Genomic DNA, 114905 nt, shown 5'->3' with positions numbered 1-114905 from the left:
AATCAATGTAATTGCGAATCATAAATTAACATCATAATCATTCCATTATTAACTTTGCATAAATGCTAAACAGTTATCACGTAATCATATATCCAATTCATTATGAACAACGTAACATAATCAATAAACACTTATCACATAATCACATATTCATTCATTATCAACAAGGCATCTTAATCATGACAATGTGACAATGCTCCTAGACTCCTTATATGCATGTGGTACCAATCGTCATCATAAGTATTAATATACTTTAATCGTGCGGAGGACAAAGCTCCTATAAAACGTGCGGAGGACAAAGCTCCTAATATTCGTGGTGAGGACTAAGCTCAATGATATGTTATGCATGGACACATATGAACAAAACATCGTAATCAACTTATCAACATGCATCCAATAATTTGGAGCTAAACTTCATCATATAATTATGCACTTAGTTAAATAACGGAAGCAGCATAAACAGGTCACATAACAAGATGATATCATTATATCAAAGCACATAATTTGTATCATTATCACATCTTCTTATCTTGCATGAATATACAATACAATAGTTCATATTCAATTAATATTAATATAACTTAAAAAACTCTACAGTCTGCATTAAACGACAGCACTAGGTCTCATTACCAGTTAGGGGTTCACTCTTGATCAACAAGTGCGACACAGATCGCATAAACACATAAACAAGTTCATCCTGGTTGTACTCGCGAGGCGAGAGTACTTACTCGCCATGGCGAGTACCACTCAACTCCCAGACTAAGGTTGTTCTGGGTTCCCTCTGATCCTACATTCATTCCTAATCAATGCTAGGTATGTTCAGGTACTCAAAGGCATACAAGATTCAACTAAAAAGGTCGAAACACGAAATATGACATGCACTCTGCCTAAGCTCGCGAGGCGAGGAAAGGTTGCTCGCCATGGCGAGTTGCACCAAACAACTCGCGAGGCGAAGGGAAGGGGCTCGCGTGGCGAGCGATGAAGTTCATCACTCGCGAGGCGAGGATCATCACTCGCCGTGGCGAGCGATGAACAGAAGCACGGGCAGACTAGGGTTTTTCTCAAAAATCCATCACACAACATGGTTCAAAGCGTGGTTTTGATTCCAGAATTCATCCTAAACATATTCTAAGGTTAAAGGACGGTTCTTTCATCAATCTAACAAGTTTTACCGTTTGATCATCAATTTTTAGGGTTTTGACCTAATTCCAAAACTTCTCTAAATCAATCCTAACTTTGTCAACTAATCATCAGAATTACAGTAAATAACATTATTGAATTATTAGTCTCACCCTTACCTTGTTTGAAGAAAATCGCAGCACTCTTGGTCTCTTGCTCCTCTCTAAGCTTTTCTCCCTTTTTCCAAAAGTTTTCACGTACAATGGTTTTCTAAAGATATTAGGTCTTCCCTATTTATACCTCTTTCTAATAACTTATCTTATCTCACTTTCTCCCCCAAAACTATCTAAAATATCAAAACAGCCCTCAACTAAATATTTTATATTATTTTCAAATCTTTATTCTATTTAACAATAAAATAAATTTCATAACATAATCAAATCCTCCGAAACTCATAACTTATCACGTCATCAATCAAATCATCGTAAATCATCAAAACATACTAAAATCATGCACATATTATATAATTATAATATAATGACCTAAACTCGATTAAATAAACGATTAAACGAAAGTGGGCGTTACAACTCTCCCCCACTTAAAAGATTTTCGTCCTCGAAAATTTACCTCAAGCAAACAATTCTGGATAAGACTCCAGCATCTTACTCTCAAGCTCCCACGTCAAGCTTTCACCAGTCGCTCCCGTCCAAACGACTCTCACGAGAGGTATCTCCTTGCCTCTCAACGTCTTCACTTTACGATCATCAATCCTCACCGGTAAAGTCTCTACCGTAAGGTTGTCTCTAACTTGCACATCGTCACTCTGAATTACATGAGATGGATCCGGAACATACTTTCGAAGTTGCGACACATGGAAAACGTTGTGCAAATTCGAAAGATGCGGCGGTAAACCCACTCGGTAAGCCACCGTTCCAACTCTTTCCAATATCTGATACGGACCAATGAACTTCGGGGTCAACTTCTTTGACTTCAAAGCACGTCCTACACCAGTCATAGGAGTGACTCTCAAAAACACGTGGTCTCCTTCTTGGAACTCAAGATCTTTTCTACGCTTATCATGATAACTCTTTTGTCGACTCTGCGACGCCTTCATTTTCTCTTGGATCATCTGAACTTTCTCAGTAGTTTGCTGAACAATCTCTGGTCCTAAGACCGCTCTTTCTCCTGATTCAAACCAACACAACGGAGTTCTGCATCTCCGACCATACAAAGCCTCGAACGGTGCCATTCCAATACTAGAATGATAACTATTATTATAAGTGAACTCGATCAACGGAAGATGATTGTCCCAAGTTCCTCCTTGTTCAAGAACACAAATTCTCAACAAATCCTCTAGCGACTGAATTGTCCTCTCCGACTCACCATCTGTCTGTGGATGATACGCCGAACTCAATCTCAACTTCGAACCCAAGGCCTCTTGCAAACTTTTCCAAAATCTAGAAGTAAATCTTGGATCTCTATCTGACACGATGCTCGAAGGAACACCATGCAACTTCACAATCTCCTTGATATAAATCTCTGCCAACTGGGCAACAGGGAAACTAATATTAATAGGTAGAAAATGAGCTGACTTCGTCAACCTATCAACAATAACCCAAATTGCGTCGCTCCCTCTAGGAGTACTCGGCAAACTCGTCACAAAATCCATGGATATACTATCCCATTTCCATTCTGGCACGTCTAAAGGTACCATCATCCCAGCAGGTTTCTGATGCTCAACTTTCGATTTCTGACAAACTAAACAGGAATACACAAACTGTGCCACATCTCGTTTCAAACCAGACCACCAGAAAATCTTCTTTAAATCATGATACATCTTCGTAGCTCCCGGATGAATACTCAAACTACTTCTATGACTCTCTTCAAGAATCATCTTCTTAATCTCTTCATTATCTGGGATACAAATTCTTCCTCGGAATCTCAACACACCTTGATTGTCGATTTTAAAATCACTGTCTTCAGTCTGATCTCTAGCAACCAACAAGTCCACAAACTTTACATCAACTTTCTGCGCTTCCTTGATACTTTTCAGAAATTCACTATCAATCTTCAGCATACCTAGTTTCACGCTCTGAGGTGACCATTCACAAACCAAACTCATATCTCGGAACTGTTCAAGTAACTCGAACTCTCTAACCATCATGGCGGACATATGCAATGTCTTCCTACTCAAGGCATCTGCAACAACATTAGCTTTACCCGGATGATAATTCAAACCAAAGTCATAATCTTTCAACAATTCGAGCCATCTTCGCTGTCTCATATTCAATTCCTTCTGATCGAACAAATACTTCAAACTCTTGTGATCACTAAACACTTCAAATCTCGAACCATACAAGTAATGTCTCCATATCTTCAATACAAAGACTACGGCCGCCAACTCGAGATCATGCGTAGGATAATTCTTCTCATGAATTCTCAACTGTCTTGAAGCATAAGCTACCACTTTACCTTCTTGCATAAGTACACCTCCTAAACCCAACTTGGACGCATCACAATAAACCACAAAAGGTTCATCTGACTTCGGCAAAATTAACACTGGAGCAGTCGTCAAACGCTTCTTCAATTCACCGAAACTTTTCTCACAATGAACGTCCCACACAAAAGTTTTACCTTTACAAGTCAACTGCGTTAGCGGAAGAGCTAACTTAGAAAACCCTTCCATAAACCTTCTATAGTAACCAGCTAAACCCAAGAAACTTCTAATCTCAGTAACTGACTTAGGAGTCTCCCACTGTGATACCGCTTCAACTTTAGACGGATCCACTGCAATACCATCACCAGAAATAACATGGCCTAGAAAACTCACTTCTTTCAACCAGAATTCACACTTAGACAATCTAGCATAAAGCTTCTTCTCTTTCAACACTTGCAAAACAATCTTCAGATGCTCAGCATGTTCTTCTTCAGTCTTGGAGTAAATCAAGATATCGTCGATAAACACAACCACAAACCGATCCAAAAATGCATGGAAGATGCGATTCATATACTCCATAAACACTCCAGGTGCATTGGTAACACCAAAAGGCATAACTTTATATTCATAGTGACCATAACGCGTTCTGAAAGCTGTCTTCTGCATATCTTCATCTTTTACTTTAATCTGGTGATAACCTGATCTCAAATCAATCTTGCTGAAAACTCGTGCACCCACTAGCTGATCCATCAAATCATCAATTCTCGGAAGTGGATACCTATTCTTGATAGTTACCTTGTTCAACTGCCGATAATCAATACACAACCGCATACTACCATCTTTCTTCTTTACTAACAAAACCGGCGCTCCCCAAGGTGAAACACTCGGTCTAACAAACTTCTTCTCAAGCAAGTCTTTCAACTGTTTCTTCAACTCAGATAACTCAGAAGCAGACATACGATAAGGTGCCATCGAGACCGGCTTCGTTCCAGGAACAAGATCAATAGAAAACTCAACTTCTCTCTCTAGAGGCACATCAGGAATCTCATCTGGAAAAACTTCAGGAAATTCACATACCACCGGTAACCTGTCAATCACTGCTTGATTCTCAATAGATAAGGTAGCCATTAACGAAAACATCAAGATACTGTCGCGTTCCAGTTGCTTCAGCTGCTTAGTAGATAAAAACTCTGCACCACTTTCCTCTTCGACGGAAGAGAAATGTACTGACTTGCTAAAACAATTAATAAGAACGTGGTTGTACTCTAACCAGTTCATACCTAAAATCACATCCATACCACTCAAAGGTAGACAAACTAAATCCATTTCAAAATCACGACCAAACATAGACAAAGGACATTTCAAACATACGAGAGAAGTAGTCACCGAACCCTTAGCTGGAGTTTCGACAACCATCTCTCCATTCATATCAGACAAATCAAGACCCAAAGCAGAAACACAATCGAAAGCAATAAAACAATGCGTAGCACCAGTATCAATAATAGCAACTAAAGGAGTATTATTAATATAGCAAGTACCTCTGATCAAACGATCCTCATTCTCTGTCTGAGTCCCAGTCAAAGCAAAGACCCTACCAGTAGTCGGCGTCCTCTTAGGCTGAGTACACTGTGAACTAATGTGACCCTCTCCATTGCAATTAAAGCACACAATGTCTGTACGATTGCAATCAGCTACAACATGACCTTTCTTGCCACACCGGACACACTTCTTGATTTCCTCCGGGCAGACGTTGCTTTTGTGGCCTTTCTCACCACAATTGAAACACACAATCTCTGCAGCATCCTTCTTCTTAGGCCGCCTAACATCGACCATCTTCTGTTTACCTTTGTCAGCGGGGGCACTGTACGGCTTAGGACGACTCTGCTGTCCCTTGCCCTTCCTTTCATTCACTACCTTGTAGTGAGCCTTCGTATCCTGTTCATAGATCCTGCAACTATTAACCAAATCCTGAAAAACTCTCAGCTGTTGGTATCCAATCGCCCTCTTAATGTCGGGCCTCAAACCGTTCTCGAACTTGATGCATCTCGAGAACTCAGCATTCTCAGCAGTATAGTGCGGGTAGAACTTAGACAGCTCCACGAACTTGGCAGCATACTCTGTCACGGACATATTTCCTTGCTTCAGCTCAAGGAATTCGATCTCTTTCTTCCCGCGAACATCTTCCGGAAAGTATCTTCTCAGGAACTCTCTCCTGAAAACAGCCCAAGTCACAACAACTCCCTCCTGTCCAAGAGTAGGCAGAAGAGCAACCCACCAGTCATCAGCTTCCTCGGCCAGCTGATGAGTACCAAACCGCACTTTCTGATCCTCCGTGCACTGCATAACCCGGAAAATCCTCTCAATCTCCTTAAGCCACGTCTGGGCTCCATCAGGGTCATAACGTCCTTTGAAAGTCGGAGGGTTCTTCTTCATGAACGTCTCCAACATCCTAGCTTCCGCGTTCGCACCAGCATTTGCGTTAGGTTGTTGTCCCACAGCTTGGGCAACAGCTTGTAGAGCAGCAGCTAACGCAGCATCGTTTCTTCCAGCCATTTCCGAGATTCTACAAAAGTAGCAACAACACCATAAGATAGTAATATAAATATTACTAAGACTCGACACAACTCTCTAATTGACCGGACGGATCGACCTGCTCTGATACCAATTGTAACACCCCGTTTTCCCAATATCAAAATTTCATTAAAAACATAGCATTTATCAGAGTAAGCATCAAAACAATGGGATATCACATATAACATAATCCAACAGTCAAATAATAATTTAACCAATATCTTAAACATTGCAGCGGAAAATCATAATCATAATTCGTAAAACGTTTTGGCACGCAGGCCCAACAAGTATCTCAAAAGAGTTAGTCAAAACAGTAAATATTCATGGCAGTTCACGTAAGAGAATGAAGCATGTTATAGCATAAAACCCCATCCCGTTACGTATCAGAGCGACCTAGACGACACAGTGAAGGCAAGGCCACTCACGACGGCAACTGCACACTAAGCACGATCACCTGCAAGTTACCCATACGAAGGGCAACATTTTCAAGCAGAAGGGGTGAGATTTCATAATAAAATAACATTAATCAATGTAATTGCGAATCATAAATTAACATCATAATCATTCCATTATTAACTTTGCATAAATGCTAAACAGTTATCACGTAATCATATATCCAATTCATTATGAACAACGTAACATAATCAATAAACACTTATCACATAATCACATATTCATTCATTATCAACAAGGCATCTTAATCATGACAATGTGACAATGCTCCTAGACTCCTTATATGCATGTGGTACCAATCGTCATCATAAGTATTAATATACTTTAATCGTGCGGAGGACAAAGCTCCTATAAAACGTGCGGAGGACAAAGCTCCTAATATTCGTGGTGAGGACTAAGCTCAATGAAATGCTATGCATGGACACATATGAACAAAACATCGTAATCAACTTATCAACATGCATCCAATAATTTGGAGCTAAACTTCATCATATAATTATGCACTTAGTTAAATAACGGAAGCAGCATAAACAGGTCACATAACAAGATGATATCATTATATCAAAGCACATAATTTGTATCATTATCACATCTTCTTATCTTGCATGAATATACAATACAATAGTTCATATTCAATTAATATTAATATAACTTAAAAAACTCTACAGTCTGCATTAAACGACAGCACTAGGTCTCATTACCAGTTAGGGGTTCACTCTTGATCAACAAGTGCGACACAGATCGCATAAACACATAAACAAGTTCATCCTGGTTGTACTCGCGAGGCGAGAGTACTTACTCGCCATGGCGAGTACCACTCAACTCCCAGACTAAGGTTGTTCTGGGTTCCCTCTGATCCTACATTCATTCCTAATCAATGCTAGGTATGTTCAGGTACTCAAAGGCATACAAGATTCAACTAAAAAGGTCGAAACACGAAATATGACATGCACTCTGCCTAAGCTCGCGAGGCGAGGAAAGGTTGCTCGCCATGGCGAGTTGCACCAAACAACTCGCGAGGCGAAGGGAAGGGGCTCGCGTGGCGAGCGATGAAGTTCATCACTCGCGAGGCGAGGATCATCACTCGCCGTGGCGAGCGATGAACAGAAGCACGGGCAGACTAGGGTTTTTCTCAAAAATCCATCACACAACATGGTTCAAAGCGTGGTTTTGATTCCAGAATTCATCCTAAACATATTCTAAGGTTAAAGGACGGTTCTTTCATCAATCTAACAAGTTTTACCGTTTGATCATCAATTTTTAGGGTTTTGACCTAATTCCAAAACTTCTCTAAATCAATCCTAACTTTGTCAACTAATCATCAGAATTACAGTAAATAACATTATTGAATTATTAATCTCACCCTTACCTTGTTTGAAGAAAATCGCAGCACTCTTGGTCTCTTGCTCCTCTCTAAGCTTTTCTCCCTTTTTCCAAAAGTTTTCACGTACAATGGTTTTCTAAAGATATTAGGTCTTCCCTATTTATACCTCTTTCTAATAACTTATCTTATCTCACTTTCTCCCCCAAAACTATCTAAAATATCAAAACAGCCCTCAACTAAATATTTTATATTATTTTCAAATCTTTATTCTATTTAACAATAAAATAAATCTCATAACATAATCAAATCCTCCAAAACTCATAACTTATCACGTCATCAATCAAATCATCGTAAATCATCAAAACATACTAAAATCATGCACATATTATATAATTATAATATAATGACCTAAACTCGATTAAATAAACGATTAATTGAAAGTGGGCGTTACATTGTGCCCATGCAGGATTGGTGTTTGAGAGAGAGTGATGTGGATATGGAAACAAAGACTTCCCAGATTTAAAGGCTTGAGAGAGTTAGAGAGATGGGAGTGGATCTAGGTGGCCTTCAAGCCAGGGATTTAATCTCTCTATTTCTTCTTGTTTTTTCATTCTTTTATTTTGCTGCTTTATGTATTATTATTATACTACTATTTTGGAAAGGGTAAATTGAGCTACTCACTTTGTATCCAATGTAATTTAAAAGTATATAAATTATTATGGTCTATAAGTATAATAATTAATGAATATAATGTTTGATTTTTATGTGTTAGTTAATTACTACTTACTCTATTCCACAAATGAGTGTCATGTAAGATGTCAGTTAACAAGTTAACAGCAAAAGTTTGACCTTGTAAACCTCAAAGACATTTGTAAAATAAATTCAACCAATGTTCTATACATAAATGAAACAATAATAATGCTCAGAAAATAAATTTTCTAACACAGAGCTAAAGTAATCCAACATTTGTTTACAACATTGTAGAACTTTAAAAAACAATAAAAAATTTCAGGAGTCATGTATCTCTTTGAATCACTGCAACAACTACCAAATATATAATAGCACAGGTGAAAATCAACTCTTAACTCCAATAATTTCACACGCACAACACCATTATTGTCCACAAACAGCGAAAACTCGTACTTGTAGCAGGATATGACCAGCAATGGCAATACAAACTTCAAAGCTTAGCTACGGCACAGGACCAGCAAAAAACGTGCAAATCCAAAGCATGAAAAAGCTTTTGACATGATCAGTTGGACAAATGCAGAATCAGCACCTGAAATGTGGCAACTCACCTAAAAGAAACCAAACTTGTTTTAGAACCCCACACATTGTTAATTACACATCAGATTCGCTGCAGTCACAAATTTGCTGCATTCATGCATTCAGCACATAAGCCCGATCTAGATCCAAAAATTGAGGATGAAAATACTGAGCTTAATATCTAAACCACCCGATCTAGATCCAAAAATTGAGGATGTGCCATATGCATGAATGCGGCAAATTTGTGACTGCAGGGAATCCTGGGCATGACAGTAAAGTTAAGCTTTACATCTGTGACAGAAGAGTTCCACTAGATGTGAAAGCAAGGCTAAATTAGTTAGTACATCCTTGTAGTTTCATTTCACCAACTATTAATTCAGACTTTTTTACTGTAAAACCTTTTAATCATAAAGTCCTTATCATTATTGTATTATAACTATATCTTTAAATACGGATACTCTTAGAATCTCTTTAAATGTCATTTATATGATATTTTACACATGACAACTATATGCAATGCCAAGACACTTCTTAAAATTATGCAGCGTATTTAATGGGTCAAAACTCAAAATTAAACCCCCCTGCCTCCTTCAACCAGAGTCCTTTCTTAACTCCGTTTCTTTATATTCTGCAGCAGAAGATACAGTGGCTAGTTTTCCAAACAGGCTCCCATGTCCCTCCCTACCTCGGTTCTTGGTTAAGACTTCATAGTCCCATGATTTCCCATATGAATATCAGGAGTAAGATGGTTAACCTTCTTAACAAGAGTGATCTAATACATGTTTGATCTATATATGAAGATATTGATAAGTTGTTTATGATATTGGATGTGTTCTGAATATGCTGCTACAAGTTTTGGGGAAAATGTTTTTTTGAAGGAAAAGGGAGGGAGGGATGGAAATAGAAGGCCAAAGGTGCAGGCTGTCACATTAGTACGAGCAACACTTAACAAAAGTTCAACGAGGTTCTTCTACGGTAGTTATCGAATATTTAAGGCCTAAGAAGTCAAAATTATTACCCATCTCCATGTGTATCACACTGATTAACAGATTGCAAGAGCGATAGACTCCTCAGTTCTTACTCCAACGTTAACTATGACTCTATAGAGACTATATGTCAAATCCTAAATAATATATTCAACAAATTTAAGGGATGCGACATAAAAGTGTGGATAGACGTACTCAATAAAAGTCGATATATCATAGTAGAAGTGTATTAGTTTCCCTTATTAACACCGCCCTTTCCTTTGATGATGGTGACTGGACACTCAGAATGGTGGGCACAGTAGTTGCTAACACTTCCCAGGAACATTCTGCAACCAAAAATTCAAAGCATTGTGAGAGGCGAGTCCATATAGTTTCCATCTTTAAACTTCAGATTCCTTAGAACAATAAAATATGAAAAATACATTTAAGTTTGAAATTTTCCATTTTCTTCCCTGGTATTACTGTTCGACCAGTGTCTAGCCAGTTGTCAGCATTATACATATGAAGGATAAAAAAATGTCCAAATGGTTTATTATCATGCCATTTTGTGATATGTAAGGTCCTAATCAGGTTCAAAAATACATATTAAGTCCATTGTTAGTGTAAGTTTCTATGTAACTTTCTGGCTTGTCAGAAGTAAATTTGTGTACCTCTTAATAGGGCCAAAAGCCCGAGACCCCATCACAAGCACATCAGCATGCAAATCCTGTACAGTTTCACAAATCTTCTCCTTTGGATCACCAACAACAACATGAGTCCTGACCTTAGTCTGCCATAGATAAAGAAAAGTCAATTGCAATGCAACTAATGTACTATATACCTGCCATTATTCCATTAAATTGAAACTGAACACTTGCGCAGAAAAGTGAAGGTGGGGGATTCAAAACCCACAACTCTTATCGCTCAAAGCTCTTATGTTCCTCCCCCCACACTGCTAAATGACTAATTCTCATACTGTTTGAGTTAAATTCAATGTAGAATGACAGATTTACAATGTAATAAACATCTGAGAAAGAAAAAATAATAAACTCAAAAATACACTGTATAAAAAAAGACAAATATATGAAAAAACTTGAGCTGCAAATAAATTATTAGTTAAACTAATTTTCACATACTTGAATTATTTCTAAATGAATAACTAAAATAAAAAAATAGATAGCCAGGAAAAAAAATGCTTTTGCCATTTTCCTTTATTTTAACTATGAATTTAATTTGTATGTACGGTAAATGTAAGAAAGTTTTAGCACATTCGTCCAATTACATATATCAATATCATATCATTTTCCTACATGAGAACCCAAATTCAATGATCTCTGGGATAAACAATTTTTGGTCAGGCTTTACTTACCTTACCGCCTCATCAACTTCGGATTATTGGGAACCAGAGAGTTAACACAAAAAAAAATCATGTCATTTTCCTATTTTAGTTTTAAAACTGTCTATGTGGTAAAACATTATAGAATACATGTGTGAAACTATTTTACTCGCATACCAATTAAATTGAACTCTTTAAGAATATGAATCTCTACAAATTGAGGCTAGTATTTAGTATTTTGCATCAAGTATTGTCAAGTTATTTTCGATAATATTCAAGCTCTTACTATTTCTCTCTTATATAAAACCCATAACTTCGACAGAAAATAAGGTGCATCTTTTGATGAGAACGCCAATGTTAAAATGTGATTTTCATTCCTAATCTTGACTCCATGCAACAAGGTTAAAATCAATTTAAACCTTTTGAATGTTTGGACTTGTACACAGGGGGATCTCTGCCTCTTTTTGATTAAAAAAATACATGCTTCTTCTAATTATATTAATTTCAAACTCTCTATGCTACTGTCTCCACATGTTTCTAAGTTATTAGTGTTCTATCAGGAAGGTTCTTCGTCTCCCGGACCTGATATGTACATAGACTCAGAAGATGATGAATCTGAGAGTGAGGATGATGATTTGTCCTATGATGATTATTATGATGATGAGCAAGATGAATCAATAGAGGGGTCAGATGTAGATGCTAGTGATGAACTTGTTAGTGAAACCAACAGCGAGACCGGAGACTCTGCAGTCAATGATGAATATGATAAGGTTCGAGTCTTAGTTAAGTCATGACAATTTGATGACATTATAGCAAATAAGTTTGTAAGTGAGCATATTCATTTATTTCTGTTGGACTATATTTAGTTTATGAAAAAGATAGGAACTCATGTTTTCATGGAGGAAGAAATGTGTAGTTCAACATGGTGGAATTCTGGTTTTACTCTAATTACATCCTTTTCTCAAGTATAACGTTTAACTGACCTTAGTTTTAGTTTAACCTTTGTATTATCAAACAAGTTTTTCCCTACCCAAACTCAATAAATTCTTTAATCAATTACTTTTTCTTGTTTAATTATATAAGGTTTGATGTTTAATAAATTCTTAAATCAATTACTTTTTTTTGTTTGATGTATAGGACCATAATATTTCATATTCAAGTTCAAAGTCCTCAGAGGTTTGTGACCATCTTGAAGTCTCATTGCCTCAGTCTGAAGATATCAAAAGCTGTGAAAATTTCACAAGCCAAAATAAGACTGCTTCTGCAAATGACTCCACTAAGCCCACAGATATAATTGAAGGCTTATCCCCTGACCAAACTACAATGAATAGATCAAATTGTCCTAGCACTTCTTCATGTAACGACGCCATATCCAATAGAAAAATGCATCGACGCCGCACTGTTTTGGGGCAAAACCATGTGAGTAAATCTTCTCATGATTAGTTATGTGACTTTTTTAATATTGGCAATTGTCTTTGTCACTGTCATTTCCCCTAAATTGGCTAAAACTTTCATATTTCGGGCTAATTTTATACTTTACTTGAGACCGGTTTAAGTTTATTCTGTAACTATAAAGTCCAGGTTAATATGTCTTCTTTCTGTATGATGTCTAGGGAAGCAAGGACCTTTCCATGGAATCCATTGATTTTCTAGACGAAAATGAGCAAGTAATTGACATCTAAGAACTGTGGAATTCTTGGTTCGATTTTTTCTTGGTATATTTGTGATGTAACTCGTTCTTTGCCTTTGAACTGTGGTTCTTCAAACTCTTTTTATGCTTCGTAGATACAGACTCCTTTTATGCTACAATCAGAGCATGTTATATTTGAGGGATACTCTACAAGGCCATGCAATATGCTTATCAAATTATTTATGTTTGTCCATGAAGAGTCTTTCAGAAACATAGATAATAATACGTTGATAAAGAGTGTACATGAAATAAACATCAAAGCCATGCAATCCACTCATATATATTAAATTGACTCCTCATTGCTAAAAAAATCCATGAAACCGCTTTTCCTTTTCATGTTTTGAAATGTATTTTAAGTTTCCATAATAAATAAAATTGAACTGTTATAAGGTATAAAATGTATAATAATATCTTGATATTATCGTAGAGTATCTTATACTATTTCACTGGACGTTACCAGTGTTAGAGTATCGTTTGAAATGGAGAAGTCACTTAAATGACTCTTATCATTTTTTTCACTTACTCTGTCCACTAACTTATGTTTCTCATGATTCTTAGAGCTGAAGTTGAGAGGCTTGAAGCTGTTAAGACAGAATTGCATAGGCAAATTGCAGAGGAGGTTAAACCTTGGTTTTCTCAATTTTACCTTGTCTGTGTACAAGAATCAATTGTCCATTTTCATTTCCTCTTGCAGGTAAAAATAAATGTAAAACTGCAGTCTTATGTGGAAACACGAAAGGAAGCATTGTACGAGCGTCGTGTGGTTCTTGAGCGAAATGTAAGTTCATTATGAGAGAACATACCCACTCCACGTGCCCCTCTTGCTCCATACTCATGTAAATTGAGATTCTGTTACCTACTATTCCCTTGCAGGTGGATAAATTACAGGAACAATTGCTAATGGAGAAGAGCTTGAGGGCAACTCTTGAAGCAGGACTTGAGTTTCCTCCAGGGACTTCATCTGAGTTATCTGGTATTGATGAAAAGGTTAGTCTATCTCATTCATATATTGTTTATTTGTTTTCATAATGCAACAACTTCTTAATCTTCATACTTTCCACAGACCAAGACAAATGTTGAGGAAATAGTGCTGATAGAAGCAGATCTTGCCGACTTAGAACGGAAGGTTAACGAGCTTGGTTTACGGCTTAATGCACAACTTGAATGGAATTCTAGTTCCATATCTCAACAGATATCAAGCCATGAAAGAAATTTGTATGTTAATCATTACATGAGAGCATCACTTTCTTAGTTCCTAATTTTACAATATTAAACTCAAACGCTTTAGTTTTCTACAAGAGATCGCTTTTACAATATTAGACTCGATCACTTTTGTATGCAAAAAAAATATTGAGGTATTTTGGCACTTAAAATATTGTGTATAGATGATAAATTTTATATTTTACACATGGGAATCTATTTGACAGGAAGAACAAGCCAGATACTGAAGTTGCAGCCATTTCAGAATCTGACAGGTCAATAAAAAAGGTAAATTTAATATCATAATCAACTTGAAGATTATGTTATCAGTTTTGGATGAAGAAGACTGATGAATTGGTTCACTTATAGTATATTTCTACCCTTAATCCATGAATTATTTCTCAATTTTACAGCAGGACAGTCATTTTGGTGGAGCAGGAAACGAGAATGAGAGAAAACCAGAGTCAACATCTTTACCAAATAAACATTCGCCTAGTTCCAAGAAATCTGTTGCAAGAGCTGAGGTAAGTTTCCTAAACTATAATTTGAATCTAGATATTAATCAGACTCTTTGTTAAATTGTGAAATCAGCACCAGTAATTTTGTTGTAGGAAAAAAATCCAAAGCCTAGTTGATATAAAAGGAATCTTAATTACTTTATATGCACATTATATTTTATCGTAGGAAAAAAAATTCCAAGGCTTCGTTGATATAAAAGGAATTTATTAGATCATAGCATTCAAATAATTCTTTAACCAAAATCACTTTCTAAATAAAAGTTAAGAAGAATGAATAAATTCTAACAAACAAGCTTATGAAAATCAAGTTCAAGCAAACCAAATTTGCAAAATCTGATCTAAACACACAATAAACCAAAGATGCTTCTTGAAAGCAGCAAATTTTTTGTCAGCATGAAGATAAGACATTTGCTTTCAACAGAAATAACCATTTTGTATTGAAATTTTGTCGAGTTAAACAGACTTATTCATTAAATTCTTTCACAGCAGGGAGCAAGTTTCACTACTTCTACAATTACAAGACTAACGTCCAAACTATACTTTTTGAAGGATCGCCGTAGTCAGTTTTCAAATGAAATACGAAACATGAATAAAGGAAAAGCACTTGAACTTCAGCTACCACCTCCATCTCCCAACGAACGTCAATCGCCAAATAAGTCTCTACTTCGATCCCCAAATATGTCTCGAGAAAACGAACGTCAATCGCCAGTTCCATCCCCCAATAAGTCTCGAGGGTTTGAATTTTACATGTCTCTTATGTCTCCAAAAAGGACCCGAGGATCTGAAAATCATTCTCCATCAACCTCTGAGAAAGTTAGAGGCAATGAAGATCATTCACCTCAATATTCAGAAAAACTGAGAAAATCAGATAGCCAGCCATATCACTCAGATAGTCAGAATGAATCTTCACAATTATACTTGAAAAGAGGAAGGTCGGAAGGGAATATTCATAATGTCGACAAAAGTCAATTACATTAAGGCCAAATATTTTGTTACACGGCAAATTCAAGATGATAGAAAGACACTGCAATTATTCAGCAATGTTTTTGTCCAGGTGGGGCATTGCTATGCCTTTGGCTTATGAAATACAAGGCCTATATTCGAAGAAGTAGCATTCTATGTACTCTAAAATATAGGATGTATAGGGAACAGTTCAACCATCCCCATGACATAAGCCAGACTGTTTGATTACATAACATGCTGATATTTTCTGGCTCCTTAATGAGCATGATGGTTTTAAAATCACTGTCTTCAGTCTGATCTCTAGCAACCAACAAGTCCACAAACTTTACATCAACTTTCTGCGCTTCCTTGATACTTTTCAGAAATTCACTATCAATCTTCAGCATACCTAGTTTCACGCTCTGAGGTGACCATTCACAAACCAAACTCATATCTCGGAACTGTTCAAGTAACTCGAACTCTTTAACCATCATGGCGGACATATGCAATGTCTTCCTACTCAAGGCATCTGCAACAACATTAGCTTTACCCGGATGATAATTCAAACCAAAGTCATAATCTTTCAACAATTCGAGCCATCTTCGCTGTCTCATATTCAATTCCTTCTGATCGAACAAATACTTCAAACTCTTGTGATCACTAAACACTTCAAATCTCGAACCATACAAGTAATGTCTCCATATCTTCAATACAAAGACTACGGCCGCCAACTCGAGATCATGCGTAGGATAATTCTTCTCATGAATTCTCAACTGTCTTGAAGCATAAGCTACCACTTTACCTTCTTGCATAAGTACACCTCCTAAACCCAACTTGGACGCATCACAATAAACCACAAAAGGTTCATCTGACTTCGGCAAAATTAACACTGGAGCAGTCGTCAAACGCTTCTTCAATTCACCGAAACTTTTCTCACAATGAACGTCCCACACAAAAGTTTTACCTTTACAAGTCAACCGCGTTAGCGGAAGAGCTAACTTAGAAAACCCTTCCATAAACCTTCTATAGTAACCAGCTAAACCCAAGAAACTTCTAATCTCAGTAACTGACTTAGGAGTCTCCCACTGTGATACCGCTTCAACTTTAGACGGATCCACTGCAATACCATCACCAGAAATAACATGGCCTAGAAAACTCACTTCTTTCAACCAGAATTCACACTTAGACAATCTAGCATAAAGCTTCTTCTCTTTCAACACTTGCAAAACAATCTTCAGATGCTCAGCATGTTCTTCTTCAGTCTTGGAGTAAATCAAGATATCGTCGATAAACACAACCACAAACCGATCCAAAAATGCATGGAAGATGCGATTCATATACTCCATAAACACTCCAGGTGCATTGGTAACACCAAAAGGCATAACTTTATATTCATAGTGACCATAACGCGTTCTGAAAGCTGTCTTCTGCATATCTTCATCTTTTACTTTAATCTGGTGATAACCTGATCTCAAATCAATCTTGCTGAAAACTCGTGCACCCACTAGCTGATCCATCAAATCATCAATTCTCGGAAGTGGATACCTATTCTTGATAGTTACCTTGTTCAACTGCCGATAATCAATACACAACCGCATACTACCGTCTTTCTTCTTTACTAACAAAACCGGCGCTCCCCAAGGTGAAACACTCGGTCTAACAAACTTCTTCTCAAGCAAGTCTTCCAACTGTTTCTTCAACTCAGATAACTCAGAAGCAGACATACGATAAGGTGCCATCGAGACCGGCTTCGTTCCAGGAACAAGATCAATAGAAAACTCAACTTCTCTCTCTGGAGGCACATCAGGAATCTCATCTGGAAAAACTTCAGGAAATTCACATACCACCGGTAACCTGTCAATCACTGCTTGATTCTCAATAGATAAGGTAGCCATTAACGAAAACATCAAGATACTGTCGCGTTCCAGTTGCTTCAGCTGCTTAGTAGATAAAAACTCTGCACCACTTTCCTCTTCGACGGAAGAGAAATGTACTGACTTGCTAAAACAATTAATAAGAACGTGGTTGTACTCTAACCAGTTCATACCTAAAATCACATCCATACCACTCAAAGGTAGACAAACTAAATCCATTTCAAAATCACGACCAAACATAGACAAAGGACATTTCAAACATACGAGAGAAGTAGTCACCGAACCCTTAGCTGGAGTTTCGACAACCATCTCTCCATTCATATCAGACAAATCAAGACCCAAAGCAGAAACACAATCGAAAGCAATAAAACAATGCGTAGCACCAGTATCAATAATAGCAACTAAAGGAGTATTATTAATATAGCAAGTACCTCTGATCAAACGATCCTCATTCTCTGTCTGAGTCCCAGTCAAAGCAAAGACCCTACCAGTAGTCGGCGTCCTCTTAGGCTGAGTACACTGTGAACTAATGTGACCCTCTCCATTGCAATTAAAGCACACAATGTCTGTACGATTGCAATCAGCTACAACATGACCTTTCTTGCCATACCGGACACACTTCTTGATTTCCTCCGGGCAGACGTTGCTTTTGTGGCCTTTCTCACCACAATTGAAACACACAATCTCTGCAGCATCCTTCTTCTTAGGCCGCCTAACATCGACCATCTTCTGTTTACCTTTGTCAGCGGGGGCACTGTACGGCTTAGGACGACTCTGCTGTCCCTTGCCCTTCCTTTCATTCACTACCTTGTAGTGAGCCTTCGTATCCTGTTCATAGATCCTGCAGCTATTAACCAAATCCTGAAAAACTCTCAGCTGTTGGTATCCAATCGCCCTCTTAATGTCGGGCCTCAAACCGTTCTCGAACTTGATGCATCTCGAGAACTCAGCATTCTCAGCAGTATAGTGCGGGTAGAACTTAGACAGCTCCACGAACTTGGCAGCATACTCTGTCACGGACATATTTCCTTGCTTCAGCTCAAGGAATTCGATCTCTTTCTTCCCGCGAACATCTTCCGGAAAGTATCTTCTCAGGAACTCTCTCCTGAAAACAGCCCAAGTCACAACAACTCCCTCCTGTCCAAGAGTAGGCAGAAGAGCAACCCACCAATCATCAGCTTCCTCGGCCAGCTGATGAGTACCAAACCGCACTTTCTGATCCTCCGTGCACTGCATAACCCGGAAAATCCTCTCAATCTCCTTAAGCCACGTCTGGGCTCCATCAGGGTCATAACGTCCTTTGAAAGTCGGAGGGTTCTTCTTCATGAACGTCTCCAACATCCTAGCTTCCGCGTTCGCACCAGCATTTGCGTTAGGTTGTTGTCCCACAGCTTGGGCAACAGCTTGTAGAGCAGCAGCTAACGCAACATCGTTTCTTCCAGCCATTTCCGAGATTCTACAAAAGTAGCAACAACACCATAAGATAGTAATATAAATATTACTAAGACTCGACACAACTCTCTAATTGACCGGACGGATCGACCTGCTCTGATACCAATTGTAACACCCCGTTTTCCCAATATCAAAATTTCATTAAAAACATAGCATTTATCAGAGTAAGCATCAAAACAATGGGATATCACATATAACATAATCCAACAGTCAAATAATAATTTAACCAATATCTTAAACATTGCAGCGGAAAATCATAATCATAATTCGTAAAACGTTTTGGCACGCAGGCCCAACAAGTATCTCAAAAGAGTTAGTCAAAACAGTAAATATTCATGGCAGTTCACGTAAGAGAATGAAGCATGTTATAGCATAAAACCCCATCTCGTTACGTATCAGAGCGACCTAGACGACACAGTGAAGGCAAGGCCACTCACGACGGCAACTGCACACTAAGCACGATCACCTGCAAGTTACCCATACGAAGGGCAACATTTTCAAGCAGAAGGGGTGAGATTTCATAATAAAATAACATTAATCAATGTAATTGCGAATCATAAATTAACATCATAATCATTCCATTATTAACTTTGCATAAATGCTAAACAGTTATCACGTAATCATATATCCAATTCATTATGAACAACGTAACATAATCAATAAACACTTATCACATAATCACATATTCATTCATTATCAACAAGGCATCTTAATCATGACAATGTGACAATGCTCCTAGACTCCTTATATGCATGTGGTACCAATCGTCATCATAAGTATTAATATACTTTAATCGTGCGGAGGACAAAGCTCCTATAAAACGTGCGGAGGACAAAGCTCCTAATATTCGTGGTGAGGACTAAGCTCAATGATATGCTATGCATGGACACATATGAACAAAACATCGTAATCAACTTATCAACATGCATCCAATAATTTGGAGCTAAACTTCATCATATAATTATGCACTTAGTTAAATAACGGAAGCAGCATAAACAGGTCACATAACAAGATGATATCATTATATCAAAGCACATAATTTGTATCATTATCACATCTTCTTATCTTGCATGAATATACAATACAATAGTTCATATTCAATTAATATTAATATAACTTAAAAAACTCTACAGTCTGCATTAAACGACAGCACTAGGTCTCATTACCAGTTAGGGGTTCACTCTTGATCAACAAGTGCGACACAGATCGCATAAACACATAAACAAGTTCATCCTGGTTGTACTCGCGAGGCGAGAGTACTTACTCGCCATGGCGAGTACCACTCAACTCCCAGACTAAGGTTGTTCTGGGTTCCCTCTGATCCTACATTCATTCCTAATCAATGCTAGGTATGTTCAGGTACTCAAAGGCATACAAGATTCAACTAAAAAGGTCGAAACACGAAATATGACATGCACTCTGCCTAAGCTCGCGAGGCGAGGAAAGGTTGCTCGCCATGGCGAGTTGCACCAAACAACTCGCGAGGCGAAGGGAAGGGGCTCGCGTGGCGAGCGATGAAGTTCATCACTCGCGAGGCGAGGATCATCACTCGCCGTGGCGAGCGATGAACAGAAGCACGGGCAGACTAGGGTTTTTCTCAAAAATCCATCACACAACATGGTTCAAAGCGTGGTTTTGATTCCAGAATTCATCCTAAACATATTCTAAGGTTAAAGGACGGTTCTTTCATCAATCTAACAAGTTTTACCGTTTGATCATCAATTTTTAGGGTTTTGACCTAATTCCAAAACTTCTCTAAATCAATCCTAACTTTGTCAACTAATCATCAGAATTACAGTAAATAACATTATTGAATTATTAGTCTCACCCTTACCTTGTTTGAAGAAAATCGCAGCACTCTTGGTCTCTTGCTCCTCTCTAAGCTTTTCTCCCTTTTTCCAAAAGTTTACACGTACAATGGTTTTCTAAAGATATTAGGTCTTCCCTATTTATACCTCTTTCTAATAACTTATCTTATCTCACTTTCTCCCCCAAAACTATCTAAAATATCAAAACAGCCCTCAACTAAATATTTTATATTATTTTCAAATCTTTATTCTATTTAACAATAAAATAAATCTCATAACATAATCAAATCCTCCAAAACTCATAACTTATCACGTCATCAATCAAATCATCGTAAATCATCAAAACATACTAAAATCATGCACATATTATATAATTATAATATAATGACCTAAACTCGATTAAATAAACGATTAAACGAAAGTGGGCGTTACAACTCTCCCCCACTTAAAAGATTTTCGTCCTCGAAAATTTACCTCAAGCAAACAATTCTGGATAAGACTCCAGCATCTTACTCTCAAGCTCCCACGTCAAGCTTTCACCAGTCGCTCCCGTCCAAACGACTCTCACGAGAGGTATCTCCTTGCCTCTCAACGTCTTCACTTTACGATCATCAATCCTCACCGGTAAAGTCTCTACCGTAAGGTTGTCTCTAACTTGCACATCGTCACTCTGAATTACATGAGATGGATCCGGAACATACTTTCGAAGTTGCGACACATGGAAAACGTTGTGCAAATTCGAAAGATGCGGCGGTAAACCCACTCGGTAAGCCACCGTTCCAACTCTTTCCAATATCTGATACGGACCAATGAACTTCGGGGTCAACTTCTTTGACTTCAAAGCACGTCCTACACACCAGTCATAGGAGTGACTCTCAAAAACACGTGGTCTCCTTCTTGGAACTCAAGATCTTTTCTACGCTTATCATGATAACTCTTTTGTCGACTCTGCGACGCCTTCATTTTCTCTTGGATCATCTGAACTTTCTCAGTAGTTTGCTGAACAATCTCTGGTCCTAAGACCGCTCTTTCTCCTGATTCAAACCAACACAACGGAGTTCTGCATCTCCGACCATACAAAGCCTCGAACGGTGCCATTCCAATACTAGAATGATAACTATTATTATAAGTGAACTCGATCAACGGAAGATGATTGTCCCAAGTTCCTCCTTGTTCAAGAACACAAATTCTCAACAAATCCTCTAGCGACTGAATTGTCCTCTCCGACTGACCATCTGTCTGTGGATGATACGCCGAACTCAATCTCAACTTCGAACCCAAGGCCTCTTGCAAACTTTTCCAAAATCTAGAAGTAAATCTTGGATCTCTATCTGACACGATGCTCGAAGGAACACCATGCAACTTCACAATCTCCTTGATATAAATCTCTGCCAACTGGGCAACAGGGAAACTAATATTAATAGGTAGAAAATGAGCTGACTTCGTCAACCTATCAACAATAACCCAAATTGCGTCGCTCCCTCTAGGAGTATTCGGCAAACTCGTCACAAAATCCATGGATATACTATCCCATTTCCATTCTGGCACGTCTAAAGGTACCATCATCCCAGCAGGTTTCTGATGCTCAACTTTCGATTTCTGACAAACTAAACAGGAATACACAAACTGTGCCACATCTCGTTTCAAACCAGACCACCAGAAAATCTTCTTTAAATCATGACACATCTTCGTAGCTCCCGGATGAATACTCAAACTACTTCTATGACTCTCTTCAAGAATCATCTTCTTAATCTCTTCATTATCTGGGATACAAATTCTTCCTCGGAATCTCAACACACCTTGATTGTCGATTTTAAAATCACTGTCTTCAGTCTGATCTCTAGCAACCAACAAGTCCACAAACTTTACATCAACTTTCTGCGCTTCCTTGATACTTTTCAGAAATTCACTATCAATCTTCAGCATACCTAGTTTCACGCTCTGAGGTGACCATTCACAAACCAAACTCATATCTCGGAACTGTTCAAGTAACTCGAACTCTCTAACCATCATGGCGGACATATGCAATGTCTTCCTACTCAAGGCATCTGCAACAACATTAGCTTTACCCGGATGATAATTCAAACCAAAGTCATAATCTTTCAACAATTCGAGCCATCTTCGCTGTCTCATATTCAATTCCTTCTGATCGAACAAATACTTCAAACTCTTGTGATCACTAAACACTTCAAATCTCGAACCATACAAGTAATGTCTCCATATCTTCAATACAAAGACTACGGCCGCCAACTCGAGATCATGCGTAGGATAATTCTTCTCATGAATTCTCAACTGTCTTGAAGCATAAGCTACCACTTTACCTTCTTGCATAAGTACACCTCCTAAACCCAACTTGGACGCATCACAATAAACCACAAAAGGTTCATCTGACTTCGGCAAAATTAACACTGGAGCAGTCGTCAAACGCTTCTTCAATTCACCGAAACTTTTCTCACAATGAACGTCCCACACAAAAGTTTTACCTTTACAAGTCAACCGCGTTAGCGGAAGAGCTAACTTAGAAAACCCTTCCATAAACCTTCTATAGTAACCAGCTAAACCCAAGAAACTTCTAATCTCAGTAACTGACTTAGGAGTCTCCCACTGTGATACCGCTTCAACTTTAGACGGATCCACTGCAATACCATCACCAGAAATAACATGGCCTAGAAAACTCACTTCTTTCAACCAGAATTCACACTTAGACAATCTAGCATAAAGCTTCTTCTCTTTCAACACTTGCAAAACAATCTTCAGATGCTCAGCATGTTCTTCTTCAGTCTTGGAGTAAATCAAGATATCGTCGATAAACACAACCACAAACCGATCCAAAAATGCATGGAAGATGCGATTCATATACTCCATAAACACTCCAGGTGCATTGGTAACACCAAAAGGCATAACTTTATATTCATAGTGACCATAACGCGTTCTGAAAGCTGTCTTCTGCATATCTTCATCTTTTACTTTAATCTGGTGATAACCTGATCTCAAATCAATCTTGCTGAAAACTCGTGCACCCACTAGCTGATCCATCAAATCATCAATTCTCGGAAGTGGATACCTATTCTTGATAGTTACCTTGTTCAACTGCCGATAATCAATACACAACCGCATACTACCATCTTTCTTCTTTACTAACAAAACCGGCGCTCCCCAAGGTGAAACACTCGGTCTAACAAACTTCTTCTCAAGCAAGTCTTCCAACTGTTTCTTCAACTCAGATAACTCAGAAGCAGACATACGATAAGGTGCCATCGAGACCGGCTTCGTTCCAGGAACAAGATCAATAGAAAACTCAACTTCTCTCTCTGGAGGCACATCAGGAATCTCATCTGGAAAAACTTCAGGAAATTCACATACCACCGGTAACCTGTCAATCACTGCTTGATTCTCAATAGATAAGGTAGCCATTAACGAAAACATCAAGATACTGTCGCGTTCCAGTTGCTTCAGCTGCTTAGTAGATAAAAACTCTGCACCACTTTCCTCTTCGACGGAAGAGAAATGTACTGACTTGCTAAAACAATTAATAAGAACGTGGTTGTACTCTAACCAGTTCATACCTAAAATCACATCCATACCACTCAAAGGTAGACAAACTAAATCCATTTCAAAATCACGACCAAACATAGACAAAGGACATTTCAAACATACGAGAGAAGTAGTCACCGAACCCTTAGCTGGAGTTTCGACAACCATCTCTCCATTCATATCAGACAAATCAAGACCCAAAGCAGAAACACAATCGAAAGCAATAAAACAATGCGTAGCACCAGTATCAATAATAGCAACTAAAGGAGTATTATTAATATAGCAAGTACCTCTGATCAAACGATCCTCATTCTCTGTCTGAGTCCCAGTCAAAGCAAAGACCCTACCAGTAGTCGGCGTCCTCTTAGGCTGAGTACACTGTGAACTAATGTGACCCTCTCCATTGCAATTAAAGCACACAATGTCTGTACGATTGCAATCAGCTACAACATGACCTTTCTTGCCATACCGGACACACTTCTTGATTTCCTCCGGGCAGACGTTGCTTTTGTGGCCTTTCTCACCACAATTGAAACACACAATCTCTGCAGCATCCTTCTTCTTAGGCCGCCTAACATCGACCATCTTCTGTTTACCTTTGTCAGCGGGGGCACTGTACGGCTTAGGACGACTCTGCTGTCCCTTGCCCTTCCTTTCATTCACTACCTTGTAGTGAGCCTTCGTATCCTGTTCATAGATCCTGCAGCTATTAACCAAATCCTGAAAAACTCTCAGCTGTTGGTATCCAATCGCCCTCTTAATGTCGGGCCTCAAACCGTTCTCGAACTTGATGCATCTCGAGAACTCAGCATTCTCAGCAGTATAGTGCGGGTAGAACTTAGACAGCTCCACGAACTTGGCAGCATACTCTGTCACGGACATATTTCCTTGCTTCAGCTCAAGGAATTCGATCTCTTTCTTCCCGCGAACATCTTCCGGAAAGTATCTTCTCAGGAACTCTCTCCTGAAAACAGCCCAAGTCACAACAACTCCCTCCTGTCCAAGAGTAGGCAGAAGAGCAACCCACCAATCATCAGCTTCCTCGGCCAGCTGATGAGTACCAAACCGCACTTTCTGATCCTCCGTGCACTGCATAACCCGGAAAATCCTCTCAATCTCCTTAAGCCACGTCTGGGCTCCATCAGGGTCATAACGTCCTTTGAAAGTCGGAGGGTTCTTCTTCATGAACGTCTCCAACATCCTAGCTTCCGCGTTCGCACCAGCATTTGCGTTAGGTTGTTGTCCCACAGCTTGGGCAACAGCTTGTAGAGCAGCAGCTAACGCAACATCGTTTCTTCCAGCCATTTCCGAGATTCTACAAAAGTAGCAACAACACCATAAGATAGTAATATAAATATTACTAAGACTCGACACAACTCTCTAATTGACCGGACGGATCGACCTGCTCTGATACCAATTGTAACACCCCGTTTTCCCAATATCAAAATTTCATTAAAAACATAGCATTTATCAGAGTAAGCATCAAAACAATGGGATATCACATATAACATAATCCAACAGTCAAATAATAATTTAACCAATATCTTAAACATTGCAGCGGAAAATCATAATCATAATTCGTAAAACGTTTTGGCACGCAGGCCCAACAAGTATCTCAAAAGAGTTAGTCAAAACAGTAAATATTCATGGCAGTTCACGTAAGAGAATGAAGCATGTTATAGCATAAAACCCCATCTCGTTACGTATCAGAGCGACCTAGACGACACAGTGAAGGCAAGGCCACTCACGACGGCAACTGCACACTAAGCACGATCACCTGCAAGTTACCCATACGAAGGGCAACATTTTCAAGCAGAAGGGGTGAGATTTCATAATAAAATAACATTAATCAATGTAATTGCGAATCATAAATTAACATCATAATCATTCCATTATTAACTTTGCATAAATGCTAAACAGTTATCACGTAATCATATATCCAATTCATTATGAACAACGTAACATAATCAATAAACACTTATCACATAATCACATATTCATTCATTATCAACAAGGCATCTTAATCATGACAATGTGACAATGCTCCTAGACTCCTTATATGCATGTGGTACCAATCGTCATCATAAGTATTAATATACTTTAATCGTGCGGAGGACAAAGCTCCTATAAAACGTGCGGAGGACAAAGCTCCTAATATTCGTGGTGAGGACTAAGCTCAATGATATGCTATGCATGGACACATATGAACAAAACATCGTAATCAACTTATCAACATGCATCCAATAATTTGGAGCTAAACTTCATCATATAATTATGCACTTAGTTAAATAACGGAAGCAGCATAAACAGGTCACATAACAAGATGATATCATTATATCAAAGCACATAATTTGTATCATTATCACATCTTCTTATCTTGCATGAATATACAATACAATAGTTCATATTCAATTAATATTAATATAACTTAAAAAACTCTACAGTCTGCATTAAACGACAGCACTAGGTCTCATTACCAGTTAGGGGTTCACTCTTGATCAACAAGTGCGACACAGATCGCATAAACACATAAACAAGTTCATCCTGGTTGTACTCGCGAGGCGAGAGTACTTACTCGCCATGGCGAGTACCACTCAACTCCCAGACTAAGGTTGTTCTGGGTTCCCTCTGATCCTACATTCATTCCTAATCAATGCTAGGTATGTTCAGGTACTCAAAGGCATACAAGATTCAACTAAAAAGGTCGAAACACGAAATATGACATGCACTCTGCCTAAGCTCGCGAGGCGAGGAAAGGTTGCTCGCCATGGCGAGTTGCACCAAACAACTCGCGAGGCGAAGGGAAGGGGCTCGCGTGGCGAGCGATGAAGTTCATCACTCGCGAGGCGAGGATCATCCCTCGCCGTGGCGAGCGATGAACAGAAGCACGGGCAGACTAGGGTTTTTCTCAAAAATCCATCACACAACATGGTTCAAAGCGTGGTTTTGATTCCAGAATTCATCCTAAACATATTCTAAGGTTAAAGGACGGTTCTTTCATCAATCTAACAAGTTTTACCGTTTGATCATCAATTTTTAGGGTTTTGACCTAATTCCAAAACTTCTCTAAATCAATCCTAACTTTGTCAACTAATCATCAGAATTACAGTAAATAACATTATTGAATTATTAATCTCACCCTTACCTTGTTTGAAGAAAATCGCAGCACTCTTGGTCTCTTGCTCCTCTCTAAGCTTTTCTCCCTTTTTCCAAAAGTTTTCACGTACAATGGTTTTCTAAAGATATTAGGTCTTCCCTATTTATACCTCTTTCTAATAACTTATCTTATCTCACTTTCTCCCCCAAAACTATCTAAAATATCAAAACAGCCCTCAACTAAATATTTTATATTATTTTCAAATCTTTATTCTATTTAACAATAAAATAAATCTCATAACATAATCAAATCCTCCAAAACTCATAACTTATCACGTCATCAATCAAATCATCGTAAATCATCAAAACATACTAAAATCATGCACATATTATATAATTATAATATAATGACCTAAACTCGATTAAATAAACGATTAAACGAAAGTGGGCGTTACATTGTGCCCATGCAGGATTGGTGTTTGAGAGAGAGTGATGTGGATATGGAAACAAAGACTTCCCAGATTTAAAGGCTTGAGAGAGTTAGAGAGATGGGAGTGGATCTAGGTGGCCTTCAAGCCAGGGATTTAATCTCTCTATTTCTTCTTGTTTTTTCATTCTTTTATTTTGCTGCTTTATGTATTATTATTATACTACTATTTTGGAAAGGGTAAATTGAGCTACTCACTTTGTATCCAATGTAATTTAAAAGTATATAAATTATTATGGTCTATAAGTATAATAATTAATGAATATAATGTTTGATTTTTATGTGTTAGTTAATTACTACTTACTCTATTCCACAAATGAGTGTCATGTAAGATGTCAGTTAACAAGTTAACAGCAAAAGTTTGACCTTGTAAACCTCAAAGACATTTGTAAAATAAATTCAACCAATGTTCTATACATAAATGAAACAATAATAATGCTCAGAAAATAAATTTTCTAACACAGAGCTAAAGTAATCCAACATTTGTTTACAACATTGTAGAACTTTAAAAAACAATAAAAAATTTCAGGAGTCATGTATCTCTTTGAATCACTGCAACAACTACCAAATATATAATAGCACAGGTGAAAATCAACTCTTAACTCCAATAATTTCACACGCACAACACCATTATTGTCCACAAACAGCGAAAACTCGTACTTGTAGCAGGATATGACCAGCAATGGCAATACAAACTTCAAAGCTTAGCTACGGCACAGGACCAGCAAAAAACGTGCAAATCCAAAGCATGAAAAAGCTTTTGACATGATCAGTTGGACAAATGCAGAATCAGCACCTGAAATGTGGCAACTCACCTAAAAGAAACCAAACTTGTTTTAGAACCCCACACATTGTTAATTACACATCAGATTCGCTGCAGTCACAAATTTGCTGCATTTATGCATTCAGCACATAAGCCCGATCTAGATCCAAAAATTGAGGATGAAAATACTGAGCTTAATATCTAAACCACCCGATCTAGATCCAAAAATTGAGGATGTGCCATATGCATGAATGCGGCAAATTTGTGACTGCAGGGAATCCTGGGCATGACAGTAAAGTTAAGCTTTACATCTGTGACAGAAGAGTTCCACTAGATGTGAAAGCAAGGCTAAATTAGTTAGTACATCCTTGTAGTTTCATTTCACCAACTATTAATTCAGACTTTTTTACTGTAAAACCTTTTAATCATAAAGTCCTTATCATTATTGTATTATAACTATATCTTTAAATACGGATACTCTTAGAATCTCTTTAAATGTCATTTATATGATATTTTACACATGACAACTATATGCAATGCCAAGACACTTCTTAAAATTATGCAGCGTATTTAATGGGTCAAAACTCAAAATTAAACCCCCCTGCCTCCTTCAACCAGAGTCCTTTCTTAACTCCGTTTCTTTATATTCTGCAGCAGAAGATACAGTGGCTAGTTTTCCAAACAGGCTCCCATGTCCCTCCCTACCTCGGTTCTTGGTTAAGACTTCATAGTCCCATGATTTCCCATATGAATATCAGGAGTAAGATGGTTAACCTTCTTAACAAGAGTGATCTAATACATGTTTGATCTATATATGAAGATATTGATAAGTTGTTTATGATATTGGATGTGTTCTGAATATGCTGCTACAAGTTTTGGGGAAAATGTTTTTTGAAGGAAAAGGGAGGGAGGGATGGAAATAGAAGGCCAAAGGTGCAGGCTGTCACATTAGTACGAGCAACACTTAACAAAAGTTCAACGAGGTTCTTCTACGGTAGTTATCGAATATTTAAGGCCTAAGAAGTCAAAATTATTACCCATCTCCATGTGTATCACACTGATTAACAGATTGCAAGAGCGATAGACTCCTCAGTTCTTACTCCAACGTTAACTATGACTCTATAGAGACTATATGTCAAATCCTAAATAATATATTCAACAAATTTAAGGGATGCGACATAAAAGTGTGGATAGACGTACTCAATAAAAGTCGATATATCATAGTAGAAGTGTATTAGTTTCCCTTATTAACACCGCCCTTTCCTTTGATGATGGTGACTGGACACTCAGAATGGTGGGCACAGTAGTTGCTAACACTTCCCAGGAACATTCTGCAACCAAAAATTCAAAGCATTGTGAGAGGCGAGTCCATATAGTTTCCATCTTTAAACTTCAGATTCCTTAGAACAATAAAATATGAAAAATACATTTAAGTTTGAAATTTTCCATTTTCTTCCCTGGTATTACTGTTCGACCAGTGTCTAGCCAGTTGTCAGCATTATACATATGAAGGATAAAAAAATGTCCAAATGGTTTATTATCATGCCATTTTGTGATATGTAAGGTCCTAATCAGGTTCAAAAATACATATTAAGTCCATTGTTAGTGTAAGTTTCTATGTAACTTTCTGGCTTGTCAGAAGTAAATTTGTGTACCTCTTAATAGGGCCAAAAGCCCGAGACCCCATCACAAGCACATCAGCATGCAAATCCTGTACAGTTTCACAAATCTTCTCCTTTGGATCACCAACAACAACATGAGTCCTGACCTTAGTCTGCCATAGATAAAGAAAAGTCAATTGCAATGCAACTAATGTACTATATACCTGCCATTATTCCATTAAATTGAAACTGAACACTTGCGCAGAAAAGTGAAGGTGGGGGATTCAAAACCCACAACTCTTATCGCTCAAAGCTCTTATGTTCCTCCCCCCACACTGCTAAATGACTAATTCTCATACTGTTTGAGTTAAATTCAATGTAGAATGACAGATTTACAATGTAATAAACATCTGAGAAAGAAAAAATAATAAACTCAAAAATACACTGTATAAAAAAAGACAAATATATGAAAAAACTTGAGCTGCAAATAAATTATTAGTTAAACTAATTTTCACATACTTGAATTATTTCTAAATGAATAACTAAAATAAAAAAATAGATAGCCAGGAAAAAAAATGCTTTTGCCATTTTCCTTTATTTTAACTATGAATTTAATTTGTATGTACGGTAAATGTAAGAAAGTTTTAGCACATTCGTCCAATTACATATATCAATATCATATCATTTTCCTACATGAGAACCCAAATTCAATGATCGCTGGGATAAACAATTTTTGGTCAGGCTTTACTTACCTTACCGCCTCATCAACTTCGGATTATTGGGAACCAGAGAGTTAACACAAAAAAAAATCATGTCATTTTCCTATTTTAGTTTTAAAACTGTCTATGTGGTAAAACATTATAGAATACATGTGTGAAACTATTTTACTCGCATACCAATTAAATTGAACTCTTTAAGAATATGAATCTCTACAAATTGAGGCTAGTATTTAGTATTTTGCATCAAGTATTGTCAAGTTATTTTCGATAATATTCAAGCTCTTACTATTTCTCTCTTATATAAAACCCATAACTTCGACAGAAAATAAGGTGCATCTTTTGATGAGAACGCCAATGTTAAAATGTGATTTTCATTCCTAATCTTGACTCCATGCAACAAGGTTAAAATCAATTTAAACCTTTTGAATGTTTGGACTTGTACACAGGGGGATCTCTGCCTCTTTTTGATTAAAAAAATACATGCTTCTTCTAATTATATTAATTTCAAACTCTCTATGCTACTGTCTCCACATGTTTCTAAGTTATTAGTGTTCTATCAGGAAGGTTCTTCGTCTCCCGGACCTGATATGTACATAGACTCAGAAGATGATGAATCTGAGAGTGAGGATGATGATTTGTCCTATGATGATTATTATGATGATGAGCAAGATGAATCAATAGAGGGGTCAGATGTAGATGCTAGTGATGAACTTGTTAGTGAAACCAACAGCGAGACCGGAGACTCTGCAGTCAATGATGAATATGATAAGGTTCGAGTCTTAGTTAAGTCATGACAATTTGATGACATTATAGCAAATAAGTTTGTAAGTGAGCATATTCATTTATTTCTGTTGGACTATATTTAGTTTATGAAAAAGATAGGAACTCATGTTTTCATGGAGGAAGAAATGTGTAGTTCAACATGGTGGAATTCTGGTTTTACTCTAATTACATCCTTTTCTCAAGTATAACGTTTAACTGACCTTAGTTTTAGTTTAACCTTTGTATTATCAAACAAGTTTTTCCCTACCCAAACTCAATAAATTCTTTAATCAATTACTTTTTCTTGTTTAATTATATAAGGTTTGATGTTTAATAAATTCTTAAATCAATTACTTTTTTTTGTTTGATGTATAGGACCATAATATTTCATATTCAAGTTCAAAGTCCTCAGAGGTTTGTGACCATCTTGAAGTCTCATTGCCTCAGTCTGAAGATATCAAAAGCTGTGAAAATTTCACAAGCCAAAATAAGACTGCTTCTGCAAATGACTCCACTAAGCCCACAGATATAATTGAAGGCTTATCCCCTGACCAAACTACAATGAATAGATCAAATTGTCCTAGCACTTCTTCATGTAACGACGCCATATCCAATAGAAAAATGCATCGACGCCGCACTGTTTTGGGGCAAAACCATGTGAGTAAATCTTCTCATGATTAGTTATGTGACTTTTTTAATATTGGCAATTGTCTTTGTCACTGTCATTTCCCCTAAATTGGCTAAAACTTTCATATTTCGGGCTAATTTTATACTTTACTTGAGACCGGTTTAAGTTTATTCTGTAACTATAAAGTCCAGGTTAATATGTCTTCTTTCTGTATGATGTCTAGGGAAGCAAGGACCTTTCCATGGAATCCATTGATTTTCTAGACGAAAATGAGTAAGTAATTGACATCTAAGAACTGTGGAATTCTTGGTTCGATTTTTTCTTGGTATATTTGTGATGTAACTCGTTCTTTGCCTTTGAACTGTGGTTCTTCAAACTCTTTTTATGCTTCGTAGATACAGACTCCTTTTATGCTACAATCAGAGCATGTTATATTTGAGGGATACTCTACAAGGCCATGCAATATGCTTATCAAATTATTTATGTTTGTCCATGAAGAGTCTTTCAGAAACATAGATAATAATACGTTGATAAAGAGTGTACATGAAATAAACATCAAAGCCATGCAATCCACTCATATATATTAAATTGACTCCTCATTGCTAAAAAAATCCATGAAACCGCTTTTCCTTTTCATGTTTTGAAATGTATTTTAAGTTTCCATAATAAATAAAATTGAACTGTTATAAGGTATAAAATGTATAATAATATCTTGATATTATCGTAGAGTATCTTATACTATTTCACTGGACGTTACCAGTGTTAGAGTATCGTTTGAAATGGAGAAGTCACTTAAATGACTCTTATCATTTTTTTCACTTACTCTGTCCACTAACTTATGTTTCTCATGATTCTTAGAGCTGAAGTTGAGAGGCTTGAAGCTGTTAAGACAGAATTGCATAGGCAAATTGCAGAGGAGGTTAAACCTTGGTTTTCTCAATTTTACCTTGTCTGTGTACAAGAATCAATTGTCCATTTTCATTTCCTCTTGCAGGTAAAAATAAATGTAAAACTGCAGTCTTATGTGGAAACACGAAAGGAAGCATTGTACGAGCGTCGTGTGGTTCTTGAGCGAAATGTAAGTTCATTATGAGAGAACATACCCACTCCACGTGCCCCTCTTGCTCCATACTCATGTAAATTGAGATTCTGTTACCTACTATTCCCTTGCAGGTGGATAAATTACAGGAACAATTGCTAATGGAGAAGAGCTTGAGGGCAACTCTTGAAGCAGGACTTGAGTTTCCTCCAGGGACTTCATCTGAGTTATCTGGTATTGATGAAAAGGTTAGTCTATCTCATTCATATATTGTTTATTTGTTTTCATAATGCAACAACTTCTTAATCTTCATACTTTCCACAGACCAAGACAAATGTTGAGGAAATAGTGCTGATAGAAGCAGATCTTGCCGACTTAGAACGGAAGGTTAACGAGCTTGGTTTACGGCTTAATGCACAACTTGAATGGAATTCTAGTTCCATATCTCAACAGATATCAAGCCATGAAAGAAATTTGTATGTTAATCATTACATGAGAGCATCACTTTCTTAGTTCCTAATTTTACAATATTAAACTCAAACGCTTTAGTTTTCTACAAGAGATCGCTTTTACAATATTAGTCTCGATCACTTTTGTATGCAAAAAAAATATTGAGGTATTTTGGCACTTAAAATATTGTGTATAGATGATAAATTTTATATTTTACACATGGGAATCTATTTGACAGGAAGAACAAGCCAGATACTGAAGTTGCAGCCATTTCAGAATCTGACAGGTCAATAAAAAAGGTAAATTTAATATCATAATCAACTTGAAGATTATGTTATCAGTTTTGGATGAAGAAGACTGATGAATTGGTTCACTTATAGTATATTTCTACCCTTAATCCATGAATTATTTCTCAATTTTACAGCAGGACAGTCATTTTGGTGGAGCAGGAAACGAGAATGAGAGAAAACCAGAGTCAACATCTTTACCAAATAAACATTCGCCTAGTTCCAAGAAATCTGTTGCAAGAGCTGAGGTAAGTTTCCTAAACTATAATTTGAATCTAGATATTAATCAGACTCTTTGTTAAATTGTGAAATCAGCACCAGTAATTTTGTTGTAGGAAAAAAAATCCAAAGCTTAGTTGATATAAAAGGAATCTTAATTACTTTATATGCACATTATATTTTGTCGTAGGAAAAAAAATTCCAAGGCTTCGTTGATATAAAAGGAATTTATTAGATCATAGCATTCAAATAATTCTTTAACCAAAATCACTTTCTAAATAAAAGTTAAGAAGAATGAATAAATTCTAACAAACAAGCTTATGAAAATCAAGTTCAAGCAAACCAAATTTGCAAAATCTGATCTAAACACACAATAAACCAAAGATGCTTCTTGAAAGCAGCAAATTTTTTGTCAGCATGAAGATAAGACATTTGCTTTCAACAGAAATAACCATTTTGTATTGAAATTTTGTCGAGTTAAACAGACTTATTCATTAAATTCTTTCACAGCAGGGAGCAAGTTTCACTACTTCTACAATTACAAGACTAACGTCCAAACTATACTTTTTGAAGGATCGCCGTAGTCAGTTTTCAAATGAAATACGAAACATGAATAAAGGAAAAGCACTTGAACTTCAGCTACCACCTCCATCTCCCAACGAACGTCAATCGCCAAATAAGTCTCTACTTCGATCCCCAAATATGTCTCGAGAAAACGAACGTCAATCGCCAGTTCCATCCCCCAATAAGTCTCGAGGGTTTGAATTTTACATGTCTCTTATGTCTCCAAAAAGGACCCGAGGATCTGAAAATCATTCTCCATCAACCTCTGAGAAAGTTAGAGGCAATGAAGATCATTCACCTCAATATTCAGAAAAACTGAGAAAATCAGATAGCCAGCCATATCACTCAGATAGTCAGAATGAATCTTCACAATTATACTTGAAAAGAGGAAGGTCGGAAGGGAATATTCATAATGTCGACAAAAGTCAATTACATTAAGGCCAAATATTTTGTTACACGGCAAATTCAAGATGATAGAAAGACACTGCAATTATTCAGCAATGTTTTTGTCCAGGTGGGGCATTGCTATGCCTTTGGCTTATGAAATACAAGGCCTATATTCGAAGAAGTAGCATTCTATGTACTCTAAAATATAGGATGTATAGGGAACAGTTCAACCATCCCCATGACATAAGCCAGACTGTTTGATTACATAACATGCTGATATTTTCTGGCTCCTTAATGAGCATGATGGTTTTATTGTTTCATTCAACTGCATTAATATGACTTGTATTGTATAGCCTAAGCTGGAATTTTCCGATAGACCTTAGTTCAATTTCCTTTGCTCTGAAACCATAGAGCACAAATTTCAGATTGCTTGAATGGCATGGTGTGTTCATGTTATCAGTTCGGGGAATACCGTGGGAATATCATTCTTTTTGACAAGTTAATATCTTTCTATCAATTGTTGCCTACCAATTTACTTAGTTTTTATCTTCTCCTTCATTTGTCAACAATTCACTCTAATTGTTCATCCTCCAACATCAAAATTGTAGATTGAACCTGCAATTACAGTATCATCGTCTGTTAAGACGATTATGTGTTTCGTTGACAATTTGAACGACCTAAAATTCAATGACCATTTATGGTAATTAGCTTGTACTAATTTTTTTTATTCTTTTTTATCAAAACTTTTGTATTGCTACTACTCCATTTCACATTAGCGTCTTCCAATGCTAATCATAGCTTTGAAAGTTTGTATTTTTACACATAAGTGCATCAATTGGTTTTTTTTTTTTTTTCACTGATAGAAACTATCCAAAATTTTATTCAATTTATATTCAATTCAAGTATGCATGGAAGTTGAGCTTGAGATCAATTGAGCTATTCTCTTTATAAGAATTCATGACAGATCCATTGATTTGTGTTTGGGATACAAATGATTTTGTTGCTTAAATTTTTAGATAAATGTTATATCTTTGATATAGACTATAGTTATTGAAGTATTATATTCTTAGCAATGGAATTTGTTACTCGTAATTATAAACATCAATATATCATTTCAGAGGAATTCAAATACGATACTAACAAAATCTTACACTTTCACAAGCCAATTAGAAAGGGTGTATTGGATTGAGATTTCAAGGGATTTTAAAAGACTTTTTTATTATAAAAAAGTCTCGTAGTATTCAATCAAGACTTTTACAAAATATAAATAAATCTTTATATGAATAAATCTTGTGATATTCAATTAAGACAGTCATGACTTTTTTTTTTCAATACAACGAAATCCGTCATTATTCAATTATGATTTCTCACAACTTATAAAATGTCATTCGGTATTCAAAAATTGATAAAATTTTCTTTTAAGTGTTGTCCAGTGAGAATCATTTTCTTATTTTCCATGTGCGGAGAGAACATTATTCTTGTAAAATTATATTCCCATTTCTATGGCCCATGAATATCATTTTCAGGTGAACAAAATGATATTGTTCTAGGTGTAGAAAACTTTCAGTCAATATAGTTCGAGCTACGTGTTAATTTCATTCTCGTAAAATTTTAGCTATTTGTTCAATTTATTAGTTCACTTCAAACTAATTTTATTTTAAGATGACTCTGTGTCTAGAGCCATTAAGACGGCTTCAAAGTCTGTTATAAGTTAGAAATGAATATCATGGTGTAATATAGTGTTGGAAAAAATAAAATAAAAACATCTCATAAGCATCTAGAAAAATTCTGATTCAAAGTCTGTTATTAGTCTGTACATTCAGTGATTTTAAAAATTTGGGTTTGTCAACATATGTAACTCCTATTCATTTTTGCTTATTTATCTGAAAAGCTCACTTCAAAATTTGGACCATTAAGCTCAAAATCTATTACAAACAATTCAAATCCAACTTCATTCTCAAGTCTCCCAACCAGAATTATGTTAGCGCGTCAATCAATTACTTGCAATGCAAGTTAGGGTTCTTAAGAAATTAGGGTTTCCGATTTAGGAATTAGAGAGAAATAAGAAGAAGAGAGAAAGAGAAGGTTTATTGTTTGTAATGTTGTAAGTTCATTAGTTGTTAAATACACTTACAAACATGGTTATGTACAAGCTTAGTTACTTGGCTTGCATGACAAGTTATCTCACAATGCCTAACTAACTTTGCTAAAAACTAACCAAGTGTAACAAACTTCTAACCAACTTGATTATCTTGTGTTTAATCAAAAGAAACCTTGATTAAAACACTAATCATATCTAAACTGAACTTGAATTAAATCTAACAAATTCTTTATAAAATTTAAAGAATTCTTACAAGCTTAAAACATCACTAACTTGAACTCCTAAGCTCATCTACTTCAAGTTATATAATTCATTTTCTTTTTATCTCGTCTTACATATCACCACACTATGGGTGTGTTTGGATGGAGGGTTTAGGAGGGGAAGGGAGGGGAGGGTTTACTTTTCATTTTTAAATTATAGACATTATGAGATGTTTTATAAAAAGTTAACATTTTAACATGATAAACGACCATATAATACTTCAATCACACTTAATATATTTTAGAAAAACATGTCATATAATCCGTAATTTAAAAACGAAAAGTAAACCATCCCCTCTCTTCCCCTCCTAAACCCTCAATCCAAACACAAGTCTTATAGCATATAAGTCATTAGCAAGACAATATAAGATTATCAAATTGAAATATCTAATATAACTTTTTTCTACTAACAAAATATAAACAATTTCTTGTCAAAAAAAAAAAAATATACAAACAATTTATCAGAGAATCACAACACTAACAAGTAACAATGAATTCCTCTATAGTCTACCACGCTAATTTTCGTTCTTGAATGTGTCTTTTGCAAGTCAATTTGGTCAACAAAGCTAATATTAAGAAAAGAGACAAACCCAAATTAACTCCACACTAAATAAATAATGAATATTAATATTAGATAGATATTCATGAACCCCGGTAACAATAATGCCACACACATTTAATGATCAAATAACAATTAACTCCAAAAAAAAAAACTTCAAGTTTATAATTGAATTTATTCTTAATATATGTAGAATTGATATTTTTGTAAAAAATAATATGCTCTGAAATATGAAAAATTAATGTCGTTTGATTCTTATACATTACAATATAAACAAAAAAAATTGACAAAAATATACATAAGTTAAATATATGGTAGTAATTTTCCTATAAAAAATATAGTAATTTTCTTTCTTATCTATAATTAAAATATCATTTTACCTTTCTTAAAAAAAAATATTTTATCTATTAAATTATAATATTTTTTCATCCATAAGAAATAAGATGTTAACTATACGTGATGGCCGATAAAAAAAAAACTACACTTAGGAGGATGTATATTATAAATATGTGTTCTTTTTCTTCTTCTTTATTACACAATAGATATATGTTCTTTGCTTAAAAAAATGTTCTCAACTTTTGCATTTTGAGTAAAGAAAAAAAACCTTCATTTTAAGTGTTTTGGAGCCATGTACCCAAAAAAAGAAATTGAAGGTTGTAATATACTTCATCGTCCCTATATCTAAGCACCCTTTTATTAGATGCAAAACGTACTTACATACAGAGATGAACGGAGTACAACTCACTTCAAAAAGCTTTGACAAAATACACACTTCAAAAAGTTACAAGTTACCATTTAAAGATCGTAATCATTGAAGATTTATATTATATATCAATAGCTAGCTAATGCTGCATTTGGGTATGGTATAAAAGTTTTATAATTTTTCAAGGTACAAAGCAAGCAATTAGACACATGCGACATGTATAACTACTATTATTGTCATTAGTTGCCCATAATAGCACATTATTATCCTAATTACCAGAACCAATGCCAACCTATACCAACTTGTCCACCCCATTCCACCCTCACACACACCATACACGCATGTATTATTTTGGAGATAATTTTACTAATCCATTGTTCAAAAATATATATTTACTAATCTAAAAAAAACTAACATATGACAATACATAAAAGAGTAGTTAGCACTTATAGCCATTAGTGAATGGCATAACACAATTTTCGTGTCACCAACCATTTTACAAACAATCTCTACCATATAATCATCCTCAAACAAATCCGTATCTCTCTCCTAATTCAAACACCAAAACCAAATAATTATAATTATTATCATAACATCAACAAGCCTCTCAAAAACTCTCTCCCCCTCTCACATTTTCCTTATCGATGAAGGTGAATGAGAGAGAGATGAGTTCCTAAAGTAAATATATGATTAATTAATCCTCAAACACCATCATCGACCTGGATCATCATAAGATAAGAGAATTAAAAAAATGGAGATTCAACGAATGAAAGAGTTGTTATCACTTTTGTTAGCATTCAAAAGTAACCGAGTTGCTCTTGTTGGTGGTAATCACACCGCAGCTAGATTTTGTTCTCGCTAAATACATTATAAAGAATATTTCTTCATTTCTTTCTTTTCATTTTAAATCCCTACCATGGCGGTTGAACTAGCTGCTTTTTCCTTTGGACCAAAAGGATACCTTTCCAACAAACACAAGCATGTTAGTGCACTTGCTTTCAACCCAAAAGCTTATTATCTTATAATAAGGTTCCCTTATTCAGGAACATGGAAGATTTTTTATCGTTTGGTTCTTTTGGCATTGTTTGTGGCTTCATTCCCATTGATAAGTTCATCATTTGTTTCAAGAAACCCTAGTCTTGATGATTCAGCCTCAAACATGAAGATTCTTCCACAACAACAACTCAATGGATTTGTCAACATGGATCAACTTTTAACCCTCCTCTTCAACGACCTAACAAACGAAGGCCTTGTGAAGAAATCGAATAAACACAAAGCCGTTTTTCTTGGAGATCAAGAGCTAGAAGGAGTTCATCAGTTTCAGAGTTTCATAGATCAATACAACATGGATTACATTTCATTAAATGACATGGAGAAACAAAGTTCGATTCTTGATGGCACAGTCGATTTCGTCTTCACATCAAACTTCCCTGCTTCATCACAATTCATCGACAGAACCCTAAAAACAAATGGCATTGCAGCGGTGGTGATTCTAAATGCGGCCGCGTTTCATAAGCCTTCAAACTACAAGGTAGCTTACATGAGAAGGTTCCAGAAAGTAGTAATGGCAATGAAGAAAATAACAACTTCACCCGTTAAACTTGGTTCCCAACGAAAGCTATTAGGATACGCAACAGAGGCAAAGAGAGCAGCACTTCAGAAACTTGAGGACGTTCTCCTTGAGCCTCCACGTGCTGCCTCCGGTAAATCAAGAGTGTATTTGAAGCGTATAAAGTATTTACCTGATTTAATGGGTGACACACTTGAAAGCTACCCTCGTCGGGTTTTCATCGACGTAGGGTTGCCACAAAAAGATGGAGGTAGTGGAACAGATTGGTTTTCAAAGAATTATCCGACAAGGAACAAGAATTTTGAGATGTATAAGATAGAGACTGTGGTCGAGAGTTCGCCCACGGCACAAGTTGAGATGTCGGATTGGTTGATGAAGAATGTAAAAGACGAAGAGTACGTGGTGATGAAAGCTGAGGCTGAAGTTGTTGAAGAAATGATGAGGAGCAAGTCTATTATGTTGGTGGATGAGCTTTTCTTGGAGTGCAAGCCACAAGGTTTGAATTTGAAACGAGGGACTAGAGGTAAAAGGGCATATTGGGAATGTTTGGCTTTATATGGAAAATTAAGAGATGAAGGAGTAGCAGTTCATCAGTGGTGGGGTTAAATAACTATTTGGTTGATTAATTGCTTTTGGCAGAAGTAATTAATTTATTATTGCATGAGATTCTCAACAAAGTGTACCTAATCACAATCTAATCTATTAAAAAAAGTTCACAAGACCATGCATTTTTATAGAGATGGACATTGTTGTGCCCATGCAGGATTGGTGTTTGAGAGAGAGTGATGTGGATATGGAAACAAAGACTTCCCAGATTTAAAGGCTTGAGAGAGTTAGAGAGATGGGAGTGGATCTAGGTGGCCTTCAAGCCAGGGATTTAATCTCTCTATTTCTTCTTGTTTTTTCATTCTTTTATTTTGCTGCTTTATGTATTATTATTATACTACTGTTTTGGAAAGGGTAAATTGAGCTACTCACTTTGTATCCAATGTAATTTAAAAGTATATAAATTATTATGGTCTATAAGTATAATAATTAATGAATATAATGTTTGATTTTTATGTGTTAGTTAATTATTACTTACTCTATTCCACAAATGAGTGTCATGTAAGATGTCAGTTAACAAGTTAACAGCAAAAGTTTGACCTTGTAAACCTAAAAGACATTTCTAAAATAAATTCAACCAATGTTCTATACATAAATGAAACAATAATAATGCTCAGAAAATAAATTTTCTAACACAGAGCTAAAGTAATCCAACATTTGTTTACAACATTGTAGAACTTTAAAAAACAATAAAAAATTTCAGGAGTCATGTATCTCTTTGAATCACTGCAACAACTACCAAATATATAATAGCACAGGTGAAAATCAACTCTTAACTCCAATAATTTCACACGCGCAACACCATTATTGTCCACAAACAGCGAAAACTCGTACTTGTAGCAGGATATGACCAGCAATGGCAATACAAACTTCAAAGCTTAGCTACGGCAGCAAAAGTTTGACCTTGTAAGATGTCAATTAAGTGTTGCTCGTACTAATGTGACTAAAATAATTTATAGAGAAAAAGAATAGTTCAATTTGTAGAGATTCATATTCTTAAAGAGTTCAATTTAATTGGTATGCGAGTAAAATAGTTTCACACATGTATTCTATAATGTTTTACCACATAGATAGTTTTAAAACTAAAATAGGAAAATGACATGATTTTTTTTTTTGTGTTAACTCTCTGGTTCTCAATAATCCGAAGTTGATGAGGCGGTAAGGTAAGTAAAGCCTGACCAAAAATTGTTTATCCCAGAGATCATTGAATTTGGGTTCTCATGTAGGAAAATGATATGATATTGATATATGTAATTGGACGAATGTGCTAAAACTTTCTTACATTTACCGTACATACAAATTAAATTCATAGTTAAAATAAAGGAAAATGGCAAAAGCATTTTTTTACCTGGCTATCTATTTTTTTATTTTAGTTATTCATTTAGAAATAATTCAAGTATGTGAAAATTAGTTTAACTAATAATTTATTTGCAGCTCAAGTTTTTTCATATATTTGTCTTTTTTTATACAGTGTATTTTTGAGTTTATTATTTTTTCTTTCTCAGATGTTTATTACATTGTAAATCTGTCATTCTACATTGAATTTAACTCAAACAGTATGAGAATTAGTCATTTAGCAGTGTGGGGGGAGGAACATAAGAGCTTTGAGCGATAAGAGTTGTGGGTTTTGAATCCCCCACCTTCACTTTTCTGCGCAAGTGTTCAGTTTCAAGTTAATGGAATAATGGCAGGTATATAGTACATTAGTTGCATTGCAATTGACTTTTCTTTATCTATGGCAGACTAAGGTCAGGACTCATGTTGTTGTTGGTGATCCAAAGGAGAAGATTTGTGAAACTATACAGGATTTGCATGCTGATGTGCTTGTGATGGGGTCTCGGGCTTTTGGCCCTATTAAGAGGTACACAAATTTACTTCTGACAAGCCAGAAAGTTACATAGAAACTTACACTAACAATGGACTTAATATGTATTTTTGAACCTGATTAGGACCTTACATATCACAAAATGGCATGATAATAAACCATTTGGACATTTTTTTTTCCTTCATATGTATAATGCTGACAACTGGCTAGACACTGGTCGAACAGTAATACCAGGGAAGAAAATGGAAAATTTCAAACTTAAATGTATTTTTCATATTTTATTGTTCTAAGGAATCTGAAGTTTAAAGATGGAAACTATATGGACTCGCCTCTCACAATGCTTTGAATTTTTGGTTGCAGAATGTTCCTGGGAAGTGTTAGCAACTACTGTGCCCACCATTCTGAGTGTCCAGTCACCATCATCAAAGGAAAGGGCGGTGTTAATAAGGGAAACTAATACACTTCTACTATGATATATCGACTTTTATTGAGTACGTCTATCCACACTTTTATGTCGCATCCCTTAAATTTGTTGAATATATTATTTAGGATTTGACATATAGTCTCTATAGAGTCATAGTTAACGTTGGAGTAAGAACTGAGGAGTCTATCGCTCTTGCAATCTGTTAATCAGTGTGATACACATGGAGATGGGTAATAATTTTGACTTCTTAGGCCTTAAATATTCGATAACTACCGTAGAAGAACCTCGTTGAACTTTTGTTAAGTGTTGCTCGTACTAATGTGACAGCCTGCACCTTTGGCCTTCTATTTCCATCCCTCCCTCCCTTTTCCTTCAAAAAAACATTTTCCCCAAAACTTGTAGCAGCATATTCAGAACATATCCAATATCATAAACAACTTATCAATATCTTCATATATAGATCAAACATGTATTAGATCACTCTTGTTAAGAAGGTTAACCATCTTACTCCTGATATTCATATGGGAAATCATGGGACTATGAAGTCTTAATCAAGAACCGAGGTAGGGAGGGACATGGGAGCCTGTTTGGAAAACTAGCCACTGTATCTTCTGCTGCAGAATATAAAGAAACGGAGTTAAGAAAGGACTCTGGTTGAAGGAGGCAGGGGGGTTTAATTTTGAGTTTTGACCCATTAAATACGCTGCATAATTTTAAGAAGTGTCTTGGCATTGCATATAGTTGTTGTAACGCCCACTTTCGTTTAATCGTTATTTAATCGAGTTTAGGCAATTATATTATAATTATATAATATATACATGATTTTGATATGTTTTGATGATTTGTGGTGATTTTGATGATTTGATTGATGACGTGATAAGTTATGAGTTTTGGAGGATTTGATAAGATTAGAGAATTTATTTTATTGTTAAATAAAATAATGATTTGAAAATAATATAAAATATTTAGTTGAGGGCTGTTTTGATATTTTAGATAGTTTTGGGGGTGAAAGTGAGATAAGATAAGTAATTTGGAAGAGATATAAATAGGAGAGGACCTAATATTTTAGAAACTCATTGTACGTGAAAACTTTTGGAAAAGGGAGAAAAGCTTAGAAGGGAGAAGAGCATAGAGAGGGCTGCGATTTCTTCATAATCAGGTAAAGGTGAGACTAATAATTCAATAATGTTAATTACTGTAATTCTGATGATTAGTTGACAAAGTTAGGATTGATTTAGAGAAGTTTTGGAATTAGGTCAAAACCCTAAAAATTGATGATCAAACGGTAAAACTTGTTAGATTAATGAAAGAACCGTCCTTTAACCTTAGAATATGTTTAGGATGAATTCTGGAATCAAAATTAGGCTTTGAACCATGTTGTGTGATGGATTTTTGAGAAAAACCCTAGTCTGCCCGTGCTTCTGTTCATCGCTCGCCACGGCGAGTGATGATCCTCGCCTCGCGAGTGATGAACTTCATCGCTCGCCACGCGAGCCCCTTTCCTTCGCCTCGCGAGTTGTTTGTTGCAACTCGCCATGGCGAGCAACCTTTCCTCGCCTCGCGAGCTTAGGCAGAGTGCATGTCATATTTCGTGTTTCGACCTTTTTAGTTGAATCTTGTATGCCTTTGAGTACCTGAACATACCTAGTATTGATTAGGAATGAATGTAGGATCAGAGGGAACCCAGAACAACCTTAGTTTGGGAGTTGAGTGGTACTCGCCATGGCGAGTAAGTACTCTCGCCTCGCGAGTACAACCAGGATGAACTTGTTTATGTGTTTATGCGATTTGTGTCGCACTTGTTGATCAAGAGTGAACCCCTAACTGGTAATGAGACCTAGTGATGTCGTTTAATGCAGACTGTAGAGTTGTTTAAGTTATATTAATATTAATTGAATATGAACTATTGTATTGTATATTCATGCAAGATAAGAAGATGTGATAATGATACAAATTATGTGCTTTGATATAATGATATCATCTTGTTATGTGACCTGTTTATGCTGCTTCCGTTATTTAACTAAGTGCATAATTATATGATGAAGTTTAGCTCCAAATTATTGGATGCATGTTGATAAGTGATTACGATGTTTTGTTCATATGTGTCCATGCATAGCATATCATTGAGCTTAGTCCTCACCACGAATATTAGGAGCTTTGTCCACCGCACGTTTTATAGGAGCTTTGTCCTCCGCACGATTAAAGTATATTAATACTTATGATGACGATTGGTACCACATGCATATAAGGAGTCTAGGAGCATTGTCACATTGTCATGATTAAGATGCCTTGTTGATGATGAATGAATATGTGATTACGTGATAAGTGTTCATTGATTATGTCATGTTGTTTATAATGATTGGATATATGATTACGTGATAACTGTTTAGCATTTATGCAAAGTTAATAATGGAATGATTATGATGTTAATTTATGATTCGCAATTACATTGATTAATGTTATTTTATTATGAAATCTCACCCCTTCTGCTTGAAAATGTTGCCCTTCGTATGGGTAACTTGCAGGTGATCGTGCTTAGTGTGCAGTTGCTTCTGTGAGTGGCCTTGCCTCACTGTGTCGTCTAGGTCGCTCTGATACGTAACGGGATGGGGTTAATGCTATAACATGCTTCATTCTTTTACGTGAACTGCCATGATAATTTATGCTTTGATAAACTCTTTTGAGATACTTGTTGGGCCTGCGTGCCAAAACGTTTATGATTTATGTTTATGATTTTCCGCTGCAAATGTTTGAGATATTGGTTAAATTATTATTTAACTGTTGGATTACGTTATATGTGATATCCCGATGCTTGATGCTTACTCTGATAAATGTTATGCTTTTAAAGAAATTTTAAATATTGGGAAAACGGGGTGTTACAATTGGTATCAGAGCAGGTCGGTCCGTCCGGTCAATTAGAGAGTCGTGTCGAGTCTTAGTAATATTTATATTACTATCTTATGTTGTTGTTGCTACTTTTGTAGAATCTCAGAATGGCTGGAAGAAACGATGCTGCGTTAGCTGCTGCTCTACAAGCTGTTGCCCAAGCTGTGGGACAACAACCTAACGTGAATGCCGGTGCGAATGCTGAAGCTAGGATGTTGGAGACGTTCATGAAGAAGAACCCTCCGACTTTCAAAGGACGTTATGACCCTGATGGAGCCCAGACGTGGCTTAAGGAGATCGAGAGGATTTTCCGGGTTATGCAGTGTACGGAGGATCAGAAAGTGCGGTTTGGTACTCATCAGCTAGCCGAGGAAGCTGATGACTGGTGGGTTGCTCTTCTGCCTACCCTTGGGCAAGAGGGAGCTGTTGTGACTTGGGCTGTTTTCAGGAGGGAGTTCCTGAGAAGATACTTTCCGAAAGATGTTCGCGGGAAGAAAGAGATCGAATTCCTTGAGCTGAAGCAAGGAAATATGTCCGTGACAGAGTATGCTGCCAAGTTCGTGGAGCTGTCTAAGTTCTATCCGCACTATACCGCGGAGAATGCTGAGTTCTCGAGATGCATCAAGTTCGAGAATGGTCTGAGGCCCGACATCAAGCGGGCGATTGGATACCAACAGCTGAGAGTTTTTCAGGATTTGGTTAACAGCATGTTTGATCTATATATGAAGATATTGATAAGTTGTTTATGATATTGGATGTGTTCTGAATATGCTGCTACAAGTTTTGGGGAAAATGTTTTTTTGAAGGAAAAGGGAGGGAGGGATGGAAATAGAAGGCCAAAGGTGCAGGCTGTCACATTAGTACGAGCAACACTTAACAAAAGTTCAACGAGGTTCTTCTACGGTAGTTATCGAATATTTAAGGCCTAAGAAGTCAAAATTATTACCCATCTCCATGTGTATCACACTGATTAACAGATTGCAAGAGCGATAGACTCCTCAGTTCTTACTCCAACGTTAACTATGACTCTATAGAGACTATATGTCAAATCCTAAATAATATATTCAACAAATTTAAGGGATGCGACATAAAAGTGTGGATAGACGTACTCAATAAAAGTCGATATATCATAGTAGAAGTGTATTAGTTTCCCTTATTAACACCGCCCTTTCCTTTGATGATGGTGACTGGACACTCAGAATGGTGGGCACAGTAGTTGCTAACACTTCCCAGGAACATTCTGCAACCAAAAATTCAAAGCATTGTGAGAGGCGAGTCCATATAGTTTCCATCTTTAAACTTCAGATTCCTTAGAACAATAAAATATGAAAAATACATTTAAGTTTGAAATTTTCCATTTTCTTCCCTGGTATTACTGTTCGACCAGTGTCTAGCCAGTTGTCAGCATTATACATATGAAGGATAAAAAAATGTCCAAATGGTTTATTATCATGCCATTTTGTGATATGTAAGGTCCTAATCAGGTTCAAAAATACATATTAAGTCCATTGTTAGTGTAAGTTTCTATGTAACTTTCTGGCTTGTCAGAAGTAAATTTGTGTACCTCTTAATAGGGCCAAAAGCCCGAGACCCCATCACAAGCACATCAGCATGCAAATCCTGTACAGTTTCACAAATCTTCTCCTTTGGATCACCAACAACAACATGAGTCCTGACCTTAGTCTGCCATAGATAAAGAAAAGTCAATTGCAATGCAACTAATGTACTATATACCTGCCATTATTCCATTAAATTGAAACTGAACACTTGCGCAGAAAAGTGAAGGTGGGGGATTCAAAACCCACAACTCTTATCGCTCAAAGCTCTTATGTTCCTCCCCCCACACTGCTAAATGACTAATTCTCATACTGTTTGAGTTAAATTCAATGTAGAATGACAGATTTACAATGTAATAAACATCTGAGAAAGAAAAAATAATAAACTCAAAAATACACTGTATAAAAAAAGACAAATATATGAAAAAACTTGAGCTGCAAATAAATTATTAGTTAAACTAATTTTCACATACTTGAATTATTTCTAAATGAATAACTAAAATAAAAAAATAGATAGCCAGGAAAAAAAATGCTTTTGCCATTTTCCTTTATTTTAACTATGAATTTAATTTGTATGTACGGTAAATGTAAGAAAGTTTTAGCACATTCGTCCAATTACATATATCAATATCATATCATTTTCCTACATGAGAACCCAAATTCAATGATCTCTGGGATAAACAATTTTTGGTCAGGCTTTACTTACCTTACCGCCTCATCAACTTCGGATTATTGGGAACCAGAGAGTTAACACAAAAAAAAATCATGTCATTTTCCTATTTTAGTTTTAAAACTATCTATGTGGTAAAACATTATAGAATACATGTGTGAAACTATTTTACTCGCATACCAATTAAATTGAACTCGTTAAGAATATGAATCTCTACAAATTGAGGCTAGTATTTAGTATTTTGCATCAAGTATTGTCAAGTTATTTTCGATAATATTCAAGCTCTTACTATTTCTCTCTTATATAAAACCCATAACTTCGACAGAAAATAAGGTGCATCTTTTGATGAGAACGCCAATGTTAAAATGTGATTTTCATTCCTAATCTTGACTCCATGCAACAAGGTTAAAATCAATTTAAACCTTTTGAATGTTTGGACTTGTACACAGGGGGATCTCTGCCTCTTTTTGATTAAAAAAATACATGCTTCTTCTAATTATATTAATTTCAAACTCTCTATGCTACTGTCTCCACATGTTTCTAAGTTATTAGTGTTCTATCAGGAAGGTTCTTCGTCTCCCGGACCTGATATGTACATAGACTCAGAAGATGATGAATCTGAGAGTGAGGATGATGATTTGTCCTATGATGATTATTATGATGATGAGCAAGATGAATCAATAGAGGGGTCAGATGTAGATGCTAGTGATGAACTTGTTAGTGAAACCAACAGCGAGACCGGAGACTCTGCAGTCAATGATGAATATGATAAGGTTCGAGTCTTAGTTAAGTCATGACAATTTGATGACATTATAGCAAATAAGTTTGTAAGTGAGCATATTCATTTATTTCTGTTGGACTATATTTAGTTTATGAAAAAGATAGGAACTCATGTTTTCATGGAGGAAGAAATGTGTAGTTCAACATGGTGGAATTCTGGTTTTACTCTAATTACATCCTTTTCTCAAGTATAACGTTTAACTGACCTTAGTTTTAGTTTAACCTTTGTATTATCAAACAAGTTTTTCCCTACCCAAACTCAATAAATTCTTTAATCAATTACTTTTTCTTGTTTAATTATATAAGGTTTGATGTTTAATAAATTCTTAAATCAATTACTTTTTTTTGTTTGATGTATAGGACCATAATATTTCATATTCAAGTTCAAAGTCCTCAGAGGTTTGTGACCATCTTGAAGTCTCATTGCCTCAGTCTGAAGATATCAAAAGCTGTGAAAATTTCACAAGCCAAAATAAGACTGCTTCTGCAAATGACTCCACTAAGCCCACAGATATAATTGAAGGCTTATCCCCTGACCAAACTACAATGAATAGATCAAATTGTCCTAGCACTTCTTCATGTAACGACGCCATATCCAATAGAAAAATGCATCGACGCCGCACTGTTTTGGGGCAAAACCATGTGAGTAAATCTTCTCATGATTAGTTATGTGACTTTTTTAATATTGGCAATTGTCTTTGTCACTGTCATTTCCCCTAAATTGGCTAAAACTTTCATATTTCGGGCTAATTTTATACTTTACTTGAGACCGGTTTAAGTTTATTCTGTAACTATAAAGTCCAGGTTAATATGTCTTCTTTCTGTATGATGTCTAGGGAAGCAAGGACCTTTCCATGGAATCCATTGATTTTCTAGACGAAAATGAGCAAGTAATTGACATCTAAGAACTGTGGAATTCTTGGTTCGATTTTTTCTTGGTATATTTGTGATGTAACTCGTTCTTTGCCTTTGAACTGTGGTTCTTCAAACTCTTTTTATGCTTCGTAGATACAGACTCCTTTTATGCTACAATCAGAGCATGTTATATTTGAGGGATACTCTACAAGGCCATGCAATATGCTTATCAAATTATTTATGTTTGTCCATGAAGAGTCTTTCAGAAACATAGATAATAATACGTTGATAAAGAGTGTACATGAAATAAACATCAAAGCCATGCAATCCACTCATATATATTAAATTGACTCCTCATTGCTAAAAAAATCCATGAAACCGCTTTTCCTTTTCATGTTTTGAAATGTATTTTAAGTTTCCATAATAAATAAAATTGAACTGTTATAAGGTATAAAATGTATAATAATATCTTGATATTATCGTAGAGTATCTTATACTATTTCACTGGACGTTACCAGTGTTAGAGTATCGTTTGAAATGGAGAAGTCACTTAAATGACTCTTATCATTTTTTTCACTTACTCTGTCCACTAACTTATGTTTCTCATGATTCTTAGAGCTGAAGTTGAGAGGCTTGAAGCTGTTAAGACAGAATTGCATAGGCAAATTGCAGAGGAGGTTAAACCTTGGTTTTCTCAATTTTACCTTGTCTGTGTACAAGAATCAATTGTCCATTTTCATTTCCTCTTGCAGGTAAAAATAAATGTAAAACTGCAGTCTTATGTGGAAACACGAAAGGAAGCATTGTTGACTCGATCACTTTTGTATGCAAAAAAAATATTGAGGTATTTTGGCACTTAAAATATTGTGTATAGATGATAAATTTTATATTTTACACATGGGAATCTATTTGACAGGAAGAACAAGCCAGATACTGAAGTTGCAGCCATTTCAGAATCTGACAGGTCAATAAAAAAGGTAAATTTAATATCATAATCAACTTGAAGATTATGTTATCAGTTTTGGATGAAGAAGACTGATGAATTGGTTCACTTATAGTATATTTCTACCCTTAATCCATGAATTATTTCTCAATTTTACAGCAGGACAGTCATTTTGGTGGAGCAGGAAACGAGAATGAGAGAAAACCAGAGTCAACATCTTTACCAAATAAACATTCGCCTAGTTCCAAGAAATCTGTTGCAAGAGCTGAGGTAAGTTTCCTAAACTATAATTTGAATCTAGATATTAATCAGACTCTTTGTTAAATTGTGAAATCAGCACCAGTAATTTTGTTGTAGGAAAAAAATCCAAAGTTTAGTTGATATAAAAGGAATCTTAATTACTTTATATGCACATTATATTTTGTCGTAGGAAAAAAAATTCCAAGGCTTCGTTGATATAAAAGGAATTTATTAGATCATAGCATTCAAATAATTCTTTAACCAAAATCACTTTCTAAATAAAAGTTAAGAAGAATGAATAAATTCTAACAAACAAGCTTATGAAAATCAAGTTCAAGCAAACCAAATTTGCAAAATCTGATCTAAACACACAATAAACCAAAGATGCTTCTTGAAAGCAGCAAATTTTTTGTCAGCATGAAGATAAGACATTTGCTTTCAACAGAAATAACCATTTTGTATTGAAATTTTGTCGAGTTAAACAGACTTATTCATTAAATTCTTTCACAGCAGGGAGCAAGTTTCACTACTTCTACAATTACAAGACTAACGTCCAAACTATACTTTTTGAAGGATCGCCGTAGTCAGTTTTCAAATGAAATACGAAACATGAATAAAGGAAAAGCACTTGAACTTCAGCTACCACCTCCATCTCCCAACGAACGTCAATCGCCAAATAAGTCTCTACTTCGATCCCCAAATATGTCTCGAGAAAACGAACGTCAATCGCCAGTTCCATCCCCCAATAAGTCTCGAGGGTTTGAATTTTACATGTCTCTTATGTCTCCAAAAAGGACCCGAGGATCTGAAAATCATTCTCCATCAACCTCTGAGAAAGTTAGAGGCAATGAAGATCATTCACCTCAATATTCAGAAAAACTGAGAAAATCAGATAGCCAGCCATATCACTCAGATAGTCAGAATGAATCTTCACAATTATACTTGAAAAGAGGAAGGTCGGAAGGGAATATTCATAATGTCGACAAAAGTCAGTTACATTAAGGCCAAATATTTTGTTACACGGCAAATTCAAGATGATAGAAAGACACTGCAATTATTCAGCAATGTTTTTGTCCAGGTGGGGCATTGCTATGCCTTTGGCTTATGAAATACAAGGCCTATATTCGAAGAAGTAGCATTCTATGTACTCTTAAAATATAGGATGTATAGGGAACAGTTCAACCATCCCCATGACATAAGCCAGACTGTTTGATTACATAACATGCTGATATTTTCTGGCTCCTTAATGAGCATGATGGTTTTATTGTTTCATTCAACTGCATTAATATGACTTGTATTGTATAGCCTAAGCTGGAATTTTCCGATAGACCTTAGTTCAATTTCCTTTGCTCTGAAACCATAGAGCACAAATTTCAGATTGCTTGAATGGCATGGTGTGTTCATGTTATCAGTTCGGGGAATACCGTGGGAATATCATTCTTTTTGACAAGTTAATATCTTTCTATCAATTGTTGCCTACCAATTTACTTAGTTTTTATCTTCTCCTTCATTTGTCAACAATTCACTCTAATTGTTCATCCTCCAACATCAAAATTGTAGATTGAACCTGCAATTACAGTATCATCGTCTGTTAAGACGATTATGTGTTTCGTTGACAATTTGAACGACCTAAAATTCAATGACCATTTATGGTAATTAGCTTGTACTAATTTTTTTTTATTCTTTTTTATCAAAACTTTTGTATTGCTACTACTCCATTTCACATTAGCGTCTTCCAATGCTAATCATAGCTTTGAAAGTTTGTATTTTTACACATAAGTGCATCAATTGTTTTTTTTTTTTTTTTCACTGATAGAAACTATCCAAAATTTTATTCAATTTATATTCAATTCAAGTATGCATGGAAGTTGAGCTTGAGATCAATTGAGCTATTCTCTTTATAAGAATTCATGACAGATCCATTGATTTGTGTTTGGGATACAAATGATTTTGTTGCTTAAATTTTTTAGATAAATGTTATATCTTTGATATAGACTATAGTTATTGAAGTATTATATTCTTAGCAATGGAATTTGTTACTCGTAATTATAAACATCAATATATCATTTCAGAGGAATTCAAATACGATACTAACAAAATCTTACACTTTCACAAGCCAATTAGAAAGGGTGTATTGGATTGAGATTTCAAGGGATTTTAAAAGACTTTTTTATTATAAAAAAGTCTCGTAGTATTCAATCAAGACTTTTACAAAATATAAATAAATCTTTATATGAATAAATCTTGTGATATTCAATTAAGACAGTCATGACTTTTTTTTTTCAATACAATGAAATCCGTCATTATTCAATTATGATTTCTCACAACTTCTAAAATGTCATTCGGTATTCAAAAATTGATAAAATTTTCTTTTAAGTGTTGTCCAGTGAGAATCATTTTCTTATTTTCCATGTGCGGAGAGAACATTATTCTTGTAAAATTATATTCCCATTTCTATGGCCCATGAATATCATTTTCAGGTGAACAAAATGATATTGTTCTAGGTGTAGAAAACTTTCAGTCAATATAGTTCGAGCTACGTGTTAATTTCATTCTCGTAAAATTTTAGCTATTTGTTCAATTTATTAGTTCACTTCAAACTAATTTTATTTTAAGATGACTCTGTGTCTAGAGCCATTAAGACGGCTTCAAAGTCTGTTATAAGTTAGAAATGAATATCATGGTGTAATATAGTGTTGGAAAAAATAAAATAAAAACATCTCATAAGCATCTAGAAAAATTCTGATTCAAAGTCTGTTATTAGTCTGTACATTCAGTGATATTTAAAAATTTGGGTTTGTCCACATATGTAACTCCTATTCATTTTTGCTTATTTATCTGAAAAGCTCACTTCAAAATTTGGACCATTAAGCTCAAAATCTATTACAAACAATTCAAATCCAACTTCATTCTCAAGTCTCCCAACCAGAATTATGTTAGCGCGTCAATCAATTACTTGCAATGCAAGTTAGGGTTCTTAAGAAATTAGGGTTTCCGATTTAGGAATTAGAGAGAAATAAGAAGAAGAGAGAAAGAGAAGGTTTATTGTTTGTAATGTTGTAAGTTCATTAGTTGTTAAATACACTTACAAACATGGTTATGTACAAGCTTAGTTACTTGGCTTGCATGACAAGTTATCTCACAATCCCTAACTAACTTTGCTAAAAACTAACCAAGTGTAACAAACTTCTAACCAACTTGATTATCTTGTGTTTAATCAAAAGAAACCTTGATTAAAACACTAATCATATCTAAACTGAACTTGAATTAAATCTAACAAATTCTTTATAAAATTTAAAGAATTCTTACAAGCTTAAAACATCACTAACTTGAACTCCTAAGATCATCTACTTCAAGTTATATAATTCATTTTCTTTTTATCTCGTCTTACATATCACCACACTATGGGTGTGTTTGGATGGAGGGTTTAGGAGGGGAGGGTTTACTTTTCATTTTTAAATTACAGACATTATGAGATGTTTTATAAAAAGTTAACATTTTAACATGATAAACGACCATATAATACTTCAATCACACTTAATATATTTTAGAAAAACATGTCATATAATCCGTAATTTAAAAACGAAAAGTAAACCATCCCTCTCTTCCCCTCCTAAACCCTCAATCCAAACACAAGTCTTATAGCATATAAGTCATTAGCAAGACAATATAAGATTATCAAATTGAAATATCTAATATAACTTTTTTCTACTAACAAAATATAAACAATTTCTTGTCAAAAAAAAAATATATACAAACAATTTATCAGAGAATCACAACACTAACAAGTAACAATGAATTCCTCTATAGTCTACCACGCTAATTTTCGTTCTTGAATGTGTCTTTTGCAAGTCAATTTGGTCAACAAAGCTAATATTAAGAAAAGAGACAAACCCAAATTAACTCCACACTAAATAAATAATGAATATTAATATTAGATAGATATTCATGAACCCCGGTAACAATAATGCCACACACATTTAATGATCAAATAACAATTAACTCCAAAAAAAAAACTTCAAGTTTATAATTGAATTTATTCTTAATATATGTAGAATTGATATTTTTGTAAAAAATAATATGCTCTGAAATATGAAAAATTAATGTCGTTTGATTCTTATACATTACAATATAAACAAAAAAAATTGACAAAAATATACATAAGTTAAATATATGGTAGTAATTTTCCTATAAAAATATAGTAATTTTCTTTCTTATCTATAATTAAAATATCATTTTACCTTTCTTAAAAAAAAATATTTTATCTATTCAATTATAATATTGTTTTCATCCATAAGAAATAAGATGTTAACTATACGTGATGGCCGATAAAAAAAAAACTACACTTAGGAGGATGTATATTATAAATATGTGTTCTTTTTCTTCTTCTTTATTACACAATAGATATATGTTCTTTGCTTAAAAAAATGTTCTCAACTTTTGCATTTTGAGTAAAGAAAAAAAACCTTCATTTTAAGTGTTTTGGAGCCATGTACCCAAAAAAAGAAATTGAAGGTTGTAATATACTTCATCGTCCCTATATCTAAGCACCCTTTTATTAGATGCAAAACGTACTTACATACAGAGATGAATGGAGTACAACTCACTTCAAAAAGCTTTGACAAAATACACACTTCAAAAAGTTACAAGTTACCATTTAAAGATCGTAATCATTGAAGATTTATATTATATATCAATAGCTAGCTAAAGCTGCATTTGGGTATGGTATAAAAGTTTTATAATTTTTCAAGGTACAAAGCAAGCAATTAGACACATGCGACATGTATAACTACTATTATTGTCATTAGTTGCCCATAATAGCACATTATTATCCTAATTACCAGAACCAATGCCAACCTATACCAACTTGTCCACCCCATTCCACCCTCACACACACCATACACGCATGTATTATTTTGGAGATAATTTTACTAATCCATTGTTCAAAAATATATATTTACTAATCTAAAAAAAACTAACATATGACAATACATAAAAGAGTAGTTAGCACTTATAGCCATTAGTGAATGGCATAACACAATTTTCGTGTCACCAACCATTTTACAAACAATCTCTACCATATAATCATCCTCAAACAAATCCGTATCTCTCTCCTAATTCAAACACCAAAACCAAATAATTATAATTATTATCATAACATCAACAAGCCTCTCAAAAACTCTCTCCCCCTCTCACATTTTCCTTATCGATGAAGGTGAATGAGAGAGAGATGAGTTCCTAAAGTAAATATATGATTAATTAATCCTCAAACACCATCATCGACCTGGATCATCATAAGATAAGAGAATTAAAAAAATGGAGATTCAACGAATGAAAGAGTTGTTATCACTTTTGTTAGCATTCAAAAGTAACCGAGTTGCTCTTGTTGGTGGTAATCACACCGCAGCTAGATTTTGTTCTCGCTAAATACATTATAAAGAATATTTCTTCATTTCTTTCTTTTCATTTTAAATCCCTACCATGGCGGTTGAACTAGCTGCTTTTTCCTTTGGACCAAAAGGATACATTTCCAACAAAAACAAGCATGTTAGTGCACTTGCTTTCAACCCAAAAGCTTATTATCTTATAATAAGGTTCCCTTATTCAGGAACATGGAAGATTTTTTATCGTTTGGTTCTTTTGGCATTGTTTGTGTCTTCATTCCCATTGATAAGTTCATCATTGGTTTCAAGAAACCCTAGTCTTGATGATTCAGCCTCAAACATGAAGATTCTTCCACAACAACAACTCAATGGATTTGTCAACATGGATCAACTTTTAACCCTCCTCTTCAACGACCTAACAAACGAAGGCCTTGTGAAGAAATCGAATAAACACAAAGCCGTTTTTCTTGGAGATCAAGAGCTAGAAGGAGTTCATCAGTTTCAGAGTTTCATAGATCAATACAACATGGATTACATTTCATTAAATGACATGGAGAAACAAAGTTCGATTCTTGATGGCACAGTCGATTTCGTCTTCACATCAAACTTCCCTGCTTCATCACAATTCATCGACAGAACCCTAAAAACAAATGGCATTGCAGCGGTGGTGATTCTAAATGCGGCCGCGTTTCATAAGCCTTCAAACTACAAGGTAGCTTACATGAGAAGGTTCCAGAAAGTAGTAATGGCAATGAAGAAAATAACAACTTCACCCGTTAAACTTGGTTCCCAACGAAAGCTATTAGGATACGCAACAGAGGCAAAGAGAGCAGCACTTCAGAAACTTGAGGACGTTCTCCTTGAGCCTCCACGTGCTGCCTCCGGTAAATCAAGAGTGTATTTGAAGCGTATAAAGTATTTACCTGATTTAATGGGTGACACACTTGAAAGCTACCCTCGTCGGGTTTTCATCGACGTAGGGTTGCCACAAAAAGATGGAGGTAGTGGAACAGATTGGTTTTCAAAGAATTATCCGACAAGGAACAAGAATTTTGAGATGTATAAGATAGAGACTGTGGTCGAGAGTTCGCCCACGGCACAAGTTGAGATGTCGGATTGGTTGATGAAGAATGTAAAAGACGAAGAGTACGTGGTGATGAAAGCTGAGGCTGAAGTTGTTGAAGAAATGATGAGGAGCAAGTCTATTATGTTGGTGGATGAGCTTTTCTTGGAGTGCAAGCCACAAGGTTTGAATTTGAAACGAGGGACTAGAGGTAAAAGGGCATATTGGGAATGTTTGGCTTTATATGGAAAATTAAGAGATGAAGGAGTAGCAGTTCATCAGTGGTGGGGTTAAATAACTATTTGGTTGATTAATTGCTTTTGGCAGAAGTAATTAATTTATTATTGCATGAGATTCTCAACAAAGTGTACCTAATCACAATCTAATCTATTAAAAAAAGTTCACGAGACCATGCATTTTTATAGAGATGGACATTGTTGTGCCCATGCAGGATTGGTGTTTGAGAGAGAGTGATGTGGATATGGAAACAAAGACTTCCCAGATTTAAAGGCTTGAGAGAGTTAGAGAGATGGGAGTGGATCTAGGTGGCCTTCAAGCCAGGGATTTAATCTCTCTATTTCTTCTTGTTTTTTCATTCTTTTATTTTGCTGCTTTATGTATTATTATTATACTACTATTTTGGAAAGGGTAAATTGAGCTACTCACTTTGTATCCAATGTAATTTAAAAGTATATAAATTATTATGGTCTATAAGTATAATAATTAATGAATATAATGTTTGATTTTTATGTGTTAGTTAATTATTACTTACTCTATTCCACAAATGAGTGTCATGTAAGATGTCAGTTAACAAGTTAACAGCAAAAGTTTGACCTTGTAAACCTCAAAGACATTTGTAAAATAAATTCAACCAATGTTCTATACATAAATGAAACAATAATAATGCTCAGAAAATAAATTTTCTAACACAGAGCTAAAGTAATCCAACATTTGTTTACAACATTGTAGAACTTTAAAAAACAATAAAAAATTTCAGGAGTCATGTATCTCTTTGAATCACTGCAACAACTACCAAATATATAATAGCACAGGTGAAAATCAACTCTTAACTCCAATAATTTCACACGCACAACACCATTATTGTCCACAAACAGCGAAAACTCGTACTTGTAGCAGGATATGACCAGCAATGGCAATACAAACTTCAAAGCTTAGCTACGGCACAGGACCAGCAAAAAACGTGCAAATCCAAAGCATGAAAAAGCTTTTGACATGATCAGTTGGACAAATGCAGAATCAGCACCTGAAATGTGGCAACTCACCTAAAAGAAACCAAACTTGTTTTAGAACCCCACACATTGTTAATTACACATCAGATTCGCTGCAGTCACAAATTTGCTGCATTTATGCATTCAGCACATAAGCCCGATCTAGATCCAAAAATTGAGGATGAAAATACTGAGCTTAATATCTAAACCACCCGATCTAGATCCAAAAATTGAGGATGTGCCATATGCATGAATGCGGCAAATTTGTGACTGCAGGGAATCCTGGGCATGACAGTAAAGTTAAGCTTTACATCTGTGACAGAAGAGTTCCACTAGATGTGAAAGCAAGGCTAAATTAGTTAGTACATCCTTGTAGTTTCATTTCACCAACTATTAATTCAGACTTTTTTACTGTAAAACCTTTTAATCATAAAGTCCTTATCATTATTGTATTATAACTATATCTTTAAATACGGATACTCTTAGAATCTCTTTAAATGTCATTTATATGATATTTTACACATGACAACTATATGCAATGCCAAGACACTTCTTAAAATTATGCAGCGTATTTAATGGGTCAAAACTCAAAATTAAACCCCCCTGCCTCCTTCAACCAGAGTCCTTTCTTAACTCCGTTTCTTTATATTCTGCAGCAGAAGATACAGTGGCTAGTTTTCCAAACAGGCTCCCATGTCCCTCCCTACCTCGGTTCTTGGTTAAGACTTCATAGTCCCATGATTTCCCATATGAATATCAGGAGTAAGATGGTTAACCTTCTTAACAAGAGTGATCTAATACATGTTTGATCTATATATGAAGATATTGATAAGTTGTTTATGATATTGGATGTGTTCTGAATATGCTGCTACAAGTTTTGGGGAAAATGTTTTTTTGAAGGAAAAGGGAGGGAGGGATGGAAATAGAAGGCCAAAGGTGCAGGCTGTCACATTAGTACGAGCAACACTTAACAAAAGTTCAACGAGGTTCTTCTACGGTAGTTATCGAATATTTAAGGCCTAAGAAGTCAAAATTATTACCCATCTCCATGTGTATCACACTGATTAACAGATTGCAAGAGCGATAGACTCCTCAGTTCTTACTCCAACGTTAACTATGACTCTATAGAGACTATATGTCAAATCCTAAATAATATATTCAACAAATTTAAGGGATGCGACATAAAAGTGTGGATAGACGTACTCAATAAAAGTCGATATATCATAGTAGAAGTGTATTAGTTTCCCTTATTAACACCGCCCTTTCCTTTGATGATGGTGACTGGACACTCAGAATGGTGGGCACAGTAGTTGCTAACACTTCCCAGGAACATTCTGCAACCAAAAATTCAAAGCATTGTGAGAGGCGAGTCCATATAGTTTCCATCTTTAAACTTCAGATTCCTTAGAACAATAAAATATGAAAAATACATTTAAGTTTGAAATTTTCCATTTTCTTCCCTGGTATTACTGTTCGACCAGTGTCTAGCCAGTTGTCAGCATTATACATATGAAGGATAAAAAAATGTCCAAATGGTTTATTATCATGCCATTTTGTGATATGTAAGGTCCTAATCAGGTTCAAAAATACATATTAAGTCCATTGTTAGTGTAAGTTTCTATGTAACTTTCTGGCTTGTCAGAAGTAAATTTGTGTACCTCTTAATAGGGCCAAAAGCCCGAGACCCCATCACAAGCACATCAGCATGCAAATCCTGTACAGTTTCACAAATCTTCTCCTTTGGATCACCAACAACAACATGAGTCCTGACCTTAGTCTGCCATAGATAAAGAAAAGTCAATTGCAATGCAACTAATGTACTATATACCTGCCATTATTCCATTAACTTGAAACTGAACACTTGCGCAGAAAAGTGAAGGTGGGGGATTCAAAACCCACAACTCTTATCGCTCAAAGCTCTTATGTTCCTCCCCCCACACTGCTAAATGACTAATTCTCATACTGTTTGAGTTAAATTCAATGTAGAATGACAGATTTACAATGTAATAAACATCTGAGAAAGAAAAAATAATAAACTCAAAAATACACTGTATAAAAAAAGACAAATATATGAAAAAACTTGAGCTGCAAATAAATTATTAGTTAAACTAATTTTCACATACTTGAATTATTTCTAAATGAATAACTAAAATAAAAAAATAGATAGCCAGGAAAAAAAATGCTTTTGCCATTTTCCTTTATTTTAACTATGAATTTAATTTGTATGTACGGTAAATGTAAGAAAGTTTTAGCACATTCGTCCAATTACATATATCAATATCATATCATTTTCCTACATGAGAACCCAAATTCAATGATCTCTGGGATAAACAATTTTTGGTCAGGCTTTACTTACCTTACCGCCTCATCAACTTCGGATTATTGGGAACCAGAGAGTTAACACAAAAAAAAATCATGTCATTTTCCTATTTTAGTTTTAAAACTGTCTATGTGGTAAAACATTATAGAATACATGTGTGAAACTATTTTACTCGCATACCAATTAAATTGAACTCTTTAAGAATATGAATCTCTACAAATTGAGGCTAGTATTTAGTATTTTGCATCAAGTATTGTCAAGTTATTTTCGATAATATTCAAGCTCTTACTATTTCTCTCTTATATAAAACCCATAACTTCGACAGAAAATAAGGTGCATCTTTTGATGAGAACGCCAATGTTAAAATGTGATTTTCATTCCTAATCTTGACTCCATGCAACAAGGTTAAAATCAATTTAAACCTTTTGAATGTTTGGACTTGTACACAGGGGGATCTCTGCCTCTTTTTGATTAAAAAAATACATGCTTCTTCTAATTATATTAATTTCAAACTCTCTATGCTACTGTCTCCACATGTTTCTAAGTTATTAGTGTTCTATCAGGAAGGTTCTTCGTCTCCCGGACCTGATATGTACATAGACTCAGAAGATGATGAATCTGAGAGTGAGGATGATGATTTGTCCTATGATGATTATTATGATGATGAGCAAGATGAATCAATAGAGGGGTCAGATGTAGATGCTAGTGATGAACTTGTTAGTGAAACCAACAGCGAGACCGGAGACTCTGCAGTCAATGATGAATATGATAAGGTTCGAGTCTTAGTTAAGTCATGACAATTTGATGACATTATAGCAAATAAGTTTGTAAGTGAGCATATTCATTTATTTCTGTTGGACTATATTTAGTTTATGAAAAAGATAGGAACTCATGTTTTCATGGAGGAAGAAATGTGTAGTTCAACATGGTGGAATTCTGGTTTTACTCTAATTACATCCTTTTCTCAAGTATAACGTTTAACTGACCTTAGTTTTAGTTTAACCTTTGTATTATCAAACAAGTTTTTCCCTACCCAAACTCAATAAATTCTTTAATCAATTACTTTTTCTTGTTTAATTATATAAGGTTTGATGTTTAATAAATTCTTAAATCAATTACTTTTTTTTGTTTGATGTATAGGACCATAATATTTCATATTCATGTTCAAAGTCCTCAGAGGTTTGTGACCATCTTGAAGTCTCATTGCCTCAGTCTGAAGATATCAAAAGCTGTGAAAATTTCACAAGCCAAAATAAGACTGCTTCTGCAAATGACTCCACTAAGCCCACAGATATAATTGAAGGCTTATCCCCTGACCAAACTACAATGAATAGATCAAATTGTCCTAGCACTTCTTCATGTAACGACGCCATATCCAATAGAAAAATGCATCGACGCCGCACTGTTTTGGGGCAAAACCATGTGAGTAAATCTTCTCATGATTAGTTATGTGACTTTTTTAATATTGGCAATTGTCTTTGTCACTGTCATTTCCCCTAAATTGGCTAAAACTTTCATATTTCGGGCTAATTTTATACTTTACTTGAGACCGGTTTAAGTTTATTCTGTAACTATAAAGTCCAGGTTAATATGTCTTCTTTCTGTATGATGTCTAGGGAAGCAAGGACCTTTCCATGGAATCCATTGATTTTCTAGACGAAAATGAGCAAGTAATTGACATCTAAGAACTGTGGAATTCTTGGTTCGATTTTTTCTTGGTATATTTGTGATGTAACTCGTTCTTTGCCTTTGAACTGTGGTTCTTCAAACTCTTTTTATGCTTCGTAGATACAGACTCCTTTTATGCTACAATCAGAGCATGTTATATTTGAGGGATACTCTACAAGGCCATGCAATATGCTTATCAAATTATTTATGTTTGTCCATGAAGAGTCTTTCAGAAACATAGATAATAATACGTTGATAAAGAGTGTACATGAAATAAACATCAAAGCCATGCAATCCACTCATATATATTAAATTGACTCCTCATTGCTAAAAAATCCATGAAACCGCTTTTCCTTTTCATGTTTTGAAATGTATTTTAAGTTTCCATAATAAATAAAATTGAACTGTTATAAGGTATAAAATGTATAATAATATCTTGATATTATCGTAGAGTATCTTATACTATTTCACTGGACGTTACCAGTGTTAGAGTATCGTTTGAAATGGAGAAGTCACTTAAATGACTCTTATCATTTTTTTCACTTACTCTGTCCACTAACTTATGTTTCTCATGATTCTTAGAGCTGAAGTTGAGAGGCTTGAAGCTGTTAAGACAGAATTGCATAGGCAAATTGCAGAGGAGGTTAAACCTTGGTTTTCTCAATTTTACCTTGTCTGTGTACAAGAATCAATTGTCCATTTTCATTTCCTCTTGCAGGTAAAAATAAATGTAAAACTGCAGTCTTATGTGGAAACACGAAAGGAAGCATTGTACGAGCGTCGTGTGGTTCTTGAGCGAAATGTAAGTTCATTATGAGAGAACATACCCACTCCACGTGCCCCTCTTGCTCCATACTCATGTAAATTGAGATTCTGTTACCTACTATTCCCTTGCAGGTGGATAAATTACAGGAACAATTGCTAATGGAGAAGAGCTTGAGGGCAACTCTTGAAGCAGGACTTGAGTTTCCTCCAGGGACTTCATCTGAGTTATCTGGTATTGATGAAAAGGTTAGTCTATCTCATTCATATATTGTTTATTTGTTTTCATAATGCAACAACTTCTTAATCTTCATACTTTCCACAGACCAAGACAAATGTTGAGGAAATAGTGCTGATAGAAGCAGATCTTGCCGACTTAGAACGGAAGGTTAACGAGCTTGGTTTACGGCTTAATGCACAACTTGAATGGAATTCTAGTTCCATATCTCAACAGATATCAAGCCATGAAAGAAATTTGTATGTTAATCATTACATGAGAGCATCACTTTCTTAGTTCCTAATTTTACAATATTAAACTCAAACGCTTTAGTTTTCTACAAGAGATCGCTTTTACAATATTAGTCTCGATCACTTTTGTATGCAAAAAAAATATTGAGGTATTTTGGCACTTAAAATATTGTGTATAGATGATAAATTTTATATTTTACACATGGGAATCTATTTGACAGGAAGAACAAGCCAGATACTGAAGTTGCAGCCATTTCAGAATCTGACAGGTCAATAAAAAAGGTAAATTTAATATCATAATCAACTTGAAGATTATGTTATCAGTTTTGGATGAAGAAGACTGATGAATTGGTTCACTTATAGTATATTTCTACCCTTAATCCATGAATTATTTCTCAATTTTACAGCAGGACAGTCATTTTGGTGGAGCAGGAAACGAGAATGAGAGAAAACCAGAGTCAACATCTTTACCAAATAAACATTCGCCTAGTTCCAAGAAATCTGTTGCAAGAGCTGAGGTAAGTTTCCTAAACTATAATTTGAATCTAGATATTAATCAGACTCTTTGTTAAATTGTGAAATCAGCACCAGTAATTTTGTTGTAGGAAAAAAAATCCAAAGCTTAGTTGATATAAAAGGAATCTTAATTACTTTATATGCACATTATATTTTGTCGTAGGAAAAAAAATTCCAAGGCTTCGTTGATATAAAAGGAATTTATTAGATCATAGCATTCAAATAATTCTTTAACCAAAATCACTTTCTAAATAAAAGTTAAGAAGAATGAATAAATTCTAACAAACAAGCTTATGAAAATCAAGTTCAAGCAAACCAAATTTGCAAAATCTGATCTAAACACACAATAAACCAAAGATGCTTCTTGAAAGCAGCAAATTTTTTGTCAGCATGAAGATAAGACATTTGCTTTCAACAGAAATAACCATTTTGTATTGAAATTTTGTCGAGTTAAACAGACTTATTCATTAAATTCTTTCACAGCAGGGAGCAAGTTTCACTACTTCTACAATTACAAGACTAACGTCCAAACTATACTTTTTGAAGGATCGCCGTAGTCAGTTTTCAAATGAAATACGAAACATGAATAAAGGAAAAGCACTTGAACTTCAGCTACCACCTCCATCTCCCAACGAACGTCAATCGCCAAATAAGTCTCTACTTCGATCCCCAAATATGTCTCGAGAAAACGAACGTCAATCGCCAGTTCCATCCCCCAATAAGTCTCGAGGGTTTGAATTTTACATGTCTCTTATGTCTCCAAAAAGGACCCGAGGATCTGAAAATCATTCTCCATCAACCTCTGAGAAAGTTAGAGGCAATGAAGATCATTCACCTCAATATTCAGAAAAACTGAGAAAATCAGATAGCCAGCCATATCACTCAGATAGTCAGAATGAATCTTCACAATTATACTTGAAAAGAGGAAGGTCGGAAGGGAATATTCATAATGTCGACAAAAGTCAATTACATTAAGGCCAAATATTTTGTTACACGGCAAATTCAAGATGATAGAAAGACACTGCAATTATTCAGCAATGTTTTTGTCCAGGTGGGGCATTGCTATGCCTTTGGCTTATGAAATACAAGGCCTATATTCGAAGAAGTAGCATTCTATGTACTCTAAAATATAGGATGTATAGGGAACAGTTCAACCATCCCCATGACATAAGCCAGACTGTTTGATTACATAACATGCTGATATTTTCTGGCTCCTTAATGAGCATGATGGTTTTATTGTTTCATTCAACTGCATTAATATGACTTGTATTGTATAGCCTAAGCTGGAATTTTCCGATAGACCTTAGTTCAATTTCCTTTGCTCTGAAACCATAGAGCACAAATTTCAGATTGCTTGAATGGCATGGTGTGTTCATGTTATCAGTTCGGGGAATACCGTGGGAATATCATTCTTTTTGACAAGTTAATATCTTTCTATCAATTGTTGCCTACCAATTTACTTAGTTTTTATCTTCTCCTTCATTTGTCAACAATTCACTCTAATTGTTCATCCTCCAACATCAAAATTGTAGATTGAACCTGCAATTACAGTATCATCGTCTGTTAAGACGATTATGTGTTTCGTTGACAATTTGAACGACCTAAAATTCAATGACCATTTATGGTAATTAGCTTGTACTAATTTTTTTTTATTCTTTTTTATCAAAACTTTTGTATTGCTACTACTCCATTTCACATTAGCGTCTTCCAATGCTAATCATAGCTTTGAAAGTTTGTATTTTTACACATAAGTGCATCAATTGGTTTTTTTTTTTTTTTTCACTGATAGAAACTATCCAAAATTTTATTCAATTTATATTCAATTCAAGTATGCATGGAAGTTGAGCTTGAGATCAATTGAGCTATTCTCTTTATAAGAATTCATGACAGATCCATTGATTTGTGTTTGGGATACAAATGATTTTGTTGCTTAAATTTTTTAGATAAATGTTATATCTTTGATATAGACTATAGTTATTGAAGTATTATATTCTTAGCAATGGAATTTGTTACTCGTAATTATAAACATCAATATATCATTTCAGAGGAATTCAAATACGATACTAACAAAATCTTACACTTTCACAAGCCAATTAGAAAGGGTGTATTGGATTGAGATTTCAAGGGATTTTAAAAGACTTTTTTATTATAAAAAAGTCTCGTAGTATTCAATCAAGACTTTTACAAAATATAAATAAATCTTTATATGAATAAATCTTGTGATATTCAATTAAGACAGTCATGACTTTTTTTTTCAATACAACGAAATCCGTCATTATTCAATTATGATTTCTCACAACTTATAAAATGTCATTCGGTATTCAAAAATTGATAAAATTTTCTTTTAAGTGTTGTCCAGTGAGAATCATTTTCTTATTTTCCATGTGCGGAGAGAACATTATTCTTGTAAAATTATATTCCCATTTCTATGGCCCATGAATATCATTTTCAGGTGAACAAAATGATATTGTTCTAGGTGTAGAAAACTTTCAGTCAATATAGATCGAGCTACGTGTTAATTTCATTCTCGTAAAATTTTAGCTATTTGTTCAATTTATTAGTTCACTTCAAACTAATTTTATTTTAAGATGACTCTGTGTCTAGAGCCATTAAGACGACTTCAAAGTCTGTTATAAGTTAGAAATGAATATCATGGTGTAATATAGTGTTGGAAAAAATAAAATAAAAACATCTCATAAGCATCTAGAAAAATTCTGATTCAAAGTCTGTTATTAGTCTGTACATTCAGTGATTTTAAAAATTTGGGTTTGTCCACATATGTAACTCCTATTCATTTTTGCTTATTTATCTGAAAAGCTCACTTCAAAATTTGGACCATAAAGCTCAAAATCTATTACAAACAATTCAAATCCAACTTCATTCTCAAGTCTCCCAACCAGAATTATGTTAGCGCGTCAATCAATTACTTGCAATGCAAGTTAGGGTTCTTAAGAAATTAGGGTTTCCGATTTAGGAATTAGAGAGAAATAAGAAGAAGAGAGAAAGAGAAGGTTTATTGTTTGTAATGTTGTAAGTTCATTAGTTGTTAAATACACTTACAAACATGGTTATGTACAAGCTTAGTTACTTGGCTTGCATGACAAGTTATCTCACAATCCCTAACTAACTTTGCTAAAAACTAACCAAGTGTAACAAACTTCTAACCAACTTGATTATCTTGTGTTTAATCAAAAGAAACCTTGATTAAAACACTAATCATATCTAAAGTGAACTTGAATTAAATCTAACAAATTCTTTATAAAATTTAAAGAATTCTTACAAGCTTAAAACATCACTAACTTGAACTCCTAAGATCATCTACTTCAAGTTATATAATTCATTTTCTTTTTATCTCGTCTTACATATCACCACACTATGGGTGTGTTTGGATGGAGGGTTTAGGAGGGGAAGGGAGGGGAGGGTTTACTTTTCATTTTTAAATTATAGACATTATGAGATGTTTTATAAAATGTTAACATTTTAACATGATAAACGATCATATAATACTTCAATCACACTTAATATATTTTAGAAAAACATGTCATATAATCCGTAATTTAAAAACGAAAAGTAAACCATCCCCTCTCTTCCCCTCCTAAACCCTCAATCCAAACACAAGTCTTATAGCATATAAGTCATTAGCAAGACAATATAAGATTATCAAATTGAAATATCTAATATAACTTTTTTCTACTAACAAAATATAAACAATTTCTTGTCAAAAAAAAAAATATACAAACAATTTATCAGAGAATCACAACACTAACAAGTAACAATGAATTCCTCTATAGTCTACCACGCTAATTTTCGTTCTTGAATGTGTCTTTTGCAAGTCAATTTGGTCAACAAAGCTAATATTAAGAAAAGAGACAAACCCAAATTAACTCCACACTAAATAAATAATGAATATTAATATTAGATAGATATTCATGAACCCCGGTAACAATAATGCCACACACATTTAATGATCAAATAACAATTAACTCCCAAAAAAAAACTTCAAGTTTATAATTGAATTTATTCTTAATATATGTAGAATTGATATTTTTGTAAAAAATAATATGCTCTGAAATATGAAAAATTAATGTCGTTTGATTCTTATACATTACAATATAAACAAAAAAAATTGACAAAAATATACATAAGTTAAATATATGGTAGTAATTTTCCTATAAAAAATATAGTAATTTTCTTTCTTATCTATAATTAAAATATCATTTTACCTTTCTTAAAAAAAAATATTTTATCTATTAAATTATAATATTGTTTTCATCCATAAGAAATAAGATGTTAACTATACGTGATGGCCGATAAAAAAAAACTACACTTAGGAGGATGTATATTATAAATATGTGTTCTTTTTCTTCTTCTTTATTACACAATAGATATATGTTCTTTGCTTAAAAAAATGTTCTCAACTTTTGCATTTTGAGTAAAGAAAAAAAACCTTCATTTTAAGTGTTTTGGAGCCATGTACCCAAAAAAAGAAATTGAAGGTTGTAATATACTTCATCGTCCCTATATCTAAGCACCCTTTTATTAGATGCAAAACGTACTTACATACAGAGATGAATGGAGTACAACTCACTTCAAAAAGCTTTGACAAAATACACACTTCAAAAAGTTACAAGTTACCATTTAAAGATCGTAATCATTGAAGATTTATATTATATATCAATAGCTAGCTAAAGCTGCATTTGGGTATGGTATAAAAGTTTTATAATTTTTCAAGGTACAAAGCAAGCAATTAGACACATGCGACATGTATAACTACTATTATTGTCATTAGTTGCCCATAATAGCACATTATTATCCTAATTACCAGAACCAATGCCAACCTATACCAACTTGTCCACCCCATTCCACCCTCACACACACCATACACGCATGTATTATTTTGGAGATAATTTTACTAATCCATTGTTCAAAAATATATATTTACTAATCTAAAAAAAACTAACATATGACAATACATAAAAGAGTAGTTAGCACTTATAGCCATTAGTGAATGGCATAACACAATTTTCGTGTCACCAACCATTTTACAAACAATCTCTACCATATAATCATCCTCAAACAAATCCGTATCTCTCTCCTAATTCAAACACCAAAACCAAATAATTATAATTATTATCATAACATCAACAAGCCTCTCAAAAACTCTCTCCCCCTCTCACATTTTCCTTATCGATGAAGGTGAATGAGAGAGAGATGAGTTCCTAAAGTAAATATATGATTAATTAATCCTCAAACACCATCATCGACCTGGATCATCATAAGATAAGAGAATTAAAAAAATGGAGATTCAACGAATGAAAGAGTTGTTATCACTTTTGTTAGCATTCAAAAGTAACCGAGTTGCTCTTGTTGGTGGTAATCACACCGCAGCTAGATTTTGTTCTCGCTAAATACATTATAAAGAATATTTCTTCATTTCTTTCTTTTCATTTTAAATCCCTACCATGGCGGTTGAACTAGCTGCTTTTTCCTTTGGACCAATAGGATACCTTTCCAACAAAAACAAGCATGTTAGTGCACTTGCTTTCAACCCAAAAGCTTATTATCTTATAATAAGGTTCCCTTATTCAGGAACATGGAAGATTTTTTATCGTTTGGTTCTTTTGGCATTGTTTGTGGCTTCATTCCCATTGATAAGTTCATCATTTGTTTCAAGAAACCCTAGTCTTGATGATTCAGCCTCAAACATGAAGATTCTTCCACAACAACAACTCAATGGATTTGTCAACATGGATCAACTTTTAACCCTCCTCTTTAACGACCTAACAAACGAAGGCCTTGTGAAGAAATCGAATAAACACAAAGTCGTTTTTCTTGGAGATCAAGAGCTAGAAGGAGTTCATCAGTTTCAGAGTTTCATAGATCAATACAACATGGATTACATTTCATTAAATGACATGGAGAAACAAAGTTCGATTCTTGATGGCACAGTCGATTTCGTCTTCACATCAAACTTCCCTGCTTCATCACAATTCATCGACAGAACCCTAAAAACAAATGGCATTGCAGCGGTGGTGATTCTAAATGCGGCCGCGTTTCATAAGCCTTCAAACTACAAGGTAGCTTACATGAGAAGGTTCCAGAAAGTAGTAATGGCAATGAAGAAAATAACAACTTCACCCGTTAAACTTGGTTCCCAACGAAAGCTATTAGGATACGCAACAGAGGCAAAGAGAGCAGCACTTCAGAAACTTGAGGACGTTCTCCTTGAGCCTCCACGTGCTGCCTCCGGTAAATCAAGAGTGTATTTGAAGCGTATAAAGTATTTACCTGATTTAATGGGTGACACACTTGAAAGCTACCCTCGTCGGGTTTTCATCGACGTAGGGTTGCCACAAAAAGATGGAGGTAGTGGAACAGATTGGTTTTTAAAGAATTATCCGACAAGGAACAAGAATTTTGAGATGTATAAGATAGAGACTGTGGTCGAGAGTTCGCCCACGGCACAAGTTGAGATGTCGGATTGGTTGATGAAGAATGTAAAAGACGAAGAGTACGTGGTGATGAAAGCTGAGGCTGAAGTTGTTGAAGAAATGATGAGGAGCAAGTCTATTATGTTGGTGGATGAGCTTTTCTTGGAGTGCAAGCCACAAGGTTTGAATTTGAAACGAGGGACTAGAGGTAAAAGGGCATATTGGGAATGTTTGGCTTTATATGGAAAATTAAGAGATGAAGGAGTAGCAGTTCATCAGTGGTGGGGTTAAATAACTATTTGGTTGATTAATTGCTTTTGGCAGAAGTAATTAATTTATTATTGCATGAGATTCTCAACAAAGTGTACCTAATCACAATCTAATCTATTAAAAAAAGTTCACGAGACCATGCATTTTTATAGAGATGGACATTGTTGTGCCCATGCAGGATTGGTGTTTGAGAGAGAGTGATGTGGATATGGAAACAAAGACTTCCCAGATTTAAAGGCTTGAGAGAGTTAGAGAGATGGGAGTGGATCTAGGTGGCCTTCAAGCCAGGGATTTAATCTCTCTATTTCTTCTTGTTTTTTCATTCTTTTATTTTGCTGCTTTATGTATTATTATTATACTACTATTTTGGAAAGGGTAAATTGAGCTACTCACTTTGTATCCAATGTAATTTAAAAGTATATAAATTATTATGGTCTATAAGTATAATAATTAATGAATATAATGTTTGATTTTTATGTGTTAGTTAATTATTACTTACTCTATTCCACAAATGAGTGTCATGTAAGATGTCAGTTAACAAGTTAACAGCAAAAGTTTGACCTTGTAAACCTCAAAGACATTTGTAAAATAAATTCAACCAATGTTCTATACATAAATGAAACAATAATAATGCTCAGAAAATAAATTTTCTAACACAGAGCTAAAGTAATCCAACATTTGTTTACAACATTGTAGAACTTTAAAAAACAATAAAAAATTTCAGGAGTCATGTATCTCTTTGAATCACTGCAACAACTACCAAATATATAATAGCACAGGTGAAAATCAACTCTTAACTCCAATAATTTCACACGCGCAACACCATTATTGTCCACAAACAGCGAAAACTCGTACTTGTAGCAGGATATGACCAGCAATGGCAATACAAACTTCAAAGCTTAGCTACGGCAGCAAAAGTTTGACCTTGTAAGATGTCAATTAAGTGTTGCTCGTACTAATGTGACTAAAATAATTTATAGAGAAAAAGAATAGTTCAATTTGTAGAGATTCATATTCTTAAAGAGTTCAATTTAATTGGTATGCGAGTAAAATAGTTTCACACATGTATTCTATAATGTTTTACCACATAGATAGTTTTAAAACTAAAATAGGAAAATGACATGATTTTTTTTTTTGTGTTAACTCTCTGGTTCTCAATAATCCGAAGTTGATGAGGCGGTAAGGTAAGTAAAGCCTGACCAAAAATTGTTTATCCCAGAGATCATTGAATTTGGGTTCTCATGTAGGAAAATGATATGATATTGATATATGTAATTGGACGAATGTGCTAAAACTTTCTTACATTTACCGTACATACAAATTAAATTCATAGTTAAAATAAAGGAAAATGGCAAAAGCATTTTTTTTCCTGGCTATCTATTTTTTTATTTTAGTTATTCATTTAGAAATAATTCAAGTATGTGAAAATTAGTTTAACTAATAATTTATTTGCAGCTCAAGTTTTTTCATATATTTGTCTTTTTTTATACAGTGTATTTTTGAGTTTATTATTTTTTCTTTCTCAGATGTTTATTACATTGTAAATCTGTCATTCTACATTGAATTTAACTCAAACAGTATGAGAATTAGTCATTTAGCAGTGTGGGGGGAGGAACATAAGAGCTTTGAGCGATAAGAGTTGTGGGTTTTGAATCCCCCACCTTCACTTTTCTGCGCAAGTGTTCAGTTTCAAGTTAATGGAATAATGGCAGGTATATAGTACATTAGTTGCATTGCAATTGACTTTTCTTTATCTATGGCAGACTAAGGTCAGGACTCATGTTGTTGTTGGTGATCCAAAGGAGAAGATTTGTGAAACTGTACAGGATTTGCATGCTGATGTGCTTGTGATGGGGTCTCGGGCTTTTGGCCCTATTAAGAGGTACACAAATTTACTTCTGACAAGCCAGAAAGTTACATAGAAACTTACACTAACAATGGACTTAATATGTATTTTTGAACCTGATTAGGACCTTACATATCACAAAATGGCATGATAATAAACCATTTGGACATTTTTTTATCCTTCATATGTATAATGCTGACAACTGGCTAGACACTGGTCGAACAGTAATACCAGGGAAGAAAATGGAAAATTTCAAACTTAAATGTATTTTTCATATTTTATTGTTCTAAGGAATCTGAAGTTTAAAGATGGAAACTATATGGACTCGCCTCTCACAATGCTTTGAATTTTTGGTTGCAGAATGTTCCTGGGAAGTGTTAGCAACTACTGTGCCCACCATTCTGAGTGTCCAGTCACCATCATCAAAGGAAAGGGCGGTGTTAATAAGGGAAACTAATACACTTCTACTATGATATATCGACTTTTATTGAGTACGTCTATCCACACTTTTATGTCGCATCCCTTAAATTTGTTGAATATATTATTTAGGATTTGACATATAGTCTCTATAGAGTCATAGTTAACGTTGGAGTAAGAACTGAGGAGTCTATCGCTCTTGCAATCTGTTAATCAGTGTGATACACATGGAGATGGGTAATAATTTTGACTTCTTAGGCCTTAAATATTCGATAACTACCGTAGAAGAACCTCGTTGAACTTTTGTTAAGTGTTGCTCGTACTAATGTGACAGCCTGCACCTTTGGCCTTCTATTTCCATCCCTCCCTCCCTTTTCCTTCAAAAAAACATTTTCCCCAAAACTTGTAGCAGCATATTCAGAACACATCCAATATCATAAACAACTTATCAATATCTTCATATATAGATCAAACATGTATTAGATCACTCTTGTTAAGAAGGTTAACCATCTTACTCCTGATATTCATATGGGAAATCATGGGACTATGAAGTCTTAATCGAGAACCGAGGTAGGGAGGGACATGGGAGCCTGTTCGAAAAACTAGCCACTGTATCTTCTGCTGCAGAATATAAAGAAACGGAGTTAAGAAAGGACTCTGGTTGAAGGAGGCAGGGGGGTTTAATTTTGAGTTTTGACCCATTAAATACGCTGCATAATTTTAAGAAGTGTCTTGGCATTGCATATAGTTGTTGTAACGCCCACTTTCGTTTAATCGTTATTTAATCGAGTTTAGGCAATTATATTATAATTATATAATATATACATGATTTTGATATGTTTTGATGATTTGTGGTGATTTTGATGATTTGATTGATGACGTGATAAGTTATGATTTTTGGAGGATTTGATAAGATTAGAGAATTTATTTTATTGTTAAATAAAATAAAGATTTGAAAATAATATAAAATATTTAGTTGAGGGCTGTTTTGATATTTTAGATAGTTTTGGGGGTGAAAGTGAGATAAGATAAGTAATTTGGAAGAGATATAAATAGGAGAGGACCTAATATTTTAGAAACTCATTGTACGTGAAAACTTTTGGAAAAGGGAGAAAAGCTTAGAAGGGAGAAGAGCATAGAGAGGGCTGCGATTTCTTCATAACCAGGTAAGGGTGAGACTAATAATTCAATAATGTTAATTACTGTAATTCTGATGATTAGTTGACAAAGTTAGGATTGATTTAGAGAAGTTTTGGAATTAGGTCAAAACCCTAAAAATTGATGATCAAACGGTAAAACTTGTTAGATTAATGAAAGAACCGTCCTTTAACCTTAGAATATGTTTAGGATGAATTCTGGAATCAAAATTAGGCTTTGAACCATGTTGTGTGATCGATTTTTGAGAAAAACCCTAGTCTGCCCGTGCTTCTGTTCATCGCTCGCCACGGCGAGTGATGATCCTCGCCTCGCGAGTGATGAACTTCATCGCTCGCCACGCGAGCCCCTTTCCTTCGCCTCGCGAGTTGTTTGTTGCAACTCGCCATGGCGAGCAACCTTTCCTCGCCTCGCGAGCTTAGGCAGAGTGCATGTCATATTTCGTGTTTCGACCTTTTTAGTTGAATCTTGTATGCCTTTGAGTACCTGAACATACCTAGTATTGATTAGGAATGAATGTAGGATCAGAGGGAACCTAGAACAACCTTAGTTTGGGAGTTGAGTGGTACTCGCCATGGCGAGTAAGTACTCTCGCCTCGCGAGTACAACCAGGATGAACTTGTTTATGTGTTTATGCGATCTGTGTCGCACTTGTTGATCAAGAGTGAACCCCTAACTGGTAATGAGACCTAGTGATGTCGTTTAATGCAGACTGTAGAGTTGTTTAAGTTATATTAATATTAATTGAATATGAACTATTGTATTGTATATTCATGCAAGATAAGAAGATGTGATAATGATACAAATTATGTGCTTTGATATAATGATATCATCTTGTTATGTGACCTGTTTATGCTGCTTCCGTTATTTAACTAAGTGCATAATTATATGATGAAGTTTAGCTCCAAATTATTGGATGCATGTTGATAAGTGATTACGATGTTTTGTTCATATGTGTCCATGCATAGCATATCATTGAGCTTAGTCCTCACCACGAATATTAGGAGCTTTGTCCTCCGCACGTTTTATAGGAGCTTTGTCCTCCGCACGATTAAAGTATATTAATACTTATGATGACGATTGGTACCACATGCATATAAGGAGTCTAGGAGCATTGTCACATTGTCATGATTAAGATGCCTTGTTGATGATGAATGAATATGTGATTACGTGATAAGTGTTCATTGATTATGTCATGTTGTTTATAATGATTGGATATATGATTACGTGATAACTGTTTAGCATTTATGCAAAGTTAATAATGGAATGATTATGATGTTAATTTATGATTCGCAATTACATTGATTAATGTTATTTTATTATGAAATCTCACCCCTTCTGCTTGAAAATGTTGCCCTTCGTATGGGTAACTTGCAGGTGATCGTGCTTAGTGTGCAGTTGCTTCTGTGAGTGGCCTTGCCTCACTGTGTCGTCTAGGTCGCTCTGATACGTAACGGGATGGGGTTAATGCTATAACATGCTTCATTCTTTTACGTGAACTGCCATGATAATTTATGCTTTGATAAACTCTTTTGAGATACTTGTTGGGCCTGCGTGCCAAAACGTTTATGATTTATGTTTATGATTTTCCGCTGCAAATGTTTGAGATATTGGTTAAATTATTATTTAACTGTTGGATTACGTTATATGTGATATCCCGATGCTTGATGCTTATTCTGATAAATGTTATGCTTTTAAAGAAATTTTAAATATTGGGAAAACGGGGTGTTACAATTGGTATCAGAGCAGGTCGGTCCGTCCGGTCAATTAGAGAGTCGTGTCGAGTCTTAGTAATATTTATATTACTATCTTATGTTGTTGTTGCTACTTTTGTAGAATCTCAGAATGGCTGGAAGAAACGATGCTGCGTTAGCTGCTGCTCTACAAGCTGTTGCCCAAGCTGTGGGACAACAACCTAACGTGAATGCCGGTGCGAATGCTGAAGCTAGGATGTTGGAGACGTTCATGAAGAAGGACCCTCCGACGTTAAGGAGATCGAGAGGATTTTCCGGGTTATGCAGTGAACGGAGGATCAGAAAGTGCGGTTTGGTACTCATCAGCTAGCCGAGGAAGCTGATGACTGGTGGGTTGCTCTTCTGCCTACCCTTGGGCAGGAGGGAGCTGTTGTGACTTGGGCTGTTTTCAGGAGGGAGTTCCTGAGAAGATACTTTCCGGAAGATGTTCGCGGGAAGAAAGAGATCGAATTCCTTGAGCTGAAGCAAGGAAATATGTCCGTGACAGAGTATGCTGCCAAGTTCGTGGAGCTGTCTAAGTTCTATCCGCACTATACCGCGGAGAATGCTGAGTTCTCGAGATGCATCAAGTTCGAGAATGGTCTGAGGCCCGACATCAAGCGGGCGATTGGATACCAACAGCTGAGAGTTTTTCAAGATTTGGTTAACAGCTGCAGGATCTATGAGGAGGATACCAAGGCTCACTACAAGGTAGTGAATGAAAGGAAGGGCAAGGGACAGCAGAGTCGTCCTAAGCCGTACAGTGCCCCCGCTGACAAAGGTAAACAGAAGATGGTCGATGTTAGGCGGCCTAAGAAGAAGGATGCTGCAGAGATTGTGTGCTTCAATTGTGGTGAGAAAGGCCACAAGAGCAACGCCTGTCCGGAGGAAATCAAGAAGTGTGTCCGGTGTGGTAAAAAAGGTCATGTTGTAGCTGATTGCAATCGTACAGACATTGTGTGCTTTAATTGCAATGGAGAGGGTCACATTAGTTCACAGTGTACCCAGCCTAAGAGGGCGCCGACTACTGGTAGGGTCTTTGCTTTGACTGGGACTTAGACAGAGAATGAGAATCGTTTGATCAGAGGTACTTGCTATATTAATAATACTCCTTTAGTTGCTATTATTGATACTGGTGCTACGCATTGTTTTATTGCTTTCGATTGTGTTTCTGCTTTGGGTCTTGATTTGTCTGATATGAATGGGGAGATGGTTGTCAAAACTCCGGCTAAGGGTTCGGTGACTACTTCTCTCGTATGTTTGAAATGTCCTTTGTCTATGTTTGGTCGTGATTTTGAAATGGATTTAGTTTGTCTACCTTTGAGTAGTATGGATGTGATTCTGGGTATGAACTGGTTAGAGTACAACCACGTTCTTATTAATTGTTTTAGCAAGTCAGTGCATTTCTCTTCCGTCGAAGAGGAAAGTGGTGCGGCGTTTTTATCTACTAAGCAGCTGAAGCAACTGGAACGCGATGGTATCTTGATGTTTTCATTGATGGCTTCTTTATCTGTTGAGAATCAAGCAGTGATTGATAGGTTACCGGTGGTGTGTGAATTTCCTGAAGTTTTTCCAAATGAGATTCCTGATGTGCCTCCAGAGAGAGAAGTTGAGTTTTCTATTGATCTTGTTCCTGGAACGAAGCCGGTCTCGATGGCACCTTATCGTATGTCTGCTTCCGAGTTATCTGAGTTGAAGAAACAGTTGGAAGACTTGCTTGAGAAGAAGTTTGTTAGACCAAGTGTTTCACCTTGGGGAGCGCCGGTTTTGCTAGTAAAGAAGAAAGATGGTAGTATGCGGTTGTGTATTGATTATCGGCAGTTGAACAAGGTAACAATCAAGAATAGGTATCCACTTCCGAGAATTGATGATTTGATGGATCAGCTAGTGGGTGCACGAGTTTTCAGCAAGATTGATTTGAGATCAGGTTATCACCAGATTAAAGTAAAGGATGAAGATATGCAGAAGACGGCTTTCAGAACGCGTTATGGTCACTATGAATATAAAGTTATGCCTTTCGGTGTGACCAATGCACCTGGAGTGTTTATGGAGTATATGAATCGCATCTTCCATGCATTTTTGGATCAGTTTGTGGTTGTGTTTATCGACGATATTTTAATTTACTCCAAGACTGAAGAAGAACATGCTGAGCATCTGAAGATTGTCTTACAAGTGTTGAAAGAGAAGAAACTTTATGCTAAATTGTCTAAGTGTGAATTCTGGTTGAATGAGGTGAGTTTCCTTGGCCATGTTATTTCCGGAGATGGTATTGCTGTGGATCCGTCTAAAGTCGAAGCTGTATCGCAATGGGATACTCCTAAGTCCGTTACTGAAATTAGAAGTTTCTTGGGTTTAGCTGGTTACTATAGAAGGTTTATTGAAGGATTTTCTAAGTTAGCTCTTCCGCTAACGCAGTTGACTTGTAAAGGTAAAACTTTTGTGTGGGACGTCCATTGTGAGAAAAGTTTCGGTGAATTGAAGAAGCGTTTGACAACTGCTCCAGTGTTAATTTTGCCGAAGTCGGATGAACCTTTTGTGGTATATTGTGATGCGTCCAAGTTGGGTTTAGGAGGTGTGCTTATGCAAGAAGGTAAAGTGGTAGCTTATGCTTCAAGACAGTTGAGAGTTCATGAGAAGAATTATCCTACGCATGATCTTGAGTTGGCGGCCGTAGTCTTTGTATTGAAGATATGGAGACATTACTTGTATGGTTCGAGATTTGAGGTGTTTAGTGATCACAAGAGTTTGAAGTATTTGTTCGATCAGAAGGAATTGAATATGAGACAGAGAAGATGGCTCGAATTGTTGAAAGATTATGACTTTGGCTTGAATTATCATCCAGGTAAAGCTAATGTTGTTGCAGATGCCTTGAGTAGGAAGACATTGCATATGTCCGCCATGATGGTCAGAGAGTTCGAATTGCTTGAACAGTTTAGAGATATGAGTTTGGTTTGCGAATGGTCACCTCAGAGTGTGAAACTGGGTGTGCTGAAGATTGATAGTGAATTTCTGAAAAGTATCAAGGAAGCACAGAAAGTTGATGTAAAGTTTGTGGACTTGTTGATTGCTAGAGATCAGACTGAAGACAGTGATTTTAAAATCGATGATCAAGGTGTGTTGAGATTCCGAGGAAGAATTTGTATCCCAGACAATGAAGAGATTAAGAAGATGATTCTTGAAGAGAGTCATAGAAGTAGCTTGAGTATTCATCCGGGAGCTACGAAGATGTATCATGATTTAAAGAAGATTTTCTGGTGGTCTGGTTTGAAACGAGATGTGGCACAGTTTGTGTATTCCTGTTTAGTTTGTCAGAAGTCGAAAGTCGAGCATCAGAAACCCGCTGGGATGATGGTACCTTTAGATGTGCCAGAATGGAAATGGGATAGTATATCGATGGATTTTGTGACGAGTTTGCCGAATACTCCGAGAGGGAGCGACGCAATTTGGGTTATTGTTGATAGGTTGACGAAGTCAGCTCATTTTCTACCTATTAATATTAGTTTCCCTGTTGCCCAGTTGGCAGAGATTTACATCAAAGAGATTGTGAAGCTGCATGGTGTTCCTTCGAGCATTGTATCAGATAGAGATCCAAGATTTACTTCTAGATTTTGGAAAAGTTTGCAAGAGGCTTTGTGTAACACCCCGTTTTCCCAATATACAAATTTCTTAAACAATTATCAGAGTAAAAACCATAAACGGGATATCACATAGAAACGTAATCCAAAACAGTTAAATAATGATTTAACCTTCACAAATTATCTTTAACATAGCAGCGGAAAATCATAAACATAAATCATAAACGTTTTTGGCACGCAGGCCCAATAAGTATCTCAAAAGAGTTTATCAAAACATAAGCAGTTCACGTAAAAGAATGAAGCATGTTATAGCATATAACCCCATCCCGTTACGTATCAGAGCGACCTAGACGACACAGTGAAGGCAAGGCCAACTCACGAAGCAACTGCACACTAAGCACGATCACCTGCAAGTTACCCATACGAAGGGCAACATTTTCAAGCAGAAGGGGTGAGATTTCATAATAAAATAACATTAATCAATGTAATTGCGAATCATAATTAACATCATAATCATTCCATTATTAACTTTGCATAAATGCTAAACAGTTATCACGTAATCATATATCCAATTCATTATGAACAACGTAACATAATCAATAAACACTTATCACGTAATCACATATTCATTCATTATCAACAAGGCATCTTAATCATGATAATGTGACAATGCTCCTAGACTCCGTATATGCATGTGGTACCAATCGTCATCATAAGTATTAATATACTTTAATCGTGCGGAGGACAAAGCTCCTATAAAACGTGCGGAGGACAAAGCTCCTAATTTTCGTGGTGAGGACTAAGCTCAATGATATGCTATGCATGGACTCTTAACAACAAAACACGTAATCAACGTAATCAACATGCATCCAATAATTTGGAGCTAAACTTTATCATATACTTATGCACTTAGTTAAACAACGGAAGCAGCATAAACAAGTCACATATCAAGATGATATTATTATATCAATAGCACATAAATTGCATTATTATCAAACCTTCATATCTGGCATGAATATACAATACATTAACTCATATTCAATTAATATCAATATAACCTAAACAACTCTACAGGCTGCATTAAACGTCATCACTAGGTCTCATTACCAGTTAGGGGTTCACTCTTGATCAACAAGTGCGACACAGATCGCACAGACACTCAGGAAACTACAATCTGGTTGTACTCGCGAGGCGAGAGTTCTTACTCGCCATGGCGAGCACCACTCAACTCCCAAACTAAGCTTGTTCTGGGTTCCCTCTGATCCTACATTCATTCCTAATCAATACTAGGCATGTTCAGGTACTCAAAGGCATCCAAGGTCCAACTAAAAAGGTCGAAACACGAAATATGACATGCACTCTGCCTAAGCTCGCGAGGCGAGGAAGGTTGCTCGCCATGGCGAGTTGCACCAAACAACTCGCGAGGCGAAGGAAAGGGGCTCGCGTGGCGAGCGATGAAGTTCATCACTCGCGAGGCGAGGATCATCACTCGCCGTGGCGAGCGATGAACAGAAGCACGGGCAGACTAGGGTTTTTCTCAAAAATCCATCACACAACATGGTTCAAAGCCTAATTTTGATTCCAGAATTCATCCTAAACATATTCTAAGGTTATAGGACGGTTCTTACATCAATCTAAACAAGTTTTACCGTTTGATCATCAATTTTTAGGGCTTTGACCTAATTCCGAAACTTCTCTAAATCAATCCTAACTTGGTCAACTAATCATCAGAATTACAGTAATTAACATTATTGAATTATTAGTCTCACCCTTACCTGGTTATGAAGAAATCGCAGCTCTCTCTATGCTCTTCTCCCTTCTAAGCTTTTTCTCCCTTTTCCAAAAGTTTTCACGTACAATGAGTTTCTAAAATATTAGGTCTTCTCCTATTTATACCTCTTTCTAATAACTTATCTTATCTCACTTTCTCCCCCAAAACTATCTAAAATATCAAAACAGCCCTCAACTAAATATTTTTCAAATCTTTATTTTATTTAACAATAAAATAAATCTCATATCATAATCAAATCCTTCAATACTCATAACTTAACACGTCATCGATCAAATCATCAAAATCACCACAATTTATCAAAACATATCAAAATCATACATATATTATATAAATATAATATAATCACCTAAACTCGATTAAATAACGATTAAACGAAAGTGGGCGTTACACTCTCCCCCACTTAAAGGATTTTCGTCCTCGAAAATTTACCTCAAGCAAACAACTCTGGATAAGACTCCAGCATCTTACTCTCAAGCTCCCACGTCAAGCTTTCACCAGTCGCTCCCGACCAAACGACTCTCACGAGAGGTATCTCCTTGCCTCTCAACGTCTTCACTTTACGATCATCAATCCTCAACGGCAAAGTCTCTACCGTAAGGTTGTCTCTAACTTGCACATCGTCACTTTGGATTACATGAGATGGATCCGGAACATACTTTCGAAGTTGCGACACATGGAAAACGTTGTGCAAATTCGCAAGATGCGGCGGTAAACCCACTCGGTAAGCCACCGTTCCAACTCTTTCCAATATCTGATACGGACCAATGAACTTCGGGGTCAACTTCTTTGACTTCAAAGCACGTCCTACACCAGTCATAGGAGTGACTCTCAAAAACACGTGGTCTCCTTCCTGAAATTCAAGATCTTTTCTACGCTTATCATGATAACTCTTTTGTCGACTCTGAGACGCCTTCATTTTCTCTTGGATCATCTGAACTTTCTCAGTAGTTTGCTGAACAATCTCTGGTCCTAAGACCACTCTTTCTCCTGATTCAAACCAACACAACGGAGTTCTGCATCTCCGACCATACAAAGCCTCGAACGGTGCCATTCCAATACTAGAATGATAACTATTATTATAAGTGAACTCGATCAACGGAAGATGACTATCCCAAGTTCCTCCTTGCTCAAGAACACAAATTCTCAACAAATCCTCTAGCGACTGAATTGTCCTCTCCGACTGACCATCTGTCTGTGGATGATACGCCGAACTCAATCTCAACTTCGAACCCAAGGCCTCTTGCAAACTTTTCCAAAATCTAGAAGTAAATCTTGGATCTCTATCTGACACAATGCTCGAAGGAACACCATGCAACTTCACAATCTCCTTGATATAAATCTCTGCCAACTGGGCAACAGGGAAGCTAATATTAATCGGTAGAAAATGAGCTGACTTCGTCAACCGATCAACAATAACCCAAATTGCGTCGCTCCCTCTCGGAGTATTCGGCAAACTCGTCACAAAATCCATCGATATACTATCCCATTTCCATTCTGGCACGTCTAAAGGTACCATCATTCCAGCAGGTTTCTGATGCTCAACTTTCGACTTCTGACAAACTAAACAGGAATACACAAACTGTGCCACATCTCGTTTCAAACCAGACCACCAGAAAATCTTCTTTAAATCATGATACATCTTCGTAGCTCCCGGATGAATACTCAAGCTACTTCTATGACTCTCTTCAAGAATCATCTTCTTAATCTCTTCATTGTCTGGGATACAAATTCTTCCTCGGAATCTCAACACACCTTGATCATCGATTTTAAAATCACTGTCTTCAGTCTGATCTCTAGCAATCAACAAGTCCACAAACTTTACATCAACTTTCTGTGCTTCCTTGATACTTTTCAGAAATTCACTATCAATCTTCAGCATACCCAGTTTCACACTCTGAGGTGACCATTCGCAAACCAAACTCATATCTCTAAACTGTTCAAGCAATTCGAACTCTCTGACCATCATGGCGGACATATGCAATGTCTTCCTACTCAAGGCATCTGCAACAACATTAGCTTTACCTGGATGATAATTCAAACCAAAGTCATAATCCTTCAACAATTCGAGCCATCTTCGCTGCCTCATATTCAATTCCTTCTGATCGAACAAATACTTCAAACTCTTGTGATCACTAAACACTTCAAATCTCGAACCATACAAGTAATGTCTCCATATCTTCAATACAAAGACTACGGCCGCCAACTCGAGATCATGCGTAGGATAATTCTTCTCATGAATTCTCAACTGTCTTGAAGCATAAGCTACCACTTTACCTTCTTGCATAAGTACACCTCCTAAACCCAACTTGGACGCATCACAATATACCACAAAAGGTTCATCCGACTTCGGCAAAATTAACACTGGAGCAGTCGTCAAACGCTTCTTCAATTCACCGAAACTTTTCTCACAATGGACGTCCCACACAAAAGTTTTACCTTTACAAGTCAACTGTGTAAGCGGAAGAGCTAACTTAGAAAATCCTTCAATAAACCTTCTATAGTAACCAGCTAAACCCAAGAAACTTCTAATCTCAGTAACTGACTTAGGAGTCTCCCACTGTGATACCGCTTCAACTTTAGACGGATCCACTGCAATTCCATCACCAGAAATAACATGGCCTAGAAAACTCACTTCTTTCAACCAGAATTCACACTTAGACAATTTAGCATAAAGTTTCTTCTCTTTCAACACTTGTAAGACAATCTTCAGATGCTCAGCATGTTCTTCTTCAGTCTTGGAGTAGATCAAAATATCGTCGATAAACACAACCACAAACCAATCCAGAAATGCATGGAAGATGCGATTCATATACTCCATAAACACTCCAGGTGCATTGGTCACACCGAAAGGCATAACTTTATATTCATAGTGACCATAACGCGTTCTGAAAGCTGTCTTCTGCATATCTTCATCTTTTACTTTAATCTGGTGATAACCTGATCTCAAATCAATCTTGCTGAAAACTCGTGCACCCACTAGTTGATCCATCAAATCATGAATTCTCGGAAGTGGATACCTATTCTTGATAGTTACCTTGTTCAACTGCCGATAATCAATACACAACCGCATACTACCATCTTTCTTCTTTACTAACAAAACCGGTGCTCCCCAAGGTGAAACACTTGGTCTAACAAACTTCTTCTCAAGCAAGTCTTCCAACTGTTTCTTCAACTCAGATAACTCAGAAGCAGACATACGATAAGGTGCCATCGAGACCGGCTTCGTTCCAGGAACAAGATCAATAGAAAACTCAACTTCTCTCTCTGGAGGCACATCAGGAATCTCATCTGGAAAAACTTCAGGAAATTCACACACCACCGGTAACCTGTCAATCACTGCTTGATTCTCAATAGACAAAGTAGCCATCAACGAAAACATCAAGATACCGTCGCGTTCCAGTTGCTTCAGCTGCTTAGTAGATAAAAACTCTGCACCACTTTCCTCTTCGACGGAAGAGAAATGTACTGACTTGCTAAAACAATTAATAAGAACGTGGTTGTACTCTAACCAGTTCATACCCAAAATCACATCCATACCACTCAAAGGTAGACAAACTAAATCCATTTCAAAATCACGACCAAACATAGACAAAGGACATTTCAAACATACGAGAGAAGTAGTCACCGAACCCTTAGCTGGAGTTTCGACAACCATCTCTCCATTCATATCAGACAAATCAAGACCCAAAGCAGAAACACAATCGAAAGCAATAAAACAATGCGTAGCACCAGTATCAATAATAGCAACTAAAGGAGTATTATTAATATAGCAAGTACCTCTGATCAAACGATCCTCATTCTCTGTCTGAGTCCCAGTCAAAGCAAAGACCCTACCAGTAGTCGGCGCCCTCTTAGGCTGAGTACACTGTGAACTAATGTGACCCTCTCCGTTGCAATTAAAGCAAACAATGTCTGTACGGTTGCAATCAGCCACCACATGACCCTTCTTACCACACCGGACACACTTCTTGATTTCCTTAGAACAGGCGTTGCTCTTGTGCCCTTTCTCACCACAATTGAAGCACACAATCTCTGCAGCATCCTTCCTCTTAGGCCGCCTAACATCGACCATCTTCTGTTTCCCTTTGTCAGCGGGGGCACTGTACGGCTTAGGACGACTCTGCTGTCCCTTGCCCTTCCTTTCATTCACTACCTTGTAGTGAGCCTTCGTATCCTCTTCGTAGATCCTGCAGCTATTAACCAAATCCTGAAAAACTCTCAGCTGTTGGTACCCAATCGCCCTCTTAATGTCGGGCCTCAAACCGTTCTCGAACTTGATGCATCTCGAGAACTCAGCATTCTCAGCAGTATAGTGCGGATAGAACTTAGACAGCTCCACGAACTTGGCAGCATACTCTGTCACGGACATATTTCCTTGCTTCAGCTCAAGGAATTCGATCTCTTTCTTCCCGCGAACATCTTCCGGAAAGTATCTTCTCAGGAACTCTCTCCTGAAAACAGCCCAAGTCACAACAGCTCCTTCCTGCTCGAGGGTAGGCAGAATAGCAACCCACCAGTCATCAGCTTCCTCGGCCAGCTGATGAGTACCAAATCGCACTTTCTGATCCTCCGTGCACTGCATAACCCGGAAAATCCTCTCAATCTCCTTAAGCCACGTCTGGGCTCCATCAGGGTCATAACGTCCTTTGAAAGTCGGAGGGTTCTTCTTCATGAACGTCTCCAACATCCTAGCTTCAGCATTTGCACCAGCATTCACGTTAGGTTGTTGTCCCACAGCTTGGGCAACAGCTTGTAGAGCAGCAGCTAACGCAGCATCATTCCTTCCAGCCATTTCTGAGATTATACAAAAGTAGCAACAACAACATAAGATAGTAATATAAATATTACTAAGACTCGACACGACTCTCTAATTGACCGGACGGATCGACCTGCTCTGATACCAATTGTAACACCCCGTTTTCCCAATATACAAATTTCTTAAACAATTATCAGAGTAAAAACCATAAACGGGATATCACATAGAAACGTAATCCAAAACAGTTAAATAATGATTTAACCTTCACAAATTATCTTTAACATAGCAGCGGAAAATCATAAACATAAATCATAAACGTTTTTGGCACGCAGGCCCAATAAGTATCTCAAAAGAGTTTATCAAAACATAAGCAGTTCACGTAAAAGAATGAAGCATGTTATAGCATATAACCCCATCCCGTTACGTATCAGAGCGACCTAGACGACACAGTGAAGGCAAGGCCAACTCACGAAGCAACTGCACACTAAGCACGATCACCTGCAAGTTACCCATACGAAGGGCAACATTTTCAAGCAGAAGGGGTGAGATTTCATAATAAAATAACATTAATCAATGTAATTGCGAATCATAATTAACATCATAATCATTCCATTATTAACTTTGCATAAATGCTAAACAGTTATCACGTAATCATATATCCAATTCATTATGAACAACGTAACATAATCAATAAACACTTATCACGTAATCACATATTCATTCATTATCAACAAGGCATCTTAATCATGACAATGTGACAATGCTCCTGGACTCCGTATATGCATGTGGTACCAATCGTCATCATAAGTATTAATATACTTTAATCGTGCGGAGGACAAAGCTCCTATAAAACGTGCGGAGGACAAAGCTCCTAATTTTCGTGGTGAGGACTAAGCTCAATGATATGCTATGCATGGACTCTTAACAACAAAACACGTAATCAACGTAATCAACATGCATCCAATAATTTGGAGCTAAACTTTATCATATACTTATGCACTTAGTTAAACAACGGAAGCAGCATAAACAAGTCACATATCAAGATGATATTATTATATCAATAGCACATAAATTGCATTATTATCAAACCTTCATATCTCGCATGCATATACAATACATTAACTCATATTCAATTAATATCAATATAACCTAAACAACTCTACAGGCTGCATTAAACGTCATCACTAGGTCTCATTACCAGTTAGGGGTTCACTCTTGATCAACAAGTGCGACACAGATCGCACAGACACTCAGGAAACTACAATCTGGTTGTACTCGCGAGGCGAGAGTTCTTACTCGCCATGGCGAGCACCACTCAACTCCCAAACTAAGCTTGTTCTGGGTTCCCTCTGATCCTACATTCATTCCTAATCAATACTAGGCATGTTCAGGTACTCAAAGGCATCCAAGGTCCAACTAAAAAGGTCGAAACACGAAATATGACATGCACTCTGCCTAAGCTCGCGAGGCGAGGAAGGTTGCTCGCCATGGCGAGTTGCACCAAACAACTCGCGAGGCGAAGGAAAGGGGCTCGCGTGGCGAGCGATGAAGTTCATCACTCGCGAGGCGAGGAACATCACTCGCCGTGGCGAGCGATGAACAGAAGCACGGGCAGACTAGGGTTTTTCTCAAAAATCCATCACACAACATGGTTCAAAGCCTAATTTTGATTCCAGAATTCATCCTAAACATATTCTAAGGTTATAGGACGGTTCTTACATCAATCTAAACAAGTTTTACCGTTTGATCATCAATTTTTAGGGCTTTGACCTAATTCCGAAACTTCTCTAAATCAATCCTAACTTGGTCAACTAATCATCAGAATTACAGTAATTAACATTATTGAATTATTAGTCTCACCCTTACCTGGTTATGAAGAAATCGCAGCTCTCTCTATGCTCTTCTCCCTTCTAAGCTTTTTCTCCCTTTTCCAAAAGTTTTCACGTACAATGAGTTTCTAAAATATTAGGTCTTCTCCTATTTATACCTCTTTCTAATAACTTATCTTATCTCACTTTCTCCCCCAAAACTATCTAAAATATCAAAACAGCCCTCAACTAAATATTTTTCAAATCTTTATTTTATTTAACAATAAAATAAATCTCATATCATAATCAAATCCTTCAATACTCATAACTTAACACGTCATCGATCAAATCATCAAAATCACCACAATTTATCAAAACATATCAAAATCATACATATATTATATAAAGATAATATAATCACCTAAACTCGATAAAATAACGATTAAACGAAAGTGGGCGTTACACTTTGGGTTCGAAGTTGAGATTGAGTTCGGCGTATCATCCACAGACAGATGGTCAGTCGGAGAGGACAATTCAGTCGCTAGAGGATTTGTTGAGAATTTGTGTTCTTGAGCAAGGAGGAACTTGGGACAGTCATCTTCCGTTGATCGAGTTCACTTATAATAATAATAGTTATCATTCTAGTATTGGAATGGCACCGTTCGAGGCTTTCTATGGTCGGAGATGCAGAACTCCGTTGTGTTGGTTTGAATCAGGAGAAAGAGTGGTCTTAGGACCAGAGATTGTTCAGCAAACTACTGAGAAAGTTCAGATGATCCAAGAGAAAATGAAGGCGTCGCAGAGTCGACAAAAGAGTTATCATGATAAGCGTAGAAAAGATCTTGAATTTCAGGAAGGAGACCACGTGTTTTTGAGAGTCACTCCTATGACTGGTGTAGGACGTGCTTTGAAGTCAAAGAAGTTGACCTCGAAGTTCATTGGTCCCTATCAGATATTGGAAAGAGTTGGAACGGTGGCTTACCGAGTGGGTTTACCACCGCATCTTGCGAATTTGCACAACGTTTTCCATGTGTCGCAACTTCGAAAGTATGTTCCGGATCCATCTCATGTAATTCAGAGTGACGATGTGCAAGTTAGAGACAACCTTACGGTAGAAACTTTACCGTTGAGGATTGATGATCGTAAAGTGAAGACGTTGAGAGGCAAGGAGATACCTCTCGTGAGAGTCGTTTGGTCGGGAGCGAGTGGTGAAAGCTTGACGTGGGAGCTTGAGAATAAGATGCTGGAGTCTTATCCAGAGTTGTTTACTTAAGGTAAATTTTCGAGGACGAAAATCTTTTAAGTGGGGGAGAGTTGTAACGCCCACTTTCGTTTAATCGTTATTTAATCGAGTTTAGGCAATTATATTATAATTATATAATATATACATGATTTTGATATGTTTTGATGATTTGTGGTGATTTTGATGATTTGATTGATGACGTGATAAGTTATGAGTTTTGGAGGATTTGATAAGATTAGAGAATTTATTTTATTGTTAAATAAAATAATGATTTGAAAATAATATAAAATATTTAGTTGAGGGCTGTTTTGATATTTTAGATAGTTTTGGGGGTGAAAGTGAGATAAGATAAGTAATTTGGAAGAGATATAAATAGGAGAGGACCTAATATTTTAGAAACTCATTGTACGTGAAAACTTTTGGAAAAGGGAGAAAAGCTTAGAAGGGAGAAGAGCATAGAGAGGGCTGCGATTTCTTCATAATCAGGTAAGGGTGAGACTAATAATTCAATAATGTTAATTACTGTAATTCTGATGATTAGTTGACAAAGTTAGGATTGATTTAGAGAAGTTTTGGAATTAGGTCAAAACCCTAAAAATTGATGATCAAACGGTAAAACTTGTTAGATTAATGAAAGAACCGTCCTTTAACCTTAGAATATGTTTAGGATGAATTCTGGAATCAAAATTAGGCTTTGAACCATGTTGTGTGATGGATTTTTGAGAAAAACCCTAGTCTGCCCGTGCTTCTGTTCATCGCTCGCCACGGCGAGTGATGATCCTCGCCTCGCGAGTGATGAACTTCATCGCTCGCCACGCGAGCCCCTTTCCTTCGCCTCGCGAGTTGTTTGGTGCAACTCGCCATGGCGAGCAACCTTTCCTCGCCTCGCGAGCTTAGGCAGAGTGCATGTCATATTTCGTGTTTCGACCTTTTTAGTTGAATCTTGTATGCCTTTGAGTACCTGAACATACCTAGTATTGATTAGGAATGAATGTAGGATCAGAGGGAACCCAGAACAACCTTAGTTTGGGAGTTGAGTGGTACTCGCCATGGCGAGTAAGTACTCTCGCCTCGCGAGTACAACCAGGATGAACTTGTTTATGTGTTTATGCGATCTGTGTCGCACTTGTTGATCAAGAGTGAACCCCTAACTGGTAATGAGACCTAGTGATGTCGTTTAATGCAGACTGTAGAGTTGTTTAAGTTATATTAATATTAATTGAATATGAACTATTGTATTGTATATTCATGCAAGATAAGAAGATGTGATAATGATACAAATTATGTGCTTTGATATAATGATATCATCTTGTTATGTGACCTGTTTATGCTGCTTCCGTTATTTAACTAAGTGCATAATTATATGATGAAGTTTAGCTCCAAATTATTGGATGCATGTTGATAAGTGATTACGATGTTTTGTTCATATGTGTCCATGCATAGCATATCATTGAGCTTAGTCCTCACCACGAATATTAGGAGCTTTGTCCTCCGCACGTTTTATAGGAGCTTTGTCCTCCGCACGATTAAAGTATATTAATACTTATGATGACGATTGGTACCACATGCATATAAGGAGTCTAGGAGCATTGTCACATTGTCATGATTAAGATGCCTTGTTGATGATGAATGAATATGTGATTACGTGATAAGTGTTCATTGATTATGTCATGTTGTTTATAATGATTGGATATATGATTACGTGATAACTGTTTAGCATTTATGCAAAGTTAATAATGGAATGATTATGATGTTAATTTATGATTCGCAATTACATTGATTAATGTTATTTTATTATGAAATCTCACCCCTTCTGCTTGAAAATGTTGCCCTTCGTATGGGTAACTTGCAGGTGATCGTGCTTAGTGTGCAGTTGCTTCTGTGAGTGGCCTTGCCTCACTGTGTCGTCTAGGTCGCTCTGATACGTAACGGGATGGGGTTAATGCTATAACATGCTTCATTCTTTTACGTGAACTGCCATGATAATTTATGCTTTGATAAACTCTTTTGAGATACTTGTTGGGCCTGCGTGCCAAAACGTTTATGATTTATGTTTATGATTTTCCGCTGCAAATGTTTGAGATATTGGTTAAATTATTATTTAACTGTTGGATTACGTTATATGTGATATCCCGATGCTTGATGCTTACTCTGATAAATGTTATGCTTTTAAAGAAATTTTAAATATTGGGAAAACGGGGTGTTACAATTGGTATCAGAGCAGGTCGGTCCGTCCGGTCAATTAGAGAGTCGTGTCGAGTCTTAGTAATATTTATATTACTATCTTATGTTGTTGTTGCTACTTTTGTAGAATCTCAGAATGGCTGGAAGAAACGATGCTGCGTTAGCTGCTGCTCTACAAGCTGTTGCCCAAGCTGTGGGACAACAACCTAACGTGAATGCCGGTGCGAATGCTGAAGCTAGGATGTTGGAGACGTTCATGAAGAAGAACCCTCCGACTTTCAAAGGACGTTATGACCCTGATGGAGCCCAGACGTGGCTTAAGGAGATCGAGAGGATTTTCCGGGTTATGCAGTGTACGGAGGATCAGAAAGTGCGGTTTGGTACTCATCAGCTAGCCGAGGAAGCTGATGACTGGTGGGTTGCTCTTCTGCCTACCCTTGGGCAAGAGGGAGCTGTTGTGACTTGGGCTGTTTTCAGGAGGGAGTTCCTGAGAAGATACTTTCCGAAAGATGTTCGCGGGAAGAAAGAGATCGAATTCCTTGAGCTGAAGCAAGGAAATATGTCCGTGACAGAGTATGCTGCCAAGTTCGTGGAGCTGTCTAAGTTCTATCCGCACTATACCGCGGAGAATGCTGAGTTCTCGAGATGCATCAAGTTCGAGAATGGTCTGAGGCCCGACATCAAGCGGGCGATTGGATACCAACAGCTGAGAGTTTTTCAGGATTTGGTTAACAGCATGTTTGATCTATATATGAAGATATTGATAAGTTGTTTATGATATTGGATGTGTTCTGAATATGCTGCTACAAGTTTTGGGGAAAATGTTTTTTTGAAGGAAAAGGGAGGGAGGGATGGAAATAGAAGGCCAAAGGTGCAGGCTGTCACATTAGTACGAGCAACACTTAACAAAAGTTCAACGAGGTTCTTCTACGGTAGTTATCGAATATTTAAGGCCTAAGAAGTCAAAATTATTACCCATCTCCATGTGTATCACACTGATTAACAGATTGCAAGAGCGATAGACTCCTCAGTTCTTACTCCAACGTTAACTATGACTCTATAGAGACTATATGTCAAATCCTAAATAATATATTCAACAAATTTAAGGGATGCGACATAAAAGTGTGGATAGACGTACTCAATAAAAGTCGATATATCATAGTAGAAGTGTATTAGTTTCCCTTATTAACACCGCCCTTTCCTTTGATGATGGTGACTGGACACTCAGAATGGTGGGCACAGTAGTTGCTAACACTTCCCAGGAACATTCTGCAACCAAAAATTCAAAGCATTGTGAGAGGCGAGTCCATATAGTTTCCATCTTTAAACTTCAGATTCCTTAGAACAATAAAATATGAAAAATACATTTAAGTTTGAAATTTTCCATTTTCTTCCCTGGTATTACTGTTCGACCAGTGTCTAGCCAGTTGTCAGCATTATACATATGAAGGATAAAAAAATGTCCAAATGGTTTATTATCATGCCATTTTGTGATATGTAAGGTCCTAATCAGGTTCAAAAATACATATTAAGTCCATTGTTAGTGTAAGTTTCTATGTAACTTTCTGGCTTGTCAGAAGTAAATTTGTGTACCTCTTAATAGGGCCAAAAGCCCGAGACCCCATCACAAGCACATCAGCATGCAAATCCTGTACAGTTTCACAAATCTTCTCCTTTGGATCACCAACAACAACATGAGTCCTGACCTTAGTCTGCCATAGATAAAGAAAAGTCAATTGCAATGCAACTAATGTACTATATACCTGCCATTATTCCATTAACTTGAAACTGAACACTTGCGCAGAAAAGTGAAGGTGGGGGATTCAAAACCCACAACTCTTATCGCTCAAAGCTCTTATGTTCCTCCCCCCACACTGCTAAATGACTAATTCTCATACTGTTTGAGTTAAATTCAATGTAGAATGACAGATTTACAATGTAATAAACATCTGAGAAAGAAAAAATAATAAACTCAAAAATACACTGTATAAAAAAAGACAAATATATGAAAAAACTTGAGCTGCAAATAAATTATTAGTTAAACTAATTTTCACATACTTGAATTATTTCTAAATGAATAACTAAAACAAAAAAATAGATAGCCAGGAAAAAAAATGCTTTTGCCATTTTCCTTTATTTTAACTATGAATTTAATTTGTATGTACGGTAAATGTAAGAAAGTTTTAGCACATTCGTCCAATTACATATATCAATATCATATCATTTTCCTACATGAGAACCCAAATTCAATGATCTCTGGGATAAACAATTTTTGGTCAGGCTTTACTTACCTTACCGCCTCATCAACTTCGGATTATTGAGAACCAGAGAGTTAACACAAAAAAAAAAATCATGTCATTTTCCTATTTTAGTTTTAAAACTATCTATGTGGTAAAACATTATAGAATACATGTGTGAAACTATTTTACTCGCATACCAATTAAATTGAACTCTTTAAGAATATGAATCTCTACAAATTGAACTATTCTTTTTCTCTATAAATTATTTTAGTCACATTAGTACGAGCAACACTTAATTGACATCTTACAAGGTCAAACTTTTGCTGCCGTAGCTAAGCTTTGAAGTTTGTATTGCCATTGCTGGTCATATCCTGCTACAAGTACGAGTTTTCGCTGTTTGTGGACAATAATGGTGTTGCGCGTGTGAAATTATTGGAGTTAAGAGTTGATTTTCACCTGTGCTATTATATATTTGGTAGTTGTTGCAGTGATTCAAAGAGATACATGACTCCTGAAATTTTTTATTGTTTTTTAAAGTTCTACAATGTTGTAAACAAATGTTGGATTACTTTAGCTCTGTGTTAGAAAATTTATTTTCTGAGCATTATTATTGTTTCATTTATGTATAGAACATTGGTTGAATTTATTTTACAAATGTCTTTGAGGTTTACAAGGTCAAACTTTTGCTGTTAACTTGTTAACTGACATCTTACATGACACTCATTTGTGGAATAGAGTAAGTAATAATTAACTAACACATAAAAATCAAACATTATATTCATTAATTATTATACTTATAGACCATAATAATTTATATACTTTTAAATTACATTGGATACAAAATGAGTAGCTCAATTTACCCTTTCCAAAATAGTAGTATAATAATAATACATAAAGCAGCAAAATAAAAGAATGAAAAAACAAGAAGAAATAGAGAGATTAAATCCCTGGCTTGAAGGCCACCTAGATCCACTCCCATCTCTCTAACTCTCTCAAGACTTTAAATCTGGGAAGTCTTTGTTTCCATATCCACATCACTCTCTCTCAAACACCAATCCTGCATGGGCACAACAATGTCCATCTCTATAAAAATGCATGGTCTCGTGAACTTTTTTTAATAGATTAGATTGTGATTAGGTACACTTTGTTGAGAATCTCATGCAATAATAAATTAATTACTTCTGCCAAAAGCAATTAATCAACCAAATAGTTATTTAACCCCACCACTGATGAACTGCTACTCCTTCATCTCTTAATTTTCCATATAAAGCCAAACATTCCCAATATGCCCTTTTACCTCTAGTCCCTCGTTTCAAATTCAAACCTTGTGGCTTGCACTCCAAGAAAAGCTCATCCACCAACATAATAGACTTGCTCCTCATCATTTCTTCAACAACTTCAGCCTCAGCTTTCATCACCACGTACTCTTCGTCTTTTACATTCTTCATCAACCAATCCGACATCTCAACTTGTGCCGTGGGCGAACTCTCGACCACAGTCTCTATCTTATACATCTCAAAATTCTTGTTCCTTGTCGGATAATTCTTTGAAAACCAATCTGTTCCACTACCTCCATCTTTTTGTGGCAACCCTACGTCGATGAAAACCCGACGAGGGTAGCTTTCAAGTGTGTCACCCATTAAATCAGGTAAATACTTTATACGCTTCAAATACACTCTTGATTTACCGGAGGCAGCACGTGGAGGCTCAAGGAGAACGTCCTCAAGTTTCTGAAGTGCTGCTCTCTTTGCCTCTGTTGCGTATCCTAATAGCTTTCGTTGGGAACCAAGTTTAACGGGTGAAGTTGTTATTTTCTTCATTGCCATTACTACTTTCTGGAACCTTCTCATGTAAGCTACCTTGTAGTTTGAAGGCTTATGAAACGCGGCCGCATTTAGAATCACCACCGCTGCAATGCCATTTGTTTTTAGGGTTCTGTCGATGAATTGTGATGAAGCAGTGAAGTTTGATGTGAAGACGAAATCGACTGTGCCATCAAGAATCGAACTTTGTTTCTCCATGTCATTTAATGAAATGTAATCCATGTTGTATTGATCTATGAAACTCTGAAACTGATGAACTCCTTCTAGCTCTTGATCTCCAAGAAAAACGGCTTTGTGTTTATTCGATTTCTTCACAAGGCCTTCGTTTGTTAGGTCGTTGAAGAGGAGGGTTAAAAGTTGATCCATGTTGACAAATCCATTGAGTTGTTGTTGTGGAAGAATCTTCATGTTTGAGGCTGAATCATCAAGACTAGGGTTTCTTGAAACAAATGATGAACTTATCAATGGGAATGAAGCCACAAACAATGCCAAAAGAACCAAACGATAAAAAATCTTCCATGTTCCTGAATAAGGGAACCTTATTATAAGATAATAAGCTTTTGGGTTGAAAGCAAGTGCACTAACATGCTTGTTTTTGTTGGAAAGGTATCCTTTTGGTCCAAAGGAAAAAGCAGCTAGTTCAACCGCCATGGTAGGGATTTAAAATGAAAAGAAAGAAATGAAGAAATATTCTTTATAATGTATTTAGCGAGAACAAAATCTAGCTGCGGTGTGATTACCACCAACAAGAGCAACTCGGTTACTTTTGAATGCTAACAAAAGTGATAACAACTCTTTCATTCGTTGAATCTCCATTTTTTTAATTCTCTTATCTAATGATGATCCAGGTCGATGATGGTGTTTGAGGATTAATTAATCATATATTTACTTTAGGAACTCATCTCTCTCTCATTCACCTTCATCGATAAGGAAAATGTGAGAGGGGGAGAGAGTTTTTGAGAGGCTTGTTGATGTTATGATAATAATTATAATTATTTGGTTTTGGTGTTTGAATTAGGAGAGAGATACGGATTTGTTTGAGGATGATTATATGGTAGAGATTGTTTGTAAAATGGTTGGTGACACGAAAATTGTGTTATGCCATTCACTAATGGCTATAAGTGCTAACTACTCTTTTATGTATTGTCATATGTTAGTTTTTTTTAGATTAGTAAATATATATTTTTGAACAATGGATTAGTAAAATTATCTCCAAAATAATACATGCGTGTATGGTGTGTGTGAGGGTGGAATGGGGTGGACAAGTTGGTATAGGTTGGCATTGATTCTGGTAATTAGGATAATAATGTGCTATTATGGGCAACTAATGACAATAATAGTAGTTATACATGTCGCATGTGTCTAATTGCTTGCTTTGTACCTTGAAAAATTATAAAACTTTTATACCATACCCAAATGCAGCATTAGCTAGCTATTGATATATAATATAAATCTTCAATGATTACGATCTTTAAATGGTAACTTGTAACTTTTTGAAGTGTGTATTTTGTCAAAGCTTTTTGAAGTGAGTTGTACTCCATTCATCTCTGTATGTAAGTACGTTTTGCATCTAATAAAAGGGTGCTTAGATATAGGGACGATGAAGTATATTACAACCTTCAATTTCTTTTTTTGGGTACATGGCTCCAAAACACTTAAAATGAAGGCTTTTTTTCTTTACTCAAAATGCAAAAGTTGAGAACATTTTTTTAAGCAAAGAACATATATCTATTGTGTAATAAAGAAGAAGAAAAAGAACACATATTTATAATATACATCCTCCTAAGTGTAGTTTTTTTTTTATCGGCCATCACGTATAGTTAACATCTTATTTCTTATGGATGAAAACAATATTATAATTGAATAGATAAAATATTTTTTTTAAGAAAGGTAAAATGATATTTTAATTATAGATAAGAAAGAAAATTACTATATTTTTTATAGGAAAATTACTACCATATATTTAACTTATGTATATTTTTGTCAATTTTTTTTGTTTATATTGTAATGTATAAGAATCAAACGACATTAATTTTTCATATTTCAGAGCATATTATTTTTTACAAAAATATCAATTCTACATATATTAAGAATAAATTCAATTATAAACTTGAAGTTTTTTTTTTGGAGTTAATTGTTATTTGATCATTAAATGTGTGTGGCATTATTGTTACCGGGGTTCATGAATATCTATCTAATATTAATATTCATTATTTATTTAGTGTGGAGTTAATTTGGGTTTGTCTCTTTTCTTAATATTAGCTTTGTTGACCAAATTGACTTGCAAAAGACACATTCAAGAACGAAAATTAGCGTGGTAGACTATAGAGGAATTCATTGTTACTTGTTAGTGTTGTGATTCTCTGATAAATTGTTTGTATATATTTTTTTTTTGACAAGAAATTGTTTATATTTTGTTAGTAGAAAAAAGTTATATTAGATATTTCAATTTGATAATCTTATATTGTCTTGCTAATGACTTATATGCTATAAGACTTGTGTTTGGATTGAGGGTTTAGGAGGGGAAGAGAGGGGATGGTTTACTTTTCGTTTTTAAATTACGGATTATATGACATGTTTTTCTAAAATATATTAAGTGTGATTGAAGTATTATATGGTCGTTTATCATGTTAAAATGTTAACTTTTTATAAAACATCTCATAATGTCTGTAATTTAAAAATGAAAAGTAAACCCTCCCCTCCTAAACCCTCCATCCAAACACACCCATAGTGTGGTGATATGTAAGACGAGATAAAAAGAAAATGAATTATATAACTTGAAGTAGATGATCTTAGGAGTTCAAGTTAGTGATGTTTTAAGCTTGTAAGAATTCTTTAAATTTTATAAAGAATTTGTTAGATTTAATTCAAGTTCAGTTTAGATATGATTAGTGTTTTAATCAAGGTTTCTTTTGATTAAACACAAGATAATCAAGTTGGTTAGAAGTTTGTTACACTTGGTTAGTTTTTAGCAAAGTTAGTTAGGGATTGTGAGATAACTTGTCATGCAAGCCAAGTAACTAAGCTTGTACATAACCATGTTTGTAAGTGTATTTAACAACTAATGAACTTACAACATTACAAACAATAAACCTTCTCTTTCTCTCTTCTTCTTATTTCTCTCTAATTCCTAAATCGGAAACCCTAATTTCTTAAGAACCCTAACTTGCATTGCAAGTAATTGATTGACGCGCTAACATAATTCTGGTTGGGAGACTTGAGAATGAAGTTGGATTTGAATTGTTTGTAATAGATTTTGAGCTTAATGGTCCAAATTTTGAAGTGAGCTTTTCAGATAAATAAGCAAAAATGAATAGGAGTTACATATGTGGACAAACCCAAATTTTTAAAATCACTGAATGTACAGACTAATAACAGACTTTGAATCAGAATTTTTCTAGATGCTTATGAGATGTTTTTATTTTATTTTTTCCAACACTATATTACACCATGATATTCATTTCTAACTTATAACAGACTTTGAAGCCGTCTTAATGGCTCTAGACACAGAGTCATCTTAAAATAAAATTAGTTTGAAGTGAACTAATAAATTAAACAAATAGCTAAAATTTTACGAGAATGAAATTAACACGTAGCTCGAACTATATTGACTGAAAGTTTTCTACACCTAGAACAATATCATTTTGTTCACCTGAAAATGATATTCATGGGCCATAGAAATAGGAAACTTACCTCAGCTCTTGCAACAGATTTCTTGGAACTAGGCGAATGTTTATTTGGTAAAGATGTTGACTCTGGTTTTCTCTCATTCTCGTTTCCTGCTCCACCAAAATGACTGTCCTGCTGTAAAATTGAGAAATAATTCATGGATTAAGGGTAGAAATATACTATAAGTGAACCAATTCATCAGTCTTCTTCATCCAAAACTGATAACATAATCTTCAAGTTGATTATGATATTAAATTTACCTTTTTTATTGACCTGTCAGATTCTGAAATGGCTGCAACTTCAGTATCTGGCTTGTTCTTCCTGTCAAATAGATTCCCATGTGTAAAATATAAAATTTATCATCTATACACAATATTTTAAGTGCCAAAATACCTCAATATTTTTTTTGCATACAAAAGTGATCGAGACTAATATTGTAAAAGCGATCTCTTGTAGAAAACTAAAGCGTTTGAGTTTAATATTGTAAAATTAGGAACTAAGAAAGTGATGCTCTCATGTAATGATTAACATACAAATTTCTTTCATGGCTTGATATCTGTTGAGATATGGAACTAGAATTCCATTCAAGTTGTGCATTAAGCCGTAAACCAAGCTCGTTAACCTTCCGTTCTAAGTCGGCAAGATCTGCTTCTATCAGCACTATTTCCTCAACATTTGTCTTGGTCTGTGGAAAGTATGAAGATTAAGAAGTTGTTGCATTATGAAAACAAATAAACAATATATGAATGAGATAGACTAACCTTTTCATCAATACCAGATAACTCAGATGAAGTCCCTGGAGGAAACTCAAGTCCTGCTTCAAGAGTTGCCCTCAAGCTCTTCTCCATTAGCAATTGTTCCTGTAATTTATCCACCTGCAAGGGAATAGTAGGTAACAGAATCTCAATTTACATGAGTATGGAGCAAGAGGGGCACGTGGAGTGGGTATGTTCTCTCATAATGAACTTACATTTCGCTCAAGAACCACACGACGCTCGTACAATGCTTCCTTTCGTGTTTCCACATAAGACTGCAGTTTTACATTTATTTTTACCTGCAAGAGGAAATGAAAATGGACAATTGATTCTTGTACACAGACAAGGTAAAATTGAGAAAACCAAGGTTTAACCTCCTCTGCAATTTGCCTATGCAATTCTGTCTTAACAGCTTCAAGCCTCTCAACTTCAGCTCTAAGAATCATGAGAAACATAAGTTAGTGGACAGAGTAAGTGAAAAAAATGATAAGAGTCATTTAAGTGACTTCTCCATTTCAAACGATACTCTAACACTGGTAACGTCCAGTGAAATAGTATAAGATACTCTACGATAATATCAAGATATTATTATACATTTTATACCTTAGATGTCAATTACTCATTTTCGTCTAGAAAATCAATGGATTCCATGGAAAGGTCCTTGCTTCCCTAGACATCATACAGAAAGAAGACATATTAACCTGGACTTTATAGTTACAGAATAAACTTAAACCGGTCTCAAGTAAAGTATAAAATTAGCCCGAAATATGAAAGTTTTAGCCAATTTAGGGGAAATGACAGTGACAAAGACAATTGCCAATATTAAAAAAGTCACATAACTAATCATGAGAAGATTTACTCACATGGTTTTGCCCCAAAACAGTGCGGCGTCGATGCATTTTTCTATTGGATATGGCGTCGTTACATGAAGAAGTGCTAGGACAATTTGATCTATTCATTGTAGTTTGGTCAGGGATAAGCCTTCAATTATATCTGTGGGCTTAGTGGAGTCATTTGCAGAAGCAGTCTTATTTTGGCTTGTGAAATTTTCACAGCTTTTGATATCTTCAGACTGAGGCAATGAGACTTCAAGATAGTCACAAACCTCTGAGGACTTTGAACTTGAATATGAAATATTATGGTCCTATACATCAAACAAAAAAAAGTAATTGATTTAAGAATTTATTAAACATCAAACCTTATATAATTAAACAAGAAAAAGTAATTGATTAAAGAATTTATTGAGTTTGGGTAGGGAAAAACTTGTTTGATAATACAAAGGTTAAACTAAAACTAAGGTCAGTTAAACGTTATACTTGAGAAAAGGATGTAATTAGAGTAAAACCAGAATTCCACCATGTTGAACTACACATTTCTTCCTCCATGAAAACATGAGTTCCTATCTTTTTCATAAACTAAATATAGTCCAACAGAAATAAATGAATATGCTCACTTACAAACTTATTTGCTATAATGTCATCAAATTGTCATGACTTAACTAAGACTCGAACCTTATCATATTCATCATTGACTGCAGAGTCTCCGGTCTCGCTGTTGGTTTCACTAACAAGTTCATCACTAGCATCTACATCTGACCCCTCTATTGATTCATCTTGCTCATCATCATAATAATCATCATAGGACAAATCATCATCCTCACTCTCAGATTCATCATCTTCTGAGTCTATGTACATATCAGGTCCGGGAGACGAAGAACCTTCCTGATAGAACACTAATAACTTAGAAACATGTGGAGACAGTAGCATAGAGAGTTTGAAATTAATATAATTAGAAGAAGCATGTATTTTTTTAATCAAAAAGAGGCAGAGATCCCCCTGTGTACAAGTCCAAACATTCAAAAGGTTTAAATTGATTTTAACCTTGTTGCATGGAGTCAAGATTAGGAATGAAAATCACATTTTAACATTGGCGTTCTCATCAAAAGATGCACCTTATTTTCTGTCGAAGTTATGGGTTTTATATAAGAGAGAAATAGTAAGAGCTTGAATATTATCGAAAATAACTTGACAATACTTGATGCAAAATACTAAATACTAGCCTCAATTTGTAGAGATTCATATTCTTAAAGAGTTCAATTTAATTGGTATGCGAGTAAAATAGTTTCACACATGTATTCTATAATGTTTTACCACATAGATAGTTTTAAAACTAAAATAGGAAAATGACATGATTTTTTTTTGTGTTAACTCTCTGGTTCCCAATAATCCGAAGTTGATGAGGCGGTAAGGTAAGTAAAGCCTGACCAAAAATTGTTTATCCCAGAGATCATTGAATTTGGATTCTCATGTAGGAAAATGATATGATATTGATATATGTAATTGGACGAATGTGCTAAAACTTTCTTACATTTACCGTACATACAAATTAAATTCATAGTTAAAATAAAGGAAAATGGCAAAAGCATTTTTTTTCCTGGCTATCTATTTTTTTATTTTAGTTATTCATTTAGAAATAATTCAAGTATGTGAAAATTAGTTTAACTAATAATTTATTTGCAGCTCAAGTTTTTTCATATATTTGTCTTTTTTTATACAGTGTATTTTTGAGTTTATTATTTTTTCTTTCTCAGATGTTTATTACATTGTAAATCTGTCATTCTACATTGAATTTAACTCAAACAGTATGAGAATTAGTCATTTAGCAGTGTGGGGGGAGGAACATAAGAGCTTTGAGCGATAAGAGTTGTGGGTTTTGAATCCCCCACCTTCACTTTTCTGCGCAAGTGTTCAGTTTCAAGTTAATGGAATAATGGCATGTATATAGTACATTAGTTGCATTGCAATTGACTTTTCTTTATCTATGGCAGACTAAGGTCAGGACTCATGTTGTTGTTGGTGATCCAAAGGAGAAGATTTGTGAAACTGTACAGGATTTGCATGCTGATGTGCTTGTGATGGGGTCTCGGGCTTTTGGCCCTATTAAGAGGTACACAAATTTACTTCTGACAAGCCAGAAAGTTACATAGAAACTTACACTAACAATGGACTTAATATGTATTTTTGAACCTGATTAGGACCTTACATATCACAAAATGGCATGATAATAAACCATTTGGACATTTTTTTATCCTTCATATGTATAATGCTGACAACTGGCTAGACACTGGTCGAACAGTAATACCAGGGAAGAAAATGGAAAATTTCAAACTTAAATGTATTTTTCATATTTTATTGTTCTAAGGAATCTGAAGTTTAAAGATGGAAACTATATGGACTCGCCTCTCACAATGCTTTGAATTTTTGGTTGCAGAATGTTCCTGGGAAGTGTTAGCAACTACTGTGCCCACCATTCTGAGTGTCCAGTCACCATCATCAAAGGAAAGGGCGGTGTTAATAAGGGAAACTAATACACTTCTACTATGATATATCGACTTTTATTGAGTACGTCTATCCACACTTTTATGTCGCATCCCTTAAATTTGTTGAATATATTATTTAGGATTTGACATATAGTCTCTATAGAGTCATAGTTAACGTTGGAGTAAGAACTGAGGAGTCTATCGCTCTTGCAATCTGTTAATCAGTGTGATACACATGGAGATGGGTAATAATTTTGACTTCTTAGGCCTTAAATATTCGATAACTACCGTAGAAGAACCTCGTTGAACTTTTGTTAAGTGTTGCTCGTACTAATGTGACAGCCTGCACCTTTGGCCTTCTATTTCCATCCCTCCCTCCCTTTTCCTTCAAAAAAACATTTTCCCCAAAACTTGTAGCAGCATATTCAGAACACATCCAATATCATAAACAACTTATCAATATCTTCATATATAGATCAAACATGTATTAGATCACTCTTGTTAAGAAGGTTAACCATCTTACTCCTGATATTCATATGGGAAATCATGGGACTATGAAGTCTTAATCAAGAACCGAGGTAGGGAGGGACATGGGAGCCTGTTTGGAAAACTAGCCACTGTATCTTCTGCTGCAGAATATAAAGAAACGGAGTTAAGAAAGGACTCTGGTTGAAGGAGGCAGGGGGGTTTAATTTTGAGTTTTGACCCATTAAATACGCTGCATAATTTTAAGAAGTGTCTTGGCATTGCATATAGTTGTCATGTGTAAAATATCATATAAATGACATTTAAAGAGATTCTAAGAGTATCCGTATTTAAAGATATAGTTATAATACAATAATGATAAGGACTTTATGATTAAAAGGTTTTACAGTAAAAAAGTCTGAATTAATAGTTGGTGAAATGAAACTACAAGGATGTACTAACTAATTTAGCCTTGCTTTCACATCTAGTGGAACTCTTCTGTCACAGATGTAAAGCTTAACTTTACTGTCATGCCCAGGATTCCCTGCAGTCACAAATTTGCCGCATTCATGCATATGGCACATCCTCAATTTTTGGATCTAGATCGGGTGGTTTAGATATTAAGCTCAGTATTTTCATCCTCAATTTTTGGATCTAGATCGGGCTTATGTGCTGAATGCATGAATGCAGCAAATTTGTGACTGCAGCGAATCTGATGTGTAATTAACAATGTGTGGGGTTCTAAAACAAGTTTGGTTTCTTTTAGGTGAGTTGCCACATTTCAGGTGCTAATTCTGCATTTGTCCAACTGATCATGTCAAAAGCTTTTTCATGCTTTGGATTTGCACGTTTTTTGCTGGTCCTGTGCCGTAGCTAAGCTTTGAAGTTTGTATTGCCATTGCTGGTCATATCCTGCTACAAGTACGAGTTTTCGCTGTTTGTGGACAATAATGGTGTTGTGCGTGTGAAATTATTGGAGTTAAGAGTTGATTTTCACCTGTGCTATTATATATTTGGTAGTTGTTGCAGTGATTCAAAGAGATACATGACTCCTGAAATTTTTTATTGTTTTTTAAAGTTCTACAATGTTGTAAACAAATGTTGGATTACTTTAGCTCTGTGTTAGAAAATTTATTTTCTGAGCATTATTATTGTTTCATTTATGTATAGAACATTGGTTGAATTTATTTTACAAATGTCTTTGAGGTTTACAAGGTCAAACTTTTGCTGTTAACTTGTTAACTGACATCTTACATGACACTCATTTGTGGAATAGAGTAAGTAATAATTAACTAACACATAAAAATCAAACATTATATTCATTAATTATTATACTTATAGACCATAATAATTTATATACTTTTAAATTACATTGGATACAAAGTGAGTAGCTCAATTTACCCTTTCCAAAATAGTAGTATAATAATAATACATAAAGCAGCAAAATAAAAGAATGAAAAAACAAGAAGAAATAGAGAGATTAAATCCCTGGCTTGAAGGCCACCTAGATCCACTCCCATCTCTCTAACTCTCTCAAGCCTTTAAATCTGGGAAGTCTTTGTTTCCATATCCACATCACTCTCTCTCAAACACCAATCCTGCATGGGCACAACAATGTTCATCTCTATAAAAATGCATGGTCTCGTGAACTTTTTTTAATAGATTAGATTGTGATTAGGTACACTTTGTTGAGAATCTCATGCAATAATAAATTAATTACTTCTGCCAAAAGCAATTAATCAACCAAATAGTTATTTAACCCCACCACTGATGAACTGCTACTCCTTCATCTCTTAATTTTCCATATAAAGCCAAACATTCCCAATATGCCCTTTTACCTCTAGTCCCTCGTTTCAAATTCAAACCTTGTGGCTTGCACTCCAAGAAAAGCTCATCCACCAACATAATAGACTTGCTCCTCATCATTTCTTCAACAACTTCAGCCTCAGCTTTCATCACCACGTACTCTTCGTCTTTTACATTCTTCATCAACCAATCCGACATCTCAACTTGTGCCGTGGGCGAACTCTCGACCACAGTCTCTATCTTATACATCTCAAAATTCTTGTTCCTTGTCGGATAATTCTTTGAAAACCAATCTGTTCCACTACCTCCATCTTTTTGTGGCAACCCTACGTCGATGAAAACCCGACGAGGGTAGCTTTCAAGTGTGTCACCCATTAAATCAGGTAAATACTTTATACGCTTCAAATACACTCTTGATTTACCGGAGGCAGCACGTGGAGGCTCAAGGAGAACGTCCTCAAGTTTCCGAAGTGCTGCTCTCTTTGCCTCTGTTGCGTATCCTAATAGCTTTCGTTGGGAACCAAGTTTAACGGGTGAAGTTGCTAATGACTTATATGCTATAAGACTTGTGTTTGGATTGAGGGTTTAGGAGGGGAAGAGAGGGGATGGTTTACTTTTCGTTTTTAAATTACGGATTATATGACATGTTTTTCTATAGGATCTTGATCTGTAACACTGTTAAGCGCTATGATAACAGAGCAAGCTCTGATACCAATTGAAGGTGAGAAAAACACAAGAAGGGGGGGTTGAATTGTGTTTTCTTTTTCTCTCTAAAAATTCTTCTTCTGATAAACCTTCAGAAGCAGTTTGTGAGTGCTTCTGATGAAATGATCAGAATCAGATATGCAGCGGAAAAGAACAGAGCAGAGAAAAGAAAGACAAAGACACAAGCAGTTATCCTGGTTCCTTCCACAACACGGAAGTAGTCCAGTTCCCCTTGCACTTCCAAGGAGATTTCACTATAATCACAAAGATTACAAATGCTCAATACTCTCTAAGTATGAGACTTCACAAAAATGCTCAAGCACACACGCAAGAGTCTTCCAATGCTCAAGCACTAAGCAAGAGACTTCTAATGCTCAAGCACGCAGGCAAGAGGCTTCTGATCAAACAAAAATACAAAGAATTAAGTTTGACTTGAACACTTGATATACAATCAGTGGTGTTCTCAATACAATACGATAAAGACTCTAGACTCTTGAATTTCTAAGATGTATCAAATTAGTGCAGAAATTCAGTGTGCTTTGTAGAATCAAATTGACAGAGTTTTAGCGCTTTTGAACTTATGTATCTCTATCTACAATCTTCAAGTCTTCACTCCTTTATATAGAGGTGTGAAAGAGACGTTGAGATGATTAGCACGTCTAAAGAGTCGTTTGAAATCCTTTGATCATCCACCTGTAATCCTTTGCCTGATTTGGGTGTAGTCCTTTGAAGAATTAGCTTCAAATTCATTCCAATCTTGAAGGCACAAATTCTGCAGGCATAGCTGTTGTCTTGTCTTGTAGCGTGGACAAAAACAGAGTAGTGGAGGTAGTGGTTGTACACTTGTACTTTGTCAACTCTGTTAACGAAGGACAAATGCTCAGTGCTATCCAAATGACCGTTGATACCTCCCTTTCAATTCTTCGTTCTTCTTAGATAAGGTTGAAATGAGAAACAGCTACTTTGGATCTTCAGTTTGAATATACGGATTAAATGTAGCTTCTGGTGATGATATCGCTTCTGATGAAAACCTTGCTTCTGATGACCTTCTGCTTCTGATGACGTCATCACTTCAGAAGCACTTCAGCTTCAGAAGCACTTTAAGCTTCAGACGCAGTTTTCTTCAGATGCTTAGAATTCTTTTGCTTTCCATTGTTCTTCCAAGACCTATTGAAATTACTTGACTAGCCTTTGGTCCTGTACACTTGAACAATTATTAGCAATAACCAATTGACAATTTTTAATACCTTGTTATCATCAAAACTCATTAAGGTTCATTGTGAAACACATTTTGTTCCAACAATCTCCCCCTTTTTGATGATGACAAACAATAGTATTTAAAATGTTCAATTGTTGTTGTTCTAATTAATAAGTTGACTACTGGGATAGAGGTTTGTGTTGGAACAAAATGTGTTTCACAATGAACCTTATTGAGTTTTGATGATAACAAGGTATTAAAAATTGTCAATTGGTTATTACTAATAATTGTTCAAGTGTACAGGACCAAAGGCTACTCAAGTTATTTCAATAGGTCTTGGAAGAACAATGGAAAGAAAAAGAAATTCTGTGCATCTGAAGAAAACTGCTCCTGAAGCTAAACTGCTCCTGAAGAGATGACGTCATCAGAAGCAGAAAGTCATCAGAAGCAAAAGTTTTCATCAGAAGCAATATCTTCACCAGAAGCTACATTTGATCCTTTAATCAAACTGAAGATTCAAAGTAGCTGATTCTCAATTCAGTCTTATCAAAGAAGAACGAAGAATTGAAAGGGAGGTATCAACGGATATATGGATAGCACTGAGCTCTTGTCTCTCGTTAATAGAGTTGACAAAGTACAAGTGTACAACCACTACCTCCACTACTCTGTTTTCTGTCTACGCTACAAGACAAAACAACAGCCATGCCTGCAGAATTTGTACACTCAAGATGGGAATGAATTTGAAGTTTATTCTTCAAAGGACTACACCCAAATCAGGCAAAGGATCACTGGTGGATAATCAAAGGATTTCAAACGACTCTTTAGACGTGCTGATTATCTCAACGTCTCTTTCACACCTCTATATAAAGGAATGAAGACTTGAAGATTTCAGAGAGAGATACATAAGTTTAAAAGCGCCAAAACTCTGTCAATTTGATTCTAAAAAGCACACTGAATTTCTGCACTGATTTGATACATCTTAGAAATTCAAAGTCTAGAGTCTTTTCTGTATTGTATTGTGAACACCACTGATTGTATATCAAGTGTTCAATTCAAACTCAATTCTCTGTATTTTGTTTGATTAGAAGTCTCTTGCCTGCGTGCTTGAGCATTAGAAGTCTCTTGCTTAGTGCTTGAGCATTGGAAGACTCTTGCGTGTGTGCTTGAGCATTGTTTTGTGAAGTCTCATACTTTGAAAGTATTGAGCAGTTGTAATCTTGTGATTATAGTGAAATCTCCTTGGAAGTGCAAGGGGACTGGACTACTTCCGTGTTGTGGAAGGAACCAGGATAACTGCCTGTGTCTTTGTCTTTCTTTTCTCTGCTCTGTTCTTTTCCGCTGCAATCTGACTCTGATCATTTCATCAGAAGCAATCAAACTGCTTCTGAAGTTTTATCAGAAGAAGAATCCTTTTTTAAGAGAAAAAGAAAACACAATTCAACCCCCCCTTCTTGTGTTTTTCACCTTCAATTGGTATCAGAGCTTGCTCTGTTATCACAGCACTTAACCGTGTTACAGTTCAAGATCTATTAGAAAAACATGTCTGGAGATGAGGAATCAGTTACTACAAAATACACAAGTGTCAAGCATGACTATGATACTGCTGACAAGAAAACAGACTCTGGAAAAGCTCCAAAGTTTAATGGAGATCCAGAAGAGTTTTCATGGTGGAAAACTAATATGTACAGCTTTATCATGGGATTGGATGAAGAGCTATGGGATATACTGGAAGATGGAGTTGATGATCTGGATTTGGATGAAGAAGGAGCTGCTATAGACAGAAGAATACATACTCCTGCTCAGAAGAAGCTTTATAAGAAACATCACAAGATAAGAGGAATCATTGTGGCTTCTATACCTCGCACCGAATACATGAAAATGAGTGACAAATCTACTGCGAAGGCTATGTTTGCTTCTCTATGTGCAAACTTTGAAGGCAGCAAGAAAGTAAAAGAGGCTAAAGCTTTGATGCTAGTTCATCAGTATGAACTTTTCAGAATGAAGGATGATGAGAGTATAGAAGAAATGTACTCAAGATTTCAAACTTTAGTTTCTGGATTGCAGATACTGAAGAAAAGCTATGTTGCTTCTGATCATGTTAGTAAGATTTTGAGAAGCTTACCTTCAAGATGGAGACCCAAAGTAACTGCTATTGAGGAAGCTAAGGATCTAAATACTTTAAGTGTTGAAGATCTTGTTAGCTCACTCAAAGTGCATGAAATGAGTTTAAATGAGCATGAAACCTCTAAGAAGAGTAAATCCATTGCTTTACCATCTAAAGGAAAGACCTCAAAGTCTTCCAAAGCCTACAAAGCCAGTGAATCTGAAGAAGAATCACCTGATGGAGATTCTGATGAAGATCAATCTGTAAAGATGGCTATGCTGTCCAACAAGCTTGAGTATCTGGCAAGGAAGCAGAAGAAATTTTTGAGCAAGAGAGGTAGCTACAAGAACTTCAAGAAAGAAGATCAGAAGGGATGCTTCAATTGTAAGAAGCCTGGTCATTTCATTGCTGATTGCCCTGATCTTCAGAAGGAGAAGTTTAAAGGCAAATCCAAGAAATCAAGCTTCAACTCCAGTAAATTCAGAAAGCAAATCAAAAAGAGCTTGATGGCGACCTGGGAAGATTTGGATAGTGAATCTGGTTCTGATAAAGAAGAAGCTGATGATGATGCTAAGGCAGCCGTTGGGTTAGTGGCAACAGTATCATCAGAAGCAGTATCAGAAGCTGAATCAGATTCAGAAGATGAAAATGAGGTATATTCCAAAATCCCTAGACAAGAACTTGTTGATTCTCTAAAAGAACTTTTATCACTGTTTGAACACAGAACCAATGAGTTGACAGATTTAAAAGAAAAATATGTTGATTTGATGAAACAACAAAAATCAACTCTATTGGAACTGAAAGCTTCTGAAGAAGAACTCAAAGGGTTTAACCTCATATCAACAACATATGAAGATAGACTCAAGAGTCTTTGTCAGAAGCTACAAGAAAAATGTGATAAAGGTTCAGGCAATAAACATGAGATTGCCTTGGATGATTTTATTATGGCTGGAATAGACAGAAGCAAAGTTGCTTCTATGATCTACAGCACATACAAGAACAAAGGCAAAGGGATTGGATATTCTGAGGAGAAATCCAAAGAATACAGTCTCAAGAGCTACTGTGATTGTATCAAGGATGGATTGAAATCCACCTTTGTGCCTGAAGGTACAAATGCTATAACTGCTGTTCAGTCAAAACCTGAAGCTTCAGGTTCACAGGCTAAGATCACATCAAAGCCAGAGAATCTTAAGATCAAGGTAATGACAAAATCTGATCCTAAGAGTCAAAAGATTAAAATTCTGAAAAGATCAGAACCTGTTCATCAGAATCTGATTAAACCAGAATCTAAAATTCCAAAACAAAAGGATCAGAAGAACAAAGCAGCTACTGCTTCTGAGAAAACAATACCAAAAGGTGTCAAACCTAAAGTATTGAATGATCAGAAGCCACTCAGCATTCACCCTAAGGTACAAGGGAGGAAAAGTAAAACCTCCAAAACTAACCCAAAAGGACCCATGAAGATATGGGTACCTAAATCTGAATTGGCCAAAAATGCAGGTGTGCTTAAGGGCAAGAGAGAAACAAAGGTCATGGTACCTAGACAGCGGATGTTCAAGGCACATGACTGGAGAGAAAGCTTTGTTCCTTACCCTTACAATGAAAGATGGAGGAGAAGTGAAGTTTGGTGGCAACCAAACTGGAAAGATCATTGGTACAGGTACTATTGGTAATTCCTCCATCTCAATTAATAATGTGTGGCTAGTAGATGGTCTGAAGCATAACCTATTGAGCATTAGTCAATTTTGTGACAATGGGTATGATGTAACGTTCAGTAAGACCAACTGCACACTAGTCAACAAGGATGACAAATCCATTACATTCAAGGGAAAGAGAGTTGAGAATGTCTATAAAATAAATTTCTCTGATCTGGCTGATCAGAAGGTAGTTTGCCTTCTGTCAATGAATGATAAAAAATGGGTATGGCATAAAAGGTTGGGACATGCTAATTGGAGATTAATTTCTAAAATTAGCAAGTTACAACTGGTCAAAGGATTGCCTAACATTGATTATCATTCAGATGCACTTTGTGGTGCATGTCAGAAAGGGAAAATTGTGAAAAGTTCTTTCAAATCTAAAGACATTGTATCAACCTCCAGACCCTTAGAATTACTCCATATTGATCTTTTTGGTCCAGTTAACACTGCATCTTTATATGGAAGTAAATACGGATTAGTCATTGTTGATGATTACAGCAGATGGACTTGGGTAAAATTCATTAAAAGTAAAGACTATGCATGTGAAGTGTTTAGCAGCTTCTGCACTCAAATACAATCTGAAAAAGAATTGAAAATTTTGAAAGTCAGAAGTGATCATGGTGGAGAATTTGAAAATGAGCCATTTGAACTTTTTTGTGAAAAACATGGGATTCTCCATGAGTTTTCTTCTCCTAGAACTCCACAACAAAATGGGGTTGTAGAAAGAAAGAACAGAACCTTACAAGAAATGGCCAGAACCATGATCCATGAAAACAACTTAGCTAAACATTTTTGGGCAGAAGCAGTCAATACTTCATGTTATATTCAAAATAGGATCTATATCAGACCTATGTTGGAGAAAACAGCATATGAACTCTTTAAAGGAAGAAGACCCAATATCTCTTACTTTCATCAGTTTGGATGTACTTGTTACATCTTAAACACTAAAGACTATCTGAAGAAATTTGATGCCAAGGCTCAAAGAGGAATCTTTTAGGTTACTCTGAAAGGTCAAAGGCATACAGAGTGTATAATTCAGAAACACAATGTGTTGAAGAATCTATGCATGTAAAATTTGATGATAGAGAGCCTGAAAGTAAAACTTCAGAGCAAAGTGAAAGTAATGCAGGTACAACTGATTCTGAAGATGCATCAGAATCTGATCAACCTTCTGATTCTGAAAAGTATACAGAAGTTGAATCTTGTCCAGAAGCTGAAATCACTCCAGAAGCTGAGTCTAATTCAGAAGCAGAACCTAGCCCAAAAGTACAGAATGAAAGTGCTTCTGAGGACTTTCAAGATAACACTCAGCAGTTTATTCAACCTAAATTCAAGCACAAATCTTCACATCCTGAGGAGTTAATCATTGGAAGCAAAGATAGTCCTAGAAGAACAAGATCACATTTTAGACAAGAAGAGTCTTTAATAGGACTGCTTTCAATAATTGAGCCTAAAACTGTTGAAGAAGCTCTCTCAGATGATGGATGGATATTAGCTATGCAAGAAGAGCTAAATCAATTCCAAAGGAATGATGTGTGGGATCTGGTACCCAAACCTTCTCAGAAGAACATTATTGGAACAAAATGGGTATTCAGAAACAAGCTGAATGAACAAGGAGAAGTAACCAGAAACAAAGCCAGACTTGTTGCTCAAGGCTACAGTCAACAAGAAGGCATTGATTACACTGAAACATTTGCTCCAGTTGCAAGATTGGAAGCAATCAGGTTACTTCTATCCTACGCAATTAATCATGGCATAATATTATATCAAATGGATGTCAAAAGTGCTTTTCTTAATGGTGTCATTGAAGAAGAAGTGTATGTTAAACAACCTCCTGGGTTTGAGGATCTTAAGCATCCTGACCATGTTTATAAACTTAAGAAATCACTATATGGCTTGAAACAAGCTCCCAGAGCTTGGTATGATAGACTAAGTAATTTCTTAATTAAAAATGATTTTGAAAGAGGACAAGTTGACACAACACTCTTCAGAAGGACTCTTAAGAAAGATATTTTGATTGTGCAAATATATGTTGATGATATAATATTTGGTTCTACTAATGCATCTCTTTGCAAAGAATTTTCTAAGTTAATGCAGGATGAATTTGAAATGAGTATGATGGGAGAATTGAAATTCTTTCTGGGAATTCAAATCAACCAAAGTAAAGAAGGAGTATATGTTCATCAAACAAAATATACAAAGGAGCTTCTGAAGAAGTTCAAGCTAGAAGATTGTAAAGTGATGAACACTCCAATGCATCCAACCTGCACCTTAAGCAAAGAAGATACTGGAACAGTAGTAGACCAGAAGCTATACAGAGGTATGATTGGTTCTCTGTTATACCTCACTGCATCTAGACCTGATATTTTATTCAGTGTATGCTTGTGTGCAAGATTTCAATCAGATCCTAGAGAATCTCATTTAACTGCAGTTAAGAGAATCTTCAGGTATCTGAAAGGAACAACTAATCTTGGACTCCTGTATAGGAAATCCCTAGATTATAAGTTGATTGGATTCTGTGATGCTGATTATGCTGGTGATAGGATTGAAAGAAAATCAACCAGTGGAAATTGTCAATTCCTGGGAGAGAATCTGATATCCTGGGCAAGCAAAAGACAAGCAACTATTGCTATGTCTACAGCAGAAGCAGAGTACATTTCAGCTGCAAGTTGTTGCACACAACTACTTTGGATGAAACATCAGTTGGAAGACTATCAGATCAATGCTAACAGTATTCCCATTTATTGTGATAATACTGCTGCTATTTGTTTGTCAAAGAATCCAATTCTACATTCAAGAGCCAAGCATATTGAAATCAAACACCATTTTATCAGAGACTATGTTCAAAAAGGAATTTTAGATATACAATTCATTGATACTGAACATCAATGGGCTGATATATTTACAAAACCTTTGTCTGTTGAAAGATTTGATTTTATTAAGAAAAATTTGAACATGCATTTTGTGTCTGATTGAAAAATTGCTTGCCTCTGAATAAGAAGTTTGGTTCTGAAGTTTATTCAGGAGCATTTTGG

The 114905-nt window shown here is 35.8% G+C and overlaps 9 protein-coding genes across 26 annotated transcripts; 7 read left to right on the top strand and 2 right to left on the bottom strand.

The window, feature by feature from the left end:
• Positions 1-11750: 11750 nt before the first annotated feature.
• On the top strand, positions 11751-16096 carry LOC120579847 (rho GTPase-activating protein REN1-like). Of its 5 annotated transcripts, none has more exons than XM_039832536.1 (11): positions 11751-11872; positions 12032-12241; positions 12609-12890; positions 13085-13134; positions 13720-13780; positions 13856-13939; positions 14035-14148; positions 14225-14376; positions 14589-14649; positions 14778-14885; positions 15366-16096. In XM_039832536.1, exons 2-11 carry the CDS (start codon positions 12059-12061, stop codon positions 15855-15857), a joined length of 1587 nt encoding a protein of 528 aa, XP_039688470.1. In that variant the 5' UTR covers positions 11751-11872; positions 12032-12058; the 3' UTR covers positions 15858-16096. The 5 variants fall into 5 exon arrangements, with proteins under 5 accessions (XP_039688470.1, XP_039688471.1, XP_039688472.1 ...); XM_039832537.1 differs by having other exon boundaries at positions 11752-11872; positions 15369-16096; XM_039832538.1 differs by having other exon boundaries at positions 11753-11872; positions 14775-14885; positions 15429-16096.
• A 15344-nt stretch (positions 16097-31440) lies between these two features.
• On the top strand, positions 31441-36008 carry LOC120579846 (rho GTPase-activating protein REN1-like). 5 transcript variants are annotated; one of them, XM_039832532.1, is made up of 11 exons: positions 31441-31556; positions 31716-31925; positions 32293-32574; positions 32769-32818; positions 33404-33464; positions 33540-33623; positions 33719-33832; positions 33909-34060; positions 34273-34333; positions 34462-34569; positions 35054-36008. In XM_039832532.1, the coding sequence occupies exons 2-11, from the start codon at positions 31743-31745 to the stop codon at positions 35540-35542; spliced, it is 1584 nt and encodes a 527-aa protein (XP_039688466.1). In that variant the 5' UTR covers positions 31441-31556; positions 31716-31742; the 3' UTR covers positions 35543-36008. The 5 variants fall into 5 exon arrangements, with proteins under 5 accessions (XP_039688466.1, XP_039688465.1, XP_039688467.1 ...); XM_039832531.1 differs by having other exon boundaries at positions 35051-36008; XM_039832533.1 differs by having other exon boundaries at positions 31443-31556; positions 34459-34569; positions 35114-36008.
• A 4647-nt stretch (positions 36009-40655) lies between these two features.
• Positions 40656-41290, top strand: LOC120579850 (uncharacterized). The gene has a single exon (XM_039832545.1). The coding sequence runs from the start codon at positions 40679-40681 to the stop codon at positions 41288-41290; it is 612 nt and encodes a 203-aa protein (XP_039688479.1). The 5' UTR covers positions 40656-40678.
• A 7636-nt stretch (positions 41291-48926) lies between these two features.
• LOC120579848 (rho GTPase-activating protein REN1-like) lies at positions 48927-52938 on the top strand. Of its 5 annotated transcripts, none has more exons than XM_039832541.1 (9): positions 48927-49055; positions 49215-49424; positions 49792-50073; positions 50268-50317; positions 50903-50963; positions 51039-51130; positions 51203-51263; positions 51392-51499; positions 51980-52938. In XM_039832541.1, the coding sequence occupies exons 2-9, from the start codon at positions 49242-49244 to the stop codon at positions 52469-52471; spliced, it is 1329 nt and encodes a 442-aa protein (XP_039688475.1). In that variant the 5' UTR covers positions 48927-49055; positions 49215-49241; the 3' UTR covers positions 52472-52938. The 5 variants fall into 5 exon arrangements, with proteins under 5 accessions (XP_039688475.1, XP_039688476.1, XP_039688477.1 ...); XM_039832542.1 differs by having other exon boundaries at positions 48928-49055; positions 51983-52938; XM_039832543.1 differs by having other exon boundaries at positions 48928-49055; positions 51389-51499; positions 52043-52938.
• Positions 52939-57575: 4637 nt separating this feature from the next.
• LOC120579849 (uncharacterized) lies at positions 57576-58215 on the top strand. Its single transcript, XM_039832544.1, has one exon. It carries the CDS (start codon positions 57599-57601, stop codon positions 58208-58210), a length of 612 nt encoding a protein of 203 aa, XP_039688478.1. The 5' UTR covers positions 57576-57598; the 3' UTR covers positions 58211-58215.
• A 3535-nt stretch (positions 58216-61750) lies between these two features.
• Positions 61751-66320, top strand: LOC120579908 (rho GTPase-activating protein REN1). Of its 5 annotated transcripts, none has more exons than XM_039832669.1 (11): positions 61751-61869; positions 62029-62238; positions 62606-62887; positions 63082-63131; positions 63716-63776; positions 63852-63935; positions 64031-64144; positions 64221-64372; positions 64585-64645; positions 64774-64881; positions 65366-66320. In XM_039832669.1, exons 2-11 carry the CDS (start codon positions 62056-62058, stop codon positions 65852-65854), a joined length of 1584 nt encoding a protein of 527 aa, XP_039688603.1. In that variant the 5' UTR covers positions 61751-61869; positions 62029-62055; the 3' UTR covers positions 65855-66320. The 5 variants fall into 5 exon arrangements, with proteins under 5 accessions (XP_039688603.1, XP_039688602.1, XP_039688604.1 ...); XM_039832668.1 differs by having other exon boundaries at positions 65363-66320; XM_039832670.1 differs by having other exon boundaries at positions 61753-61869; positions 64771-64881; positions 65426-66320.
• Positions 66321-70966: 4646 nt separating this feature from the next.
• On the top strand, positions 70967-71601 carry LOC120580121 (uncharacterized). Its single transcript, XM_039833226.1, has one exon. The coding sequence runs from the start codon at positions 70990-70992 to the stop codon at positions 71599-71601; it is 612 nt and encodes a 203-aa protein (XP_039689160.1). The 5' UTR covers positions 70967-70989.
• A 23942-nt stretch (positions 71602-95543) lies between these two features.
• LOC120580109 (uncharacterized) lies at positions 95544-96178 on the bottom strand. Its single transcript, XM_039833170.1, has one exon. It carries the CDS (start codon positions 96153-96155, stop codon positions 95544-95546), a length of 612 nt encoding a protein of 203 aa, XP_039689104.1. The 5' UTR covers positions 96156-96178.
• A 3607-nt stretch (positions 96179-99785) lies between these two features.
• On the bottom strand, positions 99786-102587 carry LOC120580057 (rho GTPase-activating protein REN1). Of its 2 annotated transcripts, none has more exons than XM_039833010.1 (10): positions 102457-102587; positions 102088-102297; positions 101440-101720; positions 101196-101245; positions 100951-101011; positions 100792-100875; positions 100583-100696; positions 100355-100506; positions 100082-100142; positions 99786-99953 (listed from the first exon to the last, which is right to left on the bottom strand). In XM_039833010.1, exons 3-10 carry the CDS (start codon positions 101533-101535, stop codon positions 99801-99803), a joined length of 771 nt encoding a protein of 256 aa, XP_039688944.1. In that variant the 5' UTR covers positions 101536-101720; positions 102088-102297; positions 102457-102587; the 3' UTR covers positions 99786-99800. The 2 variants fall into 2 exon arrangements, with proteins under 2 accessions (XP_039688944.1, XP_039688943.1); XM_039833009.1 differs by having other exon boundaries at positions 99786-99956; positions 102457-102581.
• Positions 102588-114905: the final 12318 nt, after the last annotated feature.

The sequence above is a fragment of the Medicago truncatula genome, chromosome 4 (genome assembly GCF_003473485.1).
Source record: "Medicago truncatula cultivar Jemalong A17 chromosome 4, MtrunA17r5.0-ANR, whole genome shotgun sequence".
NCBI lineage: Eukaryota > Viridiplantae > Streptophyta > Magnoliopsida > Fabales > Fabaceae > Medicago > Medicago truncatula.
The sequence above is the reverse complement of the archived record's forward strand: the minus strand, read 5'-3'. Positions and strand labels throughout refer to the sequence as shown.

Coding starts and splice junctions, on each gene's coding strand:
- LOC120579908 (XM_039832666.1), top strand. CDS start 62,056: ATGTACATAGACTCAGAAGATGATGAATCTGAGAGTGAGGATGATGAT. Junction 62,239..62,605: donor TCAATGATGAATATGATAAG/GTTCGAGTCTTA, acceptor TTTGATGTATAG/GACCATAATATTTCATATTC. Junction 64,145..64,220: donor TATCTGGTATTGATGAAAAG/GTTAGTCTATCT, acceptor TACTTTCCACAG/ACCAAGACAAATGTTGAGGA.
- LOC120580121 (XM_039833226.1), top strand. CDS start 70,990: ATGGCAATGAAGAAAATAACAACTTCACCCGTTAAACTTGGTTCCCAA.
- LOC120579847 (XM_039832534.1), top strand. CDS start 12,059: ATGTACATAGACTCAGAAGATGATGAATCTGAGAGTGAGGATGATGAT. Junction 13,781..13,855: donor ATAGGCAAATTGCAGAGGAG/GTTAAACCTTGG, acceptor TTCCTCTTGCAG/GTAAAAATAAATGTAAAACT. Junction 14,650..14,774: donor CTGACAGGTCAATAAAAAAG/GTAAATTTAATA, acceptor TCAATTTTACAG/CAGGACAGTCATTTTGGTGG.
- LOC120579849 (XM_039832544.1), top strand. CDS start 57,599: ATGGCAATGAAGAAAATAACAACTTCACCCGTTAAACTTGGTTCCCAA.
- LOC120579850 (XM_039832545.1), top strand. CDS start 40,679: ATGGCAATGAAGAAAATAACAACTTCACCCGTTAAACTTGGTTCCCAA.
- LOC120579848 (XM_039832539.1), top strand. CDS start 49,242: ATGTACATAGACTCAGAAGATGATGAATCTGAGAGTGAGGATGATGAT. Junction 49,425..49,791: donor TCAATGATGAATATGATAAG/GTTCGAGTCTTA, acceptor TTTGATGTATAG/GACCATAATATTTCATATTC. Junction 51,500..51,979: donor AATCTGTTGCAAGAGCTGAG/GTAAGTTTCCTA, acceptor ATTCTTTCACAG/CAGGGAGCAAGTTTCACTAC.
- LOC120579846 (XM_039832529.1), top strand. CDS start 31,743: ATGTACATAGACTCAGAAGATGATGAATCTGAGAGTGAGGATGATGAT. Junction 33,465..33,539: donor ATAGGCAAATTGCAGAGGAG/GTTAAACCTTGG, acceptor TTCCTCTTGCAG/GTAAAAATAAATGTAAAACT. Junction 34,061..34,272: donor TCAAGCCATGAAAGAAATTT/GTATGTTAATCA, acceptor TCTATTTGACAG/GAAGAACAAGCCAGATACTG.
- LOC120580109 (XM_039833170.1), bottom strand. CDS start 96,155: ATGGCAATGAAGAAAATAACAACTTCACCCGTTAAACTTGGTTCCCAA.
- LOC120580057 (XM_039833009.1), bottom strand. CDS start 101,535: ATGAATAGATCAAATTGTCCTAGCACTTCTTCATGTAACGACGCCATA. Junction 100,697..100,791: donor GTGTGGTTCTTGAGCGAAAT/GTAAGTTCATTA, acceptor ATTCCCTTGCAG/GTGGATAAATTACAGGAACA. Junction 100,507..100,582: donor TATCTGGTATTGATGAAAAG/GTTAGTCTATCT, acceptor TACTTTCCACAG/ACCAAGACAAATGTTGAGGA.